The sequence below is a fragment of the Enhydra lutris genome, unplaced genomic scaffold (assembly GCF_002288905.1).
Source record: "Enhydra lutris kenyoni isolate GAN:26980312 unplaced genomic scaffold, ASM228890v2 scaffoldscaffold46, whole genome shotgun sequence".
Lineage (NCBI taxonomy): Eukaryota > Metazoa > Chordata > Mammalia > Carnivora > Mustelidae > Enhydra > Enhydra lutris.
The window spans coordinates 12932858-13074630 of record NW_019154130.1 but is presented as its reverse complement, the minus strand read 5'-3'; the positions used below and the strand labels follow the sequence as shown (position 1 = coordinate 13074630).

General features: G+C 46.3%; 5 protein-coding genes across 7 annotated transcripts in view; 3 read left to right on the top strand and 2 right to left on the bottom strand.

Moving 5' to 3' along the window:
* LOC111156378 (TAO kinase 3) overlaps positions 1 to 15260 on the top strand; it is a 188239-nt gene extending 172979 nt beyond the window's left edge. The window contains exons 18-21 of the mRNA XM_022517211.1: positions 5914 to 6153; positions 7577 to 7789; positions 13628 to 13810; positions 15059 to 15260. Coding sequence (XP_022372919.1) covers positions 5914 to 6153; positions 7577 to 7789; positions 13628 to 13810; positions 15059 to 15220 — 798 coding nt within the window. The 3' untranslated portion in view covers positions 15221 to 15260. The remainder of the gene's footprint in view (positions 1 to 5913; positions 6154 to 7576; positions 7790 to 13627; positions 13811 to 15058) is intronic.
* An 8898-nt stretch (positions 15261 to 24158) lies between these two features.
* Positions 24159 to 29154, bottom strand: LOC111156386 (phosphatidylethanolamine binding protein 1). The gene is made up of 4 exons (XM_022517229.1): positions 28878 to 29154; positions 27618 to 27727; positions 26812 to 26912; positions 24159 to 25154 (listed from the first exon to the last, which is right to left on the bottom strand). The coding sequence occupies exons 1-4, from the start codon at positions 29010 to 29012 to the stop codon at positions 24937 to 24939; spliced, it is 564 nt and encodes a 187-aa protein (XP_022372937.1). The 5' UTR covers positions 29013 to 29154; the 3' UTR covers positions 24159 to 24936.
* A 23429-nt stretch (positions 29155 to 52583) lies between these two features.
* On the top strand, positions 52584 to 89609 carry LOC111156434 (V-set and immunoglobulin domain containing 10). The gene is made up of 9 exons (XM_022517338.1): positions 52584 to 52711; positions 60288 to 60569; positions 70178 to 70480; positions 72642 to 72902; positions 79507 to 79800; positions 82658 to 82768; positions 83068 to 83083; positions 85924 to 86144; positions 87346 to 89609. The coding sequence occupies exons 1-9, from the start codon at positions 52633 to 52635 to the stop codon at positions 87399 to 87401; spliced, it is 1623 nt and encodes a 540-aa protein (XP_022373046.1). The 5' UTR covers positions 52584 to 52632; the 3' UTR covers positions 87402 to 89609.
* Positions 89610 to 91934: 2325 nt separating this feature from the next.
* On the top strand, positions 91935 to 110603 carry LOC111156321 (WD repeat and SOCS box containing 2). 2 transcript variants are annotated; one of them, XM_022517088.1, is made up of 9 exons: positions 91935 to 92000; positions 98094 to 98262; positions 102618 to 102862; positions 103023 to 103154; positions 105531 to 105631; positions 106953 to 107125; positions 107843 to 107953; positions 108077 to 108184; positions 108808 to 110603. In XM_022517088.1, exons 1-9 carry the CDS (start codon positions 91988 to 91990, stop codon positions 108968 to 108970), a joined length of 1215 nt encoding a protein of 404 aa, XP_022372796.1. In that variant the 5' UTR covers positions 91935 to 91987; the 3' UTR covers positions 108971 to 110603. The 2 variants fall into 2 exon arrangements, with proteins under 2 accessions (XP_022372796.1, XP_022372795.1); XM_022517087.1 differs by lacking the exon at positions 91935 to 92000 and having other exon boundaries at positions 98063 to 98262.
* Positions 110604 to 110655: 52 nt separating this feature from the next.
* LOC111156323 (replication factor C subunit 5) lies at positions 110656 to 121510 on the bottom strand. Of its 2 annotated transcripts, XM_022517090.1 has the most exons (12): positions 121336 to 121510; positions 119564 to 119628; positions 119156 to 119292; positions 117899 to 117978; positions 117158 to 117231; positions 115605 to 115764; positions 114799 to 114880; positions 114354 to 114483; positions 113635 to 113636; positions 113469 to 113535; positions 112513 to 112567; positions 110656 to 111554 (listed from the first exon to the last, which is right to left on the bottom strand). In XM_022517090.1, the coding sequence occupies exons 1-12, from the start codon at positions 121398 to 121400 to the stop codon at positions 111458 to 111460; spliced, it is 1014 nt and encodes a 337-aa protein (XP_022372798.1). In that variant the 5' UTR covers positions 121401 to 121510; the 3' UTR covers positions 110656 to 111457. The 2 variants fall into 2 exon arrangements, with proteins under 2 accessions (XP_022372798.1, XP_022372797.1); XM_022517089.1 differs by lacking the exon at positions 113635 to 113636 and having other exon boundaries at positions 113469 to 113546.
* Between the last annotated feature and the right edge of the window lie 20263 nt (positions 121511 to 141773).

Genomic DNA, 141773 nt, shown 5'->3' with positions numbered 1-141773 from the left:
TGAGGATAATGAATGAATTAATTAATGACATAAATAAATAAATAAATTGGGGGGGAAGGTTGCAAAACATTGGGTTGGGGGAAGAAACTAGAAACAAAGTAATCAGGTGGTAGGAAATAGGATATAGACAAAGATGGTGGTGACAGCTGTCAGAGGCAAATTGGCAACATATTTTGAATACAAAATAAACAGGACTTGGCATACCATCAACTATGAGAGAAAAGACGAGGGTAGAATCAAAGTTATTTCTGGTGTTCGAGACTTGGTTACATGTAGATTTAGTCAGAAACAGAGAAGCTTAGAGAGAGGTGTCGGTAAGAAACTGATTAATTCTGTACTAGACATGTTGTCATTTGTTAGAAGGCAAAAAAAAAAAAAAAAAGTCCAAATGAAAAAGTCCAAAGCCATTCAGAAATAAGATACTTGGGATTCTTTTCATCTGACAATTATTATTGTTATTCTGATAGCACATATTTGGAAGAAGACTAAGGCTAAGGAAACAATTAATGCCAATAAAAGCTGTAGAAGACAATTATTCCCCCAAAGTGATAGAAACTATATTTTTTACTTCATCAGTGTCAGGTTCTAACCAACTGAATGAAGAATAACTCTTATATGGGTATTTTCCTGAAGAGTCTTAAGGTTTTCTTCTTCTTTATGAGAACATTAAATGAAGAAAAACACAGAAAAATATATAGTTGAGTAGTGGAAGTTCTTCATAATCCCATTCCACCCAGTCTCTATCCTGACTACCATTAATCTGGTGTCCAGATTTCCAGATTTCCTTTTCCTCCTATATATGCATACATATATTTGGCTTCTATAGAACTTTAACTTTACAAAAATAAGATTACATAGTATCAGTGGGTTTATTTGATCTATAAGCCATAGCAACAAACACTGGCTGCCCAAGAACGGAAGGGAATTTATTGGAAGGATATGGGTAGATAACAGAGCTGCAGAACCAAGCTGGAGAAGATGAAGACCCAAGATGGAAAAGCAAATTCTGTGACCTAGAGAGCAAGAGCTAATGGGTATTCCTCACAGCATTGCCATTCGGGTGTATTTCCTCCAACCATGTTTAAATCTTTGTATCATTTCTGCTAAAGATTCAAATTCCTAGGGGACTGAGACCTTGATTGGGCAACGTGCTTGCTCCCTTCCTCAGTACTCTCTGATTACAGATAGGATGGAGGAGTTTCTCAAGCAGAAAGAGGAGCCTGTTAACAAAAGAAGGGGAAATGGATACCGAACCTACAAAAATGTCAACTGTACTGTTTTGTAACTCGTCTTTTTTTCTCATTCACCATCCAGGACACACAGCTCTGTCTGGTTCTTTTTAACCATTAACAGTGAATTTGGGAGTATGGCTATAAAATTATTTATTTACTGAAGTACTTCTCAGTGGCTATTTTGTTGATGTTTTACAGTATCACTAACAGTGCCACAGAGAGCATCTTTGTTTGCAGATCTTTTTACACAGATGCAGATATTTTAAGGATATATGCTCAGAAGTGGAAATTTTGGGGTCACAGTGTATACATGTAAATTTTTAACAGATACTGCCAAATTGCCCTCTAGGGGGTTATACTCCCACCAACAAAGAGCACCTATTTTTCTGTGTCTTTGCCAAAACTGAGTATGAGCAATCCTTTTAGTTACTGAAAATGTTGAAAAGGCTCACCATAGACTGGGTTGAGCCTCTTCCTCTACCATCACTGCCCGTGGACGCTGGCTATTTTCTAACCAGTTACGAAACCAAGAACTGAAACTAAAAAAGCGTTAAATGTCGTAGGCTAACAACATCACCATTTAAAAGTTTGAGTTCTGGTTCTTACTCAACCTCATTGGGCATGAGGTCAGAATTTTTTACTTGACGAGATCAACTGCTTTTAAAGTCAGTAGCACTTGGGTCGTGGTTGGGAAGGGTTTATCATGGGACACACCCTGGATTCACATCTTACGTGGGAGGTAGGGTCCTATAAAGTATGGTCATACGTTCATGAAAAGTATGTAGGTTTCAACACTGAGCTCCCTCTTAGCTTTGGGGAGATGTGCACAGCATGTGATGTGAGCTGAGGGAAGGGGAGCCCACATGGCCCTCATCTTCTGTTGCCTCCAGGGTGTATGGACAAGGAGAAGCTGATGAGCAAAATCACGTAGTCTATTACATGTGCTTTTGTGTTAGCTCAGCTCATTTCATGAATTGAAGGTGCACTGCACATTGTGCCATTTGTGTGGACAGAGCAACCATGCCCCGTGTCTCACCCAAGCAGAGGGATTCTTCCGAATATTGTGTCATAGGCCAAAAACATAAAACAGGAAACTATAAACCATTTGTTGGGACCTCTTTTAATAGAAACTATTGAAACACCCCCCCCCCGAAAACCTGAGTTTTAGATGCAGTTCTCCTTTATAGAAGTTGTATGATCTTAGATTAGTCTCTCAATTCTCAAACATGTTACAGTCCTATGGAAAAGGGGTAAGTCCTTAACAATGAGACCACCTTATCACTTTTAAAAACTGAAAGCACATTACACATTTTTATGTAGGCACAGTCATAGGCTCATAGGGAGTCTAATAATAATATAGGCAGCTTATCAACTTATACCACAGCAACTCAGATGTGTGAATTAAAGGCAAAGGGAGCAACTTACAATTTTAACAGAAAAATGTTTCTCTCACTTTTTTAATCATTTATAAAGAATAGGTTTAAGATATAATATGGCAGATTTTCACTTCTGAATACAGAAAAATAATATGATATGTTGATATGTTCAGAAGCGTTGTCTCCTGGCCTTTCACTTCATCTTCACAAGAATGGTAGTCCACAGTGTAGCTACTGTTATCCTCTTTACACCTGAGAAAACTAAAATGTATAAGATCTGTCCCGTGCTCGCTTCGGCAGCACATACACTAAAAGATTTGTCTAACATCAAACACGATTGACTCACACCCTGAGTATTTTTCTATTGAATCTTGCACTTTAGTATGTATCAGAATTAGCTGGGTGACCTATTACAACCAATCACTTGCAGCCCAGGTAATTCTGATGCCGCTATTCTGTGGACGACGTCCGGAAGCATCCCATTAGATGTAAAGGGAAGTCTTTGATTTCTTCTGAAACTGTTATTTGCTTTGTGTCTTTTATTTTTTTCCCCCTAAGTTTCAGAGCTCTGGGCAGCCCAGACTCATTTTGGACTTCTCAGTTTAGGAAAATGGGTAATGAATAAATGCCCAATATTGGGAGACCTAGTACTCAAAGGTTAAAAATGACATAGTGATCTAGGAAAAGGACATTTACCTATTTAAAGGCTTTCCTTGGCTTTTTCTCTTGGTCATTGGTGTAGAATAGCTTTAGGCTCTGAGAAGGCCTCACCATCCTTTGGTGCCACCTAGGGGCCAGTTAGTGACTTTTAAAGGAAAACATTAGATGGTCAAGGTAGAGGAAAAGTAAAATAAGGGAAAGCAAAATGCAAAAGAGGGGGAGGTCCTCTAGGAGATGATCTTTTCTCCTTAAAACAAATGTAAGTTGCATTTATACTTTGGATGTTTCCCCACTAGAACATAAGCTCCATGAAGGGATGTACTTGTTCATGGCTCTATCCTTAGTGCCTGCAACAGTGCCTGACACACAGGAAGTATGCAACAAGTATTTGTTGAATAAATGAATGAATGGTTAGGACTTTGCTCCAGGATTAGATGTTGTGCTGTTTAAAGGACTTCTCTTCAAATGGATAGAAGGTTTAAGTATGCAAGGTATTTTCAGCAATACCAATATACAGATGTTACTGATATTTCTCTGAAAATAAATGACTTGCACTTTCTCCCATAGTGGATGTCATCAGAGAAGAGAGGCACTCTTATACTCACTGAAAATCCAGCTCACAAGCTTTCTTCTTTTCTTGACCCTCTGTTGTTGTTGTTGTTTTTAAGATTTTATTAACTTATTAGAGAGAGAGAGAGAACATGAGCTGGGGGGGAGAGCAAGAGGGAAAGGAAGAAGCAGACTCCCCACTGATCAGGCAGTCCAACGTGGGGCTCAATCCCAGGACCCCGAGATCATGACCTGAACTAAAGGCAAACACTTAATGGACTGAGCCACCCAGGCACCCCTTTCCTTGACCTTAACTAGTAGTAATACCACCCTTTTCAGAAATCTAACAGCATAAATGTTTACCTCTTTGATGGCACTGACCACTTTCAGCCTTGTTCTTTCTTTTTTAAAATTTACATCTATAACTTATTTGCCTGGGTTAATTAAGGTTCTTTTGTTTACACATTACTGAAATTTATCTGAGCTAGTTTAAGCCAAAACCAGGGAATTCACTACAGACATAGAGGAATATTTCACAAAACCCAATAGCAATAATACTGCTGGACCTACAGGAGAGCTTAGAACCAGTTATGAACGTGGGCATCAGCATACTCCCTGCGTGTCTGTCTTCTCCCTTTTTCATCCTTGTTCTGAAGCACAGCCTTCTCTAACCCTCAGCCTACTCATTTAGCAGTGGATGACTGTCACATTTGTAGTTTTTATATGCCCCTCAATTCCAGCCTCACATGGAGATTAACTGTCTCTGAATCCCAATTCCAAATTCCCAGGAGAGAAAATAAATTGATTGAGTCAGCTGTGAGCTGAGCATATAGTACTTCAATAAATATGTAGTACAGTCCCCTAGTAGAGTGTTAGCAAGTTGAGAACAGAATCACGGCTGAGTAAACATTTTTATGTATCCAGAGCACATGGTTCAGATCTTGGATATGGTGCAATTTAGGAAATATTCTTCAACTGGTAAGTGAAAAAATTTCACTCAACCACCTTTATTTTTTTTCTATTTTTTTTTCTTTCCTCCCTTAAAGAAAGACAGACCAGACAAGACAGAAAGAGAAAGAAAGGAAAGACATGAGTAGAACTGGAAAGAACAGAATGATTTGATCTAGAATGATCAGACTAATGGAAAAAATGAAAGGGGAGAGAGTATATCTGCTTTTTTCCAGCCTTCCCTAACTCTGAGATTTTAAAAAGCAGTTAGTTATCCTACTTCTCAATCATGCAAAAACAGGGTTTTTTTCCAGAAAACCACAAACATTGCAGACATTGCCAGTTTAAGTCAATGATTTTCAACTCTGACTGTATGTGTTATATTCACCTGAAGAACTCTTAAAAATAGTGATGTCAGTGCATCCCCCCTTCCCCGGCCACCCCCCACCCCCCACCCCATCCCCCCACCCCGGCCCCGCTGACAGTTATCAGAACCTCAGGTTGTAGGATTCGGGTATCTTGTGTTTGAAATTCTCCTCACATGATTTTAATGGGCAGCCCATATTGAGAACCCCTGGCTTAACTGAAGAAACATTTATTTACACCTGTGCATAAGACCTCACCTAGACAGGGGTCACAGCAGCTCTAAGAGGTAAGAAGGGGTTGGTTAGGGACGCTCAGGTCGTGATCCCAGGGTCCTGGGATCAAATCCCACATCCAGCTCCTGGCTCAGCAGAGAGTTTGCTTCTTTCTCCCACTCTGCCTGCTGCTCTCCCTGCTTGTATGCTCGCTCTCTGTTAAATGAATAAATAAAACCTTTAAAAGAATTATTTAAAAAAAAAGAAGAAGAAGAAGAAGGGGTCAGTTAGAATTAATCCCATTCTGTAGATAGTGTAGTTGTGATGGCTGCAAAATCCCATTATACAGATGGTATACTTGCCCACCTGGTAAGTGATGGGCCCAGAAACAGAACCGTAACCTCCAAGGATTGCTAATCCAATCTCATTAAGTCACGCTGCCAAGCACTAACGGGTTTAATTAAGAGACAGTCAGTAGTGCCCTTCCTTGCCAACCTTCACTCTGTTGGTCATTCCTTCCAGTTTACCTCCAGTCACCTCTCTCCATTTGTGTCTTGTTCCTGAATGCAGGAACTAAATAAAAAGAGGACCCAGAAGGAGATGGAGCACGCCATGCTGATCCGACACGACGAGTCCACCCGAGAGCTCGAGTACAGGCAGCTGCACACGTTACAGAAGCTACGCATGGACCTGATCCGTCTACAGCACCAGACCGAACTGGAAAACCAGCTGGAGTACAATAAGAGGCGGGAAAGGGAACTGCACAGGAAGCATGTCATGGAACTTCGGCAACAGCCAAAAAACTTAAAGGTAAGAGGAAATCAAAGTATTCCCTTATTTGTGCTCCAGGATGCAGTTAGACTGACTTAGTAGTTCCTGCCTCTGGATGACTGTCAGATTCTCCGGGGCAGCCCTTCAAAATTACAAGTTTTGGGGGCCCACACCTATTGAATCAGAGTCTCCAGATTGAAGCTCAAGAGTCCGTATGTAACAAACTCCTGAACAGATGCTACTTTGGAAACCATCATGCAGTTTCTCTGACCCCTTCATAACCTGACCTCTTTAGAGCTGTAATTGATGGACAGACCGCAGCCCTAAGTTCCAGTCCCAAGAAATGAGAAAGTTACCTAGCAGGTATACAGCAGATAAATTTCATCTGTCGTGCTAGAGTATTGGTAGTGACTACTTTGAGTGCCGCTATTTTGAGAAAGACTAAAGCCACGTGCAAGCTTAGTAGGAAAGAGTATGGTTTATTAGTGACATCTGTCATGGGCATGGGAATCAGGAGTGAATCTACATGTGCCAGACATTTATTATCCTTGCACTAGAGATTTGGAATCCCTTTGGCCCTCACTGCCTCCAGATAATTTTAGCTGACTGCTAATTCACAAGCTCTATGGACTAAGCCATTGCTGTATGTCAAGGGGTTGTTGTCATTGTTAACACAGATTTGAGGCCAACCTCAAATGCACTGGCCATGTTCCTGTCTGGCCAAATCCTAACCTGTCTGATTAGTGATCTCTGTCATCACAACTCCAAGCATTTATGAAATGCACGTGTGACTCTGAGGCAACCTGATGAGTGCCTTCTGGACTTAAATAATATAGCCCACCTCCTCCTTGCCAAAATGTGTATTTGGTATTGGTACATGAAAGTATAATGCCTTCATGGGAGAAGAAATCTAAAATCACTTTTCCCTGTCCACTTATGCTGAAATCCAGGGGAAATAGGTTATGATATGAGGTATTATCCAGATGCTCTCCTTTGTTGATTTGTCAAGGAAACGCAGAGCTGTGGGAGCCAGCTTATGTGTCACCATCCCCTTTCTCATTTGGAAACATGGGTGGGGAGGGAGACAAACAAAACAAAATGCGGGGAAATAAATAACCAATGGAAGACACTGAAGATTTTGACTAAGAAGCCATTAAAATAATGAACGACCTTTAACAAGCGAAGCTTCATAGTATTTTACAATACTATGTGATCCCCTTGTAATAATTCATTTTTAAAAATCCATTGGTAAAGTCAAAATTACTTCCATTCATTTAATATAAGACCAACAGTGTTGGTAGTTAACTCTTGTCTGTATTATTTTCATGATTGCTGACTAGTAATGTGGGTCACTGCGCCAAAAGACAACTGGTCTCAGCACCTGTATTGTGCTGTTAGAATGGAAGGCTTTCTACGTTTACTAACGTGTTTTTATTCTCCTTTTGTCCCTTTTTCTACACAGGCCATGGAAATGCAAATTAAAAAACAGTTTCAGGACACTTGCAAAGTACAGACCAAACAGTATAAAGCACTCAAGAATCACCAGTTGGAAGTTACTCCAAAGAATGAGCACAAAACAATCTTAAAGACACTGAAAGATGAGCAGACAAGAAAACTTGCCATTTTGGCAGAGCAGTATGAACAGAGTATAAATGAAATGATGGCCTCTCAAGCGGTAAGTGGTTAGGTTCAGTGCCACAGCTTCAAGAGCTTTGGGAATCAAGAAAATTCAAGATCCAGCCTGTTGTTCCCAAGATGATTCTTGCACAAATTTAGGATACTGGTGTTTTTCTGCCCAAAGAAATGAGGAAGTGACGACGCTGAATAAAGCCAAGCCAATGTGGATACTTGCTGGAGTGTGTCTTATAAGATGGAACTCAAGGAGTCACATGCTCAATCAGACCTGTGGCACATAGGGACTTTGAGGGCAAGATACGATAGATACCGCATATAATACCGTGTTTTCGTGCATCAAAGATGGCGCAACTAATATCAGGCACAAATGAATAAGACACACAGACCCATTCATTCAATAAACTTTTACTAAGCGTCTGCGCTCAGCACTCTGCTGGGCTCAGAGCTAGAGTAATAAGCTAGGGAGACAACAGTTGATCCCTGTCCTCACACTTTTCGTTAGTCAAGCAAGGAAGTCAGAGAATTAAGCAATTTAAAAAGGCATAATAAATGCTTTGAAGTGGGGGGTGCAGGGCGGGGGGCGCTGTGGGAGGATAAGTAAGAACATCTAATCTGCTGTAGGGAAAGCTTCCCAGCAAGAGCCCAGAAGCTTGAAGGAATGTACTGAAGTAAACAGCCTCCATGGAAAGAGACCTACATGGGCCAAGGTCCAAAAGATGGAAAGTGTGCATTTGGGGCCCAAAAGAACTTTGGTGTGAGTCCAAAGTTCAAGGAGGATTTATGGGAGCCCCAAATGGAGAGGTCATAAAGGTCTTGGTAACCCAGAGATGGGAGCTTACCTGTGATTCAGTGAAGCTTTCACAAGGAGATGAGTCTTAAAAAGTAATAGTTTGTCAAACAGGCAGAAGAAGAAAAAGTTATTCCCAGCAGAGAGGACACAGTAAATGCAAAGATACAAGGCCTGAAAGAGGACAGTACATTTAAGGAATGAGTGGTTGATATGACAGGAGTATAAAGGGAAACAGGTGGATAGTTGGGGATCAGACCCTCAAAAGTCAGGAGTTTGCACATCTTTCTGTAAACAAATGGGGATCTGCTGAAGCCCATTTTAAAAAGGAAAGTGACAAGATCAGATTTGTGATCTAGAAAGATACCAGTAATTTAACAACTGTAGGTGAAGAGACCTGTTAGGAAACTACCATAGGCCAGGAAAAAGGTAAGAAAACCCTGAACTGAGAACATCCTCCTGGAGATGGTGAGGAGGAAGAAGGATTTGAGAAATATTTAGGAGTTAGAAGAGGTTGAGCTCCATGACCAATTTGGGAGGTAGGCTTGATAACAGTGGAATAGTCATCATTTTACCAAGGTTAAAAAAAAAAAAAAAAAAAAGGAAGTGTAAGCTTGGATGCCTGGCAGATAACTGACTAAGTTTTAGGCATGTTACCTGAGTTTTGTGGGTATCCAGGTAGAGAGGTACAGAGATGGAAATCTATAGTTCAAGAGACAGGACACAAGACAAGTAGCTAGACATCCATGTTAGATGGGGGAAGTTGTAGCTGTTGGGAATGCCTGAGACCTTCTAGGGACAAGAGATTTTATTAAGAAGAGGACTAAGAACAGGAGCTGTGGACACCACCATATGAGGGTGGAGGAGAAACAGTCCAAAGGAAATGAATTATTAATGCGGGTGGGGAATTGGAGAGAGTATGTCAGTGACACCAGAGCAGAAGCTTCTAGGTGATCGTTTCAAGTGCAGCAGAGAGACCAACTGGACCCCACAGGAGATTTGTGCAGTGACTGTCACAGACAAGCAGTGGACTGGTCGGAGTGGAAGACATTGTAGTGCATGTTACAATACACTATAAAGTGAGGTAGAAACATAACAAGATTCCTTTTCCCAACTGCTCATCAGCGAAGGAAGGGAGAAGAACTGTAGCTAGAGGAAGAGACAGTTGAAGGAAGACTTCTGTTTTTTGGGAAAGGCTTTAAAGGTGTTCTTAAACCTGAGGTCATGGGTAGGAATCTATATATTCATTCATTCATTCATTCATCCATCCAGTAAGCATTGAGTGCCCTACTGTGCCCCAGGCATCCTGGGATACTGTGGTGAATAAGATAGTCATTGATCATGTCTTCATGGAATTTATGGAAAAATGAGGAAATGGCATTGAGAAAGTCTACTCCGTGTAATGGCCGAGCAAGTAGAGCGTGCCAACAGAGTGTGACCAGGAGAGTAGGCTGGTGTGGAGAGTCAGGAAAGGCCTCTCAGAGACAAGGAGTATTTAAGCTGAGGAGTAGAGAGCACATTCTAGGCAAAAGAACTGCACTGATAAAGACAGGGGAAATAGTGGCACTTCTAATGAACTCAGCGTCCATTGTGTTTGGAATATAGAGAACGAGGCAGAGACCAAATGAGAATAAGACTGGAGGATTAAACAGGGACCAGATCATGGAGGGGCTTGTAAGCTTTCTTAAGGATTTTGCTCTTGATCCTAAAAGCAATGGGAAGCCATTGAAGAGCATTGAAGGGGATGTGGGGAACTGACATCAGATTTGCGTTTTTGAATGATCACTCAGGTGACAGGTGGAGAATGGCCTGGGAGATGGTCGGATGGATCTCAGGAGATCATGTATAAAGTCACTGCTTTTACCTGAGCAGGAGCAAGGGGTGGCTAGACCAGAAGGGGGCGGATGGGATGAAGGAGAAAGTGATGAAATTTGATAGGCAGGAGGTGGAAGTGAAAGCATTTAGTTATAGAATAAATGTGGAGCATGAGGGATTAAGGTAGACTCCCAGTCTCTAGTCTGAACAAAACAGTGGATAATGGTGTCACTTACCTGCATGGTAAAGAAAGAAGTGGAGCAGCTTGGGGGGAAAGGAAGGGAATGATGATGAGCTAATAGTCATGCTGAGCTTGAGGGGCCTGGGAACCATCCAAGCAAAGATGTCCCTAGCAGACTGGGTAAGCTAGCCTGGGCCTCGGAAGAGAAGACTGAAATAGAGGTGAAGAAGTGGGAATCATCCATATATAGATTGTAGTTGTAGCCTTGGGAATAGACGAGATTCCTTAGGAAGAGAAGTTAGAGGAAAAAGGAAGTAGCTGGAAAGGAGAGGAGGGAGGGGGAAAATCCCAAGAGGGTATGGTATCTCAGAAGACTAGAGAAAGATTTCAAGAAGGAAAGGGCAATCCATGGTATTAAATGCTGCTGGAAGTCCAGTAAGATAAAGACCCCTTCCCACATCAGTAAGGGCTAGGATGGGAATGAGGAGTACAAGGAGAGGTTAAGGGTAAGGAGAGGGGAGAGAATTGGTAGGGACACCAAGGCTGATAGTGTTTTTGTCTTGTTCATCTTTGTGTCATGAGCATCTGCAACAATTCTTGGTACACAGCAAGTGCTCAGTGAATGCCTGTTATGTAAGATGGACAGAATGGGATCAGGAATATAGGTTCAGGATTGGCCTTGAATAAAAGGAAAGACATACTCTTTCTCCTGAGGCAGTGAGAAGATAAAAGTAGTTATGATTAATGCCACTATCCTTTAGTGACTCCTTATCATGAGCCAGCCACTGTTTTGGGTATGTTATTTCAATCTTGTGTAACCCCTTTGACCTTTGAAGTAGTTACCATTTTAACCCTAATTTACCTGCGTGGAAATTGAGGTTTATTGAAGTAAAGCCACTTGCTTAGAGCAGGAGTTGGCCAAGTGTTTCTTTAGAGGCGCAGGCTTTGTGGACCACTGGGTTGCTGTCACAACTACTCAACTCTGCTGTTGTCATGCAAAAGCAGCCCTAGGTGGCACGTAAATGAATGAGGGTGTCTGTGTTCCAATAAGACCTTATTGACAAAAATGGGCAGCAAGCCAGATTTGGGCCATAATGTGCCAACTCCTGGCTTAGGGGCTCACATAGTGGTAATTAACTAAGTAGTGATGAAGCTGGGATTTGACCCCATTTCGGGGAGAGCCCATAAACCTGGCCATACTACATTATGCGGCTGCCATCATATCCTTTCATGTTAATCCACTTTCGGAAACAGATGTGATATTTACCTACACTTCTGTAAAACATTTTAATGGATTTGATACGTGCAACTTTGGGGCAATGAATACCGGATACTGGAATATCCTCTCTGATTTCTAGACCGCACTTTTATAGAGTCAGAGCTGGTACAAAATCCCATAGTTATAGACGTTAGTACTAGAACGCCAGAAGTAAGAGAAGATAGAGATGTTTCAATGGACTAAGCTGCCTATAAGATGAACCTCTCACCCATTTGACCAGGGCTCATAACAATTAACAAAGACAAGTAGAAAAGAACAGGCTTTCATTCCCTTTATTGGTAAGGAAGCTCCCACATCAAGAGGGAATTAATGAGTCTTATTGGGAGCCAGTAAACCCTGTGGCATTTATCAGTAAGGCTGTTCCTGCCGTGGAGTGACTTTTTTATCTTGTGTCTCTTCTCCCTTCATTTCTCATTGGGAAAATAAGAAAAGAGGTATCCTTTTCAGTGGATTTTAGTGAAAGCTGGGAGGATTGATTACTAGAAAATGCTTTGGAAATACGATTATGGTATTTATTTCATGTTCATGTGATATATTCCTCCAAAAGTACTAAAGAATATACTGTGCAGATAACTTTCTTAAACTATTCTAGTAACAGTTCCAAAAGTTTCTTAAGATATTGAGATACATTGTTAATTGTCACAAATTGTACGGATTAGGAGGGGAAAAGCATAAAATGGAGAAAAAGTGTCCTCATGGAAACATGTGGATAAATTCAGGGTTGACAGAACCATCTATCTAATTCAAGGATTCTAATCTCCTAGTTCCCAGCTGAACTGAGGGCCTGATAAAAGTTTTTAGACAAAACCAAGCCTGGGGCAGGAGGATCATCAACCACAAAATATAGTCCCACTAATGGCCCCAAACCTTCAGTTATGCTCATTGAAAGATGGGCTGTCTTGGCCCATTCCTCAGACAGAACCAACAGCGTGGCATGTAATACAAAGTCCAGGAGCTATAGAGAGCAAGGGGAACTCTATCGGCCTGCTTTATAATTTGGACTTCACTACTTCGAACCAGAATATGCCCCTTAAGATCATCCAGGCTATCTCTGTGAGGAAGAGATTTTGAACCACTTGAGTTTAGGTGGGTTAGCCAGCAGGATAACTTGTATAGTCAATTGTAGGGACCAGCATTACTTGCGAGGAGCATAACTATACTGTGGGATAGTCCCCAATGTCATGGAGATTGGACTCATATTTTTAGAGCTAAGGATACCTAATTGTGTGGTAGTTTGAGGGTTAAGGATACATAAATATGAAAATGGTTAATCAAAGCCAAAATAATGTTAACAGCTACTATTTACTGAACACTTGGTGTGCATCTAGAACTATGCCTAGGATTTCATATGAATTCTTCCATTTAATCCTCATACCAGTCTTAGACAGTAGGAACTACTACTGTTATTTTCTTGAGAGGAAAAAAAATGAGACTTAGAGGGGGTAACTTCTTAAGGCGACATACCTGAGTGAATCATGGAGCTAGATTTCAAGGTCAGGAGTCTGCCTCCAAAACCCACAGGCTTAATCACTGGAGCATGTAGCCATACTGACTCCTGTGTGTGTGGTTTTAGGAAAACCAGTTTTTCTTAAGAATGTTTTCGTTTTCTTAAGAAGAAATGTTTAAGAATGTGTTTGTAGAACCTCGCAGCCCATGGGGCAGACTGTACTAATTTTGATTCCTAACTCTGAATGTACCCAAGGCACCTGTTTTTCTGAGGGGACCTGTTTCAGTCCAAACAAGGAAACCTCTTCCAGTAGTCACCAGGTGCTGTAAGCTAGGAATGAATTACAGTGTGTGTCTTTTGTGCCCGCAGTTACGGCTAGATGAGGCTCAAGAAGCAGAATGCCAGGCCTTGAGGCTACAGCTCCAGCAGGAAATGGAGCTGCTCAATGCCTACCAGAGCAAAATCAAGATGCAAACAGAGGCACAGCATGAACGTGAGCTCCAGAAGCTAGAGCAGAGGGTGTCTCTACGTAGAGCACATCTTGAGCAGAAGGTATGAGAGTGTTACTCTGGGTCCCATACAGTTGGGTGGAGGATGGACCATGGCCTAGGGAACCGCCATTTATGGAGCCCTGCCTGTGTACTTAAACTGCACACTGTTCACTTATTTCATGCTTTATCTTCCCAGTACCCCTGAGAAGTAGGTATAATCTCCATTCCACAGGCACAACATTAAGGCTCCAAATGGTTAAGTTACTCACGTAAATCTGACCCCACAGCCTAAACTCTATCACTCTGCTACAGTACCCCTTCACACCTTCAGAGCCAGAGGAATGGCATGGGGTGACGGGGCAGTTGACAAGACATTTGTGAAAGGTGCTATGAATTGATACCATGGCTGCGAAATGGTTTGAAGAAGCCAGATTTGGTTTTTATTTTCAGTTATTTCTCCACCAAAAGAAATCACCAGCAGGGCTCTTTGAAAAAAATTAGCATGAAAAGAGGCTGATATTGCCATAATAATAAATGTTATAAAATAAAAGCATAATAAATGTTATCAGAATTGAAATATTCATTGCTTTAAATATTGCTGAAGGGGGCACCTGGGTGGCTCAGTGGGTTAAGCCTCTGCCTTTGGCTCAGGTCATGATCTCAGGGTCCTGGGATCGAGCCCCACATCAGGCTCCCCCCTCTCGCTCTGCCTGCCTCTCTGCCTACTTGTGAGCTCTCTGCCAAATAAATTATAAGTAAAATATTTTAAAAAAAATATTGCTGAAGAATATGAAGTAGAAAAGATTTCATAAAGCGTCTCAAAGCCGTTAAGCATTTATTTGCTTAACCAGTTATTTGTACTTTCTTCTGGTACTTCCCTGAGACCAACGTAAGAGACTATTTTCACAACTCCTGTTCTAGAACTAAATTGCTAATGACCCAGGGGGCATCTGGCTCTCTATGGGAAAGCAGCACAATCTAATTGTGCTTGAGTGTCTTTTAGCTTCTCCTGAGCCATCTCCTGCTGAGACAGGATACTGACCTAGATCAGCCCAGCTGCTTGGTTTGCTAGAATGGTAGTGCTAGCCCCAGGTGGGCCCTGAACATTTTTATTCTTGTGAGCAAATTTTAAATATGGATGAGATACAAGACATTGATCCTGGGATTCTCCCAGCCTTTCCCAGTCTAGATTACTCTGAGTTCCCATGTGTTTGTGTGTCATATGTGTGCATGTACGTGTCCATGTGTGTTTGCGGGCGGCTGCAGGGAGACCTCGTCCGTTAAGAACTGTTCATTGTGCTTATTTCAGATTGAAGAAGAGCTGGCTGCCCTTCAGAAGGAACGCAGCGAGAGAATAAAGTACCTATTGGAAAGGCAAGAGCGAGAGATTGAAACTTTTGACATGGAGAGCCTCAGAATGGGATTTGGGAATTTGGTTACATTAGATTTTCCTAAGGAGGACTATAGATGAGATTAAATTTTTTTGCCATTTACAAAAAAAAAAAAAAAAAGAAAACAAAAAAATTCAGACCCTGCAAAACCACATTCCCCATTTTAACGGGCGTTGCTCTCACTCTCTCTCTCTCTTACTCTTACTGACATCGTGTCGGACTAGTGCCTGTTTATTCTTACTCCATCAGGGGCCCCTTCCTCCCCCCGTGTCAACTTTCAGTGCTGGCCAAAACCTGGCCATCTCTTCTATTCATAGTACACGTCACAGTATTGATGTGATTCAAAATGTTTCAGTGAAAACTTTGGAGACCGTTTTAACAAAACAATAAACCAACGACAACAACAAAAGTGGATGTATATTGCTTTAAGCAATCACTCATTACCACCAATCTGTGAAAGTGAAGCAAAAAAAAAAAAAAACCACAAATAAATAATAATAATAAATGCCAAGGGGGAGAGAGACACAATATCCGCAGCCTTACACCTTAACTAGCTGCTGCATTATTTTATTTTATTTTATTTTTTTGGTATTTATTCATCAGGAATAAAAAAAAAAAAACAAAGTTTTATTAAAGATTGAAAATTTGATACATTTTACAGAAACTAATTGTGATGTACATATCAGTGGTGACATATTATTACTTTTTTGGGGGGGGGGGGGTGGGTGGGGTGAAGAGATCTTGTGATTTTTAAGAACCTGCTGGCAAGAGTTTAACTTGTCTTCAGCATATTCTGATTGTATCATAATCATTTTCTGCTGTTGCAGAGGATGTGAATACACTTAAGGAGCTCACGGAATCCCAGTAGCACAAATTGGGCTTTGGCAAATCGTGTATTTTGTGTATAGAAGGAATTTAAGGAGAGGTATTACTTATTTTCATATTGTATTTTAACTGTTTCTCTGATCAAATTTTTTTACTTCCTCCTCCTCTTCCTCCCCCCCCCCCCCCCTTTTCCAATTCAGTATTTGGAGTTCGACACTGTCTCTCGATCAGATCATCTTGATCTTTTTCTTTATTCCCCTTCCCCTCCCTGAGTCCCATATCTTGGTCATAAATATTGCATTATTCACACTTTCAAACTGTGTATTTTCTTACAATAAAAAATGATGAAAAAAAAAAGGCTTTACTTCTTTTGCATGCACTTTAAAAAACAAAACAAAACAAAACAAAACATTTTTCAGGTTCCAAGGAAGAGCATGATAACTGTCAGAGCTTTTAATTATATTTGTAAATAAAAGTGTTCATCACATTGCCTTGCTGTGTTATTGTAGCAGGAAGTTTCCCTTCTAGGTTCACCAGCTCATAACTCAGGGGGAGACCTGCCCTCCAGAAACCATCCTCCACAGCCCTGGGTGCTCCCAGAAGAGCCGTCCGAGATTTTCAGGTAAATCTGTGTCTTGCAAGTTCTTCTACAGGACTGAAGATAATGTCCCATTGTTTGAAGTGGTCAGTTGCATCTGTTTGCCCTTTAGAAAATGGCACATGTGCATGCGTGCGCACGCACACACACACACACACACACACACCCCAGTGTGCCAGTCATATAGGCACATGCAGTGCTAAGAAGTTACACGCTCTTACAGAAAAGCAAGCTATTAAAGAGAGATTATGGCCAAGTATTTGAAATGGTCCCACTGTATGGCAGATCCCCTCATATTCTGCTTTTATTAGAATAATTGTATGTGCATAACAGGTAGCAAAATATGTAACTTTTTTTTTCTTAAAGATTTTATTTATTTATTTGAGAGAGAGAGAGCATGAGAGGAGAGAGGTCAGCGGGAGAAGCAGACTCTCTGCCAAGCAGGGAGCCCGATGTGGGACTCAATCCCGGGACTCCAGGATCATGACCTGAGCCAAAGGCAGTCGCTTAACCAACTGAGCCACCCAGATGCCCCAAATATGTAACTTCTAAGATAGGTTTGGGGGCCAAGACAATTTCAGTAAGATCTCCTATTTTTAGGGTTCTAAGTCCTGGACATTGAAAATTTATCTTTAGCATGATGACCTAAAAATCATTCCTGTATCTTACAGGATGTTCAGTCATCATAGATAAATAGGACCAGTCACGTTCACTGTGATAGACTAAAGCAGGAAGATACACTCAAAAGATTATAAAATACGAACAGAATAATTATCAAAATAATTATCAAGTTTCCTAAGCAGCTTAGTTCACTGAAGTTTCTATATTAGGTGCATCAGAAAATAACACTGGAAAGGGCTGGAAAGAATACTCCTAGTTGTCCACGAGAAACAGATCACAAAAACAGATACTGCGTGGTTATGCTTACCATTTGATGGGATACTACATTAAGCATTTTACAGATAAGGAAATAAGCTCAGACCAGGGTAGGTGGTGGCAGTGAAGTCTGAATCAAGATCGGTCTGATTTCAGAACCCACACTCCTAAGCATAGGTCACACAGCCACTCAGAAGGACATTAAATCATCAATAAGGTATAAAACCTTCCTATAGTTTGTTTCATTTCTCTCTGCATTGGAAAACATCTAGCTGGCTTGTGAAAAGGCTTTATTTCTGTGAGGTTATAGGTAGTGATCTTTAGGAAAGTGCCCCGTCCACAAGTTTGTTAGTGATGTACCCCAAGGTAGAGTTACCAGAAAGGAGGAACGTGTGTCCCTGCTCCTAACACCTGCCACAGACGGGCTTCCAACTCCTAGCACCTGCATGAGGAGGCAGTGAGAGTAGACAGGAACCAGAATGGCAGCAAAAGAACGGGTTCATAAGAGGTACTAGGAGGGGCACCTGGGTGGCTCAGTGGGTTAAGCCTCTGCCTTCGGCTCTAGGTCATGATCTCAGGGTTCTGGGATCGAGCCCCGCATCGGGCTCTCTGCTTGGCAGGGAGCCTGCTTCCTCCTCTCTCTCTCTGCCTGCCTCTCTGCCTACTGTGATCTCTATCTGTCAAATAAATAAAGTCTTAAAAAAAAAAAAAAAAAAAGAGGTACTAGGACAGCAGCCGAGAGCCTGTGTCCTTTATTCTTCTGGCACATACTAATCTCCCCTGAGTTTAAAAAGGAAAGAATTGTTGCAGGTTTGTCATATGTGTTGGTAAGGGCTGCTTATGTTTGATTTGTAACTATTCACTCAGTGGGTACCTTCTAAATCTGGTGCAATGCCAGGTGCTTACGATGCATCCGTATATCTTAAGTAAAAACCCTTGCCCTACTGGAGCTTACCTTAGGGGTAGGAGGAAGATGACACAATAATTATAAATAATAAATGATCTTACATGGTTCTAAGTGCTATAAGGAAAGAGGGAAGGGTGAGGAGGTATCTGAAGTTCCAAGATCAGCATATTTTTGCTCATTCATTCCAGAAATATTTATTGAGCAGCTACTGTGCGCCAGGGAGGTGTAGGAGTAAATAGGATGGATGGGGCCACTACTCTGCTGGAGCTCACGGTTTAAATCTCCACTGGAACAAGTAAATCGAGGGACTGAGTTAACCAACAGTAGACAAGCCATGACAATGCAAGTGGTGGGCACTACCAGGAGTTCACAGGAACTGAGACAATTACAGTCATAGGAAATATCAGAGAACAACTTACCAGTCGTATCTAATTGTGTAAAAAATTTTATTTCTTGAATTTATCACCATCTGCAATTATTATCTGTTGAAAAAGCATATTCTGGGGCATCTGGAAACATGCCCATGTAAGAACTCCATATCCCCGTATGATTTTAATTTAGTAGTGTATTTTGCCATGGAAATGATGACATAAAAAATACATTTTTTTCCCTAGCTTGGCCTAGCAGCATATAAGTCTTTCCCACTGATTACAGCTAAAAACTAGACCAAATGCAAAAGCAACTACTTGAGGACACCGAAAAACATAAGAGCAGGTGGATTACGGAAAAGCCATGTATGCAGAGGAGTGAGGTGAAATAAAGCATCCTCAGATAAAGAAAATTTAAGAGAAGTTACTGTCAGAGAACTATTCTACAAGAAATGCTAAAGGAAGTTCCTCATATTGAAGGGAAATGATACCAGAAGGAAACTTGGATCTCTGGGAATAAAGGAAGAGCAACAAATGGTATATATCTAGATAAATATTTAAAAAACAACAACAACAACCCCTTTCCTCTCCTATATTCTTTAAAATATATTGAAATATATTTTTCATTGAAAGCAAAAATTATACCATTGGGGAGGGTTTTGATGTATCTAAATGCAACCCAGATGACAACTATAACAAAGGTTGGGGGCTAAATGACCCCATATGGTTACCATGTTTCTACATTTTACATGAAGAATTTACCATTCTTCTAAGCAGACTCTGAGAAATTAGTATATATATTGTAACTCCTAGAGTAATTACCAAAAAGAAAACTGAAAGAGGTGTGATAGCCAAAAATTCAGTAGATATATTGGATATTCAAATAATCCAAAAGGTAAGAAAAAGAGGAGCAAACAGAAAACATAAAATGGTGGAACTAGGGGCGCCTGGGTGGCTCAGTGGGTTAAGCCTCTGCCTTTGGCTCAGGTCATGATCTCAGAATCCTGGGATTGAGCCCCACATCGGGCTCTCTGCTCAGCCGGGAGCCTGCTTCCCCCTGCCCCGCCTACTTGTGATCTCTGTCAAATAAATAAATAGAATCTTTAAAAAAAAAAAAAGTAGACCTAAATTCACCATAGGGATAATTACAGAAATATTTACAGACAGAGTGAGTTTTTAATTTTTTTTAAGATTTTATTTATTTGACAGAGATTACAAGTAGGCAGAGAGGCAGGCAGAGAGAGAACGAAGCAGGCTCCCTGCTGAGCAGAGAGCCCAATGTGGGGCTCAATCCCAGGATTCTGAGATCATGACCTGAGCCAAAGGCAGAGGCTTTAACCCACTGAGCCACCCAGGCGCCCCCAGAGTGAGTTTTTAAAAAGGACTATTTGCTGCCTATAAGAGACCAACTAAATAAAGACAGATAAATTCAAAGTAAATGAATGGGGGAGAAAAGCGCCGTGCAAATAGACATAAGAGTTCTATCAACTAAAATAGACTTCAAAACTAAGAGCATTATCAAAGATAAAAAGACATTCATGAATAAAGGGATGTCAAGAAGATATAATTTTAAACATTTAAAAAAATTAATTACAGGGGCGCCTGGGTGGCTCAGTGGGTTAAAGCCGCTGCCTTCGGCTCAGGTCATGATCCCAGGGTCCTGGGATCGAGCCCCGCGTCAGGCTCTCTGCTCGGCGGGGAGCCTGCTTCCCTTCCTTTCTCTCTGCCTGCCTCTCTGCCTACTTGTGATCTGTCTGTCAAATAAATAAATAAAATCTTTAAAAAAAAATTAATTACAGGGGTGCCTGGATGGCTCAGTCCCAACTCTTGGTTTTAGCTCAGGTAATGATCTCAGGGTCGTGAGATCACGGGGCTCTGCACTCAGCATAGAGTCTGCTTGAGATTCTTTCCCTCTCCTTTTGCCCTCCTTGCCAGCCAGCTCCGCTCTAAAATAAACAAAACCTTTAAAAATAATAATAATCTGAAAGATACAGATTCCTGAGTGGAGGGGACACCAGACTAACACCAGCTTTCTGATGTTCATGGCCATCAGAATTAGGAAGCTGATGAATGGGCTTTAGAGAGCTCTGTAAAAACTTAGTTGTGTGTGAGAAGTATACATTTGGGGAAAGGGAGAAGGACCTTTATGATATGGTCTATGGATATAAAGACGTCCATACCCCCTAAACTTAAGAACCTCTTTACAACAATTCATTCAATAGATGGTCATTAGATTTCTTATGTCCAGTGCTACAGATACTGAGCAGGACACTGCTTGTCCTTGCCTTCAAGAAGGATCCAGTCTAAGGGAGAAGATAAACATTTAAACAAAAAAATGACACAAGTTTACAGATTTTAAAATTACAGTGGTTAATATTACAATGGAATGGTGCAGGAGAACCCAGCCTCGTCAGGATGCCCTGAAGGTCAGTTAAGGGAGAAAGGGTCAGAGAACGTGGAAGAGGAAGGTTCCAGGCAGGATTTGTAAAGGACCAATCTGGCTTGTCAGGGAACTGAGAGGCAGCCAGCAAGTTTGGGGCCTAATGAGTAGACAACCGCAGGGAGCTGGAGGCAGATGGGGGTCACATCATACAGAACCTATCCATAGGCCATTTAAGGATCTGGTCTACAGCCCCGAGCAACTCAAACAGCTCACAGGTTTTAAGTGGATGCTGAGGCCGTTGACTTAGCACCAATTTAAGAACAGAAGTCCTTTGCTCCCAGACCCAGGAGAGGATGTAGGCCATGGGCCGCCATGTATAAGCTTGGGAATCCGGATCACCCACTTCCCAACTAGATGCCCTGGGGCAAATTCCCTTCACCTTCCAAGTTTTGTTGTTGTTGTTGTTAAGATTTTATTTATTTATTTGACAGAGATCACAAGTAGGCAGAGAGGCAGGTAGAGACAGAGAGAGGGGGAAGCAGGCTCCCTGCTGAGCAAAAAGCCCTCTGTGGGGCTCCATCCCAAGACCTTGAGATCATGACCTGAGCAGAAGGCAGAGGCTTTAACCCACTGAGCCACCCAGGCACCCCACCTTCCAAGTTTAATAGGTGAGACAGGCTATCCCCTTGCTTCTATGCCTCCTAATATAGCTCCTCCTATGTATTCTTTTCCTGTGAACTTCTTACATATACACTTCACCTTTTTTGGTTGGGTTGTTGACCTTTTTTCTGAATCATTTTTGAGTCTATGCCTATTTTAGACCAGAAAACTAACATACCATCATAATTCCTCATTGATTTTCCAGTCTCTATGACTGACAAAGTGCTGTGGTCAGCAGACAAGTCTCAAAAAAAAACAGTTCAGAGAAAAAAGAGTGAAAGATTTTAAGTACACATAAATTTCAAATTATCAGAATGTTTAGAGTTTGAGAAAACTGCTTAAGGGTATGGGGAGATAAATACTTTCATAACCATGGACTTGAATATGACCATGTGATCTTTTTAGAGGGTGGTTTGTCAGTATCAGGATTGAAAATGTATATACCCTTTGACCTAATTATTTCAATGCTAGAATTTTACTCCAGGAAATTACTTTGCAGAAGCATGTATACATATAATCTAATCACAGTAGGGGATTAGCCTGGTTAATTATGAAACATCCGGAAAATAGAGTATTTGTTCAAAATGACGATATGAATTGTAGGGCCCTGTTAACTTAAGATACGCTGTGCAAACCTGGTGTGTATAGCAAGACCGTAATTTTTAAGGAAGAAATATGTAGATCTATGTCAGATATATGCTTATGTGGATATTCATGTTTGTGTCTTTTTTTTTTTTTTAAGATTTTATTTATTTGACAGAGAGAGAGACAGATGAACACAGGCAGGGGGAGTGGTAGAGGGAGAAGCAGGCTTCCCGCCAAGCAGGGAGCCCGATGTGGGGCTCAGTCCCAGGACCCTGGGATTAGGACTTGGGTTGAAGGCAGCTGCTTAAAGGCTGAGCAACCCATCAAACCGCTGCTGAAGAGCAGGAAAGTGAAAGTGGAAGGCACTGGTTCCTGGGCTGTGTACCTTGTCTAACCACACAGGCATGCATTGCTTCTTCATTTAAAGTCAACAGGGTAAGGACGCCTGGTTGGTTCAGTCGCTTAAGCGTCTGCCTTTAACCCAGGTCCTGATCTCAAGGTTCCGAGATCAAGTCCCACATCAGGCTCCTTGCTCGGGGAAGAGCCTGCTTCTCCCTCTGCCTGCCGCTCCCCCTGCTTGTGCTCTCCCTCTCTCTCTCTAATAAAACCTTTAAGAAAAAAAAAAAAAAGGAGGCAACAGGGTAAGGGGCATCTGGCTGGCTCAGAAGGCAGAATATGCGAGTTCAAGTTGGGCGTGGAACCTACTTTAAAAAAAAATTATAAAAATAAAATAAAAAAATAGTCGGTGGGGTAATTGTTTTCTTTATATAACTTTTGCTTTTGCAAATTATTTAAAAATTGAATTTTAAAACCCTTAAGTTAGAAAATAACTGCTCTCTACCACTCCCCGCCCCCCCATAGAGATTACACAAAGCAACATTTCCAGCAACATCTCCGGAGAAGCAACTACAATGAAAGGTGGGGAAAAGACCCAGCCTTGCTTAATTAGCACCCGCCAGGCTCCACCATGATCCCTTCTCTGACACAAACCAGGTCAGTGATGGGATCCTTCAAACACCTCCTTTCTTTTTTGGTACATCAAAGGGTGTGAAAGTACAGCTGATCCTTGAACGATAGGGATTTCCACTGCGTGGGTCCACTTACGTGTGGACTTTTTTTCAGTACAGGGCTATAAATGTCTTTTCTCTTCCTTATCACTTCCTTAATGACATTTCCTTTTCTCTAGCTTACTTCATTGTAAGAATACAGCATATAATACGTGGAACACGCAACATGGGTTAACTATGTGTTACTGGGAAGGCTTCCAAGTCAACAGTAGACTATTAGCAATTAAGTTTTCGGCGAATGAAAAGTTATACAGATTTTCAACTGCACAGGGCAGCGCCCCTATCCCCCATACGGTTGAAGGGTCAACTATAATCTCCCCCACCTACCCTTGCGCCTTTTGGGTGTGTATTCTATATGGGCTGTATGTCAGGGCAGGGAGAGGTGTAGCCCAAGTCATGTTCCAAGTCATTGTTCCTCCACGCAACACCACCCAGTGGGGAGGTTTCCTACTGGTTTCATGCTCAGATGGAAAAGGACCACTTGTGAAAAGCAAAGGTACCTTTTCTGCAAAGGAGCTGGCCTAAGACTTTGTGGGTTTTGTTGTTTGTTTTTTTTCCCCAAGCCCTCCAGTTGGAATGGTTATTCCTGCTGTAGTTTGATGGCATGTGTACAGGCGTGGATCCTCTCTATGGTCCCTGAATCAAGTCCCAGACAGGGAAAGGGGCTACTCACCCTTTGAGGTTGTCTCTTGACTTCCCACATTTATGGGGCCCCATTCCCAAAAAGGGCAAAATATCTGGAGACCTTGTTCATCCACACAATGTTTTTATTTTTATTCAACTATAAGCAAACAGCAGAATTAACACAATATTCCGCAACTCCAGATCGGCTTTTCCACAAAGAGTGACCAGTTCAACAGACACAGACCTCGGGGTTTCTGACAATCCCTCACCCAACCCTGCAGCGCATCTAGATGGCTGTGCTTTAACCGCAAAGCCACTCTTCCTATTGCTTGTTCCAGTACTGCTCTTCCAAGGAACCAGAGCAGAACACTGACCCCTAGTAAACAGTCTGAGATGTACCACGTTGGGGATTCGTGGACACACCAGCCTCCAGCTGTCTTGGTGAGAAACACGGTCGTGAAAACATGACCCAGAAGTGCCATCATGCACAATTCCGGACTCAGGCTCGCAAAGGCAGAGGCAATCAATCTTTTTATTTATCTTTTTTACCTTAAAGATTCTTTGACACTCTGCTCTACTACCAAAGACCTGGTCTTTTTACCTCAATTTTTATTTCTTAAAATTCTGGATTGCTATTCTTATAGTAACAATTTGATGACCCCAACACAGTACCAAAATATCCCCCAAAATGGAGTTCAAATTTGATCAAAACATAAATGGGCAGTGTGACCCTCTAGAATTATAAAGGACAGGCAGAAGGAAAGGTCACTCTAAACCACTACCTGACTGCTCAGGCCTCACCTGTGAGAATGGGAACGGGGAAGCAGAGAAATCTACATGCATCAGTGAACTTGAGAACACCGCTTGAGGTTTCCAGAATGGTTTCTATCTCCTGGCATTCCCCTACTTCCCAGAGAGCTGCTCATAGAGTTTGGGCACATAGTCATCCCATTCCGCCTGGTAACACGTGCCAGCCACTGGGGGCCCAAGCTCGTACTTTTTGCGGAAAGATGCCACTTTGAATTTGCCACGGTGGTCTCCGGATCGGTTGCTGAGGATGGGCTCGTCACACTTCAGGGGCCCATTCTGCTCGTAAACCAGCCAGACATAGCGGTGAAGGCCTGGAGGGAGAGGCAGGAAGGAAGATGTAACACAGCTAGGCCATGGGAATGGAGACGTCCCCCGTGTTCACGGAAGTGCCAACTTGGAGGGCCCCAGCCACCCCGTTTACAAGAGGGGCACTGAGGACCCGCAGAGGTGGAAGGAGTCAGATCACTCTCCTGCTGACAATCCCCCAGTGGCTTCCCTCTGCAACTGGGGTCAAGTTCATACCCACTTCACAGCCTCGAAGGCCCTCGCTCACCCCATCACCTTTGCCCTTCACTCATCCTCTCCTGGCTCCCAGCCCATCTCCCCTGGGCCCCAACCGCTAGTCTTTTTCCACCACCCGCATCTCCATACCCCTTTCACTTGGGACAGTAACACTTCCCTAAAAGTTTGCCTTTTCAGTTTAGTCTCCTCATTAGAAAGAGAACTCCAAAAAGCAACAGTGTTTGCTCGTTGACCCAGAACCTACCCTACCTAGTGCCTGGTAAAATTCACTCTGACCGACTAAGTAGCAAAGATGCTGAAAACATCTTCTTTTCTAAGTTGCTTATGTGGTCACCTTCATCTGTCAGTCAGTTTCCATGGACTGAAACAATGATGATTTAGGCATTTTATTATAGACAAATTATACTAAAAGAATATTTTTTAAAAGCAAAAGGGGGGGGAAAGTCAGTCACGGAGGCTTTTTTTGTTAATGAGAACACAGGTCCTACTTGAGAGACCTGCTTTATTCTCATGTGTGTACTTCCCATAATTAAAGTGCCTAATTGTGTAACTGCCCTAGAGAACTTAATAGATCCCTGGGAAGGACGTACCTTCACCTTCTTCTTATGAACTCATGAGAGGGCTTGAGGCCATCTGAAGCTTTGGGATCTACAGATAAATCATGACTCTATGGACAACTGTTCTTGTCAGGGACCTTCCTGTACCTGCTCAGACTAACAGGGCCTGACAACGTGTCCACCCACAACTACTACTTTGTTCCAGCATATGAAAGCATCCTGTAATGCACAACAAGCATTAACAGTGCATCTCCCTCTGTTAGCTTATCCCACTCAGACTTTCAATACAGTATTCTCCCCCTCTGTATGCAGAACATGTGTATCTTCGCTATACTTCTTAAAGCCTTCCAAATCTTTTCGAGATGATACCACCCTAGATTTTCAAAAGGAGCTAGAAAGAAATGAAGAAGCCAATTTTTTATATTTATTTAGGAAACTATGATCATTTCTGAGATCTTTCACGGGAACTGGAAACCCAAAGATCCCACGGGGCAAAGACTGAATATGGAACTGATCATGTTACATGTGTCCAATCACCACCCCTACCGCCTCCCCAGGAAGTTGTTCCAAGCTTTCTGCCACACTGCTTCCTTGGAATCCTCTCACCAACTGCCCTGCATAGAAAGGCCTAGCAGCTGAGAGGCAAAAAAGCTAACGGAGGGTCCCCCTGACCAGAACCCAAGGTTCTGGCCACCTGATGCTACTGCTACTCCAGGTCTCAATGTCTCCGGCAGGCAACTACCTCGGAGGTGAACTGCACTGCCAGGAAGCTCCACTAGGCTAAGGGATCTCGGGAAACCCAGACTAAAATTTGCAGCCCTTTGGGCCAATTCTAATGTGCACCCACTGCCTGCCCCCCCACCTCCCTGACAAAGCAGCCTTTACTGACCTGTGCCCTTGGGAGGCCCAGAGCCGACATAATCGGAGAGGACTGTGCCACTGCTGATGTCATTGCCCTTCATGTTGACCACCAGAAAATGGTGCCATTCCCTGAGACGAGGAACACAGAACAGTCAGCGGTGCAGAAGTTAAGCACACACTCACGGCACAGCCAGCAAATGTGCATGAAGCACGTGCTCCAGACCAGGCTGTGGCGATGAAGGAGACACACAGTCCTGCTTCCTTGGCCAGCACAAACCCCACTGGTCTGCAGAAGAGAGCGCCCGGTGCCTCCCTCCCACCCTCTGAGTCTCTCGGGAGTTATCTGCAAACTTTTCTGCAAAGGGCCAGACAGTAAAACGTTTTAGGCTTTGTAGATCACATGGTCTCCGCCACTATTCAACTCTGCGGCTACAGCATGAAAGGAGCCACAGACAAGATGTAAGGAAGTTCTCATGCTGTGTCCCGACAAAACTTCATTTATGAACACTGAAATCTGAATGTCATATGATTTTCACACGTTACAAAGTATGATTCTTTCAATTTCAGTCATTTAAAAATGTAAAAACCATTCTTACTCGTGGGGCCATACAGGTGTCGGGCAGATGGGGCTCTCAGCTGTAGTTTCTAGACTCCTGCTTTAGGGACTGAAGGGGTAGGAAATGCACACTCTGGCTGAAGCGTGTATGTGAGCATCCCAAACTGGGTGTCCGTCCTCCTGGCACAGCATGTCCAGCAAGGGACGTACGTACACAGGGCCAGAAGCATCAGGTCCTGTCTGGATGACCTGGTGTTGCCAATCTTTCCCTAACTTGCCTGTACTTGGGGTCCTTCCTGCTGGGAGCGTCTGGATCTGTCATGGCCAAGGTGTAGAGTTTACCAGGATCAAGGCCATCCCACGCAATACTGGTGGGCCGGTTCTTAACCTGTAGGAAGCAACCACTTCGTTGTTAAAAAAGTCATAAATGGAAATAATAAAAAAAAAAAGTCAGAAATGCTGAAGAAGCCAACACTCTTTGATTTCAGGTTCCTCAAAGGTAAAACACAGTAAATTATTAATAAAAGCTAAAGTGTATGGACTCTGCTAAGAGCCAGGAGCTTACATTTAATACACATTATTTACTTTACTCCAAAGGACACTGTAGGACTGGTGTCCTAGCATGTGATTAACAGAAAGACGTGGGGTCAGGATTTCCACCCTGTAGCTGGCGGAGTCCTCTGAACTACAACCTCATATGGTGTGCAGTGTCTAGATCTGGTGACCAGCAGCTTAGCTGGGGCCTGCTAAAGTGAAATCTGAATTAACTGGATACTTTGTTCACAGAAAATGGCCGGACTGGACAGTGAGTCTGGGATAACACAGGCTTCTAGAGGGTCACTCCATATCTAAACATCCACAACAATAAACTGTCGGAGCAATTTATTCACACCACTGCCCCGGAGCTTCACGACCAACAACTGCCAACTGTGGGGCACTCCAGTTCCGCCAGTTCCGCCACTTCCGGTGTCCAGGCCCCCCGATTTGCTCCCAGGGCAAACGGTAGAACAAGGCCACGGCCGTTGCCCTCGAGCCTTCCAGCTGCAGAACGCACTTACCTTTTGCACAGCTTCAGGCTCTTGCGCGCTAAGACAAAAGGAGGAATCGCTGGGCGATGCTGGTCACCGGTTACATAATGCGTCACATGCCCTCGGGTGGGGCTTTTGCACCCCAAACTGGGGCCTAAAGTCCCGAGACCCTAGAGAGGTCTGGGGCCCACAGGGTGGCCAGGGCCCACTACATCTCAGGCACCGCCCCCGCCCCCGCCCCCGCCCCCGTGCCCGCGGCCCAGGCTGTTTCTGGGCCTAGGCCCCAGCCTACGCCTTGAAGCCGCTAGAAAGTAGATCGCTTTCTCCTGCAGGCCGAGCCCCGCCCGCCACGTGCAGGGTTCCCGGTGCCCGCAGGTGTCCGCAGGCCTGCGGCGTGGGCCCCGCGACGCCCTTCCCTCGGAGCACCGGGCGCACAGAGGCCGGATCACCCTCCCCCTCTCCGCCGGCCTCCAAGCCTGGAGCGGCTGCACCCCCAACGCCCTCGGGTACCTGGGTGGGCGTCAGCACTTTGCCCAGCTCGTCGATCTCTGTCCCGGTGTATTTAACCTGCAGCGGATGCTGCGGCCGCTCGTCCACTTCCTGCAGGCTCAAAGGCCCGGACCACTTGCTGAGGTCCACCGGCATTGCGGAGCCGAACTGGGCACACAACGGGGAAGAGTCTCTGCAGACTGGGAACAGTCGAGCGGAGCCAACTCCCAGCAGTCTGCAAACCGCCCAGAGGAGGCGCCGGACCGGCGGCTGGGGAGGCGCACGCGTCGGAGCCGCAGCCCCGCCTCGCCCCGATCCTCCAATCATAGTCCAGGCCAGGCCAGGCGCACGCGTCGGAGCCGCAGCCCCGCCTCGCCCCGATCCTCCAATCATAGGCCAGGCCAGGCCCACCCTGCCCTCGAATTGGTCAAAACCGGTAGCGCGGGGCGTCTCGCGCTCCCAGATCAATGCAGTAGTTGTTGCCTGTCTTTTTGCGCTGAGTGTGCTTGCTACGTGGGGCTGCATTGTTTCGGGGAACTGTGGCCCGGTTTGCAAGACCATTGTTTCAAGAAATGCAATTAAGCTAGCTTTGCATTTCTTATTCTTTCTTTTTTTAAACATTTTGCATGATTCTTTACTTTCTAAATGCAGAGATGGTAAGGCCTTGCCTTTCCCCCCACTTCTTACAGCAAGCTTGATTGCCCTCCCCTCCCTGTACTTTTGCGCATGCTCACTATTTTGGTTAACTGCTGCTTGAGAGGACGTGCGGGGGAAATTTTGAGCATTTTTTTCAGCGGACAACTGTATTTGCACATATATCTGATCTCTCTGTCCCCAGTTAGTGCAAACAAGATTCCGGGGAAGTGATTTTTTTTTTTAATTAAATTTTTAAGCTATAATTATTCCTGTTTTGCTGACAAGGGGCTCTGCCTCTGCCAAAACTGCTCCCAAGGGGGCCGCTAATGCTTTCTTTTTACTAAATATAATGGGTACTATTTAATAGTCCTTGCCCTGTTTGACCTTAGAACAGCCATTGACAATGATAACCGCCCCTGCCCAGGGAATTAAAAAATCCTTTTGTTTTCTTAGTGGTAATACAAGTTCATTGTAGATAATTCGGAGGGAAAAAAACCTCAAAGAGGTAAACAATCATGTCTATTCCACTACTGGGACATCAATAAACAATTTCTTTCTGTTTATTCGCTTAAACAATTGCATTAAACTCTACCATCATAGGGGAGCCTGGGTGGCTCAATTGGTTAAGCTTTGGACTCTTGGTTTCAGCTGAGGATATGATCTCAGGGTCCTGAGATCAAGCCAGTCGTCAGGCTGGTGCTGGATGTGGAGCCTGCTTAAGATTCTTTCTTTTAGGGGCGTCTGGGTGGTTCAGTGGGTTAAGCCTCTGCCTTTGGCTTAGGTCATGATCTCAGGGTCCTGCAGGGAGCCTGCTTCCCCCTCTCTCTCTCTGCCTGCCTCCCTACCTACTTGTGATCTCTGTCTCTCTCTGTGTCAAATAAATAAAATCTTAAAAAAAAAAAAAAAAAAAAAACCCCTCTCTCTCCCCCTGCTCCCCCACCTTTCTCCCTCTCTGGAAAAAACAACAACTAAACTCTACCATTACAGAATGTCTATATCAAAAATAGATCATTATTTTAAGGGCTGCTGTTGCAGATGCACCACAGTTTATTCAACAATGCTATTGATGTTGGACATTTATGCCCTTTGTTGGTTTTTCCCTTTTTCAAATATTGAGGAAATGAACATCTTCCTACACGTATATTAAAAACTTGATAGATAGCTTCAGGAATATATTATTAGGGACATGCTAGGCCAAAGAGTACTCCAGGGAGGATGCCTACCATTTACTAACCATCACCACTGCCTTGTGCCAGGCCCTGACCCAAGGAAGGCCTTGAAACTCCACATCTCATTTCATCTTCACACCAACCCAATGTGGGAGGCGCTGCTGTTAACCCCATTCCATAGATAAATAAACTGAGGCTTGGGAAGGTGTAAGTGACAAAACCCAGTGAAAGCGTGCCTGGCTGAAAACAAAAGCCAGACACAACGCCCTTATGCACACTCTAGCTGGGAGTTGCAGGGAGGGCATAGAGGTGACACAGTCACCACCTCGAGTCCAGAAAGCCTCCTCTAGGAAAGGTGTCACCAAGACCCCACTTGGCAGACAGGAGAATGTGCCTGTCAGCTCTGAGTGCTGGGAGAGAATTTGGCCAGGGTCCCCCCTGCTGTGCTCTGGCAGGCTTCCCCCCAGGGAATGACTGAGCTCTGCAGAGGGACTAAAGCAGAGCCAGGAGACCGGGGCCCCTCTGTAGTCAGGACGGGCTTGCCTGCTTTCCTTGAAACTGGACCTTGGGTAGACGCTTCCTTCCCTGTCACCTGCTCTGAGGGTCAGATGGCTCTCCCAGCCTTTCTTGACTCCCTCTCGCTTATTTGCACAGCCGTTTCCCCTAATAAATTCTTTGCACAACTTCTCAGATGACCAAGAGTGAGGCTCCCAGGTTTAATAGACAGCATGAGGACAAGCTGAAGCGGAAGTGAGTTTGGGGTTTTGGAACAGTGGGCAGATGGGTTATGCTGGAGTGGGGCATGTAGGTAGGAGCAGATGGATGGCATAGCAATAAGTCTGAATAAGGCTAAAGAGACAGGAAAGGGAATACCCTTCTATTTTTTTAACCAAACAAAGTTTAAAATTTTCTTCAATATACAACATAGCATAATCTAAGGGGATAGATATGGGAAACAGAATAAGTTCATATTCCAAATCCCTCACCCAGTACCCGTGAAACCTTCTGGGTGAGAGGCAGAATGACCTCTCAAAGCTGCCCACATCCTAACCCCAGAGTCTGTGAATATTGCATGGCAAAGGGAAATTATGGTTGCAGATAGAATTAAGGTTGCTAATCAGATGCCCTTAAAATTGGGAGATTATCCCGGATTATCTGGGGGAGGAGGAGGCCAAGATATTTTCAAAGGTGCCTCCGTGGGAGCAGGAAGGCAGGATTGTCAAAAACAGAGTGATGTCATGTGAGAAAACTACCAGCCACTGCTGGCTCTGAAGATGGAGGAAGGGGCCATGAGTCAAGGAGTCCGGGTGGCCTCTAGAAGCTAGAGAAGGCAAGGAAACAGATTCTCCCCTAGAGCCTCCAGAATGAACGTAGCCGTGCTGACACCTTGATTTTAGCTCAGTGAGACCTCAGACTTCTACTATATAGAACAGCAAGATAGTCTGTATTGTCAGGGGCACCTAGGTGGCTCAGTTGGTTAAGTGTCCACCTTCGGATCAAGTAGTGATCCCGGGGTCCTGGGATCGAACCCTGAGTCGGTCTCCCTGCTCAATGGAGAGTCTGTTTCTCCCTCTCCCTCTGCCTCTCCCCCAGGTCCATGCTCTCCCTCCTTCTCTCTCTTTCTCTCTCTCAAATAAATAAATAAAATCTTAAAAAATAATAATAAACAAATCTGTGTTGTTGTAAGCTACTGAGTTTGTGGTCCCTTATTACAGTAGCCACAGGAAACTCATTAGCTTATGACTTATACTCACCAAGCCTCAGTTTCTCCCTCTCTAAACTGGGTTTACCAGCATCCCTGAAATGATCATTGTGAGGATCAAATGAAACTCCTATAATGTGCTTCACATACAGCCTGGCATGTCCAAGGAGGAAGCTATTACTTTATTAAGGTTCATTATATAAAATTCATAAATAGAGGCACCTGGGTGGCTCAGTGGGTTAAAGCCTCTGCCTTCGGCTCAGGTCATGATCTCAGGGTCCTGGGATTGAGCTCCCCATCGGGCTTTCTGCTCAGCAGGGAGCCTGCTTCTCCCTCTGCCTACTGCTCTGCCTACTTGTGGTCTCTCTCTCTCTCTGTCAAATAAAGAAATAAAATCTTTTAAAATTTTTTAAATAAATAAAATTCATAAATAAGCAAACAAAATTAATTAAATAAAGTCCATTAGTAATCCTACCACCCGAGGCAATGGACATTTGCTGTATTTCCTTCCAGACTTCTTTTTCTTTTCTTTTTTTTCCTTTTCTTTTTTCTTTTCTTTTCTTTTCTTTTTTTTTTTTCTTTTTAATTTATTTGACAGACAGATCACAAGTAGGCAGAGAGGCAGGCAGAGAGAGACAGGAGGAGGAGGCAGGCTCCCTGCTGAGCAGAGAGCCCAATGCGGGACTCGATCCCAGGACCCTGAGATCATGACCTGAGCCGAAAGCAGAGGCTTTAACCACTGAGCCACCCAGGCGCCCCTTCTTTTCTTTTTTTAAGAGAGGGAGAGCAGGGGAGAGAATCTCAAGTAGGCCCCATGCCCAGTGCAGAGCCTGATGATACAGACCTCGATCCCACAACCCTGAGATCACCACCTGAGCTAAAATCACCTAACCCACTGAGCCACCCAGGCGCCCCTGTCCAGGCTTCTTTCTTTGTATACAAATATCAATATTCAATATGACAAACATACTGTTGTATAATTTGCCTCTGTTCACTTTCTCCAGTCATGTCTATAAATAAATACAGCAACTTTTTTTTAAAGATTTTATTTATTTATTTGACAGAGATCACAAGTAGGCAGAGAGTCAGGCAGAGAGAGGGGGAAGCAGTCTCCCCACTGAGCAGAGAGCCCAATGCGGGGCTCGATCCCAGAACCCTGAGATCATGACCCGAGCCAAAGGCAGAGGCCTAACCCACTGAGTCACCCAGGCGCCCCTACCTACAGCAACATTTTTAAAAGATTTTATTTATTTATTTATTTTAAGAGAGAGAAAGCATGAGCAAGGGGAGGAGCAAAGGAAGAGCGAGAGGGAGAGAACCGCCCCCCAGATTCCGAACTGAGTGTTGAGCACAGAACCCAACGGGGGCTCAATCTCAGGACCCTGAGATCATGGCCTGAGCCAAAACCAAGAGCTGGACTCTTAACCGAATGAGCCACCCAGGCGTCCCAATACAGTAAAATTTTAATAGCTGCACAGAATTCTATTGTATGGATTATCCCTTGTTTGTGAACACAAACCCCCCTTTGGGAACATGTAAGGCGTTCTCACTACGATGCTCTAGAAAGATCTCTGTGATTCGGATCCTTTTGCATATACCTTCAAGGTACCTATTTGGCTGATTGTTTTCTCTCGAGGATAAAATCCTAAAAGTGGGTCATAGAACATTGACACTTTAAGTTTGAGATACCACGTCCCAAACTGGGTAGGGCCCCCGTGACTGGCTGATTTTTAAGTGGAAAGGGAACGTAGTGATCAACCAGGTTTACCCTGTCATTTATTTCAAATGTTTCCATCTCCACAACGTTTTATTTTCGTGGTTTTGACAATATATGTAGAGCATATGACCTACCTAAGAATGCATACATAATTCTGCATTACCTCTCATTGAATATTTTATTTTGAACATTTTCTGATAGTAAATACATTTCAAAAACTGTTTGTTTTTTTAATATGGCTGTCCAATACCACAGAGTTGTGGATTATTTAATCAGGTGTTTGTTGGTAGACGTTGACGTTGTTTCTCATTTTCCCTCCTCACTTGACAGCTGAGGAAAGTGAAGCACAAGAAATTCAGAAATTTTGGGGACTTGCCAAAAAGGCTGACAGAACCATCTGGTTCTGTGGGGAATGGCCTGCGGATTCAGGAGCAGGTCTGGGCAGAGAGGCAGGCACCCGAGAGAGATCGTCCCTCAGTCAGAATGGGGGGCGCCGAGTGCTCCTGAAAATGCCTGCAGAAAGCCTTGTTTTCACCCAGAAACCAAGAAGTGCCCTAGAAATTCAGGTTAAAAACCCAGCCCTGGGGGAGTGGCAAGGCTCCTGGCATACAGCACATGCCCAAAGGGCTGATTACTCAAAGCACTGTTCATGGATTAAAGGAGGTAGAGAAAGCAATTTTTTAAGAAGAAAGAACAAAATGAGAAATATTCTATTTATTGACTACATACTTGCCTTTCTGGATTCTAACTTGTCTGTGTGTGTGTCTAGACAGGGATCTCCTGTATGTGCTGCCCTTGGGTCGACTCAAATGAATGAGTCTGAAAAACCACAGGTTGTTTTTGTTTGTTGAGTGAGGGGAGGAAATTCCCTGATGTGGTTATTTGGTGGAATGGCTCCGTTCCAGTGCTGCTACTCATGCTTCTACTAGAGAAAGCATTTCACTAGAGAGGCCTAGACAAAAAAAAAAAAAAAAAAAAAAAACCTCTGTCCTGTGGCCACGGTTTAGAAACCATTGTTGAGGCCATGCTTGATTTGGAATTGTGACTCCAGGGGACCCAGGAACTGGCCGTTGGCCATGGAACCTGGACCAAGACACTGTTCTGGAAGTTGACCAGGAAATTGGTCTCCAGGATTCCCCTCGTTAGGTTTTGTTTTTTTTTTTTTTTCATATTGAGATGTTTGTTTTTCTGCAATGAGAATTTCAAAGCATTTTATTTTATTTTTAAAAGATTGTAATTTTTTTTAAAGATTTTATTTATTTATTTGTCAGAGAGACAGGCACAGCAAGAGAGGGAACACAAGCAGGGAGAGTGAGAGAGGGAGAAGCAGGCTTCCCGTGTAGCAAGCAGCCAGATGTGGGGCTCAATCCCAGGATGCTGGGACCATGACCTGAGCTGAAGGCAGATGCTTAATCTGAGCCACCCAGGCACCCCTAAAAGATTGTATTTTTATGTAATCTCTATATGCAATGTAGGACACGAACTTACAACCCTGAGATCAAGACTCACACCCTCTACCGACAGAGCCACCCAGGCGCCCTCCACGCATTTTAAAACACCCTTTCTGTTCTCACTGGCATCTTCTGCATAAAATATCTTTAGGAAAAGATGCAAAAATTAATTTTAAAAGCAAGCAAATTCTCTTTCCTCAAAAAACTTAGGATAGAATTATCAAGATCTAGCAATCTGACTTTTGATATTTACCCAAAAGAATTGAAAGCAAAATCTCAAAGAGATTATTTGCACAACATATTCAAAGCAGTGTTATTCACCATAACCGAGAGGTAGAAGCACCCCTAATGTCCACTGATGGACGAACGAATAAACAAAATGTGGTCTGTCCGTACACAGAATTCAGCCTTTTAACAGAAGGAAGCCCCAGGGCTGCCTGGGTAGTACAGTCAGTTAACCCTTGACTCTCGGTTTTGGCTCAGGTGGTGTTATGAGATCAAGACCCGAGTCAGGCTCCACGATCATCCTGGAATCTGCTAGCGTTTCTCTCTCCCTCTCCCTCTGCTCCTGCCTGCTATGTTCTCTCTCTCTCTCTGTCTCTCAAGTAAATAAATAAATCTTAAAAAAAAAAAAAAAGGAAACCCTGTCACACACTACAACACGGATGAAACTTGGGGACATTAACCTAAGTGAAATGAGTCCATCACAAAAGGACAAATACTATAAGATTCCACTTACATGAAACAGCGAAAGTAGTCAAATTCCTGGAAACAGAAGGTAGAGTGTTGCTGCCCAGGGGTGGAGGAGGGGGAAGGAGAGGGAATGAGGAATTGTTTAATCATATAGTTTCAGTTTTGCCTGATGAAAAGGTCTGGAGACGGACGGTGCCCGTAGTTGTGGAACAATACGAGTGTATTTAATGACACAGAGCTGTGCTTAAAAACGGTCAGGACGGTAGGGGCGCCTGGGTGGCTCAGCAAGTTAAGCTTCCGACTCTTGATTTCAGTTCAGGTCATGATCTCAGGGTCGTGAGATTGAGAACCACCTCGGGCTCTGCCCTGAGCATGGAGCCTGCTTAAGATTCTCTCTCTCTCCCTCTGCCCCTTCCCCCTGACCCACCTTCTCTCTCTCTCTCTCTCTCTCTCTCTCTCAAAAAAAAAAAAAAAAAGGTGGGGTGCCTGGGTGGCTCAGTGGGTTAAGCCTCTGCCTTCAGCTCAGGTCATGATCTCAGGGTCCTGGGATCGAACCCCGCATTGGGCTCTCTGCTCAGCAGGGAGCCTGCTTCCTCCTCTCTCTCTCTCTGCCTGCCTCTCTGCCTACTTGTGATCTCTCTCTCTGTCAAATAAATAAATAAAATCTTCAAAAAAAAAGAATTATAGTTAAGATGGTAAATTTTGTGTTACGTATATTAAATTAGAATCAAACAAATCCTGGTATATATACACAATGGAATATTACTCAGCCCATAAAAAGGAATGAAGCCCCATACTTGCCACAATGTGGATGAACCTTGAAAAGTTGATGCTAAGTCAAAGAAGCCAGACACCAAAGGCCGTGTATGTGATGAGTCCATTTATAGGAAATATCCCTCATATTTAAATCCACGGACGCAGAATCCAGAAGGGTGGTCACCAGGAGTACAAGGAGGAAGGACTGAGAAGCAACTGTTTAATGGGCACGGGGCTTTATTTTGAGGGAACACAAATGTTCTGGAATGAGACAGAGGTGGTAGTTCCACACTATTGTGACCTTACTGAGTTCCACTGCCTTGTTCACTTTAAAGTGGTTAAGTTTGGGCGCCCAGGTGGCTCAGTGGGTTAAGTCTCTGCCTTCGGCTCAGGTCGTGATCCCAGCATCCTGAGATAGAGCCCCGCATCGGGCTCTCTGCTCAGCAGGGAGCCTGCATCCCCCTCTTCTCTCTGCCTGCCTCTCTGCCTACTTGTGATCTCTCTGTCAAATAAATAAAATCTTTAAAAAAATAATAAAGTGGTTAAGTTTATGTTACAGGAAGTCACCTGCAAATGTGTCGGTAGGCTCAGAGGTTGTTTGCAGGATTACCCCCTAAATAGCACATGCTTTGAGAGACTGGGAAACAGAAATGAGCAGATTAACAGGTATAGACTCTAGTGGTGTTTTGCCAGCATCCGTTTCTCTTTCAAGGAGTAGCTCCCCACTTTTCTTTTGGGGAACCACTCCTCTGTTACTCTCAGTGTGTGGTTTAGGTGGGGCTCCAGGGATGGTCACGTGACTGGAGACTGGTCAGTCAAAGCATTGCATCCCTCTGGCCTGGCCATGGGCTCAGGGAGGGATGCATAGGTGACCAAGCCAGGCCAATGAGACTCTGTTTGGGGACCTTGGGTTGGACCACTGGGAAGAGGGAATCTTTCTTCCAGCCCGTGCTGCAGAAGAGAAGGCATGTCAGCCTGGCTGCCCGAGATCACCTGTCCCCAAGACAGAAGAGGCTGCTTGAGAATGAGCCAACACAGTGGAAGGTGGCTCTGAGAGAGAGAGAGAGTCATCATGACATGATGACATTGACCATGTTTGACCTCTGGATGCAGCCAAGCATGACGCAAGAGCTACCCTTGGACTTTGCAGATGCATGAGCCAGCGAATTCCATATTGGACCTGTGCCTGTTTAAATTGGGGTTTGTTCACTTGCAACAGAAAGAGTCCTTAGTTAATGCGGATGATCTCCTCATCAAAAAGGAGATAGAAGGGGCGCCTGGGTGGCTCAGTGGGTTAAAGCCTCTGCCTTTGGCTCAGGTCATGATCTCAGGGTCCTGGGATTGAGACCCGCATCGGGCTCTCTGCTCAGCAGGGAGCCTGCTTCCCCGCCCCCCCTGCCTGCCTCTCTGCCTACTTGTGATCTCTGTCTGTCAAATAAATAAATAAATAAATAAAATTTTTTTAAAGGGAGCTAGAAATAGAAACCAGTTCTCCCAAATCATGCTGAAACTCGTGAAGCCTCATTCATTCAGACTTTAGCGCTATCAAATTAGCGATTATTCCAACTGGAATCTTTACAACCTTCATGAAAAATGGCTTGCTTTGTGTCTTTGTGCCTGCCAAGCCCACAGCTCCCTAGGAAGCCCTCAGGAGTCCACCCCAATCCATCTGACAACCAGTCCACAGACTTGTCAAACCACCTATGAAACGGACCCAGCAAGTGCTCCCCCAATGGCCGGGACCAATCAGATCCAGCGTCTAGAATCTGCCCTGGTCTATCAGGAGAAACAGGCAGGTGTACATGTCAAGACCTGATACAAAAAGGAGAAGATGCAGAGAGAGTGCATAGGGGGCACTGAGAGTCTTGCCCAGGCTGAAAATCAGAGACACTGGGGAGTTTGCGTCAACATTTATATAGAATAGAGGAGAAAAAGCCCATCAGCAGTGTGGAAACAACAGGGTCACAGAGAGAAACAGGCACCTGGAGAGACAGAGACCTCTGACCAGCAGAACTGACCTCCTCCACATCAGGGCTCCAGGTGGGGGCCACGCCACCAGCATCCTTTCACCAAACACCTTGTCCTTGACGTGACTGTGGCACCTCTCTGTACAATGAAACCCCAAGAATCTGGCCAATTTATTTTATTTTTTTTTAAAGATTTTATTTATTTATTTGACAGAGGGAGAGAGAGATCACAAGCAGGCAGAGAAGCAGGCAGAGAGAGAGGGGGAAGCAGGTTCCCTGCCGAGCAGAGAACCCGATGCGGGGCTCGATCCCAGGACCCTGAGATCATGACCTGAGCCGAAGGCAGAGGCTTAACCCACTGAGCCACCCAGGCGCCCCTGGCCAATTTATTTTTATGTTAATTAGGATTCTTTCGATTTCAAGTGACTAAAACCCAATGTAAACCAGAATCTTTAAAAAAAAAAAAAAGTAGGGGCGCCTGTATCTGTCTCCCTCCTGCTTCTCAGCTTTGTGTGCCTCTGAGCTGGTTTCAATCTCGAGTAGACCTTCCCTTTATGTTGCCAGAAAGCCACTGTGGCAGCAGCTTCTAAGAAAGCCCTGGTGATCCCACCTCCTGGTATTCATGGCCTTGTATAATCCCTTCCCCTTGACTAACCCAACTTTAGCGAATAGCATACAGCAAGGCCCATGGAATGTCACTTCTGTGATTAGGTTACAGGAGATTGTGGCTTACGGCTTGCTAGCGCACACGCTCTACAACCTTCTCAGCTTGCAGCCTTTCATGCAATAAACTACCACGTGGAAAGGCATATGGCAAGGAACTGAAGGCAGCCTCTGGCCAACGGCCAGTGAGACTCTGAAGTCCTCCATCCAATAGCCCCCCAAGGAACTGAATCCTACCAACGTCCACCAAGAGAGGTTGGAAGCTGCTGATTCCCCAGTCAAGGCTTCTGATGAATGGGGTGTCCAGTTCCTGGTTCAAAACCTATGTGGGACATACCAGGCCTGCCAGAGGCAATGAGTGACAACGGCTTTAGACCTGGAAGAGCTCAGAGGAGAAAGCTGTCCTCCCCACACCAGCCCTGGGGCACAGCAGGCATACGGCAGGCTCTGAAGGGAGACTCATCAAGGACTCGTACCCCTCTGACCACTCATGCTCTTGTATGCATTTGTATTCTGAGCCCTGGCACCTTTACTCCCAGGTCTCTTTATCTGAGGTCTTGGTCAGAGATCCTTCTCCAGCTGCCTGAACCAAGGAGGCCTTCTGGAGGGAGGACAGGACCTTGAAGACACTTCCCCCACTCTGCCTCAGTACCAGTGATTTTCCACCCCACTCCTGCTCCCTCATCCTCTGCATCCCCCCACCCCCGCCAAACTCTAGGATCCAAAAAACCACTAGAGCCTTGTCTTCAGGGTTCTTTCAACAGCAAGATGACCCCCCACATCTGTGCTGATCGCTCTGTGCCATTCCATGGTGGAAAATGCAATGGGGAAGACAAGGTGCATTCACTGGGTTCAGCCTCTTGTTTCTACCATCACCCTTAGATGAGAGGTTGGACGCTTTCTTTGCCAGAACTCTCTCTCAGCCTGACCGGGCTCCTGACAATGAGACCCAGCCACATCTGACAGCTTGAGAGACCCTGACTCACAGCCCTCAGCTCGGGCATGCCCAGCCCCTCCCTGATCCACAGAAACTGTAAGATAAGAAATGTGCATTGTTTTACACCACAAAGTTTGTGGTCATTTGTGGCACAGCGATAGATAACTGGTAACCGCCGATGGCTTCAGGCTCACATTCGTTTAGGCTGGCAACCCCAGCAGGAAGAAGGCTCCCGTTGCTCGACACCTCCAGCAGCATCCAGGGACGACTCCTCGCGAATCTGGACTGGGTCGTGTGCCCAGCCCTCATCAGCTCACCTCTGCCACGCCTGGGTCCTCACCCACCCTCGTAGCTCCATCCCAATCATGTTTTCTTAGGGTTGGGGGCAGCTCTCCAAATGATACCCGAAAGAAGAGAAATTGGGACAAGAAAATCAAGAGATGTCCTCTGCAGGGAGCGAATGAGTAACGTACACTCTCATGGAGATTAACCAGCTCGGGATGGACCAATGTGTAAGCTCTGTTTCGGCAAGTGCCTCGAGTGAGTCCACATCTCATGCTAATTACATATGCTATCAGTTACCTTATTAGACTCCTTCTCTACTTATCAAAATTTTATGAGCTTACTAGAATGTCCCGCGTGCTCCAGAAATTAAGAAACTATATTTATGGGGCGCCTGGGTGGTTCAGTTGTTATGCTTCTGCCTTTGGCTCAGGTCATGATCCCAGGGTCCTGGGATCGAGCCCCGCATCGGGCTCCTTGCTTGGGGAAGCTTCCTTCTCCCTCTCCCTCCGCTTGTGTTCACTTTCTCGCTGTGTCTCTGTCAAATAAAACAATAAAATCTTAAAAAAAAAAAAAAAGAAACTATATTTATTAAAACACACGGGCCTAGGGGCACCTGGGTGTCTCAGTGGGTTAAGCCTCTGCCTTCAGCTCAGGTCATAATCTCAGGATCCTGGGATCCAGCCCCACATCGGGCTCTCTGCCCAGTGGGGAGCCTGCTTCCCCTCTCTCTCTGCCTGCCTCTCTGCCTGCTTGTGATCTCTCTTTCTGTGTCAAATAAATAAATAAAATCTTTTAAAAAAATTAAAATAAAAAAATAAAATAAAACACACAGGCCTAGAGTTTATTTTTACTTCCCCGACTCATTTGAATTAGTTTTCGCTTTTCAGGAGTCCAAGGAAAGGGAACAGAGAGAATAGGGAACAAAAGGGGCCCAAACAATTTCTCTTTGGTTGAGTCACAGTCCCAGAAGGGCAAATGTCACATTTACAGAAATATGTATATTCATCTTCATCTGTTTTGCCATCAGATGAACCCAGTGAAGGTTACTAGTTGCTTTGAACTCAAAGATATTGATGACTTGGGGGTTTATTTGCACTCTTCTGGTGGGAGGGGTTGAGCTCGACAGATGGAAGATACTTCAGGGAAATACAGCATCTTATTTGCCTTTATAGTGAGTTGAGATATAAAATCACAGTCAAGGAGGGTGCGTGGGTGGCTCAGTCGTTAAGCATCTGCCTTCGGCTCAGGTCATGATCTCAGGATCCTGGGATGGAGCCCAGAATGGGCTCCCTGCTCAGCAGGGAGCCTGCTTCTCCCTCTCCCCCTCCCCCTGCTTGGGTTCCTTCTCTCACTGTGCCTGTCTCTGTCAAAAAAATAAATAAAATCTTGAAAAAAAATCACAGTCAAGGAATGTCATGGGACATGAGAACAGTGCAGATCTCACATATCTTATATAGAAGTTAGGATCTAATGTCAGTGTGGAAATCCAAAAACAGGGGCAAGCCCCCAGGCTGACTTTCTTTCTTCCCTTCTCCCTCCCTCCCTCCATCCATCCCTCCCTTCCTTCCTTTCTATTTTATTTATTTATGAAGGAGAGAGATAGCAAGGGAGGGAACACAAGCAGGGGGAGCTGCAGAGGGAGAAGCAGGCTCCCCGCTGAGCAGGGAGCCTCATGTGGGGCTCGATCCCAGGAGCGTGGGATCGTGAGTTGAGCCAAAGGCAGACAGACACTTAACCAACTGAGCCATTCAGGCACCCACAACTGGCATATTGGCTAACTGGTTAACTGACTTTCCCGTGTTGTAGTGTACGATAGAATTTCCTTCCTTTCTGAGTCTGAGTAATATTCCGCTGTCTGTATATACTGCATTTTGTTTTCCACTCATCTGTCAGCAGACCGATGTGAACAATGTTTCTATGAACATGAGTGTGCAAATCTTTTTTTGAGACCCTGCTTTCAATTCTTTGGGATATATATATACCTAGAGGTAGGATTACTGGATCGTGTGGGAGTGCTACGATTTGTAACTGCTTGAGGAACGGTCATACTGTTTTTCATAGCGATTGCATCCTTTTACAGGTCCCAGCAAAAGCGCATGAGGGCTCCAGTTTCTCCACATCATCTCTAATACTTGCTATTTTCTGGGGGAGGGGAGAGGGTTGGAATAGGCTCCTATTGGGCGAGGTGCTATCTCATCTCATTGTGGTTTTGATTTGCATTTTTCTAATGATTTGTGATGGTGACCATCTTTCGATGTGCACAACAAGGTGAATGTGCTTAACGTTACTGAAGTATACATATAAAAATAGTTAAGATGGTCAGTTTTATGTTATATGTTTTATAATACACTTAAAAAAACATTTTTTAAAGATTTTGTTCATTTATTTGACAGACAGAGATCACAAGTAGGCAGAGAGGCAGGCAGAGAGAGAGGAAGGGAAGCAGGCTCCCTGCTGGACAAGGAGCCCGACTTGGGACTCAATCCCAGAACCCTGGGATCATGACCTGAGCTGAAGGCAGCAGCCCGACCCACAGAGCAACCCAGGTGCCCCAGAAACTATCTTCTTGATAATCAGTTTAGTTTTTTCCAGGCAACATCTGGTCTCCTTTCAGTTGCCTTTTTTTTTTTTTAAAGATTTATTATTTATTTATTTATTTATTTAAAGATTTTATTTATTTATTTTTCAGGGAGAGAGCACAAGCAGGCAGAGCGGCAGGCAGACAGAGAGAGAGAGAGAGAGAAACAGGCTCTCTGCTGGACAAGGAACCCGACTTGGGACTTGATCCCAGAACCCTGGGATCATGACCTGAGCCAAAGGCAGCAGCCCAACCCACTGAGCCACCCAGGCGTCCCTATTTATTTATTTTAGAGAGAGGGAGAGAGCATGAGGAGGGAGGGCCAGAGGGAGAGGGAGAGAGAATCTCAAGCAGACTCCACACTGAGCAGGGAGCCCGACTCGGGACTCAGTTTCACCACCATGAGATCAGGACATGAGCTGTGACCAAGAGTCAGAGGCTTAACTGCCTGTGCCACCCAGGCTCCCCTCCCTTCCGTTGCTTATCTTCTCCGCCTCAAGGTGCAGCCCACCTTTTGGGGGCATCTTCACCTAAGTACATGTCAGATCATAGGGTCCACGGCTCTTGTCTTCAACATCTACCTCCTTAGTGACTTCATTTTCTCGTGTGCTCTTTCCCAGCCTGCATTCCGGCCTTTTCTAACCAACTACAGGATAAGGCCTGGGTTCTGGGTCAGACACACTTGGATTTAACTGCTTCTAAGCTACAAGATCTCTCTGAGCCTCAGTTCCCTCCACTGTAAAATGGGAATGGTATATAGTGATGGCCCTTACCTGTTAGCATGGAACCTGATAAAGATGAGAGCTGAATAAATATCACCATGCCCCCTGGGACATGCAGAATATGCATGCATATTATTTTATTTTATACTTCATTATATTTTAATCACATGAAGATATATTAATAAAATATAATGTAATAAATGTATTATATTAATTATACTATGGCTCATTATAATTTATGGTCCTTGATCATTAGAATTATAAAAATTATGGTTTCTCTACATTTTATATGTCAAATAATCAGTGTCGTCAGACTAATTTGGCTTAGTTTAGTTTCCTAGCTTTGAAACCTTTTTTTGCTAGTCAAGTAAGAAGAAGTATGTTCATTGTTTTAAAAGGGAAATTTGCAAAAATACAATTTAAAACAATTGAGTCCATTTTGTGGGAAGTGAAAGTTCCTGTAACAAATTTTAAATTCTGTATTCCTCTCTGAAGAAAACCACATTTAACCGTATGTTATTTATCCTTCCAATTATGCATTTACATGCATATGCATTATAGACAACATATAAAGATACAGCTTTTTTTTAAACCATAGATAAGATCACACAGTCTATATTAAGACACTTGCTTTTTTTTAAAAAAGATTTTATTTATTTATGTATTTGTCAGAGAGAGAGAGAGAGAGAGAGAGAGAGAGAGCAGAAGCAGAGAGAGAAGCACGTTCTCCGCTGAGCAAGGAGCCTGATGTGGGACTTGATCCCAGGACCCTGAGATCATGACCTGAGTCGACGGGAGTGTCTTAACCAACTGAGCCACTCAGGCATCCCAAGACACTTGCTTTTTAAAAAACCCTTTACAGGGGCGCCTGGGTGGCTCAGTGGTTTAAGCCTCTGCCTTGGGCTCAGGTCATGATCTCGGGGTCCTGGGATGGAGCCCTGCATCAGGCGCTCTGCTCAGCAGGGAGCCTGCTTCCTCCCCGCTCTCTGCCTGCCTCTCTGCCTACTTGCGATCTCTGTCTGTCAAATAAATAAATAAAATCTTAAAAAAAAAAAAGAAAGACCCATTACATAAAGTGTACAATTCAGTGGGTCTTTGTATATTCACAAGTTGTGCAACCATCACCATAGTCCGATTCCAGATCATTTTTATCCCCTTGAAACGAACCCCAAGCCCAGGGATAGTCCTCCCCTCATCCACCCAGCCCCTGGCAACCACTAACCTAGTTTCTGTCTCAATGGATCTGCCTCTTCTGGAATATTCATGTAAGTGGAATCAAACAACATTGGCCTTTCGTGTCTGGCTTCTTTCACTTAACATTTCTAATATTCATCCACATTGTAGCATATATCAAGACCTCATTCCTTTTTTGTTGTTCATTTATAAATGTTTTTTAAGGGCTCGTGGGTGGCTCAGTTGGTTAATCGTTAGACTCTTGATTTCAGCTCAGGTCATGATCTCAGGGTCCTGGGATCGAGCCCCACATCGGGCTCTCTGCTCAGCGGGGAGCCTGCTTCGCCCCCTCCCCCCCCCCCCCGCCTGCCTCTCTGCCTACTTGTGATCTCTCTCTGTCAAATAAATAAATAAAATCTTACGGGAAAAAAAAAAAAAGAAGAAGAAGAAGATAGTTTCTGGCGAAGAAAAAGAAGATAGTTTCTGTCAAAGAAGAACCATCTGCCAGATTCTAGAGTTTTGTGAGAAGAGTTTCCAGAATAAATCCTCTCCTGAGGATTCTGTTCAATGTCCACTTCGGTTAAGGCCAACACTCTATTTGTTCACTTGCCATTTACTGGGAACCTCTATTATGCAGCAAGCCTCATGCTAGACCCTGGGGACACAGAAATAGATGAGACACTCTCTGTACCTTCAAGGAGGCTCCAGGCTGGAGTGGGAAAGGCAGTCATGGAAAGCGATGATTACAACTCAGTGTGTCAAGGGCTAGGATATCAATTTCTGCAGGGCGCTAGGGGAATGCAGAGGAAGGGCACCTGTGCCTCCTGAATACATCACAGAAGACTTCCTGGAAGAGGTGGACACTTGAGCTTGAAGCATTGCTGGCAATCATCCAGATGAAGGAGGGAACAAAGGGCAGCCCTTGTAGTGGGAAGAGCAAGAACATGGTTGAGGGATAGAGAGGTGTAGTGAGAACATGGTTTGGTTGGAACAGCTGTTGTCTGATGTGGCTAGAGCTTTGGGGATAAGGGTGAGCTCCTCGAGGCGGGGTCGAGGCTGTGTTTGTTCCCTGGTGGGGCTGGCCTCCAGCACTGAAGTGTGTGAGCCCCTGAAGGGTGTGCATCCTTCAAAGAATGAACAAATCTGCTGAAAGGTGAAATTTCACATTCCTTGGGGTTTTGCCTTGTGGAGGTCTCATATCTGAAAAAATACAATTTCACTGCTATTTTACCAGTGGAACGATCAGAAATACATGTTGAAAGGAAAGAGGAGATCTAGGGATAGTGAACCTCAGGGCAACTTACTTTTCTAGGAGTCTAATCTCCCATCTCCCTTCTGTTTCCACCAATGCCTTCTACCCTGTGAAAGCACCCAACTGACACTCTCTAAGTAGCAGTTCAAGTAGCAAATTAAAGTATCATATTGACAGTAGCAAGAAACATGATTATGTTAACAGTTACCAATTATTGGGTCTCTACTACCTGCTGGGCACTTGACTGACACGTGCCTCATGAAATCCACTCATCAGCCCTGGAAACCTAGGCTCAGAAAGGGGAAGATAACTTTCCTAAGGACACATAGAAACATAAGCAAACCTGACGCATGAAAGGACCAACACCTGTGTCACCCACAAGTGAAATTCACAAAGAAATGGCAGGCTAGGGCCATAAGCCCCTCTCATTTTTACAGATAACGCAGCGCAGGAGCCAATGCTCACAATGTCCACACACACAAAAGCTCATTGCTTGAATCGTCATGAGAAAATACTGCACTGTGTCCACTGTGCTCCGTTCAGAGTAGGGGAACTATGTGATAATTTCAGAAATGTGTGAACTTGCCTAAGTGAGTGAGTCCTGGCTTTGTCCATGAGCTGTGACCTTGAGCAAGCTCCTTAACAACTCTGCGCCTCCTCTCCTCCTCTAGATGGTGAGGGTTATTGTTTGAACCAATAATCTCTGAAATTCTTTGAGTTCCAGGCAGCTTGGCGCAGCTCTTATCTCTCGAAAGACCTTGGCTGTGGGACCCGGAGTCCATTCAGGGCCGAGAGCGCCACCTGGTGCTTCAAGCTTGTAAGTGAGGTTTTTCCCTTCTTCCTGGGCCCAGCCAACAATTCCGCTTCAGAGTTCCACGCTTATTCGGTTTTGCAGTTTTCCTAACTCCTTGAAATTGCTTTTAAAATGTTGGGAATATGTGCATTTTTCTAGGAAGAGTGTACAAAGTTTTTATCACAAGGTTCCCTTTTTTCTTTTTTTTTTAAAGATTTTATTTTTAAGTCATCTCTATACCCAAGGTGAGACTTGAACTCACAACCCAGAGATCAAGAGTTGCATGCTCTGGGGTGCCTGCGTGGCTCAGCTGGGTAAGCATCTGCTTTCAGCTCAGGTCATGGTCCCAGGTTCCAGGATCGGGCTTTTGCTTCGGGTTTTCTGTTGAGCAGGAAATCTGCTTCCTCCTCTCCCTTTCTCCTTTACCCCCTCTCCCCCTGTCTCGGCTTGTGCTCGCTCTCTCTCCTTCACTCTCTCTCTCAAATAAATAAATAAATAAATAAAATCATAAAAAAAAAAAAAAAAAGAGTTGCATGCTCCACTGACTGAGTCAGCCAGATGCCCCTCATCACAAGGTTCTTAATCCTTGAAGGGGACCCAATCCAAGCTTTTACTTATCCAAGAAAAAGTGAGGCCCAGAGCAGAAGTGAGTTACTTACTAAACATGGGCTTGAGGCTGTGCCCTCATTAGGAAAGTTATTTCACCTTGCCAAGCGTCAGCATCCTTATTAATAAAATGTAGGTAAGAAAGAGTACCTACTTCAGAAGTTTACTCAGAAGACGGAAGGAGACGCTCCAAGGACAGTGGGCCTGGCAAGCGCAAACAGTATATATTCTGAGGGAACTTTCTGGAAATCTTACAGGAAGTCGGCCATCCACTGGAAAAAGATGGGATGCCAGTGGTACAATGTCTCTACCAGCTCAGCAAGACTAAGTTCTCCTGGTCAGGGAATGCAAAAATCTTAAAGTTGAATTAAGCTTAATACATTCAGCTTTGAGAAGTGGAAGGGAACTTTTGCAGATTCGGGAGAAAGAGCTAAGCAAGCAGTGATCAGATGCTGAAACCCTAGAAAGTTATGCCACCGGGGGAAAGTGGTGTATTCCAGGGGTGCTGGCTTGGGAGAACTGACTCTACATCCAGTAAAGTCACTTCCCAGTGATAGCCTGGAATTGGTAATGGTGGAAGTATTTACACCAGCAAATTGGCAAATACTACAAGTCAAGCCCCGCCCCTGCCCCCCAGTCACCACCAGCAGGAGAGTCTGCGATTAGAGAGTCACCAGCTTACCTGTTAGGCCGCATTCATCTCTGAGGTGGGTGAGCCATCCCCCTCCCTTCAGCCCCCCCGGCTGCCCATTTCTCAGGGAACTGGCTGGTCATTTCCTTGATCTGTCTTTTTTTTTTTTTTAAGATTTTTTTAATTTATTTATTTGACAGGCAGAAATCACAGGCAGAGAGGCAGGCAGAGGGGCGGGGGTGGGGGGGAAGCAGGCTCCCTGCTGAGCAGAGAGCCCAATGTGGGGCTTGATCCCAGGACCCTGGGATCATGACCTAAGCCGAAGGCAGAGGCTTAACCCTCTGAGCCACCCAAGGCCCCATCCTTGATCTGTCTTTATGCACCATTTTGCTTTCTGGGTTTGGGTCCACCTTCCACGTTCTGTGGTTCTTGCCGCTCAGAGATACCAAACTTCCCCCTCCTGTTCTCCAGTCCAGAGAGGAGAGGCTCTGGTCCAAAATAGTAGACTCATTTGACAACTCTCCATTTTTTCCACTTTCTTATCTCATCCTGCCAGCTTCTTCTTAGAACTTTGCCTGATTTCAGGAACTTTCCTGCTATGGCCTCTGTATGCTAGTTTGTTTCTTCTGGGCAGAAGGCAGAGGAGAAGTAGGAGGAGGTGGTGTTTGGGGAAGGCTTAGCAAGCTTTCTTTTCCAGAGAATAAGCCAGGTTGGTTTTGATGTCCCTGTCCCTTGAGGTGCCAGCCTATGGGTCCCAGGCCTCTTCATGGGGATACAGGCAGGATGGTCATGCCCCTCTTTATGCTTCTGGAAGTGTGGGGGTACAGAGCCTACTGACTAGTCAGGCGGCTACCCCAGCTGTTCCTGATTGACCTGCTCTTTCCGAAGCCCCCAGGAGAATATATCTCTAGGTTGAACAGAGAAGCAGGTTGTTGCTAAGAAACCTTTCAGCGTTACCTCTAGGGAGAGGACAGGAGAAGAGGAGTAGCCGGGCAGAAATAATAGGTAGCTTGATGGCCTCAGAGACCCAGGCTGTAGAAGGGCTGGCTACGGAGTCAGGCAGGAGCCCCATGCTGTCCCTCCCTCCAAGACTGAATAAGACAACTGTGCCTTGGACCTGGAGTCAGATCAGCTCCCCCGCCCCCACCCACCCATTCCCTTGCTGTGTCACCTGGCTTCTCTGAGCCCTGTCTAATTCCCTATCTCAGGGTTGTGTTGAGGAGTCAATGAGTTCAGGTAGGTAAAGCACTTAGCCGAGTGGACGTTTTGTCAATTCATTGGAGGTGAAAACAAAACAAAATAAAAACAGGCCTGTGTAGCAGCCTGAGCAGAGAGGGGTTTGAGCCTCATGTTTAATATGTGCCTATGGGATTTAGGATTAATATATGACTATAGGGGCGCCTAGGTGGCTCAGTGGGTTAAGCCTCTGCCTTCAGCTTGGGTCATGGTGTGGGGTCCTGGGATTGAGCCCCACATCAGGCTCTCTTATCAGCAGGGAGCCTGCTTCCCCCCCCCCCCGCCTGCCTCTCTGCCTACTTGTGATCTCTCTCTCTCTCTCTCTCTGTCAAATAAATACAATATATGATTATAGATTGGGGTTGATGCTTTAACAACTCTTTGCTGAGTCCCTTCCTGCAAATCAAGTCACTGTGTCTTTCCAACAACCCGTGAGGCACAGATCATAGAACTAAGGCTCTAAAAGGTCCCTACTTTGTTAGGGACCCCACGGTGAACCCCCACTGGTCACTGGTCTAGACAGGGTGCTTTCTACTGTCAAGAGCAGCCTAAGCGGCTACGGGACATCAGGGTGGGGCATTTCCTAACAGCTCCTGTCTCACGGTTGGCCACAGCCCATACCCAAACCAGAGAGAGTGGGTGTTTCCTGGGCCACACAGCCGTCCTGGGAGCCCTGCTCAGGGGCATGCCTATGTCTGCCGGCTCAGTGACCCCCCAAAGCATCCAGACCATGGTAGCCTTTTTATAAGTAACAAAATTATTCTGTTTGGCAGGACTTGGTGTGGGACAGAGATGGACCCCAGTCCTGGCTTTGCCACCAGCCAGCTCAGTGACTCGGAGTTTACCCTCCTGGAGCTCATTTATTCAGCGGGATTGCATGATTTCTTGGGTACAAGGGTTGTAGGGAGGGCCCAATGAGATGAAGTTTCTAAAAGGCCCCAGCCATGCAAACTAGTCGGCATTGTAAGCCATCCTGAAGGAAGTTGAGCCTTCTTGGGGGTTGGAGAACTGGTCATAAGCACCTTGCATTCGACTCAGCAAATATATCAGCATGGGCTGTCCTGTGCAATTCCCCACCTGAGGTACCACCAGGATCACAGAAAATTCCAGATCCTCAGCGGGAAACTTGCCAGCTATTGATTTGACTTCTATCTTGTTTGCTTCAGGTGGGGAACGCGAGGTAAGAAGTTAGGAGTTTGCCAGAAAAGCTTGGGGAGCTACAATATCGAAACCAATGAACTCTCATTTGTTTATTTAACAAATACCTCGTGGGTGGTTACATGGTGCCAGGCACTGAGGAAACAGGAAGAGGCCATCTAGGATAGAATTTACCTTCCATCACAAGGTAAAAGATGAAACATGAAACTGAAGGGAAAGGAGAGCCGGCTGAAGAGTTAAATCACTTTGCAAAAGAGGGAAAAGGGAAGAACCGTTTTATGCAATTTTATGGCTCAGTTCATCAGGCAAAACACACTGTTTTTATTCGTTTCAAGAGGATTTCATCATGGAAGAAGTATTTCAATAAGGGGCCTTTTGGGCAACAGAACAGATGATGTTTCTTTTTTTTTCTTTTTTTTTTTTTTCAGTGATGTTTCTTAATAGCAATTTTTGGGTTTTTGCCCCAGTATTTTATGATGAACATTTTCAAACATGCAGAAAAGTTGTAAGAAGGCAAACACCACTGTACCCACCTCCTAGAGTCTGCAAGTAATATTTTACTGTACTAATTGCTTTTTTTTTTTTTTTTTTTAAGGAAATTCCACCTAGGGCAGTTTCAAGTATCAGCTTTTCCTGAGGATATGGTAACCTTGTTTTTCCTCGGACAGGATGGGGCGAGGATGTGGCAGGGCAGAGGGATTTCGGCTCTCTGGGAATCAGACTGAATGGGGTTGCGGTTGGGGGGGCGCAGGGGACAGAAAGCTCTGAGAACGAGTTCTGCTGACCCCTGGGTTCTCGATCTTGCTGTGTGGTCTCGGCTCGTTGACAGGAGTCTCGTGGCGCTTTTGGCTGGAGGTCTAAGGGATCATCTTTCTCCTGCTCTAGACTTGTCTTCTTCGTTGGGCAAAGGGTAGAAGACAGCCATGGCGGCCCTGGCAGCCGCCCTGAGCACGGGACAGCACACGAGAACCCCAGAAGAGCTAAGCTGGGACGCCGAGGGGACCCTGAATTCTGCAGCTTGGCAGTCCGCCCCTCCGGCTGGCCACGCTCCTCCGGGTGCTGCAGCCCGAGCGCCCGGGAGGGGGAAGCAGCCGGCGAGCCGGAGCGGGGGTGCCGTCCTGCGGCAGCTGCAGAGCTCGGCCCGGCCCAGCTGTCCCCGCGACTCCAGGCGGCCGTCCCGGGCGGAGTGGGCTTGGGGAGGGACCGGCCTCCGCGCTCCACCCCCGGCCGGGCCGGAGTCGGCTCGGCGCGCCCGGGCGCGCGCCCTTTGCATAAAGCCCTCCTCCCCGGCCAAGGTAGAGGAAGTTGGGCTCCCGCCTGGATGGGAGGCGGGAGGGAGTCTCGCTCCTGTTGTTTTCCGCGAGCGGGAGTGGGTGGCGGGCGCAGAGGGCGGGGTGCGCCCTCCCACCCTGGGCCGGGCGCTCCCGAGACAGAACCGCGCCGGCAGCCCCAGGCTGTTTCCACCGCCGGACATCGGGCTCAGCTCAAGCATCCTTCCCGGGGACTGCGGAGAGTGGGGCTCCTCTGTCGTTCCGAGGACCTGGGAGGAGCACTCAGTACCCCAGGGGCCGGGGCCCTGGAGGTGGGGACGCACACCCACCCAGCCGGAGCCTGCGATTCCTGAGGAGTCCCTGCCCGCATCTGGGGCGAGATGGCCGCAGGCGTCCGGCCGTCCCAGCCGCAGGTCCTTGTCTGCCTCGGGGTGCTGCTGGCGCGCTGGGTCGCCGCAGGTAAGGGGCCGCGATCCGGAGGGAAAAGTTGAGTTTTGCCAGGCAAAGAGGAGAGCCAGGGACCCAATTCCCTCCGACTCCGCGGGAGCCAGTTGTGGCCGCGGCCCCGGAGCCGCCCCGGGAGGGTCTTGAGTTTCCTGCTCGCTGCTCGGCTCCTTTTGCAGGAAGGAATTTTCCCGGGCGCCTGATGGAGGGCAAGATATCCCCAGTCTCTTGGAGTGGGCAGCCAGCGAGGCTGCAGAGGGCCTGCAGAGAGGTGATGGGAGAATTGGGGAATTCGAAGATGGAAATTTTGAAGATGGGAAAATTGGAGAGGCACGTGTAGGGGGGAAAGTGGCATTTTGTTGTGGGCTGGTGTGTGTGTGTGGATTGTTGTTGTTTTTTTTAAGCGTCGGATGTAAATTTGCTTTCTGGTTTTACCTGCTGCGCTGGGGCTCAAACTCCAGGCTCCTTTATTCTCTCCTTCCTCTGCCCAAGGTTGAATTCGCCTTACACTTGTAACCTGTGGATTTCCCTACACACCCTTGCAAGCCAACCTGTGCGGATTAGCACATTCAAAAACCATGCCTTCCATCCTTCGCCTTAAAGAAACACAAAACAAATCCTTTTTATTTTGAAGTAATTTCAGACTTTCAGAAAACTCGCCTTTCCACTTGACATGACCTCTTCCACTTGACATGATTGGCAGAAGGCCTTAAATGCTTCATCTGTGCTCTCCCTTGTAACACTAAGTTTACAGGTTGTTTACAAAAATTTATAGGATACAGAAATATTGAAAAAGCATTTTTGAATTTAATGCACCAGCGAAAGTGTATATTTTGTGTGCAGGGCAGCGTGACAAGTAGTGAGAGCAAGGACTCAGGTAGAGGGAAAGGAGATGGGGCCAGGAGGTGGTGTACCTTGTCAGAATACTTGGGGTGTTATTTTCTTTTTTTCTTCTTTCTTTCTTTCTTTCTTTCTTTCTTTCTTTCTTTCTTTCTTTCTTTTTCTTTCTTTCTTTCTTTCTTTTTTTTTTATAAGATTTTATTTATCTATTTGAGAGAGAGAGAGAGAGATCACAAGCAGGCAGAGAGGCAGGTGGAGAGAGAGGGGGAAGCAGGCTTCCCGCTGAGCAGAGAGCCCGATGCGGGACTTGATTCCAGGACCCTGAGATCATGACCGGAGCTGAAGGCAGAGGCTTAACCCACTGAGCCACCCAGGCGCCCTGGGGTGTTATCTTCTGTGTAGCCCATGCCTGCACACACTGCTGACTGATTCCTGTAACAGGAATTGCCCCCCGCCCCCGGCTTCCTAGCAGCAAGTGCCAAAAGTTCTAACCATTAGGCTGTCGTAAGATTTTGTTTTGTTTTCGGCAATCATTTAAAAACAGTAAAATTTCCCATAATCTAGGTTTCCAGTTTATCTGGAAAAAATGTGGTGATTGGGCAGCCCCAGCTTTCCCACCTGGAACTGAGCAGTGGTTACACCTTCTCTCTAGGGCTTGTGACCCCAGATTTGTTCCACCTCTCCTGTTGTAGTACTTAGTCCTGATCCTCTTCTGTGGACCTTACCTGCGGGTCCCTGCTGGTGTTTCACTTAGTGGTCACTGTGCTATGGGGAGGAGGAGAGGACAGTCTCCAGCTGGCTCTCCCCGGAAGTTAAAGACGATTGTTCCCTTCTCACCGGCTGTCTGCTGTGTTTACTGCGCCGTGAACATCAGGGGCCTTGGGACATCAGAACCCTGGGTGACAGTCATCATTCTGGAATGAATCAGCTTTTAGCCTGACTACAGCTCACCACACAGGGACGCTTCCTTCACTGCCATGTGCGGTCATTTTGCTCTCAGGCCAAGTTCACCTTCATGGATAGTGCCAGGGGGTTCCCTAGCTGGGTGTGTTTTTGCTGTTTGTTTTCAAATTGGGAGTTATCTTAGGGGAAAAAAATTGTTACTTCACTCCGACAATGTTCATGCCTGTACTGTCCCCTCAGCTTGTAAATCTCGGGTCCTTCTTGGGGAAAAGTTGGCAGGAAAAAAAAAAAGTGTTGGGGTACAATCCCAACTCTGTGAGTGATAGTAGGAGGGTAGCATTGGGAAATGGTTGCTTATATCGCTCCCTCCTTAGGTCCATATTCTGAATTTAAGGTGGGGGAAGGGAGGCCTTCAGGGACCCTTTGGATACCATGTGGACAACTTCTGGTAACACAAACTATTAGGATGTCTTGTTGTCTCATCCTGTCTGATCGGGAGACCAGGATAAATCCCTATGACTCAAAGGACTGAAGACCTCTGTGACAGTCCCAGCTCTCCTAGTGACTTTTGTGGGCCCTTAGGGAAATCACTTAAGCTTTCTTTCTTTCTTTTTTTAAAGATTTTATTTATTTATTTGACAGAGAGAGAGATCACAAGTAGGCAGAGAGGCAGGCAGAGAGAGAGAGAGGGAAGCAAGCTCCCTGCTGAGCAGAGAGCCCGATGCGGGATCATGACCAAGATCATGACCTGAGCCGAAGGCAGCGGCTTAACCCACTGAGTCACCCAGGCACCCTCACTTAAGCTTTCTGAACCTCAGTTTTCTCATCTGTGAAAGGGAGTATGGAACGATCAAGCATGGAACCAGTGCACCCTCGAGGACTGCCCCTGGGTGTCCCTGTTCGACAGAGGTCACTAACAGATGACCAAATTCTTTTCCACTCAGCTGGGGCTCAGCCTGCCTCATCTTGAACCCAGCCCTCAGGACTTGCCACATGTCAGGACAAAATGACCTTCAAGGTCACCTTCAGCTTCAGCGGTTAGAAAGAATGGAGTGCGCAAAGCAAAGTGAAATGCCTTGAAATGGCTTCTTTTATGATTGCGTCTTTCTGCTCCTTGGAGGAGAAGACAATGTTCGCTCAAGTTCCAGAACGAGACTTTTGCCAGGGCTTTTCCAGGCTTTTTCTTTATTCACCTGCCAGGGAGCCGGGAAGGGGCAGGTCCGTAATTCTACAGTTCATCTTCTCTCCTCCGTGCGCATTGCCTCTGAGAACTTGGGTTCTCAGGCCTAATGGTTTAAAAAGAATTCTCACCTGCTTTTCAAAGTCATTGTTCAGAAGCCTTTCCTGCTGTTTTGGAATCTCTAGCATTACATGACATTGTCTGCCTTCCAGTGAGTGGCTTAGAGTTTTTTGGTTTTGGGGTGGTTTTTTTTGTTTTTTTTTGTTTTTTTGGTTTCTTTCTTTCTTTTTTTTTTTTTAATAAATTTTCTTTCTTTTTTTTTTTTTTAATTTATTTGACACAGAGAGAGAGAGAGATCACAAGTAGGCAGAGAGGCAGGCAGAGAGAGAGGGGGAAGCAGGCTCCCCGCTGAGCAGAGAGCCGCTGAGCAGAGAGCCCGATGCGGGGCTCGATCCCATGACCCTGAGATCACGACCTGAGCTGAAGGCAGCGGCTTAACCCACTGAGCCACCCAGGCGCCCCTTTGGTTTCTTTTTTTGTTTGTTTCTCATGTTGTCCTGGCATTTGGGAGTGGTGTGGCACCCAAGATGAGACGATAGTTGGAACGTCCTGTTGCTCCAGGCTCCAGGGTTAGAAGGAGCCCCTTCTAAGTAGACAAAAGACCAAAAGCATATCATTGTTACGGTTTATAATAGGGAAGGCTTTTCAGAGGCAGGTGGCAGTTTATTTTCCTAACTACTTTATTGAGATATCATTTATTCACCCTTTTAAAGTATATAATTCAGTGGTTTTTAGTATGTTCACAAGATTGTGCAACTGTCACCACTAATTGAGTCCAGAATGTTTTCATCACTCCAAAAAAGAAAGAAAGAAAGAAAGAAAGAAAGAAAGAAAGAAAGCAGTATTGCAGTATCCTTCACTATTAGCAGTCACTCCTCACTACTTCCCCCCCCAACCCCCGACAACCCACTTGCCCCAACCCTAGACAACTGCTAATCTACTTTCGATCTCCATAGATTTGCCTATTTTGGACATTTCATATAAATGGAATCACACAGTATGGAGTCTTTTAGAACTGCCTTCTTTCACTTACTGTAATGTTGGCAGGATTCATGCATGCTGCGGTTTGCACTCCATTCCTTTTTACGGCCAAATAATATTTCCCTGGATGGATATACCACATTTTATTTGTCCATTCATCAGCTGGTGGGCATGTGGGTTGTTTCCATCATTTTTTTTTTTAATTTATTTAACAGACAGAGATCACAAGTAGGCAGAGAGGCAGGCAGAGAGAGGGGGAAGCAGGCTCCCTGCCTAGCAGAGAGCCCGACGTGGGGCTCGATCCCAGGACCCTGGGACCATGACCTGAGCCGAAGACAGAGGCTTTAACCCACTAAGCCACCCAGGCACCATCTTTTGGCAGTGATGAATAATGCTGCTGTGAATGCACATATAAAGTCTGTGAAGACCTAGGTTTTCATTTCTCCTGGATCTACACCTTGGGGTGGAATTGCTGAGTCATGTTGTGACTTTAACCTTATGAGGAAATGCCACACCGTTTTCCAAAGGAGCAGCCCAATGAAAAAATCCTACCAACGATGCGTAAGGATTCCAGTTTCTTTGCATTTTCGCCAGTATTCATTTGCTGTGGTCTTTGATTTTAGCCATTCCAGTGAGTATGAAGTGGTATGTGTCTTACTGTGGTTTTCTTTTCATTGCCTTATTGACTAATGGTGAGCATCTTCTCATGTGCTTATTGGCCTTCCGTATATCTTTTTGGAGAAATATCCATTCAGACCCTTTGCCCATTTTTTATTTTTTATTATTTATTATTTTTAATTTTTTAAAAGATTTTATGTATTTATTTGACACAGGGAGAGAAAGATCACAGGTAGGCAGAGAGGCAGGCAGAGAGAGCGGGGAAGCAGGCTCCCCAGTGAGCAGAGAGCCTGATTCGGGGCTCGATCCCAGGACCCTGAGGTCATGACCTGAGCCAAACTCAGAGGCTTAACCCACCGAGCCACCCAGGCGCCCCCTTTGCCCATTTTTAAAATGGTATTATTTATCTTTTTATTTTTGAGTTGTGAGAGTTCTTCATATGTTCTGGATACAAACCTGTCATCAGGTGATTTGCAAACATTTTTATCACAGTCTGTAGTTTCTCTTTTCACTCTCTGGATGGTATCCTTGGATGCACAAAAATTTTTATTTTGACAAAATCCAATTTAGTCATTTTTCTTTCGTTACTTGTGATTATAGTGTCCTGAGAAACCCTTGCTTAACCCAAAGTGACAAAGATTTATAACTTTTTTCTTTTCTAAGCATTTTATAGTTTTAGCTCTTACATTTAGAGCTATGGTCCATTTTGAGTTATTTTTTTTTTAAGATTTTATTTATTTATTTGACAGAGAGAGATCACAAGTAGGCAGAGAGGCAGGCAGAGAGAGAGGAGGAAGCAGGCTCCATGCTGAGCAGAGAGCCTGATGTGGGGCTCAATCCCAGGACCCTGGGACCATGACCTGAGCCGAAGGCAGAGATTTTAACCCACTGAGTCACCCAGGTGCCCCAATTTTGAGTTAATTTTTATATATGATGTGAGGTAAGGGGTCTAACCTCATTCTTTTGTACGCGGATGCCCAGTTGTCAACGGCAATTTATTTTTTAATGAAATACCACCTTTCACAAACCCCAGTGTATTCACATGCTTTGAAAACTTCTGATGTGGTGGAAAGAGAACATTTTAGAGGACAGCAAGAAGTCTAGCTTCTGGTCCCACCCTGCTACCTTCTCACAGTAGAACATGGATCTAGCCCACGTTCCTTCTTGGCGTCACACCTTTCCCATCTACTGAGTGCAACAACATGGGTAGAAGACTCCTAACAGGTTCTGCCCATCAGTTCTGTGCCTGCGGCCTCTTTGTATTTGGACATTGATTGTGGAGGGGGGCTGTTATGTCTTGACACCTCTCAGCAACTGGGCTGAGAAGCAAATTTGCTTCTTGTTACCTGGTGACAGTCTGTGCCAGATCCGTCGCCCTTCATACCTGTCAGTCATGAGTGAGCATCAGAATCACCTGGAGATCTGCCTTTGATGTAGGTCATGATCCCAGGGTCCTAGGATCGAGCCCCACATCAGGCTCTCTGCTCAGCAGGGAGCCTGCTTCCCCCTCTCTCCCTCTGCCTGCCTCTCTGCCTACTTGTGATCTCTCAAAATAAATAAATAAATAAATAATCTTAAAAAAAAAAAAAGAATCACCTGGAGGGCTTGTTAAAATGCAGTGCTACCTTTCACCTCCACCCCTAGATAGGGGATTTATCTGATTTCAGTATTCTGGGGTGGGACCTGATAATTGGCACTTTCTAACGTGACGCTGCTGCTGCTGATCTGGGCTTTTGAACACGCTGTTCCCTCTGCCTGGGAACCCCATCTTCCTGTCTACCTGGCTAATTCCTACCTGTCCAGGCGATCTCAGTGTGGCCTCCTGGAGGAATCCTTCCCTGGCAGTCACCCCAGCTGGGCTTATGATCCCCTTCTCTGAGGCCATGTCATGGTACTGATCACCCTGGATGATAATTGCCAGTTTATTGTCTGTTTCCCCTGCTAGACTGTGAGATCCTGGAGGTCTGTCTCTGTGTTGCCCATTACTGGCTCCCCAGTGCCTAACACAGGGCATGGCCAAAGTTGGAGCGGCAAGAGAGCTTTGACTACCAGGATCGTTTGCACCAGCGATGGCGAGAGCCAGCAGTAGGAAGGTGGGAACAAAGCCCAGGCCCTCTTCCCTGCATTCCCCTTCTGGATTTCCAGGCAAATAAAACCACTTGGGTTCTGTATGGGTTATTTACTGCCACATTAGTACTGCATGACAATCACAAGATGACCGTAAGTGCTCATTATAGCTCCAGGGCTGGGGTTAGTCGGCTGTGCTGATCTTGCCTGGGCTCACTCACGTGTCCGGGCATCCACAGGGTGGCTGGGGGCTGATCTGGACGGGCCTCAGCTCAGATGATTGAGACACCTGGGGTCTGCACATGTCGCTCTCATCCTCCTCCTGGGTCCTACCACGGGCATGTCCTGCTCCAGGTGATGGCAGGAGGCGTGAGCAAGACCAGTTAAACATAGTGCTTAAGCCTCTGTGAGCATCGCGTCTGCTAACACCTCATTGGCCAGAGCAAGCCACGTGATCCAGCGGGGTTTCGGGGTGGGAGCACAGAGCAGTCCTGCGGTGCAGGGCACGGATGGGGTGGGGGGGTGTGGTAGATTTGGGGCTATCTCTGTGGTTGCCATTCACGGCAGGTTCATCATCAGCCCTGGCAGTAATCTCCACAGAGTGCTTAAAACACACCCTGGGGGCGCCTGGGTGGCTCAGTGGGTTAAAGCCTCTGCCTTCTGCTCAGGTCATGATCCCAGGGTCTTGGGATCCAGCCGCGCATCGGGCTCTCTGCTGGGTGGGGAGTCTGCTTCCCCTCCCGCCTCTGCCTGCTTGGGATATCTGTCTGTCAAACGAATTAAAAGACAAAAAAAAAACTTAAAAAAACAACAATAACACACACACACACCTGATTTTTTTTTTTTTTTTTTTTTTTTTAATCCTAATGCAGAGGGATGGTGCACAGGGGAGGGTGTTCAGAGATGAAGAGATGTAGTAACAGCCTGACCTTCCTTGTGCAGGGTTGGAGGCTCTGGTCATTGGAGAGGTTCACGAGAACATTACTCTGCACTGTGGCAACGTTTCGGGACCAAGGGGCCCGGTAACCTGGTATCGGAATGACTTGGAGCCTGTCTTCCTCCTGTCCTCCAATTCCAGCTTCCCGCCGGCTGAGCCACGCTTCTCTCTGGCAGATGCCAGTTCGCTGCACATCAGGGCGCTGAGGCTGCAGGATGAGGGCAACTACACCTGCCAGGAGGTCCTGAAAGAGACTCGGTGGTTCCGAGTGTGGCTGCAGGTGGCCGGTAAGTGTGGTGGCAGGGGCCTGGGGCCGGCTGGCCAGGCGCGCAGAGCCTTAGGCGGGAGGAAGGCTTTGGAGGCATGCCCGGGTTTCGTCCTGGGCTCTGCTACCTGCAAGCCCAGTCACCTCTCGTACCTGGATGTTCTCATCTGTGAAATGGGGGTGAAAAGAATTCTCGTGTCCTAGGATTGCTGTGAAGACTGGATTCTGGTTTATGTCAATAAACTGCTGTTAATGGCTCCTGGCACATTAGTTAGCGATTACTTTCAGCTGGTTAGTGCCGTCCTTGCTGTGAATACGATTTTATTATGCACCGTAGTCAGAGCATATAACATGATGGAGTCAGACTGCCCGAGTTCCAGTCCTGGGGTTGTGTCACCTTGAGTTAGGAGCTTAAGATCTCAGAGCGTTACTTGTCCTTATTTGTTAATTGAGGATAATACATCATGGACCTTGGTAGGTCTAGTGCTCTTATGCTACGGTGCTCACTGTAGGGCTTGGCATGAGCTACTATTGTATAACATGCTGCACTTTCCTCAAACAGTATCTTATCTGTGGATATACGTGCATGAATTTAGAATAGGGGTTGGCAAACTCAAGCCATATCTGTGGGTCTTATCTGACCTGCGGGCTACGAATATTTTTTACATTTTGAAAGGCTTGGAAAAAACCCCAAAGACGAATGATAATTGTGACATGTAAAAATGATATGAAATTCCAGTGCCCATATAGAAGGCTTGTTGGGACACAGCCACGCTCTGACTGCCTTTGGTGCTGTCATGGCAGAGTTGAGTGGCAGTGATGCGGGGTGGGTGACCTGCAAAGCCTAAAATATTTACTCGATGGCCCTTTGCAAAGAAGGTGGTGCTGCGTACTGGTTTAGACGGATATCCATGTTCTAGATCCAGAATGTGTCATTTAGTAGAAATAGACGCGTGATGCCTACCGCTCCCTAGTTTCCTCATCTGTAAGATAATTTACTTATTTCTTTATTCAGTATATATCCATTGAAAGCCTGGTGCCGGGCACTGGTCAAGGCACTGGGCCACAGGAGTGAACAGGACAGACAGGGCCCCTGCCTGCATGGAGCTCACATCCTAGTGAGGGAAGATGGACCAGTAAGCAAGTACACGAATGCGTCAGGCAGTACCAGGGTGATGAGGGCAGAGAGTCGAGGTGGGGTGATTCTCTGAAACCCTTTATTTTTTAAAATATTTTTTAAAGTTTTTTTTTTTTGTTTTTTGTTTTTTTTTTTTTTAATTTGACAGAGAGATCACAAGTGGGCAGAGAGGCAGGCAGAGAGAGAGAGAGAGGAGGAAGCAGGCTCCCTGCCGAGCAGAGACTCCGATTCGGGACTCAATCCCAGGACCCTGAGATCATGACCCGAGCCGAAGACAGAGGCTTAACCTACTGAGCCACCCAGGCGCCGTCTCTGAAACCCTTTAAATGAAGGGGATCAGAGAGAACCTTTTGGAGGAAGTGACATTTCAGCTGAACAATGAGTAGGAGCCCGTTGTGCAGAGATAAGAGTAACTATAGGAAGAACTATTTCCTGGGCCAGATGAGTTGAGTGTGGTGCGTGTACAGATGGGGAGAGGACTGGTGTGGTGGGAGCCCTGTGTGTGTGTGAAGGGGGGACTTGTGTTATGGGTTGAATTATATCCCTCCAAAATATTGAAATTCCAACTCTTGGTATCTGTGAATGGGACCTTATTGAGAAATAGGGTCTTTGCTGATGGAATCAAGTTTAGATGAGGTCATTGGGGTGGGCCCTCATCCAAACTGATTGGCATCCTTCTTCTTTTTTTTTTTTTTTTAAAGATTTTATTTATTTATTTGACAGAGATCACAAGTAGGCAGAGAGGCAGGCGGGGTGGGGGACAGTTGCTTCCCTGCTGAGCAGAGAGCCCGATGCGGGGCTCAATCCTGGGACCCTGGGATCATGACCTGAGCCATCCAGGCGCCCCTGATTGGCATCCTTCTAAGGAGAGGAAAAGGCACGTGAATATGGAGACACCCAGGAAACTATGCCTAACAACAGAGGCAGAAAGTGGAGAGATGCTGTTGGAAGCCAAGAAATGCCAGGGACTGATGGCCGCCACCGGAAGCCAGGAAAAGAGCGAGGAAGGATTCTCCCCTGCCCTCCTGACACGTGAATTTCAGACTTCTGGCCTCCAAAATTGTGAGAGAACCCATGTCTGTTGTTTAAGCCACCACACTTGTGGGACTTTGTAAAGGCAGCCTCAAGAAACTAATACACCCGGCAAGGAATTGAGATTTTTATTGTTGCTGTGGTGGGTGCCGGAGGAAAACTCCTGGAGCTTGAAGCATGGGTGTGGCATTATTTCAATTACACATGCAGGCTGTTTGTGTGTGATCTCAGGAAGGACTGATAAAAATAGGGAAGCCGACTGGTGGCATTAGAGGTTGGTGGCCAGAACCAGGGTGTGGCAGTGGTCTTGGTGAAATGCACAGCTTCAGAAATGATGTTGGAGGTAGACCAGTAAGACATGCTGGTGGATTGGAAGTGGAGGATGAAGAAAAGCAAGGCTTCAGGGACGTGTCTGGGTTTTTGGATGGTCTCTAAGGTTTCTGCCAGCTCTGAAGGCTTATGGAATTTGGGACTGCAGTGGTTTTGCGTTTGGAGATGCCACAGTTGAACGGCTGAATTGCCAAGAATGAACGTGGGTGTATTAAAAATGTCACCCATCTTGGCCCAGCTCTGTTCAGTTCCTACTGTGAGCCCATGGGCCACTCACTCCTGCTGCCAGTCATTAATAACTCCTCATGGCAGTCTCTGCAATAAAGGCCTTCTCTTTTGACCACAGAGTAAGATGGCATTACAACTTGTTGCTTTTTTATTTATTATTATTTTTTTTAAATCATCACTCTTTCCAGTTTATGGTGACTTTATCTGACATTGATTAATCATTGGCTAAGTTTATTGGAGGGTGGATTAGTTTCATTATTGCCCTGTAGGGACATAAATGCAAGACCTTTTTATAATGAACATGAACTTAAATCTTAAAAGAATCACTAAATTCAAATGGCTCTTGGGGCTCCCTGAGTTACTGTGATGTGATTCGTATTACGGAACGTCTTCATTTGGACACATACGGCGTCCCCGACTGGTGTGGGCTTGTTTGTGAAAACTGGATGCAGACCTAGTTTGGGGTGCCATAACCACAGTAACATAGGCTGGGTGGTTTCAACAACAAACACTTCTGGCAGTTCTGGAAGCTGGGAAGTCCGAGATCAAGGTGCCTGGAGATCCAATGTCTGGTGAGGCTCACTTCCTGGTTTGTAGATAGGTCTTCTCATTGTGTCCTCAGTTGATGGAAGGTAGAGAGAGAGAGAGGAAGGAGGGGTCTCTTCTTAGAAGGGCTCCAGTCCCATTCATGAGGACTCAACTCTCATGACCTCCTTATCACCTCCTCCCAAAGGCCCCAACTCCAAATACCATCATATTGGGAATTAGGTTTCAACATGAATTTTGGAGGGGATACAAGCATTCAGTCCATAGCACAGATGTCCTGTGATTTCCCACATACCAGAGCCCTCCAGAATCTCAGGTCTTAATCCCATTCTAGGACAAACCCTGGCAAACACAGACCCCTCCAGGCATCAGGGAGCCCCTTGCGGCTCCTCCTTAGACAGTGGCTGAAGGGGAGGCCTTGACATCTCAGATGGGACTCGGCCCTCATTTTGTATGGAAGATTTTGGAATATGGATTAAGCCTAATCCATTTCTGGGAGGGGAGGGCCATGGTACTGCTGGGTGGCTGCGAGCATACACTGAGGTCCAGCTGCCTGCATTCAAATCCAAGTGCTGGGGGCTGTTGTCCTGGTGACGTTGAGAAAGTCCCTTGAACTCCTCTCACTTGTATGCCCTTGGTTCATGTTACCCTTGACCACCTTGTTGAACAGGTGATGGGTTTCCTGTGGGAAAAATGCATCTCAGGTTCCCAGCAATCCATTAACACCCAACCCTTTGGAACGGGGACCTTCTATGGGTCAGGGATTCTGCGTGTCCTGATCTTGCTTTTCCTGTCTTTTCACTGACATGGTTGATAACGAAGTCTCTTAAGGAGAAAAGTTTGGAAACATTTGAACATGGCCTTGGAAGGAAGGGAAAAAAAATTCTGAGATGTGACGAGTTGTTATCTGTAAGTGACTTTGAATGTGTGGCCAGAGGTGCCAGAGAGACACAAAGCTGGCTGTCTATGGGCCAGTAGCTTCTTCCTCCCTACCGTTGAGATCACTGGCTGTTGATCGGGGGACATTTGGTGTCTCTGCCTTCCAGGGAATCGGGTTTTCTGTGCGCTGGGATGATTTAATATTCCTGGGATGGGCACTGCGATGTGATTTTTGTTATTTGTCTCAGGACACGAGACTGTGCTATATTACTTGCTAATTTAATGTTGCAGTTGAAGAACCTTGTCCTCTGGATTGGGACCCCTGCTCCTGAGAAGACAGGAATCCTTTAGTCTAGAGCAGTTCGGGGCTGCCAACTTTATTTCATGGACTTACGCACCCTCTTCTGCCTCCAAATTTGGGTGGGCAGGAGGTTAGAATTGCTGTGTTTACCTGCAGGAAGGCTGGAGGGATGGGCAAGGTAGCACAGACCTGAACACGTGCCACTAGACTTTGTTCTTCTTTAAAGATATCAGCTCTCATGCACTGGTGAGCGGAGTGATCAGATGATCCCATGGAAGCCTGCAGTCAGACTTCATGGTACGTGGTGCCAGGCTCTCGCCATGTCAGTTTTTCTCAGGCCACTCAAGTGCTGAGGGGACATTTGAGCTGGATGGCACATGGACTCTGAGGAAGCTGGTTGGTATCGACCTCCAAGAATCTCTTTGGAGTCAGCTGGGGAGTGCTCCCATCTAGCGAGTGATGTGGCCGTCACATCAGGAGAGGCCAGGAAGGGGCCTCAGGAAAGTGCCATGTTCCCTGACTAATTGGGTTCATCTCTTTGCCCTCATCCTATAATGCCGAGGGTGACGCTGTGCCCCCTCAGAACATAAGGTCCTCAGGAAAGAGTGTTTGGGCCGCACTGAAGAAAGATTTTTTTGGTTCCCTTCAGAAAATGGAGGACCCTTGCCTAGAGATTGATTACCTTGAGTCTTGCCAAGCTCATCTGAAGCAGAGATGGGTGCTTATAAGAAGCCGAAGACCTCTGGGGTCCAGCTCTTTGGACAGGAACAGCCATCACCTGGGAAATCGGGACGCAGTGGGGTTGTTACATTTGTTTCTATGTTCAGTCTCTAAAAGTGATATCAAAAAAGTCTCTTTGAGGGGTGTCTGGGTGGCTCAGTGGGTTAAAGCCTCTGTCTTCGGCTCAGGTCAGGATCCTAGGGTCCTGGGATCGAGCCCCGCATCGGGCTTTCTGCTCACCAGGGAGCCTGCTTCCCCCCCTCTCTCTGCCTGTCTCTCTGCCTACTTGTGATCTCTGTCTGTCAAATAAATAAATAAAATCTTAAAAACAAACAAACAAACAAACAAACCTAGGGACGCCTGGGTGGCTCAGTTGGTTGAGCAGCTGCCTTTGGCTCAGGTCATGATCCCAGCATCCTGGGATCGAGTCCCACATTGGGCTCCTTGCCCAGCAGGGAGCCTGCTTCTCCCTCTGTCTCTGCCTACCACTCTGTCTGCCTGTGCTCACTCCCTCTCTCTCCCTCTCTCTCTCTGACAAATAAGTAAATTTTAAAATCTTTTAAAAAATAATAATAATAATAAACTAGTGTCTTAAAAAAAAAAAAAGTCTCTGTGAGTATCCCCAAGGATCTTATCCCACTCTAGAACTATAGGTATGCCCACTCATTAGCACAGACTACCTGGTACATGTTTAGGTCATTTTCAAATCAAAATGCTAGTCTGAAAGCAGATGCCTAATGACAACTCTTCCTGTTGGCGGGGAACCCAAGACATGGAGATGAGACTCTCCCACCTGAGTTATAAGTCAACCCTGTGAGACCCTTGACTGGCCAAACTACGTTTATGGAGAGGAAGGAAAGAAGCGAGTTGTTCCCATGTCAGGAATGTCCACAGAGAAGAGGAAGGCAGTGGCACTGGTAGATTGTTCTAGAACAGGAATCCAACTTTTTCTGTAGAGGGCCAGATGGTAAATATTTTAGATGGTATGGCCCGACGGGTAAAGTCGAGGATGTTATATAAAAACTTATATAACAAGAGTGAAAACACACTTCCACATTTTTAAAAAAAGATTTTATTTATTTGAGAGAGAGTATGTGTGAGCATGAGCAGGGACAGGGGGGAGTCAAGGCAGAGCGAGAAGCAGACTCCTCGCTGAGCAGGGAGCCCAGTGTGGGCGTCAATCCCGGGACCCCGAGATCATGACCTGGGCTGTAGGCAGACAGTTAACCATTTGAGCCTCCCCGGTGCCCCTCTATCTGTTCTTTTCATTTCATAGGAAAGACGAGGGAATGAGAGCAATGGGCACTTGTCCAAGGTTGTTCCTCAGTTGGATTTACACCCAGGTCTGTGAATTCAGAGTATAAGCTCATGACCACGAGGCTGAGGCATCCATCCAGGAAGAAGCTGAGAACTCAAAGTACAGTAACCAAGGCGTCAGTTAGATCTCAAACCTTTATAACCGCTCTCTATTTTTATTTATTTCCTCTTTTATTTTTGTCTCCTCTCCCATCTCTCTGCCTCTTTGAGTGATTGCCACTGTCACCCTACAAAAAAAAAAAAAAAGGCACGGGTGGATTTCTGTTTAAGAATAAATATCACATGGGTGGAGAAAACAGTGGAAGGGAAGGAAATGGGTACCTCTTTCTATGTAGTAAAGTCAGAGCAGGGCAGGACCCCCAGGGAATCAGGAAGATGGCGTCAGCTTTAATTAAGAAAGCAGACTTAACCCAAGGGGTTTATGAGAGCTGTAACCACTGAACACTTAATTCAGGAGGCTCGGAAGGTTCTCTTGTTTGATTTATTTTTCTAATCCTGCCACCTGTTCTTCTTATCCATTCCCTGTATCCAAAGCTGTTTCTTGCTGAGAATTATGCTGCTCAAAAAGCCCCTCCCAGCCAGGTTCTGGGGGTCCACACTGTCCATGCTGGGCCCCTGCGGCCCTCCAGACCACAGTTCAGAAGACCCAGGCTGTCTAATCTAACGCCTGGGCTTTGACTGTTAGTGCCCAGAGATACCCTCTGCTTTGTTGGATGCCTGCCAACCTGGGCACGCCCTATTACCTGTTGGTCTGCATACCTAACCAACTAGCCAGCAACAGTAAATGGTACCTCCCAAACTAATGGCATAATTTTTTCCGCAGACCCTCAGTGGGAAATGACACGATTCCAGCAGGTCCGTGCAAATATTGGGAGCCAGCCCCAACCTGAGCAGCCTATGGTCAAGAATAGTGTCCTGGGAAACCCACCATTCCCATAGTTATACAATGGCTCCAGACATAGGTGAAGTAGATGTTGTACTTTTTTTTTTTTTTAAAGATTTTATTTATTTATTTGACAGAGAGAGATCACAAGTAGACAGAGAGGCAGGCAGAGAGAGAGAGAGAGAGAGGGAAGCAGGCTCCCTGCCGAGCAGAGAGCCGGATGCAGGACTCGGTCCCAGGACCCTGAGATCATGACCTGAGCCGAAGGCAGAGGCTTAACCCACTGAGCCACCCAGGCGCCCCCTAGATGTTGTACTTTAAGGGGCTCTGGGAGAGCCTTTTCCTTCCTGGAATAATTTTTCCAACTGGCCTGTTTCTATTCATATTCTACAGTCATAGATGTATTCCTTTGGTTAAGCATTGCCCTTCCTGGATTCTTCTTTTTAAGAGAGGAAGTCTCAAGGTCCCTGGGTGGCTCAGTCGGTTAAGCCTCTGCCTTTGGCTCAGGTCATGATCCCGAGGTCCTAGGATAGAGCCCCACATTGGGCTCCTTGCTTTGCTGGGAGCCTGCTTCTCCCTCTTTCTTGCCTCTCTCCTCTGCTCATTCTCTCTCTCCCTCCCTCTCTTTCTCAAATAAATGAATAAAATCTTAAAAACAAATAAAAGGGGTAGTCTCTGGGAGAGGTAACAGACTCGGTGGCTTTAGTCTAAACAGGTTTTAACTACGGACAACTGGGTGGCTCAGTTGGTTAAGCGTCTGCCTTCAGCTCAGGTCATGATCCCAGGGTCCTAAGATCAAGTCCCATGTCGGGCTCCTTGCTCAGCGGGGAGCCTGGTTCTCCCTCTTCTTTCCACTCCGTCTGCTTGTTTTCTCTCTCTCTCTCTCTCTCTTTCTGACAAACAAATAAATAACATCTTAAAATAAATAAATAAATAAATAGGTGTTAATTATATTTCTTTCAACAAAAGAGGTGTGGCATCTTGGGTGCACTGGGTACCAGCTGTGGGAGGGCATTCCTGGGAATGAGAAGAAGTTCGGAAATGCCAGGGGGACCCAGATAAGACCCAGCACTTCCCAAGTGCTTCCAACGTGACCGGCATTATTCTGAGTGTTCTGAGTACTCACTGAAGTACCACCGCAGACCCCCGCAGTGGGTTCTAGCATGGCCCCCAATTTTTTTACTTATTTGTATATTTTTAAAAGATTTTATTTATTTATTTGACAGAGGTAGAGATCACAAGTAGGCAGAGAGAAAGGGGAAAGCAGGTTCCCTGTTGAGCAGAGAGCCCGATGTGGGGCTCGATCCCAGGACCCCGAGATCATGACCTGAGCCAAAGGCAGAGACTTAACCCACTGAGCCACCCAGGCGCCCCATGGCCCCCAATTTACAGATGCGGAAATGGAGGCTCAGAGTGGTTAAGGTCACACAGCTAGTGAGTGGAGTCCAGAGTGGGGCCTGGAGCCAATGTTTCTTGTCTTTCGGTGTGAAATTGGACTAGGACTCCCCAGGCCCACCCCCAGGTTCAGTGATTCTCTAGGAGAAGTCCTAGGACTCAGCATGTAATTTATTAGAGCGAGAGGCTACAAAGCAAAATCAGCAAAGGAAAAAGGCACATGGGGTTCAGTCCGAGGAAAGCCACGAACAAGCCTCCACGAGTCCTTTCCCGGGGGCATCACATGGGACACGCTTAATTCCTCTGGGAGCTAATTGTGGCAACACATGTGAAATGTCTGCCAGGAAAGCCCCTTAGACACGGAGCACCGTGGATTTTCCTTGGGAGCTAGTCACACAGGCACCCTCTGCTGAGCACGTACCAAAATTCCAGACTCCCAGAGGGAGGGGAAGCAGGTGTTCAACTGCAAATGGTTGGCCAGAAAGCCTCATTCTCGTCAGTTCTGGGAATGGCCGGAACCCTCCAGAAATCCTTGTTGCCGTCACCAGCCAAGGCCAGCCTTGCAGCCTGTTTGTGCGCAGGTCGCCGATCCACTCACCAACGTGTCTGAAAAGGAGTGATTTGCATGTTTCCCTTTTAAGGCTTGAGCCCCCCATCCCCAAAAATCTACCTTTATCTCAGGATTCTAATGCAGAAGGGCACTTAGCATAGCATTTATCACTAATCATAATTAGTACTTGATGGATGTTGTCATCCTCATTGGCTGCTTCCTGATCATTTCTGTGTCTGCTAGATCTGGTAAGGAGTTCCAGTTAACTCTTAAGTAATTAATGCTTTCTCCATTCCCCCTGTCATTCCCAGGGGGCCCCTATGAGGTCGAGGTCAATATCTCCAGCACTGGCAAGCTCCCCAACGGCACCGTCTATGCAGCCAAGGGCTCCCAGGTGGCCTTCAGCTGCAGCAGTAGCTCCTGGCCTCCACCAATGGTTGAATGGCAGTTCCAGGCCCCAGATTCCAGAACTGAGCCCTTTGGAAATAACCTGACCGTCAACTGCTTCACTCTGCTGCTCATGTCACAAAACCTCCAAGGAAACTACACCTGTTTGGCCACGAACATGCGCAGTGGGAGACAGCGAAAGGTGACCACCGAGCTCCTGGTCTACTGTGCGTAAGAAGCGCTCCCCTTCCCCCTTCCCCTCCCCCACGCCCTCACCTTGACCCTCATGAACTGTATGTTTGTGCCTCTTCCTTTTGTCTACAAGGCATGCCTTTGTTGTACGGGCCCTAATGTGCTGCTGCGGCTCCTTCAACACGCATGTACACACCCAGGGCTGTGTCGGAGAGGGAGTCGCTTCTAGAAGCTTGCTGCTAAGTAGGGTTCGGGGAGAGTCCCTGTGAGCCACAGAAGGAAATTAATGCCAAGCCTCATGCTTGCTTTTTTTTTTATATTGAGGTGAAAGTACAGAACAACCATTTTAAAACATACAACTCAGTGGGATTTAGTACATTCACAGGGTTGTACAACCTCCACCTCTGTCTAGTTCCAGAACATTCCCATCACCCCAAATGGAAATCCCATCCCCACTGAGCAGCCACTCCCTCGTCTCTTCGTCACTCCCTGGCAGCTGCCAGCCTGTGTCCTGTCTGCATTTGCCTGTTCTGCGTGTGTCGTGGACTTCTAAAACACGTGGCTTCTTTCACATAGTGTCGTGTTTTCAGGGTGCATCCATGTCGTAGCAGGTGTTGGCCCTTCGCTGCTTTCTGTGACCGAGTTAATATCCCACTGTGGGGAAAGACCAGTTTGTTTATCCGATCGGCTATCCTCATTCTATCTATGAACTCGGGACCTCTTGCATTGCTAGGAATCAGCAGTTCCCGAACCTTCCGGGGGTGAGAACACAGCAGATTCCTTGGACGAAAACCACTGCAGACATGCAGAGTGTGCTCATAATCCATGCTAATGAAAGGGAGCTTCAGAACAACAAATTAGTGAACAGGATAATAACACCTTTCTTAATTCATACGTTATTCAGAGCCTGTATGAGTCTCTGTGTTCTCTGTCATAAATGACATTGTTTATGAAGTCATAGGTGCTTGTTAGAGGAAACAGATGAGTGTATAGAAGAAAAGGATATTCTAACCACCATTCTGGTGTCTTAGCAATAATTTATCTTGTAGATGACATGTATCTACTCATCCATGTAAGAGCCAAACATTTCTATTTGTGTTATATTTATATGAAATATAAATGTGTTATATTTCTATAAAATATATAAAACATATATATATAATACACAATACGTCTGATTTTTTTAAAGATTTTGTTTATTTGGCAGACAGAGGTCACAAGTAGGCAGAGAAGCAGGCAGAGAGAGAGAGGGGGAAGCGGGCTCCCTGCTGAGCAGAGAGCCCGATGCAGGGCTCGATCCCAGGATCCTGAGATCATGACCTGAGCCGAAGGGAGAGGTTTTAACCCATTGAGCCACCCAGACACCCCTATAATACATGATACAATATACATATATATCCATAATATACATTTGTACATATACAATATATATACATATATAATGTATGTATAATATGCATTTTTATATGTATAGATGTATAATATATGTGTAACATATATATGTATAATATATACATGCATTGCATACATATATATGTATAACATGTAGTATATATGTACATAATCTATACAATATAATGTACATATATATATATACACATAATATACATCTATAATATGTGTGGATTTTCATATGTAGTTATGAACACATGGGTTACATTGGATTTCCAGGTTTGTAACTTGTTAAATTTTTATGTGTTTTTCATAATACATGCCATGCCCATAATAAAAAGGAAGTATATGTTAAGGGGGGCTTGAATCCCACATGTACCTCCCCCTAGAGACCAGCACTGTCCAGTAGAGCTTTTCATGATGATGGAAATGTTCTGTTCTCTGTGGTCCAGTACAATAGCCACCCACCACATAGGGTTCCTGAGCCCTCGAAATGCGGGTGGTGTGATGGAAGAACTAAATTTATAATATAATATAATTAGTTTAAATTTAAATAGCCACATTTAAAGGCCACTGTGGCTAGTCAGAAGTGCAAAGATGAATGAGGTCCACAACCTTGGGGATTTTACACCCAGCAGAGGAAATCAGACTATTGTCACACGCTACTTTGTGCTAAGGAGCTATTTCCAGGTACACTAACTGGGCATGATGTTTCTCTAATACCCTAGTTCTGTAATCCTGAGAGCCAGCCCGATGGTGATCTCAGAGTCTGCGACTAAGTCCATGTCCTCTGGTGTTTTGCAGTCCCCCCTCCATCGGCCCCTCAGTGCCAGGCAGAGATGTCACAGGAATCACTCATGCTGCAGCTCACCTGTCGCTGGGACGGGGGGTACCCAGACCCGGACTTCCTGTGGACCGAAGAACCAGGAGGTGTGGTCGTGGGGACGTCAAAGCTGGGAGTGGAGATGCTGAACCAGTCTCAGCTGTCAGACGGCAAGAAGTTCAAGTGCGTTGGGAGCCACATAGTGGGGCCGGAGTTGGGAGCCAGCTGCGTGGTACAGATCAGTGAGTCTGGCTTGCTGGGGTTGGGGTCCACCGTCTTTATTCTGAGAGGACCGTTTGCAAGGTCTGGGAAAGAAATTCCAAGATGTCGCAATGAACTGAATTGTTTCTTCTTTTCTTTTGCTTTGTGTTTTCTTCCTTTCAAACTTTAAAGATGCTGAACCAAGCTTCTTGGTTCTCATCCAAGCTGTTTTCCACTTGACAGATGCTAATTAAGCACCTGCTATGTGCCAGGTACTGTTTCTAGGTATTGGAGATGGAAGAGGGAACAGGACGGGCATAGTTCCTTTATTAGCCACCTCCTGTTACGTAACAAATGCCCCAGACTTAATGGCTTAAAACAACGCATCATTCATCTATCTTATGATTTCTATGGGCCAGGAATTCAGACAGGACACGGTGGGGATGGTTTGTCTTGGCTCCGTGATTCCTGGGTCTCAGCTGCAAGCCCTAGTTGCGGGGTGGGTGTTGAAACTGTCCGAAGGATCTACTTCCAAGGTGCTCACCCACACGCCGGGCAGGTTGCTTCCTCTCCGCGCGGGCCTCTCCACAGGGCCCCTGAACTGTCCCTACAACGTGGCGCTGGCTTTCCCCAGACCAAGTGATGCAAGAGGGAGCAAGCCAGGCCGATGCTATCCTTTCTCTGAACGACCTGACCTCAGAAGTCACATGGCATCCGACTGCCTCTTGTGTTCATTAGAAATGAGTCCCTCAGTCCGGCTCCACTTTCAAGGGGAGTGGGTGGAATTGGGCTCCACTTTTTGAAGGGAAGAGGGTCACATGATTCCTGGACATGTTTTTGAAACCACGACCATCCCTCTCTCATAGAGCTCAAGCTCTTATGTGGGGTTGGGGGCGAGGGGAGGACAGAAAGTCCAAATACAAGTGAGGTAGGTTCAGGTCATGACAATACTTGTGAGGAGGACGAGACGGGGTGTGTTCAAGAGTCTCTTCTAGGAAGAGGGCCACTCTTCCTAGGGGGCAGGGAGGTCTCCTTATGGCGGTAGCATTTTCGAGCTAAGACCTGAAGGATGAGAAGGAGCTGGCCAGGTGGGCTGAGTGTTCCTGGCAGAGGAAACAGCAAATGCTGAGGCCCCGAGGTGGATACGTACCTGGCATTTGAGGAGCTGAGAGAAAGCCAGAGTAGCTAGAGTGTCATGCATGAGATACCCATGAGGCTAGATGGCTGTTGAGGGTTGAATTGGGTCTCCCCCAAAAAGATCTGTTCAAGTCCTAATCCTAGGTACCTGTGGACATGGCCATATTTGAAATAAGAGTCTTTGCAGATGTGATGAAGTTGAGATGAGGTCATACTGGGTTAGGGTGGGCTCTATTCCCATGACTGGTATCTTTACAAGAAGAGGGCCATTTGGACACGGATACACGGGGAGAATGCCACATGATAAGGGAGGTAGGGACTGTAGTGATGCACCTCCAAGCCCAGAATGCCCATGATTCCTCGCGATGCCCAGAAGCCAAGACAGAGGCATTTCATGGTGTCTCCCTCAGGAGCCTCCAAAGGAGTCAAGCCTGCTGACACCTTGATTTCAGACTTCTGAGTTTCTGAGCTGTGAGAGAATGGATTTCCATTGCTTGAGGCTACCCAGTTTGTGGTGTTTCTTGCTTACACTTGCCACACTCTCTAGTGTTAGGCTTTGCTGGCCATGGTGAGGGTCTTCCTCACGCCCATCAGGATAATCCTCAGAGAGGCAGCCGTGGAGCGCTGGACTGCTGAGAAGAGAGCCTTAGTATTCCAGGACTTGCTCATTTTCCCAGGCAAGTGGCATTCACATGGTCGTCTCTTCCCCACTGACTCATTCAGCAAACGTCCCAGCTGTCACATCTGTGTCCAGTGCCTGGCCGGCCTTGGGCAACAGAAGGATCCAAGACTCACTTTCTGCATTACAACAGAGCTTGGCACATGATGGCCCACGGGCCAAATCCAGCCCAACTGGTAATTTGCAATTTTACTTTCGATGAGATATAACTCACATAACATGAACGTCACTATTTCAAAGTGTATAATGTGGTGGCTTTTAGGACGTTCACATTGTTGTACTTACCGTCACTGCTGTGTACTTCCAGAACATTTCCATCACCACACAAGACCCCTACCCACGGCAGTGACTCCTGTCTGAAAAGACTGTGTGCGAGTGCTCCATTCCTGGTATTTCCATTGACATAGAGTGTTACCATTAAATCATTAATTTTTTAAGACTTTTCCTATTTGTTCATTAGGACATGGCATAACTGTTCTAATTTGGGTTTCTTTGATCCTAGTGGGGTTGGCAATTTTTGTATGCTTCTTGGGTCTCTATATATTATGCATGAATTATCTGTTCATATCTTGTCCATTTTTCTATTGAGTTCATCTTTTCCTGTTATTCCCCAAGAACACTTTATATTAACTCTGTCAATTAATTTCATAGAACTGTCATGCCTGTCATAGGTATTTTTCTGTCCCCATTGGCCCCTATACTACATTTGTGCCTCATCCCTGCTGGTGATTCACAGTTTCTGATTGATTTTGATGGGGTTCCCTCTGTCAGTCCTGCTCTTTTAGGGTTTCCGGGCTCAGAAGTTCTTTGCCTGTTTCCAGATCATCCAACATGTTGTTTGTAGGCCTCACAATAGCCTGTGGGTTAGACAGGACAGTTTGTAAGTTGCAGATGTGACACGGTGTGAACTGCCTTACCCAAGAGTGACCCAGCTTGTAAGTGACTGAAGCCGTCACTTAGCCCAGGCTGGTCTGACCGCAGAACCCTTGCCTCCCTTGGGGACCTCCTTCCTCAGGACCTAGTCCAGCAAATTTTTTTGAGTAAGAGTTATGTACTCAGCATGGCACTGGGTCCTATGGAGGAATTACCGGGTCCTGACCTTTGAAGGACTTAAAATTTACCGGGAGAGAGAAGTCTGAGAACCATGAAACAGGTAATATCACAGTAATAAGTGACATTGACATTTACTGAGTGCAAAGCATGTGCAAGGTGCTGTGCTCAGTGTTTTTTCCACACGGTCAGTCACCCTGGGAGCTGGAGGCTAGAAGTCCGAAATCAAGGTATTGGCAGGGTCATGCTCCCATCGAAGGTTCCAGAAGAGGCTCCTTCTGTGCCTCTTACAGAGCTGCCGGGTCTTCCTTGGCTGGTGGCCTTCTCCCTGTGCGTGTCTCTCTGTGTCCTCTCCTCCTCTCCCAAGACACCAGCCCCTGGGCTTAGTGCCCACGCTAAACCCAGGAGGATTTCATCTTGAGATCCTTAGCTTGTCACATCTGCAAAGACCCTGTTTCCAAATAAGGTCACATTCTGGGGTTCTAGGTGGACATGAGTTTTGAGCAGATGCTCAGCACTCTATTTTGTGGATGATGGAGCAGAGGCACTGGGCTTGACCCTACAGCTGGAAGCAGGACACACGTTCAGAGTGGTGTGTAGTGAAGACTCCCGAGCGTGTGTGGACAGTAAGACCCCAGAAATGGCTGAGTTACGGACTGACCCTGACAGAGGGGGAAAATAGCAGCAGCAGGTGACGGATTTGGTGTGATTTGGTGTGATTTCCCCCCATCCCTTCATTTCTTTATGCAGATTCTAGCTCAATCACCATTCCTACGGCCCCTGAGACTGGGCCAGTGATTTTGATTTGAGCTCAGGATGAAGAAACGTGTCTGGAGAAAAATGCTGACTGGAGAGGAAGCAGGCTCAAGAGCCTAAAACCTTCCTGACCCTGACATTGAACAGTTCTCCCCTCTTCCCTCTTGGTCACGTGAGCCCAGAGCATCTCAGCCTTGATGTCCATCCAGGTCTCCTGAGGGTCTAGTAAAAAGGCAGATTCTGATTCTGTGGGTTTGGGATGGACCCGAGACTCTGCATTTCTAACCAGCTGTCAGGAAGTGCTGATGCCGCTGGTCTGGGCGCCGCACTTTGAATAGCTGGGGAGTGGGAGTCTGGATCATTTCACTTGGCAGGAGCAGTAAGCCATTGAAAAGCAGTGGTAGGCGCGCCTAGCTGCCTCCGTCTGTAGAGCATGCAACTCTTCATCTCAGGGTCATGAGTTCAAACCCCACATTGGGCATGGAGCATACTTAAAAAAAATAGAAACAAAATGTTAATGCCCCCTTTGGGATGCAGAACAGTGCAGCCCCCAAAACGATGAGAAGTGACACTTTGGGGGGACTTGTCCTCCCCACATCTCTCTTTAAATTGCTTATAGGCCCCTACACTGAAGAAGACCGCTCAAATCGGGACAGGCTGAAGTACTAACCAGCCCATGGTGTGAAGGCTGGTGTGTTGCGATCTCTTACAGATCTCTGAGGGCCCTGCTCCCTGCCTCCACCCCTGACCCCACCTTTGCACAGAGCATCCTCTTAAGTGGAAGACACTCTTTGAATGTCTAGGTGCCACACCCGCTGTGGGGGTGACTCACATTTTTGAGGGTTAATGCTATGTTTGACAAAAGCATATTAATATATATGACTTTTGGGGCTCCTGGGTGGCTCAGTGGGTTAAAGCCTCTGCCTTCGGCTCAGGTCATGATCTCAGGGTCCTGGGATCGAGCCCTGCATCGGGCTCTCTGCTCAGCGGGGAGCCTGCTTCCTCCTCTCTCTCTGCCTGCTTATGATTAGGTCTGTCAAGTAAATAAATAAAATCTTTAAAAAAAAGATTAAAAAAATATATATATATGACCTTTGTTTGCAGGGGGTGGGGGGGATCCCAGGAGGATAGTTTGCTTTGCTTTTTATACAGAATGAGGAGGGCACTTCTCAAGCTTTGGTTTGTGGGGGCCCCCGAATTCCAACATACTGATGAGGCTTGTCAGTGCTGCTGGCTTTGTGACCCCAAAGGAGATACGAGTTAAGCAGAGAGAGGGGAAGGTGGGATTTAATAATGGGCAGGGGCCTGATGGTTGATCCAGAAAGGGGTGTAACGTGAGTTTCCTGAGCAAACCTGGGTTTGGGGTTTCTCTTTTGCTGACCTGATTTAGAGGGAGAGGCTTTGGGCTGTTCCACACCCCCACGTTGCCCCCCCACATCCATTCCCCCATTCCCTCTTCCCAGGGTGCCAGCCGTGAAACCCTAGATTCTCTCTTGGAACAACTGTGGATGGAAAGTGTAGGGTTTTGCTCTCCCGGGCAGGAACCCAACATGCCACTCTGTTTCCTTCAGCTGCTGAAAATATAGGCTTAATACATCACCCAAGATAAATCTGCGACCTTTCCCAGGAGGGTGTATGTTTTGGGAAAAGGCTTCTGCTGCAAAGAAAATAAACGGATCGCTATTGGAGACCTTACAGTTCTCCGTGTCCCACTTAGAGCAGACCCCAAGGCTGTAGGGACACTGCAATGGGAGCTGTCTAGGACAGACCTGTGATAGACAAACTAATGCTCCCCCAACAAAGATGTCCGTGTCCTAATCCCTGGGGCTTTCCCTTACATGGTAAGAGAGACTTTGCTGCTGGGATTAAGATCTCGAGATGGGGAGATTATCCTGGATTATTGGGATGGGCCCCATGTCATCACAAGGGTCCTCCTAAAAGGGAGGCAAGAGGGTTGAACTCAGTAGCAGGAGGCGTGATGACAGATATCAGAGGTTGGAGTGATGCAAGGAGGGGCCAGGAGCCAGGGAATGCGGGTGGCTTCGGAAAGCTGTGAGAGCAAGGAAATGGATTTGCACCCCCACCCCTGGAGCTGCCAAAAGGAACGAGCCCTGCTAACACCTTGATTCCAGCCCCCTAGGATCACTTCTTACTTCGGACCTCCAGAACTAGAAAAGGATAAATTTGTGTTGTTTTAAATCACTCCGTTTGTAGCAGTTTGTTACAGCAGCGAAAGGAAATGAATGCAGCTGCCTTACTGTCTCGTAGAGCGCTCTTGGCAGGCTGTGTGCCCATTCTTTGTATGAGCAGAGTGGCTGTGATGCAGGGAAGCCTAGAGCTTAGACGGGAATGTGGGCTACAGAAGTTTGGCAACTTGGGCTTACAAGAGTAACCAACTCAGGGCTCCTGGTTGGCTCAGTCAGTTGAGTGTCTGACTCTTGATTTTGGCTCAGGTCGTGATCTCAGGGTTGTGAGATCAAGCCCTGTGTCCAGCTCGGTGCTCAGCCAGGAGTCTGATGGGGATTCTGTTTTTCCCCCTCTGTCCCTCTCCCCATATGTTCTCTCTCTCAACCCCTCTCTCTCTTTCAACTAAATAAATAAAATCTTAAGAAAAGAGTAGCCAACTCATCTTGGTTTGCCCAAGACTTTCCCAGTTTTCTCACTGAAAGCTCCATGTCTCAGGAACCCCCTCACGCTTCAGCAAACTAGGACCAAAATAAAAATGTTGATTTCACCCCAAATCCTAGGTGCCCCACTTAATTTAGTTGTGTGCCTTTGAGCAAGTTACTTAACTTTTTCTGGGTCTCAGTTTCTTCATCTGCAAAATGGGGTTAATACGTTTAACAGTGTCTAGACCATAGTAGATGCTTAATAAATGTTAGCTTTTATTATTACATGAGTCCAAGTGCAGGACAGAAATTCCTGGAGTGGCTTCATCAGGAAGGTAATAACATTCTTGAAAAGCTCAGGCCATGGCTTGAATCTCCCTGAACATTTGTTTTTCTTTACTTTCTGGTCACCAGGAAGCCCCTCCCTTCTCTCCGAGCCCATGAAGACTTGCTTCGTGGGGGGCAGTGTGACACTCACCTGCCAAGTGTCTAGAGCCTACCCGCCTGCCAAGATCCTGTGGCTGAGGAACCTCACCCAGCCCAAGGTGGCCATCCAGCCCAATGACCGCTACCTCATCACGCAGGACGGCCAGAGTTCCACTCTCACCATCCGGAACTGCTCCCAGGCACTGGATGAGGGCTACTACGTCTGTCGGGCGGAGAACCCAGTGGGGGTGCGGGAGGTGGACATCTGGCTGAGCGTGAAAGGTGAGTGAGGGAGGGGACCCTGAAGGAGGACGGTGGAGGGCTTCAGAGGACCAGTCACCAGCATGGGGACAGCTTGGTTCTTCCCTATACGTGGGTCACTGCCATCAGGGAGAAGGTGTACCTGCTTGACTGTGACTTGACAAGGTGGAAAAACTATTATCCAGTTGTAAATCTCTAACACTGCATAGGGAATTAAAAAATAAAATTTACGTTGGGGCGCCTAGCTGGCTCCATTGGGAGAGCGTGCAACTCTGGATCCCAGCATCGTGTGTCAGAACCCCACACTGGCTGTAGAGATTACTAAAAAATAATAAAATAGAACTTAAAAAATAACTGCATCCCAAAGAATATATATATTATAAATATAAAATATATATATTAAAAATATGAAAAATGTAAGTCATAATAGCAAAATGAACATTTTAAGAATTACCATCCTGCTTAGGATACAGAGCAGTGCCTACAATGCTAGTTATTTGTAGGTAGTGTGGCCAGATTTAGAAAATGACAACAAAGCTAAAAAAAAAAAAAGAAAAAAAAAGAATAGGATGCCTGCTTGAATTTACATATCAGAAAAACAAGGCATTTTTTTAGCATAAGTATATCCCACATTTTCCGTGGGACATACTTATTCTAAAATAGGACTCATTGTTTATCTGAAATCCAAATTAAATGGGCATGCTATATTTTTTTCGGCCAACCCTACCTCTAGACCCCTTTCCAGTCTCATCCTGGGCCTCCTGAAAAAGGTAAGCACTATTCTGAATTTTTTTATTCAAGAAAAATGTTACTACCTAGTGAAATGCTTGCTGTTTCCACTCCACATTTTGTTCTTACTGTAATTGTAATTATATGTTGTACCTCTTCACTCCTGCAGGATTTCCTACTGTGTCATGATTCCACAACTAAGTTACTAATTTTCCTGCTGATGGACCTTTGTACTGTTTCTGATTTTGTTGTCGTTGTTGTGATGAGCAAAAAATGTTGCAATGAAAATCTTTTACCCAGCTCCGTGTGTACATATATATAGCAGATCCCCAGGCAAATATTTCTCTAGGATATATGTGGACGGAAGAGAAAGGAAGGGTTATGCACATTTGTATATTTCTGGGATAATAGCAAATTATTTTCCAAAGTGGTCATACCGATTTCTATTCACAACAGCGGTATCTAAGAGTGTTGAATTGTTCCGCATTTTCGCTTTCCGGCTTTGTGATTTTTGCCCATTAAGTACGTGTAAAATGGAATCTTTTTTTTTTTGTTTGTTTGTTTTGTTGGTTTTATTTTGTTTTGTTTTTTAAGATTTTATTTATTTATTTGACAGAGATCACAAGTAGGCAGAGAGGCAGGCAAAGAGAGAGGAAGGGAAGCAGGCTCCCTGCCGAGCAGAGAGCCCGACGTAGGGCTCGATCCCAGGACCCCGGGATCATGACCTGAGCCAAAGGCAGAGGCTTTAACCCACTGAGCCACCCAGGCACCCCTGTCAAATGGAATCTAACTGTCATTCTGATTGGCCCTTCTGTGGTTACTAAGAAGATTGAGAATTATTTCATATCTTTGCTATTTGCGTTTCTTCTGTGAAATACTCACTTGTATCTTTTGACATCTTCCCCTTTCTTGTAGATATGTAGGAGTTTTGGTTTTTTTTTAAGAATTTTTGTTTAAAGATTTTATTTATTTATTTGACAGAGAGATCACAAGTAGGCAGAGAGGCAGGCAGAGAGAAAGGGGGAAGCAGGGAGCCCGATGAGGGGCTCGATCCTAGGACCCTGGGATCATGGTCCTGAGCCGAAGGCAGAGGCTTTAACCCACTGAGCCACCTACACGCCCCATATGTAGGAGTTCTTTAGAAACTCTGCATACTAATCCCTTGTTAGTTTTACGTGTTACAAATACCTCCTTTTAGCTTGTTTGCCTTTCTTTTTTTTTTTTTTTGCTTTCTTTCTGCTATCCTTTGATTAGCAGACATTCTTACTTTCATGCAGTTAATTTTATGAATCATATCATTAACAATTTCTACGTCTCAAAAAATCTTATCTCCCCCATGGCCACAGAGATACTATCCTATACTTCTGAAAAGTTTTAATGTTTTGCCTTTTTCAGTTAAATCTGTACTCTATCTAGAATTGATTTTTGTGAATGGTGTGAGGTGTGGGGATCTCATTTCTCCCTCACCCAAATTTGGATAGCCATGGATTCTAGCACCATTCTTTTTTGTTTTTTTAATAATAAAAAAAAAATTTTTTTTTAAATAATCAAACTGGCACTTCTTTTTTTTAAAGATTTTATTTATTTATTTGACAGACAGAAATCACAAGTAGGCAGAGAGAGAGGGGGAAGCAGGCTCCCTGCTGAGCAGAGAGCCCAATACGGGGCTTGATCCCAGGACCCTGAGATCATGACCTGAGCCAAAGGAAGAGGCTTTAACCCACCGAGCCACCCAGGCGCCCCTCCAGCACCGTTCTTGAGTAATTCCTCTTTTACTCACTAATGTGTCATTATCAGATTTTCTTTTATGTGTGGTCTGTTCTCGGATTCTCTGCCTGCTCCATTCATCACTGTTCATCACAGCAGCAATAGCTCACCCTCTTCATTTCTATGGCCTTGTAAACAGTCTCGATGTCTGGAGATTTTAACTTTCCAGTCTTCCTTTGCATCACACACTTCATTTGCTTCCCTACAAACTCTCTGAGGTTGGGAAATGAGATTTTATCTTGCTTTATGGAGAGGTCATGTGCCTTGCCGAAGATGATGGAACCAAAACAAGACCAAGACCCAGGCAGAGGAAGGGAGCCGTCGCTCTTTGACCAGTACATGTATCAGATGGAAGGATCAACAGTGTGATTTGTCTTTGCAGAACCTTTAAATATCGGGGGAATTGTGGGAACCATTGTGAGCCTCCTGCTGCTGGGACTGGCCATTATCTCAGGGCTTATCTTGTATTATAGCCCTGTGTTCTGCTGGAAAGGTAAGGATTTCTTGGGCCCCTTTGTTTACTTTTGAGGCTCTTGAAAGGGTGTGGCAGGGGGAAGGAGGCCCCTGTTGTAGTCCTACCTGAGGTCCCATTTTATAGGCTTCTTGACTGGGTCCAGATGTGCAATAATGAATAAATTAAGTATACCATTCCTGACCACCCTGTCACCTGTCCTGTTGGGTCAGTTTTCTCATTTCACCATTCTTTTGTAGATGTCAGATTAAAAACTTTTGGGAGGCTGAAGTGGATATTATTGGATATTAATTTTTTTTTTTTTTCCTTTTTCCCTTCAGTAGGAAACACTTTCAGGTGAGTGTTCCTAGAATCGAGTCAAAAACCATTTCCATGGTCTGTGTTCGCGGCTGTGTTTTTCTTTTGCAAGAGCAGTAATGGCGGCCACTGTGGAGGACCCGGCATGGGCCAGACCCTGGGTGAGGGCCTTCGCTAGGCCTCCTTAGAGACTGTTTCATAAGCTCTTCAGGGTGGTGGTGGCACCTCCATTTGCCACATAAGGAGATGGACGCTCAGGGTAGTAGAGTAGTTTCTGCAAGCTCATCCGGGAAATGAATGGCAGCGCCTGCGTTCAGATCCAGGTCTCACTGATTGCAAAGTCTATGCTCTTGTCATAATGCCAGACCTCAGGGTGGGGCACGTTGCGGGGCTCTCACTGAAGCATAAAGGGGTGGTGTGTGTGTGAGCCCAGGCATGGGTGCATTTATTTTATTTAATTTTCTAAAAAGAGCTGAAAGGAAGAATAAGTCTTGGTCTCACAGCATGTTTTGGAAGACTAGTCTGAGCATGGCCAGGAGTCCCTCCCAAGAGGAGACCTCAGGGGGTGCCTGGATGGCTTAGTCAGTTAAGCGTCTGACTGATTTGGGCTCAGGTCATGATCTCAGGGTCATGGATTGAGCTCTAAGTCGGGCTCGGCGCTCAGCGTGGATTCTGCTTGTTGCCCTTCCTCGGCTCCTTCCCATGCTTGCACACTCTCTATTTCTAAAATAAATAAAGTCTTAGGGTGCCTGGGTGGCTCAGTTGGTTGGGTGTCTGCCTTCAGCTCAGGTCATGATCCCAGAGTCCCAGGATTGAGTCCCACATTGGGCTCCCTGCTCAGGGGGGGAGTCTGCTTCCCCCTTTGGCCCTCCCCCATCTCATATTCTCTCTCTCTCTCTCTCTCAAATAAATAAATAAATAAATAAATAAATTTTTAAAAGATTTTTCTTTATTTATTCGACAGAGATCACAAGTAGGCAGAGAGTCAGGCAGAGAGGGAGGGAAGCAGGCTCCCCGCCGCGCAGAGAGCACAATGCGGGACCCAATCCCAGGACCCTGAGATCATGACCCGAGCCGAAGGCAGAGGCCCAAACCCACTGAGCCACCCAGGCACCCCAAAGATCTTTTAATAAATAAATAAAATCTTTAAAAAAAATACCCCACTTAGGGGCACCTGGGTGGCTCAGTGGGTTAAAGCCTCTGCCTTCGGCTCACATCATGATCCCAGGGTCCTGGGATCAAGCCCCACATGGGGCTCTCTGCTCAGCAGGGAGCCTGCTTCCCTTCCTCTTTCTCTGCCTGCCTCTCTGCCTACTTGTGATCTCTGTCAAATAAATAAAATCTTTAAAAAAAATAAAAAATAAATAACCCACTTAAAAAAAAAGGGAAAGCTCAGTAGGGGCAAGGTGACTAAATGGAACGTGTGTCATCATTTCCCAAAGAGATTCTGGGTTGGAGCAAAGAACTCTTCTCTTTGTCCCTCTTAACCAGTTTATGAAGGGATATTGCTGTTCTGGGATGATCTTTCACAGGAAAATGTTACCTTTACTGCCCCATATTCGAGCACCATCTTCCCAGTGAGTCTTTCGTTCCCCAGACTTATTTCTCACAGGAGGAGGCAGCAAGCATCATGGAAAAACGCTTTGGAACTAGGGGACCTGGGTTCAGATTGTACCTCTCACACTCCCGAGCCCTGTGCTCCTGGAAAAATCCCTCAATCTCTCTGAGCCTTTGTCTCCTCATCCGTTTCCCAACAGGAGACTGAAGATTATATGAAAATGTAAGGCTCCTGGCACTGTGACTGGCCCAGGGCATGTGTAAGAAATGTACAGGCTGGCCAGGTAGGCAGAACCAGCAATGAACTAGAGAAGAATTCATAGTAACTGCTGGGCATGGACTCCAAGTGCAGTCACGGCTCAGGGCTTGCGGGGTGGAAGAGGACTTTACCTGGGCCCTAAAGGATGAATAGGAGGCGACATTTCAGTAAGTAGAGCAGAAATAAATGGTATTTCAGGAAAGGAATGTAGCCTTCGTGTATTCTGTAAGCAGGGAGCTTTACAAGAGCAATCAGAGTGCACAGAAGAAAACTTGGGGAAACTTAAAACGGAACCACGACTTTTAACCATGACTTTGAGAGAGTGCTGTGAGGGGAACTAAAATGGTAGGTTCCTGGGATAAAGAGTCACCTGCCCAAGGAGCAGGGGGAAGTAATAAAACCGGGAAAATGTGCATAGTCTACAGGAATCTGTCAATATCTCTGACATTACAATCATGCTGTCCTCTCTCTCTCTCTCTCTCTCTCTTTTTTTTTAAGATTTTATTTATTTATTTGACAGAGAGAGAAAGAAAGACCACAAGTAGGCAGAGAGGCAGGCAGAGAGAGAGGAGGAAGCAGGCTCCCTGCCGAGCAGAGAGCCCGATGCGGGGCTCGATCCCAGGACCCCGGGATCATGACCTGAGCTAAGGCAGAGGCTTAACCCACTGAGCCACCCAGGCTCCCCACACTATCCTCTCTCTCTCTCTCTCTTTTTTGTTTAAGATTTTATTTATTTATTTGACAGACAGAGATCACAAGTAGGCAGAGAAGCAGGCAGAGAGAGAGGGGGAAGCAGGCTCCCCGCTGAGCAGAGAGCCCGATGTGGGGCTCGATCCCAGGACCCTGGGATCATGACCTGAGCTGAAGGCAGAGGCTTAACCTACTGAGCCACCCAGGCGCCCCTATACACGATCCTCTCTTAAACGAGGTGAACACACAAAGAATTTTCCATGTTACCAAAGAGGTTGCCATAAATCTAGTGTTTTCTGTTCAGTGAGGGCTGATGTTAGGGGGGAAAAGGATGGAGTAACTTCTTGATTATTTCTCCCCCTTTGGAAATTAGGGGACAAGACATGGGTGATGTCATGGTTTTGGTGGATTCAGAAGAAGAGGAAGAGGTAGAGGAGGAAGATGGTGCTGAAGAAGAGGAAGAAGAAGAGGAAGAAACAAATGAGAGGGAGGAGTCACCAGAAGAAATCCCTAAGCATGGCCACATTCACAGAGTGACCGCACTGGTGAATGGGAATGTCGACTGGATGGGCAACGGACTCCAGGCTCTGCAAGGTGAGTCCTTTCTCCTTCCAAGCACTCTGCTAGGGGGCAGTGGGATTCCCCGTAAGAATCCCCAAGAGGTGAGTCTAGTTGTTTTTTTTTTTTTTTTAAGATTTTTTTATTATTTATTTGACAGAGATCACAAGTAGGCAGAGAGGCAGGCAGAGAGAGAGGGGGAAGCAGGCTCCCTGCTGAGCAGAGAGCCCGACGTGAGGCTCGATCCTAGGACCCTGGGACCATGACCTGAGCCGAAGGCAGAGGCTTTAACCCACTCAGCCACCCAGGCGCCCCGTGAGTCTAGTTTTTTAAAGGGTGGGGAAGGTAGTTTAACCTAGGATCGACTGTCAACGCCCCACACAATTAAAACTGACAGACATGTACCAAGGACCTGTTCTGGGAAAGGCACGCTATTGGCATTGTTGGGGGAATAAAAAAAAAACAAAAAAAAAACGATCATAACCCTAGTCAGGGAGCTTTACAAGACCAGTCAGAGGGGCGCCTGGGTGGCTCAGTGGGTTAAAGCCTCTGCCTTCAACTCAGGTCATGATCCCAGGGTCCTGGGATCGAGTCCCACATCGGGCTCTCTGGGCAGCAGGGAGCCTGCTTCCCCTTTCTCTCTCTCTCTGCCTGCCTCTCTGCCTACTTGTGATCTCTGTCTGTCAAATAAATAAATAAAATCTTTAAAAAAAAAAAAAAAAAAAGACCAGTCAGAGTGTACTGAGGAACACTTAAAACGGAAGCAAGATTTAACCCTGACTTTGAGAGAGCAGTAGAGGAGCTGTCACAGGGAGGAATTTGATTATTACCAGATGAATGACAGGCTTAAAAATCACAGGACCTCAGAGAGAGGTGAGATGCCTTGAGGGATGCTTTGGTTGGGAGACACTTAATGGCCGGAGGAGGATATGAGGCAAGTCTTTCAGGACGGTCGAGTCTGAATAAACAGAAAGGGGAGAGAGTATCCAGGCGAGGGGAATGGCAGCAACCGGCTGATGCTGGGTAGACCGCATCAAGCACGTCTAGAGGAGCTTGAGTGAAAAGAACAGGAGAAAAGGGGAACGCGCACCTGTCCCGCTCGCTCCCCCATGAATTCCAGTTCCCAGGCTCGCCAGTGAAGGACTAGGAAGGGCAGTGATTGAAAACGGATGGTGGGGACGGAGGGACCTCTCGCTGAGCCCACTCCGACTTGGATCTGCTTTTCCCTCCTGTCCAGACGACAGCAGTCAGGAGCGGATTGACATCATTCAAGAAGAAGACAGACCAGTTTGAAGAAAGAACTGTCCTCCATGATCCCGTCTTAAAAGCTTGGAAGGCTGCATTGAAGATGAGCTTTTCATTCTGCTTTGACTTGACTCGCACCCCTGTCTGAGGGCTGAAAGTGGTGTGGGGTGCTCAGCAAAAAAGAAACACACACACAGATTTCCTTCCATTTTTTTTCTTCTCCCTAAATTGGTTTGATTTGCTGTTTTTCTCATGGATGTTAAATGTGTTGGGAACGGGCAGTGTGTGGGGGGCCAGGTGTATTTGGCATCTCAGGTGCCCCCTTCACTGTGACTCTGGCTTTATCCAGGTTGACTGATGCCGATTTGGAGGGGACAGGAGTTGGGGGGAGCACCTGGCCTCCGTGCTCAGTGCTCCCAGTACACTATTAGATGTCCGTGACCAGCCTGCCCCATACAAGGGAAGAGTGTGGGGTGATAGGGACACCTCCCTTATCAATGCCCGGGTAAGCCGGAAGACCAGGCAGACGTCACCTCCCTGGAGAAGGTGAGGAGGTGTCCGCTACCGGTGCCAGTCAGAGGGAGGCAGTTTGGCTCAGGTTTTGGAGTTGCAAACAGCTGGGCTTGAATGTGGGCCCTGCTCCTTACTGGTTTCCTGGCCTTGGGCACGTTGCTTTACCTCTCCCTGGGCCTCAGTTTCCTCATCTGTAAAATAGGTAAAATCCTACCTGCCTTACAGGGTATGGTGAGGACTGAGGGAGGTATTGCAGATGGGAAAGTGCCCAGCGGGTGTTCAGCAGATGTCCTTTCTCCTCTCCCCTGCCCTCTCTAGCGGAAGACACTATGTCAACTGTGGGGTTCCAAGCTGCCGCCTGGGCCTCTCGGCTCTTTGTAGGATGGTTTCAGAGGAGAGCATTATCGGAGCTCTCCTGATGCTGTTGGCTTCCCTGGAGGTGTAGTTCTTTTCAAAAGAGGCAGGGGCCCCTAAGAGGAAGTGCCTTTCATTAGAACCTCTCATTTTGCGGAGTTTCCTATTTGTACAAAAGCCTCTTAGGTGATACCTGAGTAGCTTGCCGATTTCCCCATTCTCCTCTTTCTCCTGTGGCTTTGAAAGAAGGCAGGGGAAATGTTTTGCAGTGGAGTAGGGTGATAGAAGTACTCCTTGGGCCGACTAGTTCATCTGGCCTCAGCTTCCCAGTCTTGGAAATGGGGATGGGAAAATTTGTTTCCTTCCTCCTTCTTAAGGAGAGTGTGAAGATGCATTGATCAATAAGGCAAAGTTTTGAAGGAAGTGACATCTGATGCACGTAAGCTGCTGCTTCCAGATCCCCGTGCAGTCCGCAGATGGTTCTTTCCTGAACCATCTTTTCTGAACACGGGAGGGATTTTTGTCCAAATCCCTTCCGTGTCAGAGACGTAATAAGGGTGCAAAAGATTGTGAGGAGCATGAAAGTCTGACTTGAATTTGTGTTCTTTAATGTTCACATCCCACTTGCTGGGCAAGAGCTAGGGCTTAAGGGAGAGCTTCCTTTCTCCAAATAACACAGACCGGGACTCCAGTAAGATGAGAAGCTAGTTATCTGCAGCCTTCCCCTGCAGGTGTGATGGGGAGGGGTCTGTTTTCTTGGATGAAAAGACTGAACTGAGCAAATCACTAGGAGTGAGCCCCTCGTCCCCAGCTCAGCCGTGTGGATTGCAGGAGCTGCCTGTAGTTTCCACTCCTCAGGAATTATGTGCAAACTGCAATTCTTACTTGCTGGGGCTGCTGCTGCCCAGGACTTCCTGGGCTTAGCCACTCTGGCCAGTCCAAGTTAGTGTTTCAGAACAGGAGACTTGAGTTATTTCTAAAGTCACTGAGCTCAGAGTCTGTCTCCCTTGGAATCTTCCATGATTAAATTCCTGACTTTGAGAGTTCACTCTGCGGAGGCACCCATATTTAAAAAAGAAAAGAAAAGAAAGAGGAAAAAAAATCCCTAACTAGGAATGCAGAGAATGATCTTCAAGATCACTGAGATGCTTTCCAGAATTTTTTCTCTTGCATATGCACGAGATGGGACACATCCCTGATGATGGGAAATCTTTGGGGCAGGGTTTTTCCACTAGCAATGGCGGTGGGGGTGTGATGTGGTGTGGTGTGTGTGTGCTTCAAGATCTTATTGCCAAACACTATACACCCTGTGTTAGCTGAGCCACGACTTCCGTCACTTATATCTGAGTCCTGGGTCAGTTCAGAGTTCAGGAACTGGCAGTCTTCATGTCTTAAGGATTGTTAAAGAAATTAGGGCTTTCCTCTATTTTAAGATGACTTATCCCTAAAACTACAAGCATGAGGCAGTGGGTTACAAACTCTGTGGCAAAGTCCAAGTTGTTACATTGTGCTGTTACACAATCTTATCAGGTGTTCTGAACTCCAAGATCTACTTATCAGAACCAGGAAGATAAATACTTAACGGCTATCACAACCGACATTTCAGAAGGGGACACTGGGAAAGGGCTCGGCCAATCCTGTGGCTTTGATGTTAGTTCTTCTTATATTGTCATAAGCACATATAGGCCCTGTGACTGCAGACAACCCATGATGGAAGGTGCACCGGAACCTGTGATATCATCCTGGCCAGGTAAAATTCATTGTGATGCAGTAAGTGCCAACTGGTAATTCTCACCGTGGGAGTGACCAGGAACTGCTGCAAAGAATAATTTTAGCAGATCCCTCTGCATTATTTACATTTTCATATTTGGTGTGCAGTGTGTTGGGGGGGAGGAAGAGAAATTTATTCTGAGGTTAAAATATGGATTTTTTTTAAAAAGATTATGGAATAAAGTTATTTTTAAATAAATGTTTTAATGATCTTGATTTAGACTTGATTAGTAAACAAAGATTTGGAGAAATGGGTTTGCCTCCCCAGTTTTGTTTTGTTAGCAGCTTTCCCTGTGTTGGTAATCACAAAGTTCTCGTGGCCATTTTATTCTTTGTAGATACTCTCACACTGAGACTCCCGCACCTTTCCTGATCTCCTTGAGAAACTCGTTCTTCCATTTTTTTTCTTCCCCCCTCCCTGTCTATGCCTCTTTTTGGCCAGACTGCATGCTTTCTAACATGAAAGGGCTAGGGTAGCAGGCTTCAGGGGAGAACGCGTATCTGCTGGGCTGCCTGAAAAGATGAATTCTATCAGCTGTCCTGTAGTTGTGGGTGGCCTTGGGAGTTCTTTACTGGGCTCAGCTAATTGTAACCCCCACTTTCCTGTTCTAGGCCCAGGCTAAACCGCAGTTGTTAGAGGAAGCTTCAAGTCAGTCTCCCTGTTAGGTCATTCCTCCTCCCACCCCTCTCCTTACCGCCCTCCAGGCTCCCTCCAGGTTGCCCTGGCCTTGCTCCCCAGCTTTTATCACGGCGGCTCCACCTTAACTTACATCCTTTCTAACCAAACCCATGCTTCCTATCTCAACCTCAGTGTCCCGCTTTACTTTCCACCCAGCCCCTCCCTTTGAACACTCGTGGGTTGAATCCAAGCTGGTTTCTGAGCCCCCACTGGACCCCTGTCTGTTTCGCTTCTCTCCCTGTGGTCCCCAACACCTCTTTCCCCGAACTTCCGTCCTCCTATGTTTATCCAGCTTGTCCGTATTCGGACCCCCACTCTTCTTGGATCCCCCCCTTTTTCTGTCTGGCCCGCTGCCCCTTTCTCGCCGCCCATTTTACCCTTGACACGCTCGTTTTCACCCTCCCTTTTCCGCCGGGCTTGTCTTTCTCTGGTTCCCATTTTTTTAAAACCGGCGGCTTGCCCCGTCCTCCGCTTTCATTCCCAACCCCTGAGCTGGGCTCCTCCACCAAGGCTCCCATTTAACCTCTGAGCTCCCGGCCTCAGCGCCCCCATTTTATTCTCCAGGCTCGTTCCCGCCTTGTCACCGGCCTAAGGGGTTCCCGGACCCCCTCCCCCCAGTTCTCTCCTCGGCCCCCGTTTTTGTCCCCACAGTGCCTCTAGTCCCCGGTGTCTTCAGGTCCTCGTTCTCGAGAGACGTTCGCCTCCCTATTCGCTGCCCCCTTCTTCACCTGGTTCCCACCCCTTGGGCTTTCTCCCCGCGCCATCTGCCCCCGTTCTCTCCGCAGCCCTCCGCTCCCCTCCCTCGGACTCCCTCGGCCCGCCGCACCCCCTCTTCCCCCCACACCTCCAGCCCCCACCCCCCCCCCCCCCCCCCCCCCCGATTTTCCCCTCGGCCCCGCCCCTCCGTCTTGTCCCGTCCGCCCGCCCCCTCGTTCCTCTCAGCCATACACTGTGCCTCCCCTGCACCGGTGTTATCTTCCCCACCGCCCCGCTTTCCCCTCCGCCCCCGCCCCCCCCCGCATTTTATTCAGCCCCCCCCCCCCCGGCCGGTTCCCCTCGGCCCCGCCCCTTCGCCACGCCCCGCCTCCCGCGCGTCCCCGCCCGCGCCCGCCGCCATGTGACGGGAAGCAGCTGATGGCCTCTCCGGGCGGCGGCGGCGGGCGCGGCGGCGGCTGCGGGGCCAGGACCGGGGCCTGGGCCGGGGCCGGGGCGGGGGCGGGGGCGGGGGCGGGGGCGGGCGACGTAGGGGTGGCATGAGGGCCGGCGGCCCGGGGGGCTGAGGCGCCCGCCGCCTGCCGCGGGGCCGCGCGCGTCCTCCATGGAGGCCGGAGGTGAGCGGGGCGGGGGTGCGCGGGTTCCCGCCGGGCGGGGCCGAGCCCGTTCTCCCGGGGGGGGCGGGCGGGGGCGCAGGCTCGGCCGTGGGAGGGGCACGGCGGGGGCGCGGGGGCCTGGGCCATCCGCGCGGGCTCGCGGCGGGGGGCGCGCCCGGCGCCCAGCTTTGTTTCACTTTCGCTGTCAGCGGCCGCCACCACGTCTCCCGCCCGCGGTGGACAGGGCGGGCGAGCACGGGCCACTGCCTGCCGGGGATCCCCATCCGTCAGGACAGTGGGGGGCTCCCGGGGCCCAACGCCTCCGCCCGGGTGGGTACGCGGGATGCGCCAGGCCCTGAGGGGGGTGATAACCCGGGGTGCGGGTGCCCAGGTGCCAGGTGACGCACTTGCAGGTCTGGGTGGGAGTCAGGTCTGCCTCTTACCAGCGGTGTGATCGCGCACGGGCCACTTAACCCGAGTCTGTTTTGTATCTGCAAAATGGGATAATAATAGTACGTGCCCCAGTGGGTGGTGGGGAGCGTCCCAAACTTGCCTATTCATAAGGCAAGGGTCCCTATTAAAAAAAAAAAAAATCTGTTGCGAACCTCTCCCGGCGGAGACGCATTCGTAGAGGTGGGGTGGGGTGGGGCTAGGGATGCTGATCCTTGCTGGCATGCCTGATAGGGCAAGTTTAGGAGACATTGATGGGTGAGGTGCATGCCTCTGTCCTTGTTAACAGCTGTCATCTGAAAACTGTGGAAGTCTGAGACTGTCGGATATTCTTGGAGAGTCAGCCCGAATGAACGTGTAGTCTCAGTGTGCTTGTTAAGCAAAGACAAAACCTCCAGACTATCCCTCCGTCTTCTCCCGTTCAACCACCTTGCCTCTAAACCCTACCTATACAGAAATTTGGGGGTGGACTCGGGATTTCTTCTGGGAGTTCCAACTCTTGAATATACCTCCATGCTTAAAGGCAGTTTCTTAAGGGAAAATTCTCAGAAGGGGTCAAGGCCTAGGGTTCAGAAATGTTCCAGAAATCTCTTGGTATTCTTCCAGTGAGTTTCAAGCCTCATCTTGCTCTGGAGAATTCTGATTGTTGATGTTTGCGTTTCCCTGGCTAGTTTGATGGAACCGGGGATTGTGGGTGGGTAGGTTGGGATCAGGGTATTCCCTGGGGTGGTGTAACTTTTTAATTTGGGAAATGACATTTCTTTGTTTGCTGTAGTCAGGCATTCAGTAAATGGTGTGGAGGCAACTCTCTCAGGCTTCCCATCTAGATAAGGGCTCTCTTTTCAGTGAGTGTGTTACCACTTTTTAAATGGCCCCTACTGTTTGTCTGAATCTTATGTGAATCTTTTTATAGCTTCCGCTGTTGTTTCCATTGACTCCTTATAGTTAAAACTGAAAGCGATCTGTAGCTAGCCTCCCTTTTTAGCTGGAATCTGTTTCCAGTTCTGAGTTTTCCCTAATGATTGACGGCTGTGTTTTGGGGTGTGGGCAGAGCTGTTGAGAGCTGCCAAGTTGCTGTTTAAAAAAAAAAAAAAGAAGAGGCCAGAGACTTTTACATTCTTTTGAAACTGAATAAAGGCCATTGTAATGGGATTACAATGGCCAACAGTAGATATCTTCAGCACAGTGGTTAGAATTCTTTTATTCTTTGGACAAATATTTATTGAGTATCTACTGTGTGCCAGGCACTCTCTAGGCCAGCGCTGACCAATAGAAATAATAATTCCACATCTGTAACTTGAAATCTTTTAGTGGCTGCATTAAAAGAAGCAAAACAGGTGAAACCAATTTTAAAATTGTAATCGTCAATCCCACCTGTCTAAAATATTATCTTTGCAACATGGACTCACAATTATTGATCTCTTTTAGATTTTTTTTTTTTTTTTGGTACTAAATTCAAAATATGGTGTGTGTTATATACCTAACAGCCCATCTCCCTTCAGACTTGGTATTTTGCAAACAAACGGTCAGCGGTCAAGTGTGGCTGGTGTTACTGTGTTGGACCGTGGAGGTCAGTTGCAGTGGGCAGAGAGGGAGGTTTGGCGTGAGTGTGGGGAAGAGCTAGACAGGAAATGTGTAAAAGCAAGTAAGCAATCAGGACAAGCTGAGTGAGTGGTACACCCCTAAAGAACATTGAACTGAGAGGGAGAGGAAGTTCTCCGAGAAGGTGACATCAACACTGAGACCTGGGCGGTGAGATGGAGCAGTCAGACAAGGATCTGGGGCCTCCCAGGCAGCTTTCCCGGCCGATGGAACAGCCACTGTGAAGACTGTGAGGCAGGACAAATCACCAGGCTTCCTGCTGGCTGGAGTCAGTTGCTTCCATGTCTGTGTGCAAGTGAATCTCCTTGCACAGAAGAAGCTGTTAATATCTTTCCATTCAGCCTGGTCATCCAGATACATCCCAGTGTTTAATTACAACACCTTGATCTGTGGACCTTTTCCCCACAAAGGGCCACGGCAGGTACAATCCAAGATGAAAGCTGGATTCTCGGCTCTGGTTTTTGTTTTTTTAAGTTCTGCACTTATTATGGCTTCTCTCCACCCCTCGCCCCCTCCGCCAGCAACCAAGTTTAGTTTGGGCCCAGACTCTCTTCAGAATTTTCTTAGTTCTAGAAATGAAGAGACAGGAGTCACTGAGTTTTTTCTTCTTTTAGCTCCTGGATTCCTGAGCCTGAAATAGCAGGAGATTAAATCTCCAAATCACAGAAATAGAGTGTGAAATCTGGGTATGGCTCATGTTTAAGAAGCATTTCATGTGAAATGTTTGGCATAGGAAACATAATAGTTTAAGGGGCTTCATTTTATTTATATATAAAGAGGTCTACCATGTATATTTATTCAACAAATACTTACCGACTGCATGCTCTCTGCCAAAAACTCTGCTAGGCACTAAGGATAACATACAAGGTCCCTGCCTCCATGGAAGTGATGTACTCGTTGGGGGGAGACTGATAGCTACATAATGGTGATTGTGCTGTAAAGAACATGATGTGAGGAGGGGTTGTGAAGGAGATTGGCTTGGGGTCAGAGAAGGGCTTTCGAAGGAGTTGTTATTTGAGCCAAGACTGAATGAAGAGAAAGTGCCAGTCATGGAAGAGCATTCCATGTGAAGGGACTAGCTGGTGCAAAGGCCCTGAGGTCGGAACTAATTGAGCATAGTCAAGGGGTGAGTGAAGGCTAGAGCCAGGGGCAGGGAAGGGAGAGTTACAAGCCCAGGTGGGAGATGAAAGCCAGAGGCCAGGTTATGCAGGACATCAAAGACATGGTAAGGAGCTTGAATTTTATTCAATTATTTGAGAGAGAGGGAAAAAGAGAGTACAAGCAGACTCTTGGATGAGTGAGGAGTCCTACACGGAGCTGGATCCCAGGACCCTCAGATCATGACCTGAGCCCAAGGCAGACTCTCACGTGACTGAGCCACCCTTGAATTTTATTCTAAGAGTGGTTGGAACTGATCACTCTAGGAGGTTAGGAGAATGAATTGGAGGTTGGGGTGTAGCTTGGAAGCTAGGAGAGCAGTTGCAAGGGTGCTTAGCTAGAGTTGATGTTGGTGAGGTGGTTTGCATAGATTAGAATAGTAGCCATGGAGATGGAGAGAAGTTAGGTTTTCCAGGCCTTTTGGAGACAGCCTTGATAGGCTTGTGAATGGATTTGGTTTGGGAAGTAAAGAAAAGAAGGAAAGTGGGGAGAACCCCTCTTTATATTGCTCAGGGCCGCCGTGGTATCAAAAGGATAGATAATGATGTGCCTGTTGTAGAGGTAGTGAACCAAGTGTATTATCAGGGTGGAATAAAGACGGTAGATAAAAATGCACCTCGGGATCAGTCGATGTCATTTAATGTTTAACTACATCGAAATTTCTCAGCCTTGGCACTACCGATGTTTTAAGCAAGATAATCCTTCATTGTTGGGGGGGCTGCCCTGTGCACACTGTAGGGTGCTCAGCAGTATCTGTGGCTGCTTCTCATTGGACACCAGTAGTGCCACCCCCAGTCTTGACAACGCAGAAAGAATGTCTCCAGACATTTTCACGTGTCCCCAGGGGACACAGCCAGTTGAGAACCACTGGATTCATTGACAGATTAGGGCTAGGTCACCGCAAGAAAATATCTAGGAATAATGAGAATGAAGACAACACCACAGGGTTGCTGGGTAACATTGAGAGACCTGTTCTGGATTTAAAATGTAAAATAACTTCTTACCATGCAGATATTCCCATCCAAAGGAGTATGTTCCTAGAGACAAGTAATTCTATAAATGAAAAGATCCCATGTACAAACATGTACAGATTTCAGGAGAATTACCTGGGCCTGTAGAAATGCCAGTTTAGACAGACCTAAGGTATTCAAACCCAGATTTATACATAGAACCTCAGGAAATGAATATTCTCTTTGCAAAGGAAACTTAACTTTTCTCGAAATAGCAAAGCCACCAAAATCTTGATGGATTAAAATTCTATTTAAAGAGACTCTTCAGCAACATATTGATTTTATAAAACAAGGTATACCCACATCTTCTTATAATGTATATTCTAGGAGGTATTATATATATACATATATAAATATCATATTACGGATAGGCATCTCGCTATATATGCATGTTTACCATCTGTTTCATTAAACCCAAATACCATGGTTCGTTCTTATCACCAAGAAAAAATACTGCTTATTTAACTCTAAAAAATTCATCGTTTGTAAGACACATCCTGATCTCGGCAAGGTCAAAATGTGAGAAGACTTATAAATGTGTGTCGTACAATAAATGAAATAGGGTTGTTTAAATTAGTATCTATCTGGTTAAAGGTATAAAAGGGTCAAGGTCGTGAACAAAACCACTGATGGGAAACAGACATCAGGAAATGACCTCCTTCAGAGTGGAAGCCAGTCTTTATATTAGTACCATAATTAGTGCCAACAAAAAATGGATTCTGAACGCCTTTAACCTAAGAGCTTTGTCAGCCACTGAGAACCTTCCATTGGAGTAGAGACTGGAACTGCCCGTCAGGTGGCAGAAGAAACCCCAGTCCAGCACCTCTTCTTCACGAGGCGCTGCTGGGCCCTAAGAGAAATGAGAATGAAGTCATTTTGGTGTAAGAACAGGGTGCTTAATTTCTGGCGGGCCAGAAGGAAATTCATCATAACTATAGCAGAAAATAAAGTCAGCAGGGTGGGACTTCATTTCCGCTTCCGTAGCGATTAGGATACGTGCTTGGGAGTCTCCTAAGTCCAACCTACTTGGGGCATGGCCAGGTGACCCCCACAGCTGGAGTGTGAGCCATGGGCAGAAGTCACGGGAAGGAGGGGAGGCCCATGCTATGGGGTAGGAGGCCCAGGCTTCGCTGCCCTTACCGTGGACGCAGGTGGGAGCCTTGGAATGCATTGGAGGGGATGTGGTACGTGTTTTAGCTTCAGCAGGGTTCCTGGGGACAGGAAAATCAGGGGAGTCTCATAAAAGACCTGGGCAAGATTGGGATGAAGGTTTAAACCGGAACAGAGGTGGAAATGGGAGGCCAGATCCAGAGGTCTGAGCGGCAGGGAGAAGAGGGCAAGTGCTGAACGTTTCAGCCTTGGTGATGGGGTTGGAGGCTGGTGAGCGACAGGGAGCCTTTGAGTTTCTGACGTGCCTGCTGCCACCGGTCTCCCGTGGCAGGTTCTTTTGAGGAGACCTTAAATACACTGGAAGGCCTCCTTATCTGCACCATCTAGCCGGGTCCCAGCCTGGGCGGGCTCTCCTTTCTTCCTCTTCAGGCATTCATAGGAAAATGAGGCCTCCATTCACTGGGTTCACTCACACAAAGGTTACTCTGAGTCATGGTTAACCAGCAGTGGCCAGAGCCAGGGCTGAGTAACCGCGCTGGAATGTGGCCTGTGGCTACTGTTATTGCCACAGGTCATTTAAATGACAACTCCCTCCCGGAATCCAGAGTATCACCCCTAGCCTTGGGGAGACAGCGGCTTTCCGGGTTCTGAGTTCTGAGTCAGCAAGGTGGTCTGGAGCTTGGCTCCCCGCTTAACCCCCCCCCCCCCCCCCCCCCCCCCCCCCCCCCCCCCCCCCCCCCCGCCCCTGGGCAGGCGTGCATTTGAAGCATGTCTCCTGTCTCAGAGGAACCGCTGCTGCTGGCCGAGCTCAAGCCGGGGCGCCCCCAGCAGTTCGATTGGAAGTCCAGCTGTGAGACCTGGAGTGTCGCCTTCTCTCCGGACGGCTCCTGGTTCGCTTGGTCTCAAGGACACTGCATCGTCAAGCTGATCCCCTGGCCGCTGGAGGAGCAGTTGTAAGTTCTTGTACCCCCAAGCCCAGAGGAACGAGGGAGTCCTCGCGATGGGGAACCTGGAGCGCTTTCCCACATGATTCCCTGCCCTTCGGGGGTTCCCCCCGCCCCCCCCTCCCCCCAGGAACAGGAGTGGGAGAATGGCTGCCAACAGTTCAGAAATGGATCATGGGGGTTTCCAGAGCCCCACGATTGGTATGTGGGAAAGGTGATTCTGTGGAGATCATGTTAGCCCTGCTGTTACTTTTTAGCAGCTTTATTGAGATGTAATTTACATACCGTTCAATCCGCGCCTTTGAAGTGCACAGTTCAGTGGCTTTCAGTTCATTCAGGGAGTTGGGCAGCTCTCACCATGATTAATCTCAGAAGCACTGGCAGTGCCACAGAGGGCAGCCGGGCATCCCTCACTTGCTACCCTCCAGTCTCTCTCTCCAGCCCTGAGCGGCCGCGAATCCCCTTTCTGTCTTCATAGGTCTGCTTATTCGGACTTTTCATATACGTTGAATTGTGCACGGTGGAGTCTTTTCTGACGGGTTTCTTGCACTTAGGAGAATGTTTTCAGTCCTCCCTCTGACAGCCTGTAATCAGCATGTCATTTCCCGTTACTGCCAAATAATATCTCATTGTACGGAGACCGCGTACCTTGTGTACACATCTGTCCGTTGCTGGGCAGTTAGGCGGTTTTCCCTTTTTGGCTGTTAGGAATAATACTGCTGTGCACATTTACATACGGGTTTTTTTCTTTTGGGGGGTTTTTTGGCGTGGACATAGGCTTGCAGTGTTTCTGTGCTTGGAAAACAGACTGGTGCCCAAGGTGGCTGGCCCAGTTTGCAGTCCCACCAGCGGGGTGTGAGATTTCCATATCCCCCATCCCCTCACCCCTCACCAGCACTTGCCTGGCTTTTTGGTTCTGGCAGAGCCATCCTGTAAGGTAGGAAGTGGCACCTCATTGTTTGGGTTTGCATTTCTTAATGGCTTCTGAGCAGAGCACCTTGTGTTTCTTGGCCTCTCCTGTATCTTTGGAGAAACATCCGCTCACATCCTTTGCCCATATTGAAGTTTAGTTTTTGTTTTTTCCTTTATGGACCAAATTTAGTTTCTGTTATTAACTAGTTTCTTTCTTTGGGCTGGGCAGGGCCCCGTGTCCGAGTGCTGTGAGCTCCAGGCCGGACGGCCCAGCCGGGACAGGGCTCAGGTAGCATCTGTTGGAAATCTTTGCCCGACACGGAGCCTAGGGGCTTGGAAACTTGAAATAAATCAAACACGGCCCCTGCCCTTGAGGGTCTCCTTTGTTTTGCTTTGGGCAGTTCTTATAAATTGCACGTTAGATTCAAGTGTTTTGTCAGTTCAGTCTGAAAGCCGCCGTGATGAGAGGTCCGGCCAGCAAGAGCCTGCCGAGACGGGCACTCCGGGCGCCGCTGGGGTTGCGGAGTGTGAATCTGGCTGTCGGCAGTGTGCGTCAGGGACCTTGAGAATGTTCCTCCCGCTACTAGGAATCTCAGAAATGGGGTCATCTATTTCCATACACTGATTTTCATCACGGAATTAGCTCTGTAGTAGTGAAAAACCAGAAATCCCTTAGAATCCGGTGATGAGAGGACAGCAAGGAGCTCACGGCATTGCCAGAGGACATTTTTTGTAGCCATCGGAAAGTTTTTTTTTTGTTTTGTTTTTTTAAATCATGATTTTCAGTTCGTTCTTATCAGTGTAATGAGAATGCCAAGGGCTTTTGTTATTTTATTGATCTCCTACTCTAAATGCAAGAGCCTCAACTTTATATCCAGTCCGGTCCAAGTTTATGGTCTGAAAAAGAATCTTTCAAAAAGCATACAAATGGGCAAATCACCCTTATATTCAAACATATACATCACTGTAGGACTATAGGTAAATGTATTTGTCCAGTATGAACTCAAGAAAATGGAAATTTGAGTATTAATCCTTTTTGTGTATCTGTTGCTTTATATAATGAGAGAAGTGTTACTGTTCAGTGTGTTATGTGAAAAGTTACTTGTTTTAGGGAAAAGTCACACATTTTTAAAGAATAATAACTTAGGAAAATGCTTATAAGATTTAATGAAAATAGTAAGCTATGAAGCCATATATGTAATATCCCAGATTTGTCTTTTAAAAATATATGTATATGTGCACAAATAAAAACTTACAGTGAAATACTTACTGTGGTTAGAGTGGTGGTGTTAGGATTATGGGTAATTTTCATTTTATTATTTGTCTCACTTCCAGACTTTTCCCACAGTTCTCTATTAATTTTATGATTGAAAACAGTGTTATTTTTAAAGTCCTATAAAAGGAGAAATCTATAGTCCTTAGGTTCTTGTTTGGATTGTTACACATTTAAAAAAATAATAGTGCTTTGGGGACTGAGTGAATAATTCGTACTAACCAAATAATTGTACTACTTTTAGAAATACAGTTTTTAGAAACTTGAATTTAAATTCCCCCAGTGACTCTGCCTTGCACTTAGCTGTTCCGTCCCCGTGTGTAGACACCCCACCTCCCACGTAACTCATCCCTTGACTCTTTGGCAAACTCACAGGCCCAGGGGATCTGGCGAGCAGTATGCCTGAATACCCAAGGCTTGAGTTCTAGTTCCAGTTTGGCCCCTGATTTCGTTACCCTAGGCAAGTTAACTCTACCCCTAAAATGGAGGGTTTAGTGTCTCTTTCTAGAGAAATGAAATTTTTGATATGAAAATTAATTAATATGGAGAGGTGCCTTAATTCCTGTGGTACAAAGTAGCTCCAGATCATTCTTTAATTCAAATGCAGAATTTAGGATTTTATAAAAAAAAATAAAGGAACTGTATCTTCTTGGCACCCTGCTGTCCTACAGAATTCCCTGCGGCTTGCCTGTTCCGTGTTGCCTGCAGGGATGGCCCACTCGGGCCCCTGTGCCAAGGCCCTGCAGCTCTGTGAGGTGTGGGGGGTTAGCAGAGTCAGTGAGAGAGACAGGCATTGTCACATTCATAGGTTTGTCAGGACAACAAGTTCTCAAACTCCCCTGGGCCATTGAGACCTGGGGTTAGCATGTTTCCTTTGAAAGCTCAGATGGTAGAGATTTTTGTCTTTGAGGGCCACCGGGTCTCTGTCAAGCCTCCTCCCCTCTGCTCTTACAGTGTGAAAGCAGCCGTTGATGGCATGTGAACAAATGAACGTGGTTCCAATAAAACTTTATCTATAAAAACAGAATGCTAGCCTGGACATAGCTTGCCAAGCTCTGATGTGGACTAACAGAGTTTTAGAGCTGATGGAGCCTATGTTTGCCTCACTTCCTCCCTTCTAATTTTATTGGTGAGCTTGGTTACAATTCTTCAATATATTTCAACCACACACTTGGCAGAAATATGATTTATTTCCAACTTTGGGGGAACAAGTCTAATGCAAAATGAGGTCCAGTTACATACACATCGAATATAGGATTTTTCATGGAACTGGGCGCCAGCTTCAGTGTTTTCATTTCCCTGAGTTTGATACACCCCAGCGTGGGGTCAGGGTCACACAGAAAAGTAGGACTTAATATTTGCACTGATAACTGCAGACGGGAAACTTGGGAGCGTGTGGGCTGAATCCCAGGGCTGTCCAACTGCTCAAGCCTCTGAGATGTGGTCTGCTAGGAGAGTGGTGGGCAGGGCCTAGAGCTCAGGAAGTGAGTCTCATGGAGCTTATCTGGGCCTGTATTTCACCGTAAGTAGAATGTAAAATAGGCCTCGGGGGTCTTTGAGGTCAGTGCAGCTCTGCCCAGTTCTGTGGGCTTTCTCTCCTGGATCTCCCTGCTGGTCGGTGGTTCCTGTGCTGCATGGACCCAGAAAAGTAAGGGAGAGAGCCTCACTAATAGGTTGGAACATAGCAAGTGAAGGTGGAAATCAGCTTGTACCAAGCAAACTGTGTGGGCCAGAAAAGGATTTATTTTCCTGCTCGTTGGGCCTTTCAAAGCTAGGCGCTCGCCAGGCAGGGGAGCACAGATGGGTGTTCAAGTTCTAAGTTCTGTCCTACTTCCAAACCCACAGCAGGTTTTCTTCCTCACGGGAAAAACCGAGTGCACCTTTCCTTCCATGCACCAAACCTGAGAGAAATTTCTGAGGAAGTGGAGGGCTCCCTGGAGCTTTTGTGATCCAGTTACCCGACAAGGCAGGTCACCCTTTCGCAGGGCTATCACGAATGGGATGTACCAAGGCTAATGAAGTCTTTGTTACATGAATTCTAAAACGAAATTAAGTCATGCCAGAATTCACCAAAGCCCAATTTATTTCTAGAGCCTTAATATCTTAGATAGCATGGATTGAATAGTTGGTTGACTTGGTGACGATTTTTAACTCATTAAGGAATCTCTGCTTCCTCCAGCATCCCTAAAGGGTTTGAAGCCAAAAGCCGAAGCAGCAAAAATGATACAAAAGGGCGAGGCAGCCCGAAGGAGAAGACTCTGGATTGTGGGCAAATTGTCTGGGGTTTGGCCTTTAGCCCGTGGTCTTCTCCACCCAGCAGGAAGCTCTGGGCACGCCACCATCCCCAAGTGCCAGATATCTCTTGCCTGATCCTTGCTACGGGACTCAATGATGGGCAGATCAAGATTTGGGAGGTACAGACAGGTAGGTCATTTCTGGCTGGGACAAGGTCCCGGGGTGCATGCATGTTCTCATCAGGGACCAGAGAGGCCGCCGGCCCCCCACTTGGCTCAGGGGTGTAGCCATGTCCAGCAGACCGGGTGCCACCTCTCCCACTGACCAAGTGCTCCTGCTCCCACGCCAGGGCTCCTGCTTTTGAATCTTTCCGGCCACCAAGATGTCGTGAGAGATCTGAGCTTCACACCCAGTGGCAGTTTGATTTTGGTCTCGGCATCTCGGGATAAGACTCTTCGCATCTGGGACCTGAATAAACATGGTATGCAAGTGACGGAACTCCTGGGCAGCTCCAAAAGTACTCTCTCTGCCCATTTCTCACTTTTATCCAGAACAGCTGATTTTCCTAAGGACTCTCGTAAGACATTTTTCTCTAATCACACACCCTGCTCATCCCCATGAGATATTAATACCAAAAATGTATCATTCATTTATGTGCTGAATGCATATTTATGCTTTGTATATTAAAAAAAGTAAGGTTTTTTTTGCTTACTGAGAACCAGTTTTCACCCTGGCTGATAACCACTCCTATTGGAAACATGCTGCAGTTTAACTTTCCTCAGCCGTGGCACGGTTGACCTTCTGGGCATGCTGGTTCTTTGTTACAGGCTGCCCTGTGCCTTCTAGAATGTTGAGGAGCATCCCTGGCCTCTGCCCACTAGATGCCGGAAGTATCTTCTCTAGTTGTGACAACCTGAATGTCTCCAGACATTGCCCCGCCGTCCACGTGCAGGGCATAGTCTCCCGGGGTTGAGAACCACTAGTCTAGAGGAAGTCGTCCATGTTGGTTACTTCCTGTTAGAAATAGTTTGTGAAGTGGACTCTTTACCCAGAAGAACTCTCTTAGCTAGAGAGGGTCAACTTTTGTGGAATTCTCCTTTGAGCAGAACTGTATGCAGAGGTGGCCCATACTTTTCTGGTACTGATTGTTAACCGGAAAGGTGACACAGGGAAGAGGAATTTATTGCCAGCCCTTTCTTCCCCACGTGGCAGGGATGCAGAGGCCAGAGGGGGGTGGCAGGGGGAAATGGGAATGTGGACGGTTGGTAGAGAGGCACACTTGCCTCCGATAACGTGAAGGCACTGGTACTCTTGCCTTAACCGTGACTGTGCCAGCTCCCCACAGCCACGAGAGGGGACCAACTCCTGCCCTCTGAGAATCCAGCCTGATGATTGTCACACTGTCAAGCAGGTGCTTGTGGTGTCCTCTTCTGATGGCATCTGGTCACCAAGAGAACTCTGGTAGTTTCTGACCTTAGCTGCGGAACTTGAAGTCATGAGATAGGTTTGCTGACTGGGAAGGCTTCTCCAAGGCAACACCATTTGTAATGTGTATCCAGAGTCAGCTTGCCACCACGTAAGGAAGATTCTGGAAGTGACTTTAAAATTTTTTGGTGATTGGGAAGACAGGACTCGCTGAAGGGGACCGGGGGGCGGGCGAGTACACTAGGGCTTTCTCGGGAGGGGAGGGGATAAAGTAGTGTTCGCTGGTACCGGGACCTGCCCCACCATCCTGCCTAAATTTGTTCAGTACTCACAGCCCCCCTGGGAAGGGGTTGGTACTGCTCTAACGTGATAGCTGAAGAAACCATGACTTACTACAAAAATACTACATATACGTACATACACACATACACAGACACTTAAACACGCATCTGCATGGCTGTTATGTTCATAAAAGTTTTTTCCTTTTTTTTTTTTATATTAGTTTTCACTGCCCCCCCAACCCCGCTGCCAGATCTCTTTCCCTATCTCATCCTCCCCTCCACTGCCTTCCCTGACATCCTTCTGCAGCCTCATGACCCAAGCTAAGAGCCTTCCATATTGCCCGCAGTGTCCTGCTCAGGCACTTAAGACACTTAAATTTATGAAGTTTGGGGTCATGGTTCCACAAAAATGATTCATATTCCTCACATTTCTTTCCACAAAACATGGAAAATCTAAATCTTAATACCGTCTGAATCAACGGGATAGACATATTCTATATATTTACCTGTTCTTTTATGCTAATGGACGGGCCTTTAATTTTTTTCCTCAAACTCAGAACTGGAGCAATTTTGTGAGTGGCCCTGGGGCAGGTGCTGGTAATCAGTGGAGTCGGGGTTCAAAGCCAGGTTCGCCTGACCACAGAGCACATGGCCCTCATTACTCTGCACTGTCGCCCATCCAGACACCCCGGTCAGAGTGAGAGGGTGCGGTGGGACCCCTGAGAAGAGGGGGAGACCATTACAGGAGTGTAAACGACAGAAGTGAAGCTAAAACATTCTCAGCATTTGGAAGGGTGCTCCAAAGTACTAGAGCTGGTCAGGGTGGGAGGGGAGAGAAAAGAATGTTCTCTGCTATCAGAGGGATCTGTCAGGTGTGATGCGCGCACAGCCTTTATCCCACCCGTCTTGCGGGTTTCGGTGAAACAGAAGGTAGTGATCTCCTTGGGGATTACACTCTCCTACGAATACACTTCGGGTGTTCAAATGACACGTCCTGGTATCTTGCTCTGCGTTAAAAAGGTGGGCCTTTGGGCTCAGCCGATAGGGAACCCGGTGGGGATGCTGGGTGGGTGGGCCGTGGCTCCCGGTCCTCCAGTCCAGCAGCCACGTGGCTTCTCGAACTGGCTCACCGTGCGCCCCTCTCTGTGCAGGTAAACAGATCCAGGTGCTCTCGGGCCACCTGCAGTGGGTGTACTGCTGCTCCATCTCCCCGGACTGCAGCATGCTGTGCTCTGCTGCTGGAGAGAAGTCGGTAAGGCCCCGCGCCGGGTGCCATCTCCATCGTTGCCCGAGCGCAGTGAGCCCGGGCGGTCTGAACGGGGTAAATAAGGCTGGTGCCTCCAGATCAGCCTGTGCAGGAGGCATGCTGTTGGGCAGGGCTGTCCCCCTTTTGATTTGCGTGTGGACACAAACCACAAGAGAGGTGAAGCCCTCATCCCTGGAGGAGGGTTGCTTGCCTTTACAACATGGTAAAGGTGTGCTTTTAAGATTTCCTTTCCCCGGGGCGCCTGGGTGGCTCAGTGGGTTAAGCCGCTGCCTTTGGCTCAGGTCATGATCTCAGGGTCCTGGAATCGAGTCCTGCATCGGGCTCTCTGCTCAGCGGAGAACCTGCTTCCTCCTCTCTCTCTCTCTCTCTGCCTGCCTCTCTGCCTACTTGTGATCTCTCTCTCTGTGAAATAAATAAATAAAATCTTAAAAAAAAAAAAAATATTTCCTTTCCCCTTGGAGTCTCAGATTTTAAAAGTTGCAGCCCCCTGTATGGATCCAAATTTCCCTCCTTTGAGCCATTTAATGTGAACCTGGGTAATGGGGATTTCCATTTCAAATCAGAATGTACGGTTACTTGTTGAACTTTGCTGAAATCCAGCCTGTCGTTTAAGAAAGTATTATAAACCCAAGAACAAGCCAGGAACAGCGTGTGTGTGTCTGATCTCACATCTGCATCGAGCGCTTTGCTGCGACTGACTCAGAAAGTGAAGAGTTCACTGTGTAGGACAGCCCGGGTGGTTAATCATTCATTGGGGGTTTGGAACTACGTGACGGTGTGTTTTCAAGGGAACAAAATAAAATCCCGTTTTTCATGATTCTCAAAAATATTTCAGGTGAACTGTGTCAGACGTATGTACAGCTGTGGGGCAGGTTCCCACCGTTCTGTGAACACATGGTATAAAATGGCTTGGCAAGGTGCCACGGCTTTGTTGGAAGCCCGGCAGCTCACCTCTGACCCCTGTTTTTGCTTTTAACTAAAAGGACCACATAGTGCTTTATCGGCACACACTGTGATTTTGCAAACAGGGCTCAGAAGCAGAACTGAGAAGCCTCTGGATACATTTCAGCCCGTAGACTTCCTGAGGCTGGTTTCTTCTCCCTTAGACCAGGCTCCTTGAACTTGTGCACTGGTCAGGTGCCTCGAGAATTCAGACCTGGAGCTTTCCCCAAGCCCCTGTGATGCGTTCTGGGAGAGCGGTATGAAAGCGGGGCGGGGGGGAGCTTGGCTTCGCCTGGCGTTGCCGTGTCCTTCACTCACTATGCGTTGTTGCTGCCCCTCACTGGGCACCTGTTCCCTTGCACAGGTGTTTCTGTGGAGCATGCGGTCCTACACATTAATCCGGAAGCTAGAAGGCCACCAAAGCAGTGTTGTCTCTTGTGACTTCTCCCCCGACTCTGCCTTGCTCGTCACGGCCTCTTACGACACCAACGTGATCATGTGGGACCCCTATACTGGCGAGAGGCTGAGGTTACTCCAGTAAGGACGGGGTTTCTCCTTCGGACCTTGTTGCGGGGGAACTGATGGGAAAGCTGCCTTGGGTTAGGCATGGCCCGCGCAGGGTCCAGGGCGGGGGAGGCAGGGGCGGGGGGTGCTGGTTGAAAGGCATGGGGAGCTCATGCTGTGGCGCTTCTTTGTCACTTAGATTCTCAGTTTAGACCCGAGGGCCTTCGGGGCTCCCGATGTAGGAGGCTGTGTGAACTTCTCTGGATTCAGCGTTCATGAAACCTCAAAGTGATTCTTTCTTTCCATTTACTAATAACTGTAGTAGCAAGTTCAGAACAATCCTCTTACCGAAACTGGAATTTCCAAAATGAATTTTCAATGTTCTTACAAACTTGCATCTTTTTCTCTTTGTCTCTGTTGTTTTCTGAAGCAAATAATAGGTAGCCTATAATTATCATGTATCTCAGCCAAGAAAAGACTTTCAGTTTGTACCGCAGCATTAAAGTGAGGGCTGACCTACTTTGCATAAGGAAATGAGCACAGGGAGTGTGAGTAACCCTTCAGCCCCTTCTGCCAGACACTTAGGAAATGCATTTTTTTTTTTTTCTCCTAGTCTGCTTTTCCTGAGGTTTTCCAGAGGGGGTAAGGACGGGTCTTTGAGCTTATCATAGCCCCAGCACTGGCGTGAGGACACGGAGGGTGGAGAGTAGCCATCACCCCAGGCCGACCGTCCTCTTTCTTCTTCCACAGCCACACCCAGCTTGACCCCCCAATGGATGACAGTGATGTGCACATCAGCTCCCTGAGATCTGTGTGCTTCTCTCCCGAAGGCCTGTACCTCGCCACGGTGGCAGATGACAGGTAACAAAGAGACATCTGAGGGTGTGGCCTCAGAGCAAGTCCCCGCAAGTAACTGTAGCATCCCCCTCTGGAGCTGGCCCCACGGCTACTAACGTGCCAGTGTTTCTCTTCTCTCTCGTCCAGACTCCTCAGGATCTGGGCCCTGGAACTGAAAACTCCAATCGCATTTGCTCCTATGACCAATGGTCTTTGCTGCACATTTTTTCCACATGGTGGAGTTATCGCCACAGGGTATGTGTCTGATAGCTGAGCAGATGGGGAGCAGTTTCTGCTGAGTGTACCGGCTAGCTTTTTAAGGAAAGCAGGCCTCTAGAATGTTCTTGCCTATGATGAAGCCTTTAAGGAAATCACATAAAATTCTAATATTTTATTCTGCCAGGATAGGTTATCATTTACTCTTAATAGTTAATCTAAGAGTAATGAAAGAGTTATGACTCATGCCACTTAATGGGCCACGTCCACAAAGACGCCTGAGTCGGGATGATGCAGAATTTCTGGGAAACCATTTAGGGCAGAGACTACCTTGGTGGGGAGCATTTATAATTCAGGAGGTGGCACTCTTCCCTCTGTTGCATTTGAACTCATGGTGTGATTCAGAAGGGGCCGAGCTCACAGGTAGCACGTGGGTATCAGAGGCGTCTTGAGTCCTTCTGATCCTTTCAGCGGCCTGAATTATTCAGCATCACACCCTTTACATCGATTTCGACCATCAGGATTGCATCTGAGGGCCGCGCGTCGCACTCCCCGGGTGTGTCCTGCTAATGCAAGTGAGAGTAGAAACATTAGTATCCCTCACTGGGAAAACATGTGTTTCTAAGGTCTCTCTTAAAGCGTCGGTTTTTGTTCCATTTCAGGACAAGGGATGGCCATGTCCAGTTCTGGACGGCTCCTCGGGTCCTGTCCTCACTGAAGCACTTATGCCGGAAAGCCCTTCGAAGTTTCCTGACCACCTACCAAGTGCTAGCACTGCCGATCCCCAAGAAAATGAAAGAGTTCCTCACATACAGGACTTTTTAAGCCATGCGCCATAGTCTTACTTGTTTTCTAGTAGCAGGATCAAGCTTCCTGGCAGAGGAACAGCTGGAACAATGGGCCAAATGGCTGGTCTTGGATTGAAATAGAATTTCTCTTTGACTTGGTGACCAGAATAGAGCAAAAGCAGCTTCCGGTGGACTAGTCATCCAGGTTTTTCCTGCGTGACCTGTGGCAGTCAGTCGGGGGGGTGGATCCCAGCTCCATGGTGGCAGAGCCTAACCCCAGATCCTCAGCCCACTTAGAAACGGCTGCGTCAAACACTTTCTAAAATCCTTTCGACCCAGAGTGCATGACTCATGTTGATTTGATAAGCAGAGTAACCAGGCCTCGAGAGCCTCTCTGTTGGGTGGATCATTCCCTTGACTGGCAAGTGGGCAAGTGTTGGCTTCTGCCTGGTACTTGTCACTGTCGTGTTTCAGATGCGGTGGTGACATTGTGGAAAGTTCTCTCCCGCTGTGTCAGAGTGGCTTTGCTGGTGGCAAGTGCTTTCCTTCCTCGAGCTCCCCTCTGACCAGCAGGACCAGGTTTTCATGGAGCCGTCGGCCGTGAGGTATTCGCGAAGTTACAGGTGACTCAGAGGCTGTGCTCCTGACTGATACACTATAAATGGCTTTTTTTTTTTTTTGGATAAGCAGTGGTGTGCATGTGCAGGAGATGACAAACGCGTGTGTCCGGTTACACAAGGACGTATTCCTCAACTGCATGACTGTCTAAAATGGCGACCGAGTTGTCGGTGGTTTGCTGGTGGTAGCCTATTTATTTGTATTTTCTCAACAGATGTTAAGGTACAACTGTGTTTTCCTCTCTGGTATCTAAAAACCATAGTTCTTAAGTCGAACGGTTGTGAAGATGTCTCTTCTTCGTGGCGTAGAGAATTGGTGTTGTCGCCCCTTTGGCCGACTGTCGCGTCTGAGGTCTGACTTTGCTGCTTTGCCTCATCGGACAAGTCAGCCCGTTTCACCTCTTCCCCCTTAACAAAAATAGCTCCTTGAAAGTACTGTTCTCCTTCAGCAGCGTGTAGTTCTCTGATCAAGACACCTCATTGCAATGAAATCTGCCTTTGGAAAATTTAATATATTTTAAATTATTTTAAAAGAAATGCAACATCTTATCCTTTGGCTTTCTTACTAGGTGCTTTGTGGAGGCCAGTGTTAACGTGATAAAACTTGTCGCAAAAGTACAAGCGTCTCCTCTACCGCCTTTGTTGCTGGAGAAAAAAAAACATTTCTTTTCGAGATGAAAGGCTTTCGTTGAAGGAAAAGTTAAAAAAAGCTTTTGGCTGTTTCATTTTTTCCACTAAGAAGAAAAAAATACGACCTTTTAAAACAAGTGAGGACAGTGGGGAACGGCTGGGGCCAGTTTTACTCCTTGGGGTCATCTTGAACGTCCCGGCGCAGCCCAAGAGGTTCTGGGTGGCTTCCCTGAGGCCCCCTCTGGCCGTTAGCTTCAGACTTTGCTCGGGGACCTCAGGGAGCGAGGTGTCCGTGGATGTGGGAAATAACCAATCTCTCCCTTTTGATAGTCTGAGAAGCTGACACCTTCAGAGAGAGCGGCCTCCGAAGGAAGCTTGATCTGTGACATGGGGGTGGGGGGAGGATCTCACATACAGGCAAGTTGAGTAAGTCAGTGTCTTTCTGACTGGGGAAGGGAAGAATCGCTCCTTAACAGCCAGCATGCAAGCTGCTTTATTTTTACCGAAAAGAATGTTATCAACAAAGGCAGCCTGTTTGCTGCAAGAGCGACTGCCACCCTGTCCGCGGGGCCCTGTCCTTCCCGCATTGGTGGTGGTTGGGGGGTGGGTTTGGAGCCCAGCCCCAGCGCACCTGCCCCGCCCACACTGACAGAAGCCCAGGTCCCTACCCCTGCTGTCCCTGCCACAATTAGGAATGTGCTAGTAGAGGAGAAATAAAAAGACAATTTTAAAGTAAGACAGCTGAGCCCATTTATAAGAGTACAGCAGTTTGGGCCAGAAATCGATGCACATCTCTTTTTCTTCTTTGACACCTACTCAGAGCAGATCCGGAGACCGCGCCCCCATTGAGATCTGTGCACTTCCACATGGGGCTCCTCTGTTCACCTGGAGTTAGAAGACGCTGCCCCACGGGCGGTTGGGAAACCCTAGGTTCTAGACCAAAATGGAGCAGGCCGATTTCCTGCCTTCCAAGCAACTGAAAGGTGAAAGCCTTAAGGCTTTAAAAAACAAAAGAAAAAAACCCCCAAAAAGCTCATTGCGCTTTCTTTTTCCCTATAAAACACAAGTGGGCAGTGTAGCAGAGAGCTGGGCGTTCCAACTGTTCTTTACCTGCTCTGCCCGGCCTCAAACGCTACTTTCTGAACCTTGGCCCAACCACGCCGGGAACAGAGTTTCCCAAAGCTTGGGGCGGTCGTGGCGTTCGTGCCCAGCTGTTAATTCAGTCCCACCGGCTGGTGTCTGCGAGGCCCGCGAATCGCTGCGAACAGGCTCGGTGTTCAGGCCTCTGTGACAATCAGGTCCCTGGTGACCTGGAAAGCAGCAATGAGGGAACTCAGCTGAATCTTCTCGTTGGTGCCTACAGAGAGTCTGTACCTAAAAGAAATCAAACAAAAGGTGAGAATAGAGTATCGTGGTCCGCTGCCTCTTGACAAGAGAACGAGAACAGGCCGGTCATCTTTGGTGTCCCCTGACATTTTCCTCTCTGCCCTGAACACTCCATTTATCAACTCCACTCAAGCTGGTAAGGAAAAATTAAATTTAAAAAAAAGTTATCAATGGCAGTGTTCTGAACTTTGTGCTAGCTATCTAGACATATGCGGAACTGAAGTGATAAGGATTTATTTCTTCACTCACAAAATGCACTGAGAGATTTCCTTAATTCACTTGCAAGAATGATGGACTGTGGTTCTGTGGCCTAGTTAGTAAAGCAGGACACTGGTGACTCATCTTGCCACCCTTCCAGGGCCCAGCCAGTGAAAGCAAAATCATGAAGTTTGTCACGTAGGGAGAAGTGACCTCGTGTGCATGTGAGAGCCCATGATAGCCAATCACAGTTGGTCCCATGCTGGCGTCTGTTTTGAACCCAATGCTTCTGCCCACTTACATGACTGCTGCCAGCTTCACTGGGGGCTAATGACTGTTTATGAAACCAGGCAAAGTGGAACATGGAGTTTGTGTTTACTTTGCCTCCCAATATGCTTTGTTACAGCAAAAGGCTTTAATAACAGCTGGGCAGCTGCTCCTCCCCAAATGACCTCGATGCTGGAACTGAAGTGGGCCGTCCAGGTAACGGCACTTCTCGAACCAATGTGGACCAAGCCTTTGAGGTCTAAGGAGAGGCCTTTATCTCCAACATGTTACTGAGCCAAACCTGTCCTTGTGTTCATTCGTATATTTAACAAGCAAATCAGACCCTTCCCGTGTTTGTTTCAGTGCTCCCACCAAAAACTAGATTATGCCACGTAGGAATGACAAAGTTGGAACCAGACAGGTAGAAAAAATGCACAACAGAGTAAAAAAAGGAAAGGAATCAAAATCAGGAAGCACTCACTCTATGTCTGCCATTTTGGCCAATAAATGCACTCGAACTGAAGATGGAAAGTCAACTGTGGGGAGAAACAAATTCAAATGAGTGAGGGTCTGCCATTCCCTAATACAATAAAAAAAAAGTCCCACGACAGTTATGAGCTTAAACATCAGGGGACACTAAAGGTGTCTGGAGGCATCAGGTCACTAGCTGCCACCTCTAAGGAAGTGAACACTGGATGAGTCTTCAGTTTTTACCCATTTTGCAAGCAAGTTCCAAAGTGACCACAAGAACCCAGAAGAGGTATGGACGCTGCTTTAGGAACGGGGCAGCTCTAGGAGTGAACGGGAAAGCCAAGTTCTCACTTGTTCTGCCAATTTTAAAAACAAATCATTGATCTTTAAATCTATTCCTACTCATTTTCCACAATCCAAGTGCAGAGCGGGGCTCCAGCCGACCACATTCTCGGTCAGCTGGCCTGGGTGAGGCCCTGAGAGGCACGGGCAGAACATTCGCGGACCCCACTGTTGGCAGTTAGCTGCCGCGGGGGGAAGAGCTGCCCCGAGGAGGCTGCACGGCAGGTCACCCGGGAGCCTGAGAAAATCCGGATGCCCCCAAACGGCTAAGTGATTGGCCTGGGTGATTCCTCCGTGCTGCCAAGGTTGAAAACCTGGTCTCTGTACAGAAGATACGGCAGAGTATGGAATTTAAAGACGGTTTAGTTCAGACTGCTCTGCTTTATGCCCTAGACACACGTTCCTCCTCTTTATTCCCTTTTGGGGGAAAATACCCTGGAACAAATACCTTTTGGAACAAAGTTTTAAATAGCAACAAGAGAAAACAAAAACTGGGGGGCCAGGTTTATGCTTCATTCCCGTTTCTCTGCTTCAAAAGTGAAGCCTCGTGTTCCCTCGCTCCCGCCCTTAACCCACCCCGCTGGCCGCCTCCCGCAGCTTCTCAGCTGGGGAAGACTGAGTTACCTCTGTGCACGAACAGGTGGATCTCGGTCAGGATGTCATGGAGCGCCAACCCCTTCAGCGTCTTCAACTCCATAATATCTAGAGAGGAACAGTTTAAGGCAAAGGGCCGGGTTCTGGAGCAAACACACCGCACGGCAATTTGAATCCCAAGCCCGTTGGGGGTGACTTCTGGGAAAGCTTCTCACCCCAACGTGATGTCTGAATCTAGCTGTGTCAGGTGGGCTCCAATTGTAACCTGTCCTAGGTTTTCATCTTCCACAAGGCCTTTCTGATAGAACTGTCTCTGCCCAGTAGAGGACAGAGCCGAATGCATCCCCCAGAAGGCCTCCTCTCACCGCCCCTGGCTTTAAATCTCACAGCAGAACCAGAGTAATGCTGGCCACTCAGGAATGATCACATCTGGGGCGCCTGGGTGGCTCAGTGGGTTAAGACTCTGCCTTCCACTCAGGTCATGATCTCAGAGTCCTAGGATCGAGCCGGGCATCGGGCTCTCTGCTCGGCAGGGAGCCTGCTTCCCCCTCCCTCTCTGCCTGCCTCTCTGCCTACTTGTGATCTTTATCGGTCAAACAAATAAAATCTTATAAAAAAAAAAAAAGAATGAGCACATCTGCCAGACCCAGCGCCAAGGCTGTCCTGCTGCTCGCATCCGCAAGCAAGGGGGCCTCAAGCTGTACCCACGTCAGACTCCTTCGGGAAGAACGTGAGGGCCTTAAAGACGAGGACCCGCTCCACCCCCAGACATGTGTTCCCTCAGCAAGCGGACCAGCCCCACGAGCAGCCGCCGTCTCTGGCCAGCGGGGTATGGGTGCTGGCTGTGGCCGGGGCTCCTGGGCCAGGCTCAGGCCTCAGGTACATGCACCATGAGCACGACGTGAGGAAGGATACTTCTGTAGGCCGTGGTGAAGTCTTGATTCAACATCCAATCCAGAATGTTGGCAATGTCGGACTTGAGGGGGTGCCCGGTGCACGTGTAGACCGTCTCCTCCGTCACCTTCCCGAAGGCCATGTTGGTGCTCTGTGCAGACGGAGGGGGCAGAATCGTGACTGTCACAGCGGCCACCGCGCTGCAGGCGGGTCAGGAGGGAGCTGAGGCAGCCCAGCCGGTGTTCCGGCTCCAGAGCCCGTCCCTCGCTTTCCCTGGTTTGCGGCACATTAGTCTTTCAGTTACTCAAAACCCAAAGGTGGGGGGAAATCAGTGGTACATGATGAGATCGAGATCCTACCCGTTTCTCGATTTCTGAATTTACAGGTTGGCTGTGCTACTGCTTTTGTCTTTCTCGAAAACCGCTTCCAAAGTGGCAGCTCGAGATCTGCTCCAGCGGCACCGTACCTGCAGAATGTTCAGAGCCCTTCGCATGTCTCCGCTGGAAAGGGTCACAAGTGCTTTCATCCCGTCCTCACTCAGGTCCACTCTGAAAGCAATGAGGCAGGAGGAAGTAAGAGGCCCTCAGAAAGCACGAGCATTCACCAAGGGAGCGACTAAGGCTTTGAAATAATGAAGAAAAAAGGGAAGGACACAGTTAACAGTACTCTCCCGATCGGTGGGGGATCTCGAATGCGCTCTGGTTCTTCAGGGCTGTGGGCTTCACATTAGCAGTGACCACCCACCCCGAGTCGGGAAAGACCCTCACCGAGGACCAAGCATTGCTGTGTTGAGCAACTGGCTTTGAATTCTGTTCTGAGAGGCAAGTGCGCTGGCGAGAGCTGTGGTCACGGAGGCAGAGCACCCCGCTTCAAAAAGCAGCAGCTTGGGCTGGCTACGGGCTTGGCAACTGGTTAGACAGAAGGTAATGTCTCAGTACCTTCCCTTCTAGTCCCAAAAGGCTGGAGGCATCTTAGCAGAAGGGACTCTGGCAGCACGCAGTTGCCAATGACAAAAGAAGAGTAGGAGGAAGTCGGGACAGCTTCCAGGGGAGGAGGATGGAATCAAGAGAAGAACCAAGTGCCTCCTGTGAAGGCTGTCCGTGAGACGCCGGGGGCCAGCAGCTCACAGACCCCGATGCTGACTCTGGGCCAGGCACCCTCCTTAGCTCTTAACACGCCTCATCACCTTCGACTGTAAACCCGCCAGCCAGCCCAGGGCCCTGCCTCCCAGTCCCCAAGGCCCTTGGCTTTCCTGCTTTCCCCTGTACTTACTTCTCTTCTTCTATGACGTGTTCCAGGCGGGGGACCATGAGTTCAGGAGTCAGGGGGCCGAATCGGAACCTTGTACACCGGGACTGCAGGGCGGGGATGATCTTTGACAGGTAGTTACAGATGAGGCAGAATCTGGTATTTTCCGTGAATTTCTCAATCACTGGCAAGAAAAAAGAAAACCAGCTCCTGTCCGTACTGAGCCTTCCAGAGCCCTGGAGGCCCCGCACTCTTCCATGCTCACATGCACGAGCAGAGGCCGTCCACAGGTCAGGGCGCTGTGGGAGCGAGGGGCTGTGGCTGGGGTGGCCAGGACTGGAAGCCAGCCATGCCACTTCAATGAGATTTTATAAAATGTGTCCCTTCCTTCTAAGGTGCCATGATTCTGGCATCCTTGCCATCCTAATCTGCGGCGCTACGAAATCCAGTATTTTTGTCCTTTTGCATAAAACTCCACCTGGCAGGTTGATGACGCCCCACCTTCTAATGGGGGCGAGGGGGTGGCTTGTTGTGGACTTCCCAGTGGACTCTGTCTCGAAGCCTTAGAACATTCGACAGAGCGCTAGTCGAATTCAGCAAGCTTAGGAAACACCGGGTGTGTTCTGTAGTTACCCAATGTTCTCGCACGGGGATCTGCCCAGACTGACAGTCGCTGTGCAGAGCAAATGCTGAAGAAAGGCTGCCAAAGCTTTTAAGATCAGAAGACACTCTAACTGTCCTCCTCCTCCCCTTAAACCCACTCCTTCTCCCAACTCCGCAAGACCGTTCCTGTCTCCTAGCTGATTACCTCAGAATCTTAACGAGAGAGATTACCAGTGTCCTTTCAAAGAAATCCACTGCACCAGGGCCCTAAGATAGACAACTCATCTGTTACTCTCCTTCCCTGCCAGATCAGCCCCTCGGCAAATACAGAAGTCATGTCAACTTTCTGAGTGTGACTACGTTTCCAGAATTATTTTCCTGGCTACTGTCTACCTTAGGGTACCAAGAGCAGAAAGTTCTACCCAGGAGTTTAGGAACAACAGACTTTCCATATCTACCACCCCCCATTCTAAGACTACAAATTCCCAGGACGCCTGGGTGGCTCAGTTGGTTAAGCTGCTGCCTTCAGCTCAGGTCATGATCCCAGGGTCCTGGGATCGAGTCCTGTATCGGGATCCTTGCTCAGCAGGGAGCTTGCTTCTCTCTCTGACTTTGCCTGCTTGTGCTCTCTCTCTCTCTCTTTCTGAGAAATAAATAAAATCTTAAAACAAAAACAAAAACAAAAAACCCTACAAATTCCCAACCCCACATTGAACCCCAGGGAAGAGGATGGGACACCACTGTCTGGTCAGACTTAAAGTCCCACCAGGGCCTTCAGCTGCTGAAAGGGGAAACCCCCAGTACCAAGAGCTTTGGTCTAGATCGTCGGGTGGGATACAGAAAGGTCAGCAGATTTCTCTGGGCCAGAAGATGAAATCGGTCAACAAGCCACCGCATGTCTCATGTCCCAAGAGCCTAATTCTCTCTCGAAGGCACTCCTGAACCAACACACCATTCCCGGGAGCGCTTCCTACCTCTCCTCAAGGCGTTCTGGGCATCCTGCGTCATGGCGTCCGCTTCATCCAGGATCACTAGTTTGAAGCCTTTCCTAGGAAAACAAATGGCACCATCTGAAGAGGTCTTCAATCTCACCTCCACTTCTGGGCCGAACCAGAAGTTGTGCCTTCAGGCTGTGCCATCAGGCCCTGCCTCAGAGAGTCCATTCCTCCTCGACCTGAGCACAGCAGGCATCTGTGGTCACACAGATAGACATGCCTGTCACTCTTAGAGGAACTGAGGTCTGACTTGGGCATTTTTGTTACATTGTTCCCCCTGGCACATTCACCTTTCTTCTGTGCACACATGGTGTCCTGTTCCTCGGGCCTGGCTCTGCTTCTCTCCACCACCTTCGCCCTCACGCATGCCTGTCTTTTCATCTTTCCCTTTGTTTACCACCTCCCCATGATCCCTCCCGATCTCAATTCATTTTTGTTCAAATTCAAACTAGCTCATCTGGTCTTAGGATATAAACAGTTTTTGGTTAACTAATCAAATGAAGTTAATGCTTCCCAAACAACCTGCTAATATAGACTTAGGTCATATTTTATTTTGGAATTATTTCTTACTAGCATCTTTGTACCTCTTTTTCATAGCTACTTTTGGTGAAGTCATTTTGTACCTTTACAGACAAGCAAAGGGGAGGATTAAAAAAATAAAGCTCTGTCATCTCACTGATCAGAGTCTCTAGGGAGAGAAATTATGCAAATAATTCTTACTTAAATATTGTCCTTGTGCTAGCAAAGCTCAGGATGGGTCCGCGAACGATATCTATTCCTCGGTCATCTGAAGCATTCAGCTAATGCGGGAGAGAGAAGCCAGAGTAAATTAGAAACATATTTGTATGTCATCTACGAACTTATTTATCTTTTCATCCCTCCAGCTCGGCAAGCTAGGTCTTTAGGTCTAACGACAGTATGAAATAAACACTATTAAAAACCAAGATCACAATTGTATTTAAAACTCACAACTCACTACACCATTACATTACGTTCTGGAAGGCAAATGACTGTATTTCCTTCCGCACTGGAGGACAACCACTGACATACTCTGGCGGAGTAACTCACTGGCCTGACCACAGTGAACAGCACCTCTGGCATGAACAGAATCATGCTGATTTGAGCCACCACAACCCAGAGCAACCCAGAAGTTACCAGTCTTTAACATACTGAAGGAAGAACACTGGTGGCAGTAAGGTTCTAAGATCTATAATGAAAAAATTAGTTAGACATTTTTTTCTTGCAATAGACAATATTTGCAATTTTGTAATCTAAGGGTATCAGTCTACTCTCAGAGCAAACAGATGGCATACACAAGTTCAGGTATTTGAAGAGAATGACATGTAGAGAGATTTGAAACGGTGGGGGGGGTGGGGAAACCACAAGAGCTGTGCAACTCCTCTGCAACTGCTGGGGCCCACTACCAACCCCAGGTCTTAAGAGGTGAGTAGGGGAGTGGTGCTGGCAGCTGGAGAAGGCTGTGGGATCTGCCCAGCAGGTGGGGATGCTGTCAGCCTGTGGTGACCCCCCCCCCCCCAGGACAGAACCAGGCACCGTTCTCCCAACTCCTGCCAGGGCCCCTATTGGCCAAACGTAACCAGGGGGAGCCAAAGGACAAGGCAGCCTGTAGTCAAGATAATTCAGCCTTCCAGCGCAAGGACGGGAGGGAGCCACACGGGGAAGAACTCTGGATGGGCACGTCAAAGACAGCAAGCCACCAAGTGACCACTCACTGAGGGACCCCAGAGTGTTTGCGTGTAAGTTGGCAAAGGCAAAGAAAAATATCCAGCCCTACCACTGCCCTCTAGCTAATGCCCATCCAGGCCCAAACGTCGACTCTAGACAAAAGCCGCTCGAGATATTTTGTCTATTTCTTTCCCCACCTCCAGCACAGCAACTTACTTGTAAAGTAAGACAAATCTAAGAGAACTAAGAGACTCGAGTTCTTTGCAGAGTGAGAAGAATCCTCTTACTTACCTCCAAGACCATGGAGCCAAATTCCTTATCTTTGTACAGCTGTTTTGCACAGGCCAGGATGGTGGAGGTCTTTCCTGTCCCTGGAGGACCATAGAGAAGCAGGTGCGGCAGGCGGTCTTCACTAATAAATTTCTGAACTGAGGATCGGGAAGAAAGAGAGACCCCCCGTCAGTGTCCAAGAGTTGCCTCATTCACCTGGGCCCTTGAGTTGGCTCGAATGCACTTCAAGCCCACGTTCAAAGGAGAGGCAGACACAACAATGAAAAATCTGAAGGGACTCGGCTCTTACAGCAACATTCCATAAAGCTCAGTCAGATACTTCAAGGTTATTACTCAGCAGAGACATCACCAAGAAATTTATACAGGTCCTCCAACTAGAATGACAGCAACTGACACACGGATGCTTACTGGTACTCAGAATGTCCTGATGAGAAATCAGATCGTTCAGTGTCTGTGGCCGGTATTTTTCAACCCTGAAATAGAATGTAGCATGGATTACAATACATACGGATGCAAGAACATGCTGTCATGTGCAAAAAGAACGCTTTCATATCCTAATGAAAAGAAAAAGGGAAATAAAATCCTTTAACTTTGAATACAGACCACTGGTTCTCAACCAGGGACAGTTTCATCTTCCAGAAAACACTTGGTGGTATCTGGAGACATTTTTAGTTGTCACAGTTAGGTGGACGGTGCTACAGGCCTCCAGTGGATAGGCACCAGGAATGTCACTAAACATCCTACAATGCACAGGGGAGCCACCACGCCTGGCCCCAGCAAGGTTATAGCCCAAGATGCCCACAGCACTGCTCTCATTTTACCTTTCCAGCTATCTGCCTATAAATAATCTCAACCTGGATGGGCACCTACTATTTCAAAGTAAATTAAAAACTGAACTCACTGGGGAACCTGGGTGGCTCAGTCGGTTAAGCATCTGCCTTTGGCTCAATTCCTAATCTCAGGGTCCTGGGATTTTTTCCTGCCTTGGGCTCCCTGCTTAGCAGGGAGTCTGCTTCTCCCCCTCATGCTCGCGCTCGCTCTCCCTTTCTCAAATAAATAAATAAAATCTTTTAACAAGATTGACATCAGACATATACATCAGAAGATGAACGGGCAAGTAAGTGGTGGTCGATCCATACAACGGATTATCCACCCATAAAAAGGAATGAAGCACCCACACCCACTACATGATGAACCCCGAAAACATGATGCTGTGAAAGCCGCATCTCCAAAGGCCACATACCGATTCTATTTATATGACCAGCCACAATGGGCAAATTCAGAGACAGGAGATTAGCAGTGCAGGAAGGGGAGGGTGGGGATGGACAGTAATTGCCCATAAGTATGGAGTTTCCATCTGCGGTAAAATGAAAAATTTGGGAACTAGAGAGTGACACGGTAGCACAACATTCTCAAAGTACTTAAAGTCACAGAATTATACCCTTTACAATGTTTTACAACTGTAAACGGTATGTTATGTGTTTTTTCCACGATAAAAACAAACTGAACTCCTTCTTAGACAAGACTAACTTGGAGCTTTCAAAGACATCAGGACAGATCCCATCAGTTTCTAAAACAACATTCAGAGGCAACTATGAAAGTAGGATGGTTACGAGTGCAAGCTCTCACTTCGCCTGGGTTCAAATCCCAACCTGTTTCTAGCTCCGGGCCTGAGGCAAGTCCTTTAACCTTTTGGGTTTACAAGTAGAATAATAACTACCTCCCTTCTAGGGTCTTTGTAAAGGTAGAACATCTAACAGGGTCTCTGCTAATCTAATAAGAAGCCATTTAAATACAACTTAACTGGGAAGCGTTATTATCATCATGATCATTTCAGTTTAGAATTTGAGCAATAATTGCATCGGAGATCCCGGCAAGAGTAGAGAGCATTTTGGCACGGAGGCCGATACAAAGTCAGAAGATGCGGGATCTAACCCCAGTGCTGTCACCCGCAGCGCGTAAAAGGAATGGGGGCGATGGGAGTAGGGCAGCGGGAAGACCTGGCAAACGTCTTAGAAGAACGGAGGGGGCTGGGGAGCTGGGGATGTCAAGGCGAAAATCTGGGACTCCGTCCGGGCCAGGTCGGGGGTGGCAGGACGAGGTCCGGCGCGCGGCGGCCTGGCCGCCGGCCCACCCCGGCCACCGATCCCCTTTGCCGCGGCAGACGGGCCTCCTCCTACCAGGGCAGGTTTCTGATCTTGGCCGCCACAGGCTGCTGCTGCTCCTGCTGCGCTGAGGTCTCCATGGCGGGGTGATAAAGGTGTCCAGGTCCGCTGGGGTCGCCGCGGGGCCCGGTGACCTGCACAGTCACTAGCCGCGCGCGGGCCCAGGCACTCCGGCACTTAGAGTTCGCGCGCAAAAAGAACTCTCGCGAGATGTAGCCTCCAGCTTCCGACTTCCTCCCTAGGTCCCGCCCCCTCTCCGTTGCCAAGGCGCCGGTTACTAGGTTACCGGGAGGCGCTGGGTGCCCGACTCCCTCCTGGTCAGCCCTTTCAGCCCAGCGCTGCCCTTTCGCCCGTGCGGCGGGGCTTCCTGAGGCCGCGGGAAGCAAGAGAGGCCGGGTCACCCCCTGCAGCGGCCAGTCATCGTTACAAACTAAAGTCCCACGGCGAAAGCCAGTTCCAGCTACCCCCAAAGTTCAAACACTTAGAGTTCGAAGGAACAGAGAACCCCCAGCGCTGAAAAACCCCGAGGGAAAACAACCCGAAATGACGGGGCCAGTTCTTGAATATAGATGCCCTAGGGAAAAAAAAAAAAAAAAGGCTCGAAATAAGCTGGGAGGTGAGTACTTCGAATCGATAAACAACTCCAAACACGCACAACTCCGGTCTACCTCCCAAGTCCATGCCCCTCACCCAACACAATACGGAGAGCCAAGCTCCAGGAGCAACCCCAGAGTAAAGACCAAAACCAAACTCCCAGTTAGTTTAATAAGGTGTAACTGGAAAGGGCTAGCTACTAAGCACAGAGGACAGGATCCCTAGGATCTGAAGATAGGGGAACGGGTATTAACATTTTAGTGCCTTTTTCTGCAATGAGATGGTTTTGGACCACTTTTATTTTTTTCTACTTTGTTGGTCTGTATTTCCCAGCCATGAGTATGACGAGTATGTATTGCATTTTACAGATTACATACTTTATCCATAATAAAGCTTTTTTTTTTTTTTTTTTTTTTTTTAAATTTGTGAGAAAGACAATAGGGAGAAAAGAGGAGGCTGGCCTGGGGTCAGAAGGGTTCTGAATCAGAAGCGGCTGCTCTAGGAGCAGAGTAGAGGGGCAGTGAGGCAAATACAGGAGGGAAGTCATACTTCACGCTAGCCCCTGCCTGGAAATTCGGAAGCGGAGAGGGTCATCTGTGGCCTGTGGTATGACCGTGGCCAGCTGGGACTCTGCGTGTTCAGATCCTTCGTCTGCCCCTTTGCCACTGGGCCTTGGGTAGCTGGCTTCTCTCCTCGTCCTGTAATCTCTACTCCAAAGGTACCTGCCAGGATCAAACAGCACGTGTAAAGCAGCCGGCACATTGCCGCCTTACTCTCTCCTCCCCTTCCAGCACACTCTCCACCCACCCTGTTCTTGTTTCAAATGTTTCCTCTCAGGCAAAACCTACTCAAGAATCGGCTGGTGTGACTATACCCGCGAGGGCTGATTTCATGCGTCCACGTGACTGGACTCTGGACGCCCAGAGAGCTGGTAACATATTATGCCGGGGCTGTGTCTCGGAGGGTGTTTCTGAAAGTGGTCGGCGTTGGAATCGGTGGACTGAGCGAGGAGGGCCTCGCGGGTGCTAGTGGGCATCATCCAGTCCACGGAGGGCCTGAAGAGAATGGAAAGGCAGAGGAAGGGCGAATTGGCTCTCTTTTTGAGCTGGGGTGGGTATCCATCTTCTCCTGCCCTCGGACACCAGTGCTCTTTTTTCTGAGGCCTTTGGATTCAGACTGAATTACACCTCTGGCTCCTGGGTCTCCAGCTTGCAGAGAGCACATTCTGGAACTTCTTGGCCTCCATAATCATGGGGGCCATTCCTAGGATATATAAAATATAAATATGAATATAAAAATATAAAATATTTAAAACACAAAATATATTTATTATACATAAATGTTATTGATATATAAAACATATATATCAATATTACATATACAATGTAAAATATATTGTAAGTCTATGTAATAAAAAATTAATGATGTATATATAGTCATTTTGCTAAGGGGCCTTTGTCTTAGAAACACGGTGCCACCAGCTCTTTGAGCTGGAAGATGTGACTGAGACTAGACCGAGTTCTCATAAAATTCTGTGTGCAACTGCTCTTCGGTTTGCTTGGAACGCAGAATTCTTCTGTGTGGCATTATCTTATATATTTACAAGGTCATGTGTTGTGTGCCTCCCCAGTGGATGGTAAGCTCATTGGGAGGCAAGGCATTGATTCATTCGCCACTATATTCCTAGTGCCTGGTTCATGGCTCAGAGGAAACAATCAATCAATAATTGTTCCATGAAGGAATGAGCGATAATAACTAATACTTCTTAGACAGTTGCTAGGGGCCAGACACTGTTCTATGTACTTTGCTTTACATTTATTATACTCACTCAGTTGTAGTAAGCCTAAGCCACTATCGTTAGCTCCATTTCATAGACTTGTTAAGTAACTTGCCCAAACGTTTAGTAGGTTTTCTGACTTGGTATAATGGTCACAACTGGATCTAACCAAGACAAGAGCCCAAATTCTTAGCGAGCTCAGCGAGTGTGGTCCCTGGACTAGCAGCAGCAGCAGCATCCCCTGGGAACTTGTTAGAAATGTTAATTATTCTTGTCCCTACCCCAAACCCACTGAATCTGAAACTCTGGGGGTGGACCCAGCCATCTGTGCTGTAACAGGCCCTCCAGGGGATTCTGATGCACTGGAGTTTGAGAACCACTGCCCTCCACTCCCACCGCTTCTTAGTCCTGGAGCTTGCCATCACTTTCTAAGACAGAGAATGGGTACTCACACGCATACGCCGGAAAAACAGAGGTGTCCATTTAATGTGTGTCTGTGCGGTTTTGTGTGTTTCTGGTTTTGTTATTAATTGAATTAATTAAAGGCATAGCCCTTAAGGCAAGTTACTTAATATGTCTTTGGTCCTCAGTATTGGCATTTGTGAAATGGGCAGGCCAATATTCAGCCATGAGGAATGGCATCCATAAGTTGCCAGGGTGTACAATTTTTTTGAGGGCCATCAAAAATTTAGATTTTTATGTGAAATTACTCTATGTTAAACATTGGCACCTAATTAAAAAAAAAAAAAAGAACTGCTGGTTAAGCACAAATGTTGGATCATTTTGTGACTTTTTCTTTCTGAAATACAGATGATCGGGCAGAAGACACAGTCATTCCTTCTGACCTTCTGCCTAGATTGTAGACATTCTGGAGAAATAATGATAAATGAAGCCGGTAGCTCCATGTGAATTGTGCCACTGATGAGCACAGGCACAAACTTTTCTTATGTAATCAGAACCGGGTTTGGAAATGCTTTAATAAAACCGTAGGTCCTAGAGATGGCAGGATCAGAAGTTACAAACAAAATTACCAACGAAAAGCATTTGCTCTTAAAATTGACTTAGGGGAAGGGAGCCCTGGATTTTATTACTCTCAGCTTTGGAACAAACTTGGCTTTGGACACAGCACTTACTGCCTTAGTTTATTTTTAAGATTTGTTCTTATGAGAGAATGGGATGCAAGGCTATCTTTGGAAGATGCTGGCAGAAGAAAATCAAACTGGGTCTTTCTCCTGAGCATGTTTGTACTGGTGAAATCATGTTTAAATGAAGAGCAAGGACTTGAAGGAGGAAAAAAATCTCAAAGGGGAATTTGAAGAGTTTGTGTAGAGGAAGGGCCATTTTCTTTGGTGACCACAGCCAAATCATTGACTGATAAGGACTGTAAATTCCTCAGCTCTTTTGGGGGCACTCGCTGCCTTCAAGGACTTTCTCTTTGTCGGAAGCCCCAGAATGCCCCACATCAGGGTTTAGGGAAATCCATTCATAGTCCCCTAAAGTGTGTTCGTTGAATAATTAAGAAATGGTTCTTCTTCGATTCCCAAATCAGATGCTCTTTAACTTTGAGATTGAAAGGGTGATTCATATGAATTTTGCTCCACGGGCTCAAAAAATTTCACATTTCTTAATTTTTCTAAATTCCATAGAATGTGGCTTAAGGTCCTCCACTGTCTCTTCCTCAAACCAAGGGAGCGTGGAAATTCATTCTGTGGGCGTTGGGTTCCTTCCGTTCCCTGGGGTCAAGAAGGCGAAGAGGTTGTAGGAAAATAGGCCAGAATATTTGAGGAAGGGCTTTTAGTCTTCAGCTGTTCCTAAAGTCTGTTGGAATAGATGCTCTTTGTCATGAAGTTTGAGGCTTAGACTTCCCTGGGCCCCTCCTTTGAAATTCTGCCACCTTCTCCTTCTCACCCACTTACTAACTCAAAGCGAGGTTCCAGAACCAATAGTATCAACACTCCTTAGGAGCTTGTTAGAAATGCAGAATCTCTGGACCCACTCCAGGACTCCTCAATCAGAATTGCATTTTAACAAGGTCTCCAAGCAGCTGGTGTGCAGATTTCAGCTGAGAAGCCCCAGATACCACATAATGTATCTCTCTCCCACCACCTTGTTCCTCACCACTGTTCTGCATCGCTAAGTATGGAATTCTTCAGGGAGCGGGACCACTGGCCTCTCACATAACACTCCCAACCTCCTCCCTGCTAGGGGCTTCGCATTTTGATAATTCAACTCCAAGTCCAAAAGTTCCTAGGTGTCTAAGCTCCCCTGAGCCAGGCAAACCCAATGCTCCGGGACTCTGAGGCTTAATTGCTTGGGGAAAAGGAAAAAAAACAAAACAAAAACAACAACCCTTAGTTTTTGGTGATGAGTCCACAGTGGAAAGTAAGTCCATTAATTTCTCTGTCACATTATACTGTCACACTAATAATAATAGGTCCTCTGGGCTGGTGAAATTTTAAAAATATTTCTTCTTCTGGAGTCTTCCCTGTTTCCCTCTAGTTTGAGCCCAGCATCATTGCCCTGGACTAGACTCTGGGACCATCTTAATTGAAAAAGAGGAAAAGGTGTTAATAAGGAAGGGATGGAAATGTAGTTCCACTATCCTGGCCCTGTTCGGTACTGGTCCAGGCATGGACCACACTGCCTTTGGGTCTATGGAACAGAATTGCAAGGCAAAAAGCATTTGGTGTGTTACCTGTTGTACAATCTGCGTGCAAAACAAAGGGACCGTTTCTCTCCCCTCTCTCATCATAGCAGGGACCCTGGGGATGTAGTGAAGTAAGAAATAGACCTTAATATTGGCAAAAGACTGCAGATTCAATTCCAGGATGAATAGTAATAAGAAAATGCAAATTACTATCATTATTTACATTGCATGGCAGAGTTACACAACACTTTATTATACAGTAGATGCTACAGAAAGAACTATTTATAGACATTTTTTTCCTGTTCCCCCAACCCCCCTAAACTCACTCTTTCAAAGCATCTGGCCCAAGTTCAATGGCAATGTGATTTTTAAAAATACACTTATTTTAAATAATGCAATACTGAAAAGTAAAACAAGACAATAGTACTGAAAATTGAAGAGCCAAGGCTGTCCCAAGTCAATGTGAAGAATTTTTAAACTCGAAGATATTTTAAGTGTTTCAAAGAGATAGATGTTCAAAATATACTTTTAAAAATTCTTTCAACTTAAGAGAAAGTGTATTTTTTTTTAAAGGAGTTACCTTAGAATTCAGTCTTATTCCAATCTGAAGATACTTGGCAGATGTGCAGGAAATTAAATTATCTGGCATGTTCATCAGTATGAAGATTGGACAATTGTGTCTTGAAAAAGTCTTAAAATTTAAAGGTCATTCAAAGTACAGATTTTTAAAAAATTAACGAAAGCAAATTTCCTTCTTAAAGAGTATCTAACTAAAGTTTCCTGAATCTCATGGGAGTAAATTATTTTGTACCCTATGCTTTAATTTTTTTCTTAAATTTTTAAGGGATATTGGACAAAAACAACATATTCAGTATGTCATATTTTGGCAAATGTCAACCAGAACTGGCTTGTTAAATATGGGTTATCTTCAGTTTGTGCCAATTAATTAAGATGTTTTCTTAATGCTAAATTCAAATAAGTTCTTGGTTTTGATATGGCTTCTAATTTTCTTCTGTTGTTCAGGTGATTTGAAATTATAATTGAGAATAAATTTTGCAAAATTAACACATAAAAAGGCATCACTGGAAACGTTTTCCATTGCATAATTCCAAATGCCATGGAAATAGTTGGTGTGTTTGGATAGTCATGGAACTTAATTCCATACGTACATATTTCAAAATTATCCATCTGCTTAGCACCAGGAAGGGTTTCAATGGTAAGATCTTGGTGTACCCGATTGTGAAGAACTTGGTGTGATAAAATTTGCAAAATCAAAATCGTGTTATTTCTTTAAAAAACAATTAGTGGGATTAGAAAGTTGGTCCAAGCCTGCAATATGGTGTTATGAGAACAAGAAAACAACAGCATTTATTCATGTCTCCCTGTACCCCTCCAATGTGACCACCAGGGAGAAGACACACACGGAGGCAATGAACTAAAGATCCCCCCAGATCTTAAGGACTAGGTGACTTTAGCTTAAGCTTTACTGTTTTAACCAAGCAAGACCTTCTTACTTGAAATTGTAAGTGCCGAAAAAGAATAGTGACATTCAAGCCCTGCCCTAAGGTTATTTATATTGGGAAAATACCTTGACGCCTTTAGTCCCAACTACTATAAACTGTCTCAATACTGATACTAAGCTATAGTTGATAAACTTCTCCTTTGATTTGTTTCAACTTTCTAAACAGAATGGGTGCCAGTTATTTATAAATACATTAATAAAGTAACCATGGTAGATTGTCTGCAAAGATGGTTGCTGCCCATTTCTCCCATCCCTAGGGGGTGCACGCATCTTCCCTCCCAAGAGCTGGAGTCTTTTTCCTCACTCCTTGGAGGCTGTTCTTTGACTTGCTTTTACCAAGAGAACTTGGCGGCAGTGCTGTTCCAGAACTTTCAAGCTGAGGCCTGGAAGTTTACACGTTAGCTAGAGGGAATACCATCTGCCGTGTCAAGAAGTCAAGGCTTTTCTGTTGGAGAAAGGGGACTCCAGGAACTCAGGTGACAGCAGAGAGCCCCAGAGACATAAGGGAGTCCAGCTAACACCACAAGGAAGGAGGCCCAGCTGTCCTATGCAGTCCTCAATTGTTCAAGCCTTTCCAGCGGAAGCCCTACGAGTGAGGCCATCTTGGAATCTCCAGCCCCACACGAAGCCACCTCAGCTAACACCATGTGAAACACAGATGAACTGTCCCTTTGAGCCCTGCCCTAGTTCCTGCAGATTCACGAGCAAATAAAATGATTGTTATATTAATCCATTACATTTAGCTGTGGTCTGTTACGCAGGAGCAATGGGGACCATCACAGCGACAATTTTCTCAAGTTTTTAAAATTGGGATTTACCAACTCTTAAAACATTTTGGAGGTTGAAAGGAAGAGACAAGTAGAATATTCATTAACCAAAGCTGTCATAACTAAGGGAGTTTTTTAGAAGTCCTTTTGAAAAAGTTTTGTGGCTACGCTTATAGACTATCTCAGTTGCTGATATTTCTGTCACGGAGAGTGATTTATATATAAGTCAGCTAATGTGTAACCTTGACTAGAACAATGACAAAAGTAGTTTCTTCAATACTCATCTCATTTTTACTTGGTTGTTATGTAAATGAGAAATTCCAAGGAAGCTATGAGTAAGGAGGAACAGCCTTACAAACCAGACCCTCTGTGAAGCACTCCGGGGCAAATATTATCTGTATAAAGTACACTTGATGTACTTGCATATCAGTAGAAATACTTGTGTCACATGTATTCCTAGACCTAAGACCAAACAAAATTTATCTAGGCCTAGACCATGTTTTAAGCAAGTTAGAATTTTTATTCAAATTATAAATATGTCTTGCAGTACTAGTACTGAATTTTTTAAACTTGGCCACCTCATGTTACCAAATTTGCCAGCGTTTTGACAATGGTATGTATGGAAACATTGCTAGCAGTTTTGTCGACCTCAGGATTTTTTTTTTTATCTGCAAAATTAGGATAGATTTTTTTTTTAAGAAAAGAACATTTAAATTAGCAGGTGACATATGGATCAGATACTAGCTATATTTGGTGTCTGTTCACTAGAAAATTACATAAAAGGATAGTTAGAAAAGGAGGTGAAAAAGAACCAGTAATAGGAGCCAAATACTAAGGGAAGAAAAGTCTAGTTTATACATGAGACATTATTAGCATAAGGCATTTTGTTCTGTAATGTAACTGTTGTAAAAGTAGGGAGAGAATAGGAGAAGAGTGGTAAATATACAGAAAATAACAGGAGAACAACGTGACTTAAAAAAAAAACAGACTCATGCTCACAGATGGAGGGCAAGGTCTATAAACTAGTCTACTGGGTTTCCATTTTGGGGCATTATTTTGGACTAGATAATGTAAAAACTTTCCCCAGTTAATAGTCATCTAGATAATGCTGGATAAAATATAACACCACCAGAAAACAGGAATAATCTCAAGGAGTCAGAAAAACAGATGGTGAAAACTAAACTGGTAGGGTTTATCTGCATGGAGCAAGGGAGGGGTTTCAGTTGTAAAAGTCCCAAAGGACAGGGGACAGAACTTTGGGGGAAGGGCACTGTGGCCTCCACTCAAAGACCCTCAAAGAGCTATACCCTTAGGGGAAAGGGTGGAAGGACTAGAAAAATTCATCCAGCCAACACAGGGAGATAACAAGGAAGCCTATTTCTTTTACTCTGGACCTTGAGTGGGAAAGAAAAACCCCCTTAGAATTGTTCACAGTAGGACTCTACTCATGTAAGGTTCAGGGTTCAAATTTACTTTGGGAAACCCTTAAGCCAAGAAATGAGCTAAGCAAACTCTTAAATGCAAGCCTTCAGTCTAGATGTCCTGGATTCCCACAAATAAAAATCTCTGTGTTCGAAATTACAAAACACACAAGGAAACAATCCACCATGAGCAAGAGTCAACAGAAACAACAAACCACAAGATCAGATCCCAAATGCTTTGGATAACTGGTTTCTTAAAGACCCATTTAAAATAAATTGGTTCACAATGATTAAAGCTACAAATGAATAAACACAAGAAAAGAACAACCCTTAAAATAGATGAAGTGCTTTTGAAAAAGAAACTAGGATGTCTTCATCTTGGTGATTTTTTCTCTTTATCATTATCAGTGGAACCAAATATTCAACATGAGACTGCACCTACGCATTGTATATTAACCAGAAGCAGTAAAATTTCCCCATGAGTCATTCATTATCACTCGTTTAGCAAACATTTATCAACACCTGCAATGTGCCACCAACTGTGTGGTGCCTGGAATGGGGGCATGGGGGGGGTTGTTCAGCAGGTGAAGAAGACAGACCTTCCAGTGGGGCAGAGATAATTGCAGGCAAAACAGACTTGCAGTTAAATTCTAGCATAACGTATGTACCCAGGATGAAGGAAAGAAAAGAAAGATGCAGGCTGAGAAGGGCCTAAGAAAACCTTAAGGAAGTGAGGCTTCAGCAGAGACTCAAAGAGTGATTGGAATTTACCCTGATGGAGGAAGGAGAGAATGCTGTCCAGGCAGAGAAGAGAGATGTTGGAAGGCCTGGATTCAAGGTAGGCTGGTGCAGTTCAGAACCTGCAAGAAGACCACTACGGCAGAGTACAGAAAGCCAGTGGGGGGCCTGGTTTGTATGTGTAGGACCACCATGCGAGGCAGAATAGCTCTAGGGGCCAGATTCTGAAAATCCTTGTCTGCTAGGCCAACCAGAGCAGATTTGAGTTTATCCTGCAGGCAATGGGGAAATTTTGGAGAGAAGAGACCGGCAAATTTAGGCTTTGGAAAGACCATTCTGGGGATGGAGTGCCAGATAGTTTAGTACAAGGTAGACTTGTCACTCTTCAAGGGTGTTGTAACCAAAACAAAAGTCCTGTAAGTTTTGGGGGAAAACACTTGAAACTATTTTTGATGAGTGTCAATAAGGGAACAAAACATTTAGTAGGAAGCAAGTTTGGAAATGCACCCTACTGTGCATTCCTAAGTGGAAAGACAAGCATAGGAATATATATAGAACACGCTTCCATTTTTAAAAAATGGATACAAAACCTAAAATCACCCCTACATATGTGTGTGTGCACAGTTAATATATATTAATATGAAAAAAAGCCCCAAAGAGCTTCCAGCTTCCTCTTCTTGTTCTTCAGATTCCTGTTGTAGATAATTGTCCAAAAACAATAATAATGATGCTTCCTGTTTTCAAATTCATTGCTGATGGTCCAAAGGGATGGAAAGGGAGGGAAATAAAAAATTATTCTAAGGTCAAAATCATGACTCCCTCACTGGAAAGTGAGCTCCCTGGAAATGAGCCACATGTTTTATTCATCTTTGAATTTCTCCAGTGCCTGGCACATAAATGCCCAATAAAAGTTTATTGGATGTGAGAATAAGAATATGGGAATTGGAGAATACCCTAATGGTTGTGTGGAAACTGGCAAGAGATTAAATTTGGGGGAATTCAATCCAACAAGTATTTATTTGAGCCTTTGTCGTGTGCCACCCTGAGCTGGCATGTAGGGTGAGGGGAGGTGGTTGTGTTGAGCAGCTTAAAGACCTAATCTTAGCAACAAGCAAAGGAGGGTTAGAAAGACATGGTCTAAGGGTACCAGCTTTGGAGTCAGGCAGACCAGAGTTTAAATCAGGGTTCTTCCACTTACTAGTGGTTTGACCAAAAACAAATAGCTTAACCTCAATGGGCCTCCACTTCCTCATCTGCAAAATAAAGATTATAATGATAGTACCTACCTCAGAACTGTGGAGAGAAATAAGTGAGATATTCACATGAGGCACTTAGCATAGTACTTGAGTCAGAGGAATCTCTGGATTTACATGAGATATTATTGTAGACAAATGTAGGGATCAAACTAGGGTATCTGGTTGGTGCTACTCTTAACCAGCTACTCTAGAATGTCTCTTTGGTAATTTTGGTAGTCAGAATGATGTCCCCAAAGATATCCATACCCTAATCCCTGGAACCTGTGAATATGGTACCTCACAGAGCAAAAGGGACTTTGCAGATGGGATTAAGTTAAGGATCTTGAGATGCAGAGATTATCCTAGATTATCCTAGTGGGCCCTGTGTCATCACAAGAGTCTTTATACGGGAAAGAGGGAGGCAGGGGAATAGTGAAAGTGTGACAGTGGAAGCAGAGGTTGGAGTAATGTGTTGCTGGCTGGGGGTCATGAGCCAGGAATAATGAACAGTCTTTTGAGGAGGGGAAAGGCAAAGCAGTGGATTCTCCTCTGGACCCAACACCTTGACTTTAGCCCAACAAGATGATTTTGGACTCCTGACCTCCATAATTGTAAGATCATAAATTTGTGTTGCTTTGAGTCACCGTGTTTATGCTAATTTATTATAGCAGCCATAGGAGAGGAGACTCAGACAGTAATGGTGGACAAAGAAAGGGGCTGCTCAGATCCTATTCAAGCAAAGACTTGCTTTCCCATTGCTGGGAGTACAGTCAAGAGATGAGCTCTGCTCCCAGCTCCTTGGGCTTCAAGCCACAGCTGTGGAGAGTTGTTCATCCAAGGTCACGTCCTTTCTGGGGCACTTCATACTGAGTGACTGTGGGAAGCAAGAGTCAGGATGGGGCTACAGGAACCTGTTACTTTGGCCCAACTCCCACCAACCCGTGGTTTTGGCAGGGGCGTTATTGGGTGCATGTCACAGTTGGGCCTTTCTCTCTGCCCCGTTCTGCTTTGTTTAGAAAAAAACCAGTTCTCCCTCCAGTGTGTCTCATTGACTCTCGCAGGACTGCCACACTCACGACACTTCTCACACCAGAGATGTGGGGGTTTTCCCTGCGCCAAGCAATTCTGCAACACGAGCTGGGTGTCCTACAATTCAACTCCGTTCTGACACTATCTGCAGATAGCATCAGATCCCACAAGTTCAGGGCTCGGTCCCACAAGACTGTCCCCTCAACTCCCACTTCAGATGCCTGTTGCAAGTCTAGCTCATCACCTGTACTTCTCACTGATTAGCTATAAATCAGAGTTCCCACAATCCCCTTCTCAGGTTCAATTAATTTGCCGGAACATCTCACAAAACTCAGGGAAAGAGCTACTTATATTTACCAGCTTATGAAAGGACACGATAAAGGATACAGATGGACAAGTCAGCTGAAGAGATGCATAAGGTGGGGTCTAGAAGTGTCCTGAGTGTAGGACCTTCTGTCCTCAGGAAGTTGTGTGTCAATGTGTTCTCCAGCCTGGAAGCTCTCCAGACCTCAGAGTATTGGGATTTTATGGAAGCTTCCTCATGCATGACCAATTATTAACTCCCATTTCCAGCCCCTCTGCCCTCTCTAGAGAATAGAAGGTGGGGCTGAAAATTCCAAGCTTCTAATCCTGGCTTGGTCTTTCTAGTGACCAGCACCCATCCAGGAGCCCATCCGGCAGGCCAGAGTCGCCTGATTAGATCAAAAAATGCTCCAAGAGCTCTTATCACTTAGGAAATAACAAGGGTTTCAGGAGCCCTGTGTCAGGAACTGAGCGAGAGACTCTCATGTATATGTTCTATTATCTCACAAGCTTCCTCCTGCTTCATCTTCTTCTTCTTTTTAAGATTTTATTTATTTATTTGACAGACAGAGATCGCAAGCAGGCAGAGAGGCAGGCAGAGAGAGAGAGGAAGGGAAGCAGGCTCCCTGTCGAGCAGAGAGCCTGACGCAGGGCTCGATCCCAGGACCCTGGGGCCATGACCTGAGCTGAAGGCAGAGGTCTAACCCACTAAACCACCCAGGCGCCCCTTCCTCCTGCTTCTTTTCACAGATGTTGAATGCTAACTCTTGTTCTTCAAACTCTGTTTCCATATTCTTCCAGAAAAATCCACCTGTAGCAGAAACCCATCTGAGAGTGAAGGACAGTGCCTTTGAGATTGTAGACCACTATTTAACTGTCTGGGTTGTTGTTTTTTTTTTTTTTTTAAACTCTTAAATTTCTTTAAAAATAGAGACTACTAGGGGCACCTAGGCGACTCGGTTGGTTAAGCATCCAGACTCTCAGTTTCAGCTCAGGTTGTGGCCTCATGGGTTGTGGGATCGGGCCCTGTGTCAGGCTCTGTGCTCAGCAGGGAGTCCGCTTGAAGATTCTCTCCCTCTGCTTCTTACCCACCCCCTTGTACCTCTCTTTCTCTCTCAAATAAATAAATAAATCTTAAAAGTAAATAGATAAGTAAATAAATAAAAATACAGAATACTGGTATTTTATCCATAATCCTTTCACAAATGCATTTCACTACTCTTCTATCCCTTTCTTAAAAATAAACTAAAATAGAAATAAAAGCAAAAATCTGATTTAGAGCAGGGACCACATATCCTGCTTATTTTTTAAAGCTTTGTTTATAATGTTTTTTGTTCATAATGTTTTTTAAAGCTTTGTCTATAAATAGGAAAACCAAGTCTAATTGCATTTGTAATTTTATGTGCATAGGAAGCAATTTCCCTTGTTTAGGTGTTAGCCAAGTTAAGCTGAGGAGTATAGCCCTCACAGGAGAGTATAAAGGTGGTCTTCTTTCCTCAGACAAAGAGAAAAGAGGGTACAAAATTCATCCTTTGGAGACCTCACCTCTGTTCATATGCATGAATATTTTATGATATGGTTCAAGACATTTAAGTGTTATTTAATAAGTCATTGTGGAATTTCCAATTAAAACCAGCATATTGGGAGGCACCTTTATTTTCTTTTCCTCCCCAAATCTGGCTAAAACGCAATAAAAGGATGAGAATATACTAACTCACCAGGACAAAGAGAATGGGAGGAGAGACAATAGTGGATAAGAGATTTCAACAAATATTGGGAGACAAAAAGGTTGTTGGAGGGATTTACAGTTAAACACGAAAGGCTAAATACTGTACATTTGTCTTTGCCTTTTCCAAAAACTTTACTAAAACAATATTAAGGAGGGGCACCTGGCTGGCTCTGTCCATAGAGCATGTAGCTCTTGATCTTGGAGTCATGAGTTTAAGCCCCCCACTGGGCATAGAATCTGACAAAAAAATGTTGGGGCTCTCGGTTGGCTCCATCAGTAGAGCACACAACTCTTGATTTTGAGTTGTAAGTTCAAGCCCCATGTTGGGTATAGAGATTACTTAAAAAAAAAATCTTTTTAAAAAAATTAAGGAATAAAAAAATGTATGGGTTAGTTATAGATGTGCCATACCTGAGGAGAGAGCAGTCACCAGCTTTCCAATCTAGAATTCTATATCTAACCAAACTATCACTGGAGAGTAACATCAGAAAAAAAAATATTTTCAAATAATACACTATATGTTAATAAAAATAGTTTAAAAAAATAAACATAAAAGCCTTCTGTTTCAAAAAAATATTTTCAGGCATGAAGGGACTTAAAAAAACTACTTTCCATTTGCCCTCTTTCAATAAGCTTTTGCTAATGTACTCTAACAAAATGAGAGTAAAATAAGAAAGAGTGAGACAATACTCAAAGGAAGAGTAGATTCACAATGGGCAATAGGCAAAGGAAATTCAGAGGACAATGGCAAAGAGATGATTCAAAATGACAGCTGTGCAGTAGGCCCTAGAGAACAACTTGTCTTGATTGGAGCAAGAAAACAGACTCTGAGAGGAGATCCCCAGGAAAAACATGAAACTGGTTCTTAGAATGTAGAAAATATTGTTGATAGGCCTATAGCAGAGATGTTGGAGCTCTTGAAAAATAACTTAGAAACAATACTTGGAAAAATTAAAAACCAAGTCAATTATTAACTCTAGGGAAAAAACAAAGGGTTTTATAAGAAAGGAAACATGGTCATAGTTCATCTTACTTGGTTTGGTAGAAAACAAAATTTATATGGTCGTAATATAAACATTTCTACTCCCAAATGGCTGTATAATGATGTTGGAGAGATAGGAGGAGGGTAAATAAGGAGTGGTGTTAATGTGCGAGAAATGAATCAATAGGCATTCTAAAACTGATATATCAAGTAATTGTAGTATTAGTTTCCTATCTAGAAGGACGGTGATAAGTACCAGGGGAAAAACTATATGGTCTGAGGGTGGTTGCCTCTGGGGAAGAGGACATGAAAGCTGAGATAGGGGAAGGGTAGGATAGGGGGGTCCTTTAAACCATGTGCTTTTCAACTATATTCTTTAGAATAAATCATTAAATACTTTGAAGATGGTAGTATATACTGTATTTGATTATAATAATGAGTAAATGATATATTGAAATTTAAAACATTAATTAAAAAATTAAAATTTGCTTTGGTGCACTTTTAGGAACAGTTAGAATCATCCCATGAAATTGAAGACTTGACAAAGTGTTCTCAGCCTAGTGGTAAAGCACACAGACTTTGGAGTCTCAAACTGCTTTTTATCTTCAACACTGCTATGTGCTATGTGATCTTGGATAAATTATTTAACTTCTTGAACCTTGATTTTTCTTGACTATACAGAAGGGATATCAATAATACCTATGTCATAAGAATGATTTCATAATTAAATGAGATAAAAATAACAAAAATAACAACTAAGGAACCTATGCACTTTGTACATATTATCTTTTTTTTTAAAGATGTTATTTATTTATTTTACAGAGAGAGAGAGAGATCACAAGTAGGCAGAGAGCCAGGCAGAGAGAGCGAGAGAAGCAGGCTCCCTGCCAAGCTGAGAGCCTGATGTAGGGCTCGATCCCAGGACCCTGAGATCATGACCTGAGTCGAAGGCAGAGGCTTTAACCCACTGAGCCACCCAGGCGCCCCTGTACATATTACCTTATTGAATCTTCATAATCTGTCTATTTTATGAAGAGCATTTGTATCATAATACCTAAATGTTTAATTACTAATTACTCAATAAACATTAGCAGTTTTCTGTTAGTATTTTGATGGGAATGAAAACGAATAAGAGAAACAATGAAAAAACTCAGGAACATTCTGGTTATTTTGAGACAAGATTGGTGATATCCCCTGTCCCCCTATTACACATAATCTTGAACCTGAAATAAACAGAAAAAAGTCACCAGGGCATCAAAGTTCTACTCAAAAGTGACAATTGTTGGCTTAGCTCTACATTCTTTTTTTTTTAAATTGTGGTAAGGGTGCCTGGCTGGCTTAGTCAATCCCAGGACCCTGGCATCATGACCTGAGCCAAAGGCAGACGCTTAACCAACTGAGCCACCCAGGCGCCCCTGTTGCATAGATTTTTAGAAATAGAATTGCTAGGTCAAAGAGTAAATGCCCCGCCAAAGAGTTGTACCCACTTATACTACCACTCATTAGAGTATGAAAGTACTTATCTGCTATTCTCTCCTTGATCTTGGATAATATTGCTCTCTTTAATATTTGTGATGTTGATGGACCAGAAATACCTCAATGTGTGAATTTGTATTTTTCTTTCTTTTTTTTAAATTTATTTGAGAAAGGGAGAGAGAGTGCGAGTGAGCCTGAGTGGTGGGGGCGGGATTGGCAAAGGGAGAGGGAGAAGCAGACTTGATCCTAGGACCTGAGATCATGACCTGAGCTGCGTGCAGCTGCTTAACTGACTGAGCCACCTGGGCATCTCAGTATTTTTCTGATGACTGTTAGAGTATCTTTTTGCACTTTGATTGGCTACCCATGTAATTTTGCTGTGTTTTAATCCGTTCTCTACTGGTGGACTTTTGGCTTGGTTATCAGCCCACTGCACATGTGGAATGCCCAGACAAAGAGGTGAATATGGGAAGGTGTTAGAAATGCATCCAGTGACAATAAAATGACTGCAGAGACATTCAAAATGATAGCCTTGAGTCATCAAGTTTCACTGTATTTAGGAAATAGAAGAGCGTTCTTTAAAGAGTTCTATCAAAAATGGTTAAAAATATGAAGTCTTGGTAATTTCTGAAAGCTACCATTTATTGAACAGCAACCATGCGTCATCCTCTGCATTAAGGCTTTTCAAACACCATTTGATTTCATCTTAGCTTGAGCAAGTATCATGTCATTTTATGTTGTAGAAAGGACAGTTTCTGGAGACTTGCCCAGGGTCACAAACCACAGGCAGTGGGTCGCTGGATCCCAATCCAAATCTGTGACACCCTCACCCTTTGAGAGGGACATCTGAGGGAGGTCCTGGAGACTCACGGACCGCACGTACCATGCTTACTGGTGTTTCAAGTAGCCTGGGCCATTGTGTTTGTTTTTGTTCTTACTCTTTTTTTTTTTTTTTTTAAGATTTTATTTATTTATTTGACAGACAGAGATCACAAGTAGGCAGAGAGGCAGGCAGAGAGAGAGGTGGGGAGGCAGGCTCCCTGCTGAGCAGAGAGCCCTCTGTGGGGCTCCATCCCAGGACCCTGAGATCATGACCTGAGCCGAAGGCAGAGGCTTTAACCCACTGAGCCACCCAGGCGCCCCTGTTCTTAGTCTTGCAAATCCAGAGTCGGTAGACTTCAGGAGAAGGCTTTATTGGAGTTCTGCACCAAGTGCGCCATGACTCACTAGGAAATGACTTTAGGTAGTGCTTAGACACAACGTTCAACGGCACTGAATCACCCGGTGAGGAAGTTACTCTCCTTTGAGTCCCTCTCAATCATGTTATCAAGGAGAAAGTCTGTATGCGGTGCTTCCAGGTCTGGAACACCTCTCTGGTGCTTGCTGATTTCTTCCCATTTAACAAATACTGCAGCAGATTTCAGAGCTCCAGCCAGTAACAGTGTCTAGGTAGAATTTAATGACATTATTTTAAAAAATGATATTTACTCTTGCGGTTATCATCTAGTTATGACAAGATGTCTGTTTCTCATTTGCACTAATGAAATAAATTTCCCCTTTAAAATGAATTTGCTTTCGTAAAAATAGTGAGTCACGTAACAGAAAATTGTAGGCATACGCTGTTACCAGTTATCCAATAACTGGGCAAAATTGTGAATAAAGGTAACGCTTGAACAGTGTTTGACAGACACTGCTTTCCTAGATTCATAAGAGCAAGCTCTAGGCTCCACGGGTATCCCTGTTTGTTGATGCTAATCATACTTTCCTGACTCGAGGGTACATTATATCACATGAGATGTTTGTTAAGAATTCAGATACCCAGGGGCGCCTGGGTGGCTCAGTTGGTTGAGCAGCTGCCTTCGGCTCGGGTCATGATCCCCGCGTTCTGGGATCGAGTCCCACATCGGGCTCCTTGCTTGGCCGGGAGCCTGCTTCTCCCTGCCATTCTGTCTGCCTGTGCTCGCTCTCTCCCTCTCTCTCTCTGATAAATAAAAAAAAAAAAAAAAAAAAAAACAAAAAAAAAAAAAAAAAAAGAATTCAGATACCCAGGCCTTGAACCCCAAAGAGCGTCTGTAGGTCTGAGACAGGACCTGGGCTTTGTAATTTTGATTAAGCAACCCAAGTGGTTCTGATGCGAACTAGTCAGCACATGGCACTTGCAGAAATTCTGAATTGGATCTCCCCGTTTTAACCCAATATCAGAAAAAAAAAAGATTTATTTGTTTGTTTTTGGGGGGCAGAGGGAGAGAGAGAGTCTTGAAGCAGACTCCCCACTGAGCACAGAACCCCACGCGGGGCTCGATCTCAGGATCCTGAGGTCGTGACCTGGGTGGAAACCAAGATACCCCGTTTAACACACTGAGCCACCCAGGAACCCAAACTATAGATTTTTTGGAAATAAATAAGGAAGAATGCCACATGCCTCTGAGTCTGGCAGGACACAGTGTGCTTCTGCCTTTGTGTGACTCCAGTGGGTTTGGTTTCCAGGGCAGAAGCGGTCACATCTAATTTTCAGGCGGTGTTCTAGGCACTTCACACGCATTGAGTCATTTCATCCTCAGCACAATCTGAGGAGGCAGATACTATTACCTTCATTTTATGGGTGGGGAAACCCGGACACAGAGAGGTGAAATCACTTGCCTAAGGTCATAGGGCTGGGAGGTGGCAAAGTTGGGATTTGAACCTGACCATCCGCTCATGCTCAGAGCCAACATTCTTCCCTGCAGTGGTCAGTTCCCTCCTCTGGACCCGCCTCTATGTGTGACAATGAAGGTCCCTCACCCCCCTCCAATTCTGCAGATTCCTGTTGTCCTATCAGGAGATCAGACTCTTTGCTTATAATCAGAAATTAATTGATCATTGAGTTAAATGAATACAAGAATACGGACTAGGTGAGTGTCCCTGGTCCGAGGTCTGTAACCTTCCCGCTCAGTGGAAACCGTGGACTAGGCCTGTCTTTCAAAACTAAAAGCCAACATTTGTACTTTCTATGACAAAAATAAAACGCGTTCTCAATTTACCAGGTAGACTAAACTGGTACTGATTTATCTGATTCTGTGCACAAAAGCCCAAGACAGGGGAAAACCTATGATCTCCCCCACTCAGTATTTCTCATTTTTTCCCCATTTCTTCAAAGAAAAGGAAAGTCGAGAAATCACAGAGGAGACTTCTAAAGGGCCATCAGCTCCCGTGTTCAGACTGAAATACAAAAAGAGGCTCAATGAACTCAGGGTCTGTACTTCCAGAAGGCAATCGAATTGTGGAGGATTTGAGGCTCGTCCAGGACAATGCGGGCAATTTTGGTCATTTATCACATGCATTTCTTTCTTCTTTTTCTTTTCCCTCCCCCCCCCCAACCCCCCCACCTGAAGTCACCGATGGGTGCTAGAACTCGGGCCGACCCTGGGCTACGAGATGCAGCTGGCCAGCTGTGGTATGGTGTGCGGAGCAGGTGCACGAGGCATGGCCCGCGGCGTGAGCTGGCCGGGCAGGCGTGGGCTTCTTCTCTGGCCCGGGCACCGCGGAATGTGGGAACGGCGTGGGCCAGGGAAGGTAGCACACCTTCAGTATGTCCAGACTAGGGAACAGGTTTTGTTTGTCCTGTCAGCAGCTGCTTTTTCGTCCCGTTGGGAGAAACTGGTGGAGGAGCTCACAAGCAGGGGCCCATGGAAAATGCACGGCTGGGATGTCAGCGACAGCCTCACGGTGGCACTCTGGAAAGTGGTGATCACTTTGAACAATGCACACAGGTTCACGCGACAAGCCATTAAGACTCCAGCCCAGGTAAACAGCATGTGTTCTTTAAAAAAAAAAAAAAAGTTTTAAAATATTTTATTTATTTATTTGACAGAGAGAGAGAGAGAGAGATCACAAGTAGGCAGAGAGGCAGGCTGAGAGAGGGGAGGGAAGCAGGCCCCCAGCTGAGCAGAGAGCGCGATACGGGGCTTGATCCCAGGACTCTGAGATCATGACCTGAGCTGTAGGCAAAGGCTTAACCCACTGAGCCACCCAGGAGCCCCTAAATTTTTTTTTTAAAGATTTTATTTATTTATTTGACAGAGAGAGAGAGAGAGAGATCACAAGTAGGCAGAGAGCCAGGCAGAGAGAGAGGGGGAAGCAGGCTCCCTGCCAAGCAGAGAGCCGGAAGCGGGGCTCAATCCCAGGACCCTGAGATCATGACCTGAGCCGAAGGCAGAGGCTTAACCCACTGAGCCATCCAGGCACCGCAGCATG

Coding starts and splice junctions, on each gene's coding strand:
- LOC111156386 (XM_022517229.1), bottom strand. CDS start 29,012: ATGCCGGTGGACCTCAGCAAGTGGTCCGGGCCTTTGAGCCTGCAGGAA. Junction 26,913..27,617: donor AGGAAGGACCCCAAGTACAG/GCAAGTTAGGGA, acceptor TCCTCGTCTCAG/GGAATGGCACCATTTTCTGG. Junction 25,155..26,811: donor TGGGCCTCCCAAGGGCACAG/GTCAGTAAAGGC, acceptor CTCTCCCTCCAG/GCCTTCACCGCTATGTCTGG.
- LOC111156434 (XM_022517338.1), top strand. CDS start 52,633: ATGGCCGCAGGCGTCCGGCCGTCCCAGCCGCAGGTCCTTGTCTGCCTC. Junction 72,903..79,506: donor CAGCTGCGTGGTACAGATCA/GTGAGTCTGGCT, acceptor TCTGGTCACCAG/GAAGCCCCTCCCTTCTCTCC. Junction 86,145..87,345: donor CGGACTCCAGGCTCTGCAAG/GTGAGTCCTTTC, acceptor CCTCCTGTCCAG/ACGACAGCAGTCAGGAGCGG.
- LOC111156321 (XM_022517087.1), top strand. CDS start 98,078: ATGTCTCCTGTCTCAGAGGAACCGCTGCTGCTGGCCGAGCTCAAGCCG. Junction 105,632..106,952: donor CTGCTGCTGGAGAGAAGTCG/GTAAGGCCCCGC, acceptor TCCCTTGCACAG/GTGTTTCTGTGGAGCATGCG. Junction 107,126..107,842: donor GAGAGGCTGAGGTTACTCCA/GTAAGGACGGGG, acceptor CTTCTTCCACAG/CCACACCCAGCTTGACCCCC.
- LOC111156323 (XM_022517089.1), bottom strand. CDS start 121,400: ATGGAGACCTCAGCGCAGCAGGAGCAGCAGCAGCCTGTGGCGGCCAAG. Junction 114,484..114,798: donor GGGCTCTGAACATTCTGCAG/GTACGGTGCCGC, acceptor CCGTCTGCACAG/AGCACCAACATGGCCTTCGG. Junction 111,555..112,512: donor GCCAAAATGGCAGACATAGA/GTGAGTGCTTCC, acceptor GATTTCTTTTAG/GTACAGACTCTCTGTAGGCA.